The 117,634-nt window shown below is 54.2% G+C and overlaps 1 protein-coding gene and 30 non-coding genes across 36 annotated transcripts; 17 read left to right on the top strand and 14 right to left on the bottom strand.

The window, feature by feature from the left end:
• Positions 1-216: 216 nt before the first annotated feature.
• Positions 217-46,409, bottom strand: LOC142821515 (uncharacterized). Of its 6 annotated transcripts, none has more exons than XM_075912662.1 (6): positions 29,280-29,406; positions 12,156-12,215; positions 9,534-9,734; positions 5,850-6,050; positions 4,519-4,632; positions 217-4,226 (listed from the first exon to the last, which is right to left on the bottom strand). In XM_075912662.1, the coding sequence occupies exons 3-6, from the start codon at positions 9,670-9,672 to the stop codon at positions 2,869-2,871; spliced, it is 1,812 nt and encodes a 603-aa protein (XP_075768777.1). In that variant the 5' UTR covers positions 9,673-9,734; positions 12,156-12,215; positions 29,280-29,406; the 3' UTR covers positions 217-2,868. The 6 variants fall into 6 exon arrangements, 5 of the variants coding, with proteins under 5 accessions (XP_075768777.1, XP_075768778.1, XP_075768774.1 ...); XM_075912663.1 differs by having other exon boundaries at positions 217-4,229; positions 29,280-29,381; XR_012898261.1 differs by lacking the exons at positions 217-4,226; positions 4,519-4,632; positions 5,850-6,050 and adding exons at positions 36,470-37,504; positions 42,138-45,856 and having other exon boundaries at positions 9,714-9,734; positions 29,280-35,396.
• On the bottom strand, positions 38,876-38,958 carry TRNAS-GCU (transfer RNA serine (anticodon GCU)). Its single transcript has one exon. It is a non-coding gene; the product is annotated as a tRNA-Ser (tRNA).
• A 1,808-nt stretch (positions 46,410-48,217) lies between the features above and the next one.
• On the top strand, positions 48,218-48,290 carry TRNAV-AAC (transfer RNA valine (anticodon AAC)). The gene has a single exon. It is a non-coding gene; the product is annotated as a tRNA-Val (tRNA).
• A 386-nt stretch (positions 48,291-48,676) lies between these two features.
• On the bottom strand, positions 48,677-48,758 carry TRNAS-CGA (transfer RNA serine (anticodon CGA)). Its single transcript has one exon. It is a non-coding gene; the product is annotated as a tRNA-Ser (tRNA).
• Positions 48,759-55,316: 6,558 nt separating this feature from the next.
• TRNAI-AAU (transfer RNA isoleucine (anticodon AAU)) lies at positions 55,317-55,390 on the bottom strand. The gene has a single exon. It is a non-coding gene; the product is annotated as a tRNA-Ile (tRNA).
• Positions 55,391-58,054: 2,664 nt separating this feature from the next.
• On the top strand, positions 58,055-58,136 carry TRNAS-UGA (transfer RNA serine (anticodon UGA)). The gene has a single exon. It is a non-coding gene; the product is annotated as a tRNA-Ser (tRNA).
• A 3,161-nt stretch (positions 58,137-61,297) lies between these two features.
• Positions 61,298-61,513, top strand: LOC142821708 (small nucleolar RNA U3). Its single transcript, XR_012898394.1, has one exon. It is a non-coding gene; the product is annotated as a small nucleolar RNA U3 (small nucleolar RNA).
• Positions 61,514-62,847: 1,334 nt separating this feature from the next.
• Positions 62,848-62,919, bottom strand: TRNAE-CUC (transfer RNA glutamic acid (anticodon CUC)). Its single transcript has one exon. It is a non-coding gene; the product is annotated as a tRNA-Glu (tRNA).
• Positions 62,920-65,093: 2,174 nt separating this feature from the next.
• On the bottom strand, positions 65,094-65,167 carry TRNAI-AAU (transfer RNA isoleucine (anticodon AAU)). Its single transcript has one exon. It is a non-coding gene; the product is annotated as a tRNA-Ile (tRNA).
• Positions 65,168-67,206: 2,039 nt separating this feature from the next.
• Positions 67,207-67,288, top strand: TRNAS-UGA (transfer RNA serine (anticodon UGA)). The gene has a single exon. It is a non-coding gene; the product is annotated as a tRNA-Ser (tRNA).
• Positions 67,289-70,727: 3,439 nt separating this feature from the next.
• Positions 70,728-70,800, bottom strand: TRNAV-AAC (transfer RNA valine (anticodon AAC)). The gene has a single exon. It is a non-coding gene; the product is annotated as a tRNA-Val (tRNA).
• A 449-nt stretch (positions 70,801-71,249) lies between these two features.
• Positions 71,250-71,322, bottom strand: TRNAK-CUU (transfer RNA lysine (anticodon CUU)). The gene has a single exon. It is a non-coding gene; the product is annotated as a tRNA-Lys (tRNA).
• A 2,391-nt stretch (positions 71,323-73,713) lies between these two features.
• TRNAM-CAU (transfer RNA methionine (anticodon CAU)) lies at positions 73,714-73,787 on the bottom strand. Its single transcript has one exon. It is a non-coding gene; the product is annotated as a tRNA-Met (tRNA).
• A 7,726-nt stretch (positions 73,788-81,513) lies between these two features.
• On the top strand, positions 81,514-81,586 carry TRNAA-AGC (transfer RNA alanine (anticodon AGC)). The gene has a single exon. It is a non-coding gene; the product is annotated as a tRNA-Ala (tRNA).
• A 178-nt stretch (positions 81,587-81,764) lies between these two features.
• TRNAR-UCU (transfer RNA arginine (anticodon UCU)) lies at positions 81,765-81,869 on the top strand. Its single transcript has 2 exons — positions 81,765-81,801; positions 81,834-81,869. It is a non-coding gene; the product is annotated as a tRNA-Arg (tRNA).
• Positions 81,870-83,745: 1,876 nt separating this feature from the next.
• TRNAI-AAU (transfer RNA isoleucine (anticodon AAU)) lies at positions 83,746-83,819 on the top strand. Its single transcript has one exon. It is a non-coding gene; the product is annotated as a tRNA-Ile (tRNA).
• A 1,347-nt stretch (positions 83,820-85,166) lies between these two features.
• Positions 85,167-85,238, bottom strand: TRNAC-GCA (transfer RNA cysteine (anticodon GCA)). Its single transcript has one exon. It is a non-coding gene; the product is annotated as a tRNA-Cys (tRNA).
• Positions 85,239-88,031: 2,793 nt separating this feature from the next.
• Positions 88,032-88,105, top strand: TRNAT-UGU (transfer RNA threonine (anticodon UGU)). The gene has a single exon. It is a non-coding gene; the product is annotated as a tRNA-Thr (tRNA).
• A 716-nt stretch (positions 88,106-88,821) lies between these two features.
• On the bottom strand, positions 88,822-88,903 carry TRNAS-UGA (transfer RNA serine (anticodon UGA)). The gene has a single exon. It is a non-coding gene; the product is annotated as a tRNA-Ser (tRNA).
• Positions 88,904-91,962: 3,059 nt separating this feature from the next.
• Positions 91,963-92,036, top strand: TRNAI-AAU (transfer RNA isoleucine (anticodon AAU)). The gene has a single exon. It is a non-coding gene; the product is annotated as a tRNA-Ile (tRNA).
• Positions 92,037-94,313: 2,277 nt separating this feature from the next.
• On the bottom strand, positions 94,314-94,395 carry TRNAS-GCU (transfer RNA serine (anticodon GCU)). Its single transcript has one exon. It is a non-coding gene; the product is annotated as a tRNA-Ser (tRNA).
• A 2,510-nt stretch (positions 94,396-96,905) lies between these two features.
• TRNAR-UCU (transfer RNA arginine (anticodon UCU)) lies at positions 96,906-97,010 on the top strand. The gene is made up of 2 exons: positions 96,906-96,942; positions 96,975-97,010. It is a non-coding gene; the product is annotated as a tRNA-Arg (tRNA).
• Positions 97,011-98,293: 1,283 nt separating this feature from the next.
• TRNAA-UGC (transfer RNA alanine (anticodon UGC)) lies at positions 98,294-98,366 on the top strand. Its single transcript has one exon. It is a non-coding gene; the product is annotated as a tRNA-Ala (tRNA).
• Positions 98,367-99,026: 660 nt separating this feature from the next.
• On the top strand, positions 99,027-99,098 carry TRNAC-GCA (transfer RNA cysteine (anticodon GCA)). The gene has a single exon. It is a non-coding gene; the product is annotated as a tRNA-Cys (tRNA).
• A 457-nt stretch (positions 99,099-99,555) lies between these two features.
• TRNAE-UUC (transfer RNA glutamic acid (anticodon UUC)) lies at positions 99,556-99,627 on the top strand. Its single transcript has one exon. It is a non-coding gene; the product is annotated as a tRNA-Glu (tRNA).
• An 857-nt stretch (positions 99,628-100,484) lies between these two features.
• Positions 100,485-100,593, top strand: TRNAL-CAA (transfer RNA leucine (anticodon CAA)). The gene is made up of 2 exons: positions 100,485-100,522; positions 100,548-100,593. It is a non-coding gene; the product is annotated as a tRNA-Leu (tRNA).
• A 4,473-nt stretch (positions 100,594-105,066) lies between these two features.
• Positions 105,067-105,156, top strand: TRNAY-GUA (transfer RNA tyrosine (anticodon GUA)). The gene is given in 2 exon segments: positions 105,067-105,103; positions 105,121-105,156. It is a non-coding gene; the product is annotated as a tRNA-Tyr (tRNA).
• A 2,522-nt stretch (positions 105,157-107,678) lies between these two features.
• Positions 107,679-107,752, bottom strand: TRNAT-UGU (transfer RNA threonine (anticodon UGU)). Its single transcript has one exon. It is a non-coding gene; the product is annotated as a tRNA-Thr (tRNA).
• Positions 107,753-109,502: 1,750 nt separating this feature from the next.
• On the top strand, positions 109,503-109,574 carry TRNAG-UCC (transfer RNA glycine (anticodon UCC)). Its single transcript has one exon. It is a non-coding gene; the product is annotated as a tRNA-Gly (tRNA).
• A 2,867-nt stretch (positions 109,575-112,441) lies between these two features.
• On the top strand, positions 112,442-112,523 carry TRNAS-UGA (transfer RNA serine (anticodon UGA)). Its single transcript has one exon. It is a non-coding gene; the product is annotated as a tRNA-Ser (tRNA).
• A 3,793-nt stretch (positions 112,524-116,316) lies between these two features.
• Positions 116,317-116,389, bottom strand: TRNAC-GCA (transfer RNA cysteine (anticodon GCA)). The gene has a single exon. It is a non-coding gene; the product is annotated as a tRNA-Cys (tRNA).
• Between the last annotated feature and the right edge of the window lie 1,245 nt (positions 116,390-117,634).

Raw genomic sequence — 117,634 nt, forward strand, 5'->3', positions numbered from 1 at the left:
TGTCTGTAGCCAAATGTTTAAATTTGATTGTTTTAAAAGATTTCAATTTAATTTTGGGGGGGAGTCCTTTAGACTCCTTACCCAGGATTTATTTAAGTGCCTGGATGTTTTCTTATACCACTGCAGATCGGATTTCAAGGAGTCGCCAATTTTTCTTGATTTGTTTTAATTTAAGATTTTTTTTTATTTTTGTTTTTTTGTTTTTTGTGAGTCTTTTATACTCCTAATTTGAGATTCAGTTTTCCTTTTGGACACCTCCTCATACCAAGGATTCCAAGGCACCCTTCAAGTGCACTATTTTACCTATATTAAAAGTACCTTTCACCTTAAACTGTCTAGATGAATCATTTTAAGTGTACATATCCCACTTATCCAGAAACTTGCAAGTTTTAGGAGAGCAATGCACATACATATAATATGCTGGAGTCCCCTTAAGGGGGAACGGGAATCTCCTTTGACTGTCCAGTACCTATTATCTCATTTACATAGGGAAACACAGGTACACTAGTGGGGAAGTCTGCACTGTCCAGGCATCATCCCGCGATTTCTGTTGCCGAGGTGATCCTGACCCATCACTACCCAGGCATCATCTCGCAATTTCTGTCGCTGAGGTGATCCTGACCCCCCGGTAACGAGATGTAGCTCAAGATAGGGAGGTGTAAATGGGGTTAGTCACCACTGAGACCTCATACCATCCAAGACTTCAACTGCTAGAGCTGCTTGCTCCTTCGCAGCAGGCAGCCACGGTGGCTGACGGATGCCCCAGGAGTCTATCCCAGGGAGGTGACAAGACTCAATGCTAATTTCTCAGGAATCACGCACTCAGTCAGATACATTCACACACTCAACAAACGCATGATTTAACAACCGGACTTATATACCAGACTCTCCTTCCAGAACGTTCTTATTTCCAAATTCCTGACAGAACTGGGGTTTTTTTAAGCAGGCACACTGGTTTTGAACTGACCTGAGTTTAAAAGTTCAGATCCAGCAATTCCACCTGAAGCCAACTGGAAGCCCTCTACTGATTCTCAAAGTAGGAATTTAAAAGGCCCCTCACCTTGCTTGCGGTGCCTAGAGTTAGGTAGGGAGTGGCCTATGGTTTTTCCCAAGCGAAAAGCAGGATGTGTGGGGATCTGAGTCACGACATCAGAACTGTCGTGGAATAAACACACGCTAGCTTTAGGGTTCAAGACAGACAAAACCATTTTAATATCCCAGCCTAATCCGAACTAGCTACTCGGTGCCGCGTGTAGCCGCACAGCGTGGGGTTCGAACTAGCCGGCATTTAAAAATGGCGCCGGCTTCATGCAAATGAAGCCCGGGAAATTCAAATCCCGGGCTTCATTTCAACTGCGGACGACTACATTACCCCCGCTAGTTCGAACTAGTGGGGTAGTGTAGACATACCCTTAAAGAGAATACATTGTATACATCAATCAGCAAGTTCTTGATGCAGGATCTTAGTGGAGATGTTACAAACTTCTAGCATAAAAGTCTTTGGCCTACATCGTATGTCAGGATGGGTCAGCAATCCTTCCCGTGTCTCTGTCCTTAGCAAGGCTGCATCTGGGATAAGTAGCAAGACTGAAGACAAGATGGAGCCTCCCTCATAGCATTTGATATTCATTTCTGGTGTCTCCCAAGCTGCAGCTAGTTACATGGTCAAGTGACCTGTTTCATATGCCAGCAGCCATTGTGCCCTGGCTGCTTTGCAGCTTTCCACACGCATTCCTCAGGTGTGTATTGGCCACCCTGAGAACCATTGTCCTTGGAGCCATACGGATTAGCATAGTAACTCATTGCACATTCCTTCCTCATGACAGGCAGTACATACACAGCATCAGCAGAGCCCATAGTCATAACTCCCCATACAAACTCCAAACAAGTACATGAATACCACACATAGAATCAGCAAAATATCAGCTTGCATTTGACACCTCACATGGCCCACTCTGTACCAAATTTGGGGCAAACAGTTTCCCGTGAGTACAGCAATGATCTTAAGGTGAGTATGCACACCTTAAAATCCAATAAAGTGACAGGGGCCTCAAGAAAGGGTTGGGGTCTTGAAGAAGGATCTGGGATGCAGAAGCAGGCAGGTGTCTGGCCTGGGGGAAGGTGCAGTGTGTGGCCAGGAGAGAGAGTGCAAGAAAAAAAGAGGGTGTCAGTGGAAGTTGGGGGTGCTGGCTGCTGGGGGAAAGAAAATTCAGGAGATTGGGAGGGAGTGTCTGGGAAGGACTGCAAATATTACCTGGCTTTGGACCCCCTTGCAGCAACATCTCCAGCCACACTGTCCTGGTCACCCCAGAGGGAGGCTCTTCTGCTGCAGCAGCAACCACACAGACTAGGACCAGCCCTGGACACCAGCGGCACCACTACTGCACCCATTCAGTCCAGGGCTGGAGGTGTTGCTGCTGCAGCCATGCAGCCCAGAACAAGCACCAGAGGCACCCCTGACATGTCCATGAGGCCCTTGAGGACAGCAGTGCAGTGGCAGCAGTGCCTCTAGTGCCGGCCTCAGGTTGGGTGGCAAAGACTCAGCCTAGCGCTACCTCCTCTCTAGTGGCTACAAAGCATGAAGAGGGGTTGGGGCTTAGCTCCTTCCCCCTCAGTACATCTTCATTTGGAGGTGGAGCCTGGCACTGCCTTGTGGACAGGATCAATGTCTTAGGAAGGCTGGAGTCTGCCAACAGAGAAAATTTTTCTCACCCCCACTATAGGGTTTCTCACCAGTGTGGGTTCAATTATATGTAACAAGGCTTGACCTCTCACTACAGCATTTCCCAAAGTCAGAACAGTTAAAGGATTTATCTCCTGTGAGAGTTCTCATGGATAACAAGATGTGACCGCTGACTGCACCATTTCCTAGTGTGAGTGTAGGTGAATAGCTTCTTCCATATGGGTTTTCCTATGTCTAACAAGGGTTGAGGTCTGACTGAAGCTTTTCCCACAGTCTGAGCAGCTGAAGGGTTTATCTCCTGTGTGGGCTTTCCTATGCCTAACAAGGGTTGAGCTCCGACTGAAGTTTTTCCCACAATCAGAGCAGCTGAAGGGTTTCTCTCCCGTGTGAACTCTCCTATGGATAACAAGCTGTGACCGGTCACTGAATCTTTTCCCACAGTCAGAGCAACTGAAGGGTTTCTCTCCTGTGTGGGCTCTCCTATGTCTAACAAGGTCTGACCTGTCACTGAAGCTTTTCCCACAGTCAGAGCAGCTGAAGGGTTTCTCTCCTGTGTGAACTCTCCTATGGATAACAAGATGTGACTTGTTATTGAATCTTTTCCCACAGTCAAAGCAGCTGAAGGGTTTCTCTCCTGTGTGGGTTCTTCTATGGATAACAAGGTATGACCTGTCACTGAAGCTTTTCCCACAGTCAGAGCAGCTGAAGGGTTTCTCTCCTGTGTGGGTTCTCCTATGGGTAACGAGGTTTGACGGCCGATTGAAGCTTTTCCCACAGTCAGAGCAGCTGAAGGGTTTCTTTCCTGTGTGGACTCTCCTATGGCTAACAAGGCTTGACCTGTGACTGAAGCTTTTCCCACAGTCAGAGCAGCTGAAGGGTTTCTCTCCCGTGTGAACTCTCCTATGGATAACAAGGTATGACTGCCAACTGAAGCTTTTCCCACAGTCAGAGCAGCTGAAGGGTTTCTCCCCCGTGTGAACTCTTTTATGTCTAACAAGTTCTGACCAGTGATTGAATCTTTTCCCACAGTCAGAGCAGCTTAAGGGTTTCTCCCCTGTGTGGTCTCTCTTATGGATAACAAGTTGTGACTTGTGATTGAAGCTTTTCCCACAGTCAGAGCAGCTCAAGGTTTTCTCCCTTGTGTGGTCTCTCTTATGGATAACAAGTTGTGACTTGTGACTGAAGCTTTTCCCACAGTTAGAGCAGCTGAAGGGTTTCTCTCCTGTTTGGGCTCTTCCATGTTTAATAAGAGTTGCACAGTCATTGCAAGAACAAGGTGAATGTTGATGGGGGATTTTCTTTTGAACAGTTTCTGTGTTTGTTTTCAACCTTCTGCTCCTGTGACTGGATTTATCCTGTCCTGCTCCTGGATGGTTTCCCTGCTGCCTTTGTAGACTACGCTGACTCTCACAAGTCTCTCCTTGCTCAGGACTCCGAGAAACATGCCCTTCACATCTTTCCACTAACATCCTACATGGAGCCATTTGTTCAGGTCCTTCCTCCTGAAGGTTCCTCTCACTGTTCTCATTCAGCATCCCATCACCTGCTGGGATGGAGAGAGAAACCACATGGGAGTCATTCCCTGAGCTGAGCTGAAAGAAAAATTCTGAATGGTGAACAGAAATTGCAGGACAAACCCAAAGAATGGCTGGAAAGATTCAATAATCATGAGCTGAGTTCATCCCCTGCACCCCCATAACTCTTTCCCCACGCAGCACTCTCAGACTGGAGTTGAAGACAGGCTGAAGGGCCAGTCAGACTTGATGAAAACACACAACCAACATCTGCTATGCAAACACAGAAATTGGTTTGAGTCAGTTTAGCTGATTTCTCACCTGTGTGGGTGTCACTGATGATCTCCCCTTCCTCACAGCCTTGGAGATCCGGGATCTGCAGCTCTTCCCTTTGCTCCACCCAGGAGAGCACACAAGTTTTGGAGACTGGAAATCCTATTCGGGGAGCAATTTACCAAGTACTGATCTTGTTCATTAAGGTCTGTGCCATTCCTGCTTCCAAAGCCAGGATCTGAGTTTCCTACCCAGACAGGCTCCTTCCCAACCTTCCAGAGACTGGTCTCTGGCTGGTACAAGATCCCAGGATACACTAATTCCATCCTCCCCCCACCCACAACCATGACTCCCATGGGGAACTGAGCGCTCTGCTGCACTCTGCAGGATACAACTCAGTCTCCCTTAGGGCCTGTTGCATACTTGGGCAGGACAGGAACACACTGCTCATAAGGGGAGAGCTCCAAGACTTTCAGGACTGACAGATGCCTCTAGCTAGGACTCAGATTTGAGCTGCCACATGTCAGGTCTCTAGGCCTGGGAGGGAAAGGATCCAGCAGAGCTCTAGAGCCCTATGGGCTCTGCCCACAGAGCTCTTAGCTGGGGGCTGGACTTGCCGTGCTCTTGGGCTCAGACGCTCTACTTGAGCCAGAAGGAGGCAGGGGAATTCTCTGATCAGGAAAATGAATCCTTGGCTGTCCACCTCAGGCCCTGCCTATGGTCCACACTCCTGATACTGACTGACTGTGCCATGGTGGGCCCTGTTAGCTGGCCACAACAGCTGTCAGTCCTGCAGACAGCCAGGGCAGTGTTGGTCTACTCCTGTGGCCAGCCAAGGTGGAGACGGGATGGGATGCTTCTCTGCTGCTCGTAGATGCTCCTGTAGCTCAGCTCCCCTTTTGCAGCCTTGGTTCTACTCTGCCAGCAGCAGCAGCCCTCCTCTTGTGGCCAGTCGGGTCTGCCATTTGGTGCCTCTCTGGCTTACACAGAATCTACCAGAGGCAGGGAAGGACTCTGAGTTGGTACCTTCCTTCTAAGGGCTCAGCACAATAGCACAAGGAGACCCTGTGGACACTAAGAGCAGCTGCACTCAGCCCCACAACTCTGATACCTGCTGTTCCTGCCTGGACCCTTCCACTGACACCTCTGGCCAAGGCACAACATGGGCAAGATGGCTGGAACCACAATGAGACCTTGACTGTGGGAAGAGCAGCATCACTATTATGTCACTAAACCTCCTCTCACACAGGAGCCAGGATTACTGGGGCAGATACTGCTGATATTGGGGGTTCGGGCAATGAGGGACCCTGAACCAAACCCAACCCAGCTGCTCCAGAACCCACCCAGCTTCTGTTACCCAAGGGAACAGGAATCCTCACCCAGCCAGCTCACAGCCTCGTAATTCTCCTGCATCACATCCCTGTAGAGGGCTCTCTGGCCCGGGTCCAGCAGGGCCCATTCCTCCCCAGAGAAATACACAGCCACCTCCTCGAAGGTCACTGCCTCTGCCACGGCCATTTCCTGTCCCCGCCTCTGCAGGCCAGGGGCTGAGCTGGAGTCAGACATGGGTGTTCTGCAGCCTGTCGGGGAAAAGGAGAATCGGAGACATTTCAAAAAGGGCTTTAATCCTTTCCACACCAAAATTTACTCACACCAAAATAATTATACCCACCAGGAGACATTAAATTGCTGGGGGAATATTATCAATATCTCCCCTGGTCACAGACCTTTGTTTGGCATTAGTAATGCCTCTATTGTCTCCTTAAACTTTAGTTCATATCCAGAGAGCAGCGCCTGGTACAATAATTCCCTCTTTATAGTTCCCAGCACCAGACACATCTACAACCCCACAAAGGTATATAACAATAGCCTGCTACCTGGCCAGTGTGCTAGGGCAGACCTTTTTTGACCAGATCAGATCCTACAGGATCTGTTGTTCGCTCTCCAGTGCTCCATCATTAATAGCAGCTGTTGTGCTGTGTACCATGCCCCTAAAGAAAGCCCCATAGGAAGGGGGTGGTATAAGGGACCATATTCTCCTATCCTTAACAAAGAACCTGGACTATTTTTCATCTGTGTGGTAAAGGCTTAGAAATACCTGCCAGTGGGTTGGACAGGATGGTGTTCCCTAGGACATGCAGTGCCTGGAGGATTAACGGTACACCCACATGTTACAGCTCCAGGTATTACAAACCTTGGAAGCTTCCTGCATCGATCCAAGAGGAAATTTACTATTAACCCTCTTGTGAGATGCCCCATAGGTTTTCATCGATTTACCCGTGCATTTCTGCCTTGGTGTAACTGAACTTGAACAAGCCATAGTAAATGTGTCAAGGCAACTAGAAATAGCTTTCAACCATACTGCAGATGCCCTAGGCCTGCTCAACGAGCAGATCCAATCAGTGGCCTGCTTTGCCCTGCAAAATAGGATAGCATTAGATGCAATTTTGGCTCAACAAGGAGGAGTCTGCGCTGTAATTAATCAGTCTTGTTGTTTCTATGTAAATCAGTCAGGGCAGATTGAACAGGATGTGTCTGCCATAAAAGATTCAGTTAAAGTGTTACATGCTGTAACTAAAGATGGAGAATTCTCATGGCTAAGTTGGTTAGCCTAACAGCTGGGACTCTCCTTAACTCCTTTCCTACATTCTATCATAACCACTGTTTTGATTATTTTGATTATAATAATTGCCTTTTGTATAATATTTTGTGTTGTCAGATGCTTGGTTAATGCAGCCATTTCCTCTGCACACATTCGATATACAGTGCTGGGAAAAGATCCCAGCCAATTCCTCGACCCCAAGCCCTCTAATCAGGCCATTGGGTACTTTTAGATTTCTCCAAGGTGGGCAAGAGGTGCTGGCACACCACCATCTTGCATTCCTGGGACTGGTGGGTCGTATTAGGAGGTGGAATGTAGCCAGACAGGCCCCCCCTGTCACATCCATCTTGTTTGCCCCTCTGAAGTGCCTGGAGAATGCAGGGCAGAGAGAAGCAATAAAATCAGCATAGCCTTTAAAGCCTCGACGCGAGGCCAGGATATGCCGGCTCATCTGACCCTGGGTAAGCTGAAAACATAGATATGAGAAAGAACGATTAAGGCAATAAGCTGACCTCGAAGCTGTGAGAACTGCCCTGGCTGACACCTATATTGATACGATCACACACAGTCGTCCCTGGGAGAGGAATCTCCCACTGAGAAAAGAATGCCCAGTTCTCCCAATTTAGTTCTCTCTCTTACAAGTTTAAATTTAGTTCACAACTTCCTTGTAAGAACTGGTGTCACAAAGACAGACCAGCACCATTTGGCATCACAGATAAGAAAGAGAAATATGTGACCCCATGGGTATAAAGATGAGTCCAGCAGCACACTCACTTTGAGCATCAATCTACCATCTATCTGCTGGTCGGGTTAGGAGATTGACCTCCCGAGGTCCACAGGGACGCCCACCTCGTATTTCGTCTTTCCAAGGAATTGAGGGACCGATCCTGGTCTGACACACTGGGACCGAGCAATGCAGGAGGGGGTAAAAATTGTACCCGTATGTGTCCTTTTGTTTTAGTGCATGCATAGAATAGAGCTCTTTAAAGATTAAGCTGTCACTTGGTACCATTATTTCTATTTTCTATCTTCCTTCTTCCTGTGTAACCATAAGATCTGTATTTGCTAGCAGTTAAGAAATAGAGCAATAGCCATTGTAACCATATGATTTATAAGCTTCTTTAATAAACCTGAAACTGTTTAAGCTGTAACCTGACTCCTTCAGTTGCTGTAATAGAACCAAACACAATTTAAAAGAACTTCAGCCGGTCATAAGGGACAGATATAGGAAGAGCTGGGTCATTTGGATCATGTCGCTTCCAGAGGACAGATCTGTAGGGGCATCTCTCAGTCTTCCCTAGGCTGCCCGCTGCGAAGGGATCCTGTATCCTAGCAGTTAAAATCTGAGATGTAATAAGCTCTTCCTATAAACTCTGGGGCATCTGTCAGCCTGTTGGCTGCCCTCCACGAAGGGATCCCGATCCTAGCGGACTAAGACATGGACGTTAAACTCCTCGGGGTGCCCATCAGTCTCTCGTAGACTGCCCACTGCGACGGGGCCTTGTGTCCCAGCAGTTGAAGACTCGGGTGTAACACACACACACACACACACACACTGCCCTGACCATCGGCTGACACAGGGGGAGAAGGGGAATTGGAGACATTTCAAAAAGGGCTTTAATCCTCTCCACACCCCAATTCTGCCCAGGCTCTGTTGCTGGTGACACACATGCTGGACTCTGAAGTTTTGGGCAAACGCTGAGTCTAGATAATATTCCATAAACACCACACATGAGTTAGATCGGAAAGCCATATTTATTTTTCTCAATATCTGGCTTCAGTTACATTACCTTGCCTGCAACAATGGGATTCAGTTCTCAGCACCCAAAGTTTCTGCTAACAAGCCACATATTCATCTGCCTGAACATGGATATAGGTTTAATTTAATTTGGGCTGCAGTATTTATAATCCTTAGTCTTCATGCATTGATTTGCAGCCCAAACTTTGGTACTCTCATCTGACACAGACTTTATAAACTCTCTCCACAACAGAGATGAAGTGAATTTAATATGAGTATTCAGATGCATATTATTAAACACGTGCTGAGTGTTTGCAGGATAAGACCTTAAAATTCATGAATTCATGGCATCAGAAGCTATCCTTACGCATTCAGTCTGTCCCCTCTGCGGCACAAGCACAAGGGGACTCTGCAGACACTAAGAGCAGCTGCACCCAGCCCCACAACTCTGATACCTGCCGTTCCTGCCTGGGCCCTTCCACTGACACCTCTGGCCAAGGCACAACATGGGCAAGATGGCTGGAACCACAATGAGACCTTGGCTGTGGGAAGAGCAGCACCGCTATTATGTCACTGAACCTCCTCTCACACAGGAGCCAGGATTACTGGGGCAGATACTGCTGATATTGGAGGTTCGGGCAATGAGGGACCCTGAACCAAACCCAACCCAGCTGCTCCAGAACCCACCCAGCTTCTGTTACCCAAGGGGACAGGAATCCTCACCCAGCCAGCTCACAGCCTCGTAATTCTCCTGCATCACATCCCTGTAGAGGGCTCTCTGGCCCAGGTCCAGCAGAGACCATTCCGCCTCAGAGAAATACACAGCCACCTCTTCGAAGGTCACTGGCTCCGACACGGCCATTTCCTGTCCCCGCCTCTGCAGGCCAGGGGCTGAGCTGGAGTCAGATATGGGTGTTCTGCAGCCTGTCGGGGAAACGGAGAATCGGAGACATTTCAAAAAGGGCTTTAATCCTTTCCACACCAAAATTTACTCACACCAAAATAATTATACCCACCAGGAGACGTTAAATTGCTGGGGGAATATTATCAATGTCTCCCCTGGTCACAGACCTTTGATTGGCATTAGTAATGCCTCTATTGTCTCCTTAAACTTTAGTCCGTATCCAGAGAGCAGCGCCTGGTACAATAATTCCCTCTTTATAGTTCCCAGCACCAGACACATCTACAATCCCACACTGGTATATAACAATAGCCTGCTACCTGGCCTGTGTGCTAGGGCAGACCTTTTTCGACCAGATCAGATCCTACAGGATCTGTTGTTTGCTCTCCAGTGCTCCATCTTTAATAGCAGCTATTGTGCTGTGTACTATGCCCCTAAAGAAAGGCCCATGGGAAGGGGGTGGTATAAGGGACCATATTCCCCTATCCTTAACAAAGAACCTGGACTATTTTTCATCTGTGTGGTAAAGGCTTAGAAATACCTGCCAGTGGGTTGGACAGGACGGTGTTCCTAGGATATGCAGTCTGTACCCTCTGTGGCACAAGCCTGTGACGTAGTGGGGGGGAACTTGCTAACTCACTGGCCACTGTCTCTAGCAGCACCGAGCAAGACAGGCGATGAGTCACTATGCAAACGGGGTATCTCAATCTGTCTGACCAGCTACCCCCCATGGAGAGGAACAAAGGAAGGTGGATGCTGCTCTGGCTGGGGGGCAGGGCTGGAGGAGAGTTAGTTTAGTTTCTGTCTGGGAGCGTGGAGGAAGCAGCCTCAGCAACAGGCTGGGGGGTTTAGAAGCCGGACCCCCCCCATAACAAGGGGGGCTGAGGCATCCTAGGCCTGCCCTGTAACCTGGTGACATCTGGGCTGTGCTGTATTCTGGAGAGGCAATAAACTCCCTCTGTTCTACCGGCTGGTGGAGTCTGTTCGTGCCCTTTCGGGGGTGCAGGAGGCAGGGGACCCCAACACGCCATCACACTCATTACACTTAGTCCAGCTACCCAGGCACAGAGCTCTGTTCCCCCACAGCATGTTTTCTAGAAAGTCGCCCAGTGTTGATATGAACACATCAAGAGATGGAGAACCCATCACTTCTTTGCTCATTTGTTTCAGTAGCTTACCCATCAAATATTTGTGCCTCCTCTCTAGCCTGAAATTCTCCGGCTGCAGCTTTCAGTTATTGGCTCTCACTGAACTATATCCACTAGACCAGGGGTGAGCAATTCATTTTGATATCGGGAGAAGGGAGGGGAGGGGAGAACTCCAAGATTTAGAAAGTGGTTGAGAGCTGCACTCTTCCAAGACATTAAGCGGGAAATACAGCGTATGGGATGGACACTGGGAGAAGAAGGGAGTTTTGGGTGACGGTTTGGGATGCAGGAGGGAAAGAGGGGTCTGGGAAGGAGTTTGGGTGAAGGAGGCAGGTATGATTTGGAGCACTGGATTAGCAAACTACTCATGAGATATTTAAAGAAAAGTTAATTTAGAGAACCAGCTGAGTGGACAAATAAGGGGCTGAGGGTTTCTGATCATGAAGAGCTTTTTGCATACTTGAATGCAGGAAGAGAACAAAGAGTTTGGATATGTGGAGTGGGGGGCAGAGAGAGGTTGGGGTGCCAGAGGCAGGCTTTAGCCAGAAGACTTACCAGAGTGACTCCCGACCAGCAGCCAAGCACCTCTCTGAGGCAGGCAGGGAGCCTGCCCAATCCTTGCAAAGGCTGCGGGGCCATGTGGGTGTGTGAATAACTATGAGCCGGACGGGAGGGGGCACAGTGCTTCCTTTCTGGCCAGAAACCAGCCAATGAGATTGTCTTGGGGGTGGAAGCAGTCCCTGAAGCTTTCCCCCTTCACCTCCAGGCTCGCCTTCGCTTTTAGTGGCTTGCAGGTGGGAAGTGGGAAGCACGGAAGAAGCCCATAGGTCACCAAGCATCAGTGGGCCAGATCCGATGGCCTGGCGAGCTAGATACGGCCCCTGGGCTGTATTTTGCCCAGGCCTGCTCTAGACTGTAGAGCCCTTGGAGATCCAGCAGTTTCTCGCCATGAACAAACTGATACCGTGGAAGCCAGTAAGCTCTCAGCCTTTCAGCCTATTTATTGTTTGAAACCAACCCCAGATTGAAACTGAGCAGTGAAATCTGAGCCTGAAGGTGCCGTCCGTTGTGTGATTGAACTTCACCCCTTTAGCATCACACCCCGTAGATCAGTGATTCTCAAAGTATCTGCAGATCACCATGCAGTGCCCCTGGGGCTCCTCACTGATCAGTGAGTGAGATTTAGGGCTGTGCTCGCCGTGGTCACTGGGTTTGGTTGGTAACTTCAATGACAATCCCATGACGATGTTTTCACAGGAATTTTCTCATTTAAAAAATCTCCACCTGCAAACTCACCTTGTCTGAAAGCTCCCAGGGATTTTCCTCTTGCTCTCTCCAGTGCAGAGGACAGAGTGTCTGGTGGGGGAAGGGATAAGAGAGGTGAAATTCCAGGCTCTCCTCTATATAACAATGTCCCCACGTTGAACTCTGCATTTCACTTGTATCAGAGACCAGACAGAGATACACTCAAGTGTTTAGTATGAAAAGGTCTGAAACCTTCCGTGTCCTCTCTTGTTGGGCACCTCCCAGCAACGGAGCCAACATCTCTGCAGCCTCATTCCTGCTCCAGGAGACACAAACTGAAAGTGAGATTTACTTTTCCCTCCTCATCCTCTCCCACCTGGTTTTTCTGTCACTTACCACCTCTCCTCATAACCTAGAGCTGCGCTGGGGGAAGACGTTGCCATGACATTAACTTTACCTATTTTGATCCCTTGACACCAACGGGAGGTTCAGAGTTTGCAAACCCCTGGCTCTATTTGCAAGCAGTTGGGTCTGTTCGCTCAGTGTCTCTAAGGAGAGCAGCATGATGTGGCCGTCATTCTCCATGTGGGAATTGAGACAGGGGAAGGTTGGCTTCAGAGGCCAGATTCAAGTTTCTGAGGGTATGTCTACACTACAAAGTTAGTTCGAACTAACGTCCGTTAGTTCGAACTAACTTTCATAGGCGCTACACTAGCGCTCCGTTAGTTCGAATTTAATTCAAACTAACAGAGCGCTTAGTTCGAACTAGGTAATCCTCATTCCACGAGGATTAAGCCTAGTTCGAACTAGCTAGTTCAAATTAAGGGGTGTGTAGCCCCTTAATTCAAACTAGTGGGAGGCTAGCCCTCTCCAGGTTTCCCTGGTGGCCACTCTGGCCAACACCAGGGAAACTCTACTGCCCCCCTCCTTGCCCCGGACTCCTTAAAGGGGCACGGGCTGGCTACGGTGCCCGTGTCAGGTGCAAGCCTGCCAGCACCCAGCCAGCAGACCCTGCACCTGGCACGGATCGAGCCAGCCACCCGATGCCCCCCAGCCCTCCCCCTCTTCCCGGGACCAGGCTGGCGGCTCCTGGGAGCTTGCCTCGGACCGCAAGAGGCAGGCACCCGCCTGGGCTAGTGCAGACATCATAGACCTCGTCCACGATCTCCGCACTAGGCACAGAAAAGTGGCTGGCTTGGGCAGGAGAGCTGCCAGCCTGGCCACCCAGGAGCAGGTGTGCAAGAGAATCAAGGGGGTCCACTGAGACCCCCGACCCTGAGCCCTGAGCTTACAATGGCCATCCTGGGTCAGACCAAAGGTCCATCTAGCCCAGTAGCCTGTCTGCCAACAGCGGCCAACCCTAGGAACCCTGAAGAGGATGGACGGAAGACAGTGACCAAGCCATTTGTCTCGTGCCATCCCTCTCCAGCCTTCCACAAACCTTGGGCAGGGACACCACTCCTACCCCCTGGCTAATACCACTCCATGGACCCAGCCTCCATGACTTGATCTCACGTCCCTTTAAACTCTGTTCTAGTTCTAGCCTTCACAGCCTCCTGCAGCAAGGAGTTCCACAGGTTGACTCTTTGCTTTGTGAAGAACAACTTTCTGTTACTAGTTTGAAGCCTGCTACCCATTCCTTTCCTTTGGTGTCCTCTAGTCCTTCTTTATGGGAACTAATGAAGAACTTTTCTGTATGCACCATCTCCACCCAACTCCTGCTTTTAGAGACCTCTATCCTGTCCCCCCTCCATCTCCTCTTTTCTAAGCTGAAAAGTCCCAGTCTCTTTAGCCTCTCTTCATATGGGACCTGTTCCCAGCCCCTGATCATTTTAGTTGCCCTCTCCTCTCCCAGCCTCTCTCTTCCCCTCTCCCACCTCCTTTTCCCAGTCTCCCCCAGTTTTGTTCAATAAAGACAGATTCCATTTTGGAAGACACGTTATCTTTATTTTGTACATCAAGAAGAGCGGCTAGGGGAAGGGTAAGTGGAAGGAGGTGAGGGAGGAATGGGGCACGAGCCCCCGATGGGGAGTACTGGGCTGGCTCTGCGGGCTTCTGGGAGTGGAAGCTCTCCTGGAGCCCCCCAATTGCCCCTTCTCCCCAGATGGCAGCTTGCGGCAAGTGCAGCCGGGCTGATGGCCAAGTGCTGTGATGTGCCCAGTGTGGGCACTCAGGGCACTCCAAGCCAGGACTGCTTTGCAAGCGGGGCACCCCTGAGAACTGTCTGTCCGGGGTGGGGGTCAGGACCCTTTAAGCACAGCCCTCAGCTAGCCTGAGACAGCATCTCCACGCTCTAAGTCCTAATCTGATGCCCTGCCGGCACTGCTTCCGGCCATCCTTAAGCCTGGTTCAGGGTCCACTTAATGTGGACGCGCTAGTTCAAATGAGCAAAATGCTAATTCGAACTAGTTTTTAGTTCTAGATGCGTTAGTTCGAATTAGCTTAGTTCGAATTAACTAATTCGAATTAAGTTAGTTTGAATTAACGTTGTAGTGTAGACGTACCCCTACAGAGTTAGTTCGAACTAACGGACATTAGTTCGAACTAACTTTGATAGGCGCTACACTAGCGCTCCGCTAGTTCGAACTTAATTCGAACTAGCGGAGCGCTTAGTTCGAACTAGGAAAACCTCATTTTACGAGGATTAAGCCTAGTTCGAACTAGCTAGTTCGAATTAAGGGGTGTGTAGCCCCTTAATTCGAACTAGTGGGAGGCTAGCCCTCCCCAGGTTTCCCTGGTCGCCACTCTGGCCAACACCAGGGAAACTCTATTGCCCCCCTCCCGGCCCCAGACCCCTTAAAGGGGCACGGGCTGGCTACAGTGCCCGTGTCAGGTGCAAGCCTGCCAGCACCCAGCCAGCAGACCCTGCACCTGGCACGGATCGAGCCAGCCACCCGATGCCCCCCAGCCCTCCCCCTCTTCCCGGGACCAGGCTGGCAGCTCCCGGGAGCTTGCCCGAGACCGCGAGAGGTGGGCACCCGCCTGGGCTAGTGCGGACATCGTGGACCTCGTCCACGATCTCCGCACTAGGCACAGGAAAGTGGCCGTCTAGGGCAGGAGAGCTGCCAGCCTGGCCACCCAGGAGCAGGTGTGCATGAAAATCAAGGGGGTCCACTGAGACCCCCGACCCTGAGTCCTGAGCTTACAATGGCCGTCCTGGGTCAGACCAAAGGTCCATCTAGCCCAGTAGCCTGTCTGCCGACAGCGGCCAACCCTAGGGACCCTGGAGGGGATGGACGGAAGACAGTGACCAAGCCATTTGTCTCGTGCCATCCCTCTCCAGCCTTCCACAAACCTTGGGCAGGGACACCACTCCTACTCCCTGGCTAATAGCACTCCATGGACCCAACCTCCATCACTTGATCTCACGTCCCTTTAAACTCTGTTCTAATTCCAGCCTTCACAGCCTCCTGCAGCAAGGAGTTCCACAGGTTGACTCTTTGCTTTGTGAAGAACAACTTTCTGTTACTAGTTTGAAGCCTGCTACCCATTCCTTTCCTTTGGTGCCCTCTAGTCCTTCTTTATGGGAACTAATGAAGAACTTTTCTGTATGCACCCTCTCCACCCAACTCCTGCTTTTAGAGACCTCTATCCTGTCCCCCCTCCGTCTCCTCTTTTCTAAGCTGAAAAGTCCCAGGGTATGTCTACACTACCCTGCTAGTTCGAACTAGCGGGGTAATGTAGGCATACCGCACTTGCAAATGAAGCCCGGGATTTGAATTTCCCGGGCTTCATTTGCATAAGTGGGGAGCCGCCATTTTTAAAACCCTGCTGGTTTGAACCCTGTGCAGCGCGGCTACACGGGGCACGAACTAGGTAGTTCAAACTAGGCTTCCTAGTTCAAACTACCGTTACTCCTCGTGAAATGCAACCCCCCACCATGATTCTCTGCTGGCCTGTTGCTGCTGGGGACTGGGATCACACCTGCCCCCCCCCCCTTGCTGCTTCTCCTGTTCCCGGCCCCGCAGCCCCTGGGCAGTGCGATAGGAACCAGGACATTCCCACCCCAGTGTGGCCCCTCCCCCCTCCAACTAGCCCAGGGGCAGAGACTGGAATAGGGGAGGGGTCTGTCAGTTCCCCTCCTTCCTCTCTCCAGCTTTTCCTCCAGGGCTGGGTGGTCCTGGTGGCTGGGACATTCCCATTCTCAGCCCCATGTGCTGCTGCCCCACTCTACCCCACCCCACACACTGGTCACCAGCCCCTAGGGCAGGAGTGCAGTGTTCCAACGGATACGGGAAACACCTGTCACAATGAGCGACCTCTGCCTTTGCCCATCCCCCTCAGGAGCCCCAGAACTGGAGGCCAAGGGCCCCTCCCACTGCTGAATGTGGACAGGTCTGGCCTGGCCTCTTTCTCTCCAGTTCCCCCTGCCCCTCCCCATTCCCCCTGGGCTCTGCCCCTGCCCCACCCTGGCCAGAAGCTGGAGCCCTGCCCAGAGAGGAGAAGCCCTGGGGTGCCAAAGCAGCTGGGGCCATCACAGGACCATTCCCGTGGAAGCGGGGGGGGGGGGGGGCGGGATCAAAAGCTGCCCCTGGCTCTGCCCAGGACAGATGTAGGGTCCATGGATCCCCCACTGCCCAGACAGCTCTTACTGTGAAGTGAAGGGGGTAAGAACCACAGGGGCAGTTGAGGGGATCCTCAGACTTTCCACGTGCTCTGGCTGGGGGGGGGGGCATGGGATGGGCCTGCTCATGGGCCCCCCACCAGTGTTCCCTGTAAGCTGAGCACTTCAGCAGCCACTCAGGAGCAATTCAGGTGCTGCCCAGCTGATTAGCAGAGTCCCCACAGCCAGCTGCCTGGGTTTGAGTGGTGCACATCTGCACCTGCCTTGGTGCACACAACAACATTAATTCTACACATAGAGAGAAACAAATTCAAGGGAACCCTCCTTCCCCCACCCCAGCGGGACACCCTGAGTGACAGAGACCTGCTCCCTCCCCAAGCTCCACAACACTCTGGTTTCTGCCCATCCAAAAGGAGCGTTTGGCCCAAGTCACTGGCACCTCCGGGCTGAAAGCAAACCCAGCGCCTGCAGCCAGTCCTATGGCACCATCACAAACGATTAACTGGCCCAGAGAAGGGAAGGAGAGTTACTCACAGGATGAATGCACCAGCCGGACATACACACGGTGCTCTCCTGCCTGGCCCAGGGAATAGAGGCGCCTCTGGTGAACCATCTCAGTGTGTCCTATAGCACCAGCCGACCAGCTGTAGATCTCTCAGTTTGTGCCTAACCCTCCCCCCACCATCCTCCTCCCTCCCTGCCCTGCCCCCCCTGTCTAAGCCTGGGAGAGAGAAAGTTCTTCCTGCCCTGGCTTGTCCTTCCCTCCCCCAGAGCTCACACTGATAAGAGGCTTTGGGGCCGGCTCCTCTTCAAGGGCAGATGGAGGAGGGGAGCAGCCAACAGAGTCTTATGCTCCACGGTAGCTTGTCTGGTGTCTGGAGCTTCCTGTGCCAGGCAGGAGATGCCCCCTCCCCCGTTCCCTGGACACACCAGGGTCTCACACTGGGCTCTGCCCCTCTCCTGGCCTTAGGCTGCTCCCAGTGTCACAACAAACCCTGGTACAGCCCCTGAGAAATCCCTTCCCAACAGGCTCTCGGCCAGGAAATCTCCCCTTGTTCCTCACACCGACCCGCCCTGTTGCCAGGGCTACACCCACTGACACCCCCGCAGCACAAAGTGTCTGTGCAGGCCCCACACCTAAGCCCCCTGCCCGCTGCTCTTATTTCAGTCACGTCCCCACCCGCCTTCCCCTCGCTGTGTCTGCGCCAGAGTCGCGCCAGCGCTGGGCTCCCAAGAGGCTGCAGAAGGGAAATAAACCCCCGTGCGCACCCAGGAGGAAAGGCCCAGGGGCCACATTCACCGGCCCTGAGGGGCTGAGACTGATTGCCAGGCACCTCACTGACCAGCGCCTGCCCAGTCACAGGACGGCCGGGACCCACCCAGCCTGAGCTGGGCCCGTGGGCTCCCTGGGCACGGAAAGGGGAGAGAGGCCCCCTCAGAATGGGCCCCACACACACCAGCATGCGAGCAGGGAGCCGCCGGAGCCAGCCAATGGGAGCCCCCCACAGAGCGTGTGGCCTAAGTCCTGGCTCTCATGGAGCTTGGTGACTCATGCTGCAGTAGACAGGTGCTGAGCTCGGCCTAGGAACCCCTGTCCCGGGGCCAGGGGCCTGTAGCCAAACATGAACCCCATCTTGTTCCCCCCCACCCCGGAGAGCAAGAGAAAGGGAGTCAGCCTTTGATGCCCTGGGAACACAGGTGTGGTGCCTGTCCCTGGCTCTACCATAAACAGAAACCAGACAGTAAATGGGCTAACTGATGACTGGGCGGACTCCCGCCGCCCTGATGGCTAGTACCAGTAATTGACACGCCTGCAGTGTCCCAGGAGAGGAATCTTCGCCCATCACATACCAGAGGTGCCTATTGTCTGCACTTTCCCAGGTGTGAATTATGCTTTGCACCCTTCGTGGGAAACTTGGCGTTCAAGCCATTTTTCCTAATTGGCCACTTGAGACCAGGAAGAAGCCTACGTGATCCAAGGGGTATAAAGAGGGTTTAATAGCCCACCCCATTTGAGCTCCAATCACCTACACCTGCTGGCAGGTATTGATTGTTTCCCAAGGTCCGTGGGATGCCCAACCTTGCCCTACTTCCCGAGGGATTGAGAGAAAGACGCTGGCCACGCCAAGTCTGGAACACAGGGGTGAGAATTATACCTGCAATGTGTTTCTTTATGTGTATGCTTTAATTGTTACTCTGTTATAAGTTTAGTTCCTCTATTATAGTTTCTTAAGTCAAACTGCTTCATCTCTATTGTAAAACTGCCTTTGGTAAGGTCACTTAGCTATAAACTGTGGAACCCAAGTACCTTGTCAATCAAACTGCAGGGAGTCTTTGTATCTATCTGTAAACTGCAAAAACCACTTAACTTCTATTAGAACGGCTGTACCCTTTTTTGTAAACTCCAGTATCTTGTTAGGCTGTCAAAAACACTTAAGAAAACTTTCTCCTTAATGGAAGCACTCCTAGTGGCCATTTTGTTTCATTGGAAACCTGCGGTCAGCAATTAACCAATCAGACTGAAGGAAAATCATTAGCTTGTCAAACAAAGGTGCAACAGCCATTTTGCTTCATTCATAAATTGGGCAGCCATTTTTCAAGCCCTGAGAAATCATTTTCCTGTCAATCAAATCGCTGCAGTTTGCTTTCGGACAGCTGCCTAAATTAAAGTAAAAATAAGTTGGTGCCCTCATTCACTTATATATATTGAACCAAGTTTTCTTTATTTTCTTTCTTCTTTCTCCTACAAATAAGCCAGTGCGTGTCAAGTTTCTGACTTGAACCCGTGCTGCTGTACCCAAACCGAACACAAACAAAAGAACTCCAGCCGGTCATAAGGGACAGATACATGCAGAGCTGAGCATTTGGATCGTGTCGCTTCCAGAGGACAGAGCCGTTGGGGCATCTCTCAGCCTCCCCAGGCTGCCCGCTGCGAAGTGATCATGTATCCTAGCAGTAAAAATCTGAGGTGTAATAAGCTCTCCCTTTAAACTTCTTGGGGTGCCCGTCAACCTTCTCCAGGTTGCCCGCTGCAAAGGGACCCCGGTCCCAGCAGTTGAAGTCTCGGGTGTATAACACACACACACACACACACACCTCCGTGACCACTGGCTGACAGGGGCCCAGGCACCCTTGATGCACCCTGGGCCAAGGAATTAGGCCGGAGCCTCATGCACCTGGAGTGGGCAGAGGAGGGACTGGGGCCCACCTGAGAGCTTTCAGCCCCCGGGTTAGTCCCTGGGGTGCAGGATCCTCATCCCCTCCTGTCTCTTCCAGGTGAGAAAACTGAGGCAGGGTCTCCGTAGCTGGGGGCAGAAGTTATGAGGGTGGGGGAGGAATGTTGTGAGGAGATGGGGACAGGGCAAGGGGGGAGGGATGCGGGAGGCAGGTATCTGGTTTGGGACTGGAAGCCCCTGGCCCAACAGGCTTCTGGAAGCGCCAGGCTGCACCGCTGGCCGGGCTGTGGAATGTCCGGTTTGCGGCTCCTCAGGCTCCCTGCCAGCCCCTGCACAGCCCGTGGGGCAGCCCCTGAGCCGGCATGTCCGTCTCTTTGCATTGGGACAATTGTGGGGTGGGGTTTGTGCTACCCACTGCCTGCCCACAGGTACGGCCCCATCAACTGGGCCAGGGCTGGGCAGGAACTTCTCCTGGGCAGTGCAGCGAGCAGGGTGGCCACTGGCGAGGCTCCAAGGAAGGCACTCCTGGCCCCTCTCTTCTGCCCCCCCGTTTCCCCAGAGACTGGCTGGCGAGGCTGCCCCAATGCCAGCCCCACTGCTCAGTGTGGTACAGTCATGGGGCCAAGGGCAGGAGTGTCCTTGGGTGTGGGGAGCAGATGGGAGTTGAGTGGGGGGCCTGGAGTGCAGGGGGAAGGAGGGAAAGATAGGGGAATGGGCCAGGCCATGTTTGGCTTGTGGGGGGTACAGCCTCTCTCAGGCTTCTCTACCTGCCCCGCCCCTCAATTTCTGTTCCCAGCGTGGCCCTTGGACTGAAAAGTTTGCCAAGCCCTGAACTAGCACCACATGAGTGTCCAGAAGCATGACCCCTTCCCACTCCCGCTGTGTCGCTCCTTCTCCCACCTCCTGCCCCACCCCCTCACTACCCATCCCACCTCCTATCCCACCCCCTCACTGTGTCCCTCCCCATTCCACCTCCTGCCCCACCTCCCTCACTACCTCCCTCCCCATTCCACCTTCTGCTCCACCCCTCACTACTTCTTCCCTGCCTATTCTACCCCCTTCCTCACCCCCTCTCTGCCTCCCTCCCCATCCCACCTCCTGTCCCATCTCACCCACTGTGTCTCTGCCTGTCCCCGCACTCTGAGATGGGGATTTACAGACCCCAAACTCCTGGGTACTGGCAATGGGGCAACAGACGCATGTGCCATAGCTCGTGCCCCAGCACACAACAAGAATGCGAAGGGGGGCAGGTGGCAGCGGGGGAGGGGCATCCCACACAGCCCTGAGCAGCCACCTGCTGAGCTCTGAGCACGGCTAGTCCAGGGGTAGGCAAACTTCTGGCTTGTGAGCCACGTCGGGTACAGAAACTGTACAGAGAGCTGGGGAAGGGGGGGTCCTGTTCCCCTCCCCGAAGAGCCAGGCTTGTCCTGGTCCCTCCCCCTGACTCCCTGGGGCCCCACCCTCTATCCAACTCCCCTGCACCCTCTGACTGCCCCCTGAGATCCCCAAGTCCTACTGAGCCCCTGTACTCCAAGGTCCCTGCCTGCCCCTTTGGGACCCCAGCTGCTACCCATCCTGCCATGCTCTTGGCCCTGTGAGAACCACCCCTGGCCCCTGCTTCCTGTCCAGCCCTCAGCCCCTTCTCCTTGGCCCCCACCCAGGGGAATCCCACTTCCTTTCTACACCCCCCACTCTCTGCCCCTGATCATCCCAGAATCCGCTACCTCCTCCCCCTGCGCACTGTGGGCCCTGGTCCCAAACCGGACACCCGGTAACTCTGGTCCCTGGTTGGTGCAGGGCGACCTCTCTGTGTCCCAGTCACTCTGGGTTGGGCAAGGGCTGGCCGCTGATCCCATTGCAGCCCAGCGCAGGCTGCTGCTCCTGGGCAGCTCCTGGCTAGAATGTGCCAGTCTCAGTCCTGGCTGAGCCCTGGCTACCGAGAGAAGAGGCCAATGCAAACAGCCCCTTGGCAGCCAGGGAGTCAGCATGTGGGTGAGTGCGTGGGTGGGGCAGGGAGCTGGGGGCAGATCTTGGCTCTAACTCGCTGGATGACCTTGGCCTGTTCAGTGAATCTCTCCCTGGCTCTATGGCCGTGTCAGTACAGCAGGGACAGCAACACTCACAGCCCCACAGGAGGGGGCTGGTTTGATGCTTCATCCCCATGGCCCAGGAACGAGCCCCCAAACTGCCCCTGTGTGTTGGGAGCCAGGTTTGCTGTGTGAATTCTGTGGGGGCAGATGACGTCAGGCCTGGGCACTGGGATTATTTACCAGTGTCCCTGGCCCTGGGGCCCTTTGGCACTCACAGCTGTGCTGGCTGAGTGGTTAAGGTGTGTGACTAAAAATCCAGCAGGTTCAAATCCTGCTCACAGTGAGGCTTATGTTTTGGCCACCCCCTAACCAGGCAACAAGCTGCACAACCCCTGAGACACTCTCCCCCCCATCACTTCCTTTCTGCTCCTGTCAGAGAGACGCCTGGGACCGTGCCTCATGCTGAGGTCTCGGGCAAACTCTCAGCTCCCGCAGCCCCTGCCCTTCACCCAGTGCCCTATGGCCCAGCCCTACCCCAGGGGGCTGCTCCACCCTAGAATGTGACAGAAGGTCAGTGAGAGGCCAGGGAGTCTGGGCCTGCCCCAAAGGTCCATCCCTGCAGGGGGAAAATGCTGGGGATGTGACATGCATCCCCCCCTCCCCAGTGTTGGGAGTGAAGGGCTAGAGAAGTTGTGTGTGTGTGTGGGGGGGGGGGTGTCTTGTTCCCTGCTCTTGCTTTGCCTCTTCCCCCCCAAGATCTTGGCCAAAGAATTAGTAACAGAATATTAGCCCAAATTTAAGTCCAGCAGGAGAAGGCCATAAAGGGGTGTTTCTTGACACCCAAAGCTGCGACTAGACTGGCAAGTTTTTCCACAAAAGCAACTGCTTTTGTGGAAAAACTTGCCAGCTGTCTACACTGGCCGCTTGAATTTGCGCAAGAACACTGATGATCTCATGTAAGATTGTCAGTGTTCTTGCGCAAATACTATGCTGCTCCCATTTGGGAAAAAGCCCTCTTGCACAAATGTATTTACACAAGAGGGCCAGTGTAGACAGCTAAAAAGTGTTTTGCACAAAAAAGCCCCGATGGCTAAAATGGCGATTGGGGCTTTCTTGCACAAAACCACGCCTAGATTGGCACGGATACTTTTCCGTAAAAAGTGCTTTTGCACAAAAGCGTCCGTGCCGATCTAGACGCTCTTTTCCGCAAATGCTTTTAACTGAAAACCTTTCCATTAAAAGCATTTGTGGAAAATCATGCCAGTGTAGATACAGCCAAAGTGTGTTTCTGGGGTGTAGCGGTTAGCATGATTGTTTAATATGCAAAAGGTCCTTGGTTCAAAGCCAGGTATAAACACAGGGTCTTCCTTTGTAGTGGCTCCCCTTGGTGCCCAGGTAAGTGCAGCTCCTGCTGCCCCGCTTGCGCCTGGGATAAACCCAACTCCTATGTGATAGAGGGGGTGACATGAGCTGAGACTGCCCCTGGGTGCCAGCCTGGGGAAATGAGATGAGTCAGGCCAGGCACCTGTGGTAGGCTTCTGGTTTGGCCTTTCCTGTCCTGGCAGGATGGGGCTGGCTCCTCGCAAGGAATATGCCCAAAGAAGAGCAGGGGGCAGAGGAGGAAAGCCAAGCTGAGGGGGGGCCAGAGCCCCCCCCTTTGTTCTGCCAGAACCCTGGGGAGTGGGGATGGGGCTGGCTGCAGGGAGGCAGAGTTCTGTTCCTGACTCAGGGCATCCCAGCAGGCAGTGAGGGGGTGGGGCAGGATGCTGTGAAGTGAGGGGGGTGCACTGGGGGTCAGAAGGGGATGAGCATGGTGCTAGTTCAAGGCTTGACAAACTTTTTGGACCAAGGGTCATGCTGGAAGCAGAAATGGGGTGGGGAGCAGGTCAGGGAGCCTGGGGGAACCTGTGACTAAAGCCAGACATGGCCTGGCACATCCCGTATCCCTCCCTCCTGCCCTCTGCACTCCAGGTCCCCCTCCAACTCTCATCTGATCCCCACACCCAAGGACTCCCCTGCCCTTGGCCACATGACTGCACCATGCCAAGCAGTGGGGCAGCCGTGCCAGCCAGGCTCTGAGGGAACTGGGTGCAAGGGGAGGGGCCGGGGGTGCCTCCCCGGGGAGCCTGGACAGTGGCCAGCCCTGCTCACCACACTGCCCAGGAGCAGTTCCTGCCTGGCCCTGGCCCTGGCCCAGCCAATGGGGAGCACATGCCCCCCGCTCCAGCTACCCCAATGCTAAGAGCTGGCCATGCCGGCTCAGGGGCTGCCCCATGGGCTGTGCAGGGGCTGGCAGGGAGCCTGCGGAGCCACAAACCAGACGTTCAACACCCCGGCCAGCGGTGCTGCCTGGCGCCTCCAGGAGCCTGTTGAACCAGGGGTTTCCAGTCCCAAACCAAACACATGCTTCCCTCATCCCTCCCCCCTCACCCTGCCCCCATCCCCTCACAGCTCCCCTCCCCTGCCCTCATAACTTCTGCCCCTCCCCAAGCCCCATAACACTCTGGTTTCTGCCCATCCCAAAGGAGCGTTTGCCCCAAGTCACTGGCACCTCTGGGCTGAAAGCAAACCCAGCGCCTGCAGCCAGTCCTATGGCACCGTCACGAACGATTTACTGGCCCAGAGAAGGGAATGAGAGTTACTCACAGGGCGAATGCACCAGCCAGACACACACACACGCGTGCAGTGCGCTCCTGCCTGGCCCAAGGGAATAGACGCAACTCTGGTGAGCCAGCTCCCTGTGTCCTGTAGAACCATCCCACACAGGATAGCTGCAAATCCCTCAGTTTGTTCCCATCCCTCCTCCCACCACCATCCCCCTCCCTCTCTGCCCCATGCTCAGCATCTAAGGATACGACAGAGGCATGTAGATTAGGCTACCAGGCATAGGAAAATGAAGCAGCGATTTAAATAATTGCCGCTTCATTTAAATTTACATGGCTGCCGCACTGAGCCGATCACGGTAGTCTGGACGCGCGGGTGTCGACATCAAAGGCATTTGTCGACCACCCAGGTATGCCGAGGTAGCCTACCTGGGTAGCCTAATCTATGCCTGGTAGCCTAATCTGTCCCCAGAGGCATGTAGTCTAGATGTACCCTAAGCCTGGTAGAGAGAAAGTTCTTTCTGCCCTGGCCAGTCCTTCTCTCCCCCACAGCTCACACTGATAAGAGATTTTGGGGCTGGCTCCTCTTCAAAGGGCACGTGGAGGAGGGGAGCAATGAACAGAGTCTTGTCTGGAGCTTCCTGTGTGAGGCAGGCGATGCCCCCGACACACTAGACTCTGCCATTGTGCGCAAATGCTGAGTCTACCTGGTTTTCCTCCATATATTTGTAGCACAGACTCAGGCCCCCTCATAAGGACTAAAGCAACAGAAACTTTATAACCTCTCCCCACAGCAGAGATGCAGGAAAGTTAATGCCAGTCAAATGTTTATTAAACACGTGTGGTGAGTGTTTGCAGGATGAGACCCTGAAATTTGTAGATTTGCAGTATCCAAGGGGAACGTTAGCCCTGCAGTCTGACCCCCTCTGTGACACAAGCCATTGCACTTAGCCCAGCTACCCAGGCACAAAGCTGTTTCCCCACAGAATGTTTTCTGCTAAGTTGCCCAGTTCTGAGTTGACAGTATGAGGAGATGGAGAATCCACCACTTCCTGTGGCCATTGGTTTCTGTGGCTCATCTTCGACCCTAGGAAACATTTGTGCCTCCTCTCTAGCCTGAAATTGTCTGGCTTCAGCTTCCACACTGAGCCCTAGCCACTAGACCAGTGGCTCCCAACCTTGTTTTATACAGTGGACCGGTAAAGCCATTCAGAAACCCTTGGCAGTCAGGCAAGATTTTCTTTGCATATTTTTTATGCAAATAACGACTATGCAAATGAAATGTGCCAGTCCGTGATGGATCAGAGTTTGCCAATATCTACAACATAAAAAAAAATTCAGAAGAAGGAATTCCCGTCTCGCTGTTGAGTGGGCGACTGGTGCAGGGAGGGGCATCCGCCGGGGCAGGGGCATTTGGGACTCCCTATTTAGTAACAAATATTTTTGGGGCCCAGAAGCTGATGCCCCCTATTGCTACCACTAGTCAGTCACCTCTGCCCTGTCCCCCCTGCTCAATGAGGTGGGGGAGCTGCCATTGTATCTCCCCTGCCCCGTCTGCACAACCCCTGCCCTGTGTCTCCCCTTTCCCAGCCAGGCTGCTCTTGTTCCCATAGTCACGCCCCTGCCTCCTCCCACATCCCCCTTTCCCTGCCTATGACCCCCCTCAGAGTTTTGTTCCATTGCACCTCTGCTCCCATTCACCCCATAAGTCTTCCCTGAATCCCCCCATCTCCCTTCACACCTCCTGCACCCCTCTCCTGCCCCAGCCTCACATGTCCCTGTTCCCCTCTTCAGCCCCTTGCCTATCCCCACCCCAGCGCTGGCTCCCCGGCCCTGCACACGCCCCACACCTGCTCTTCCTCCATTTAAAAGGCAGAGGTGCAATTGGGACCGGGTGTGAGCTGGGAATCAGCTGTCCAGGCTCACACTCTGTACCAGATGCTGCACCTCTTCTTTTGAAATGCCCCTCCCTTTAAAAAGCAGAGGCACAGCATCTGGGACTGGCTATGAGCCAGGATATGTGATTCCTGGTTCACCCTGTTCTCCTCCATGCCTCTGTCTCCCCTGCCACTTTCCCGATAAAAATATTTGCGCAAAATCTTGCCAATCTAGACGGAGCCCCACAGTCTGCAAGGCTGCTAGCTCAGTGATTTTGTCAGGGTACAATAGGCAGGCAACAGACTTTCTAGTGCTCTGGCATTCACCTTGGCTGTGGCTACACTGTTCTTGTGACAGAAATATGCAAATGAGGCTAAGGTGGACTATCCTGAGCCTCAGTTGCATAGCTAATGAGCCACCGTTTTTGCAGAAGAGGGTCCTGTGCCAGGAGCTGTCTACACAGCCCCTTCTTGCACAAGAAAACCCCTGGCCAGTGTAGACAGAGCTCCTGTCACTCTGGATTGATGGGGGGGGGGGGGGGCGCGGGAGCTCGGTCTCCCGCTGCCCCGCACAGGAGCTGTCTGAGGCGCGTGTGTTCCCTCGCGAGGGGACAGGGGGCGCCAGCAGGGACAGGAGCAGCCCCACTGGTGCGGGCTCCCTGGTGTCCCCCCGTGAAACACACAAGAGCCGTGGGGGAGGGGGAGCCGCGCGCAAACCCGCAACATTCTCCCCCGGGCACCCACGTGGGTCCCTGCAGCCCCAGCCCCGCCCCTCTGACCAACCAGCAAAGCGAAGGGGTCTGGGCACGTGTCAGCACCGTCACGCGCCGAGTGGGCGGGGGAGACCCCGCATGTAGACAGGCGGGAGCCGAACAGCAGCGCGCGCCGGCCCCGCCCCCCGGCACGTGGCGCTGCCTCCCCAGCCCGGCTGTGAGGAAACCCCGCCCCCCATTGTTACACGCGGGGCGGGGTTGGGGCAGCCGCCAGGCCGGACCCTCGCGAGGGGGGCGAGGGGGCGTTTGCAGGGGCCGCACCCAGCGGGGGGCGGGGCCAGAACATCGGGATGCAGGGGGCGGGGCTGGGCTCTGGGAGCACTGGTGCGGGAGGGGCCGGGGTGCAGAGTGTGGGGCAGGGGCTGGGGGGCAGGCTCCGGGCTGGGGGAGATATGGGGCGAGCGGTGCGGTACTTTCCTGCCTCCCCGCCCCCAGGCGAAAGGGGCAGTTCGGGGGAGTTTCCAAAGGGGGCTGGGTCCATTTCACACCCGTTTCCCAGGCTCCCGCCCTGCTCCGGACTCGGCTGCTCAGCCTGCCCCCCCAACTCTGCACCCAGCCCCAGAATTATCCCCCGCCCCGATTCCCCGCGCCCCAAAGGCCCTTAGCCCCGCCCCCTTCGTACCCCCCGCCGGCTCCCCTTCTCCCCAGGGGCTGCGAGGAGCGAGGGCGCCTGCAAGTCCCCGCCTGTGCCCCGCTGCTCCGCCTGACGCCCCCTGGGTCCTAGCGCCCTGCGATCCCTGGGCTCTTTGCCCCACGCGTGTCCCTGGCTGCGCGGCTGCTCCCCCCCTGCTGGCCATGGAGCTGCGGGGCGATGGCTCCTGCTCCTCTGGGTTCTTGTGGAGTCAAATTAACCTGTCCCGGGCTGTTGGAACCCCCCCCCCCCAGTTCCTCTGCCCCCCAGGACTCCCTGCTGTGGGGGTTGCTACTGGGAGCTGGTATCACACCTGCCTCCTGCCCTTTGCTGATTCTGCTGGTCACTGCACCCTGCAGCCCCTGGACAGTGCTCTGGGAGCTGGGACATTCCCACCCCAGTGGGGCCCCTCTCCCCACTCACTGGCCCAGGGGTACAGGTGGGGATGGGGGGTGTGTGCATCTGTCAGTTTCCCCTCCTGCCTCTCTCCAGCCTTTGCTCCAGGGCTGGGAGGTGCTGGGGGCTGAGACATTACCAGCCCCAGGTGCTGTTGTCCATCCCTGCCCTGCCCTGCCCCACCCCACATGTCGCTAGCCCCTAGGGCAGGGGGTGCAATGTTGCCATGGATACGGGACACTCCTGTCACAATGAGCAACCACTGCCTTTGCCCATCCCACTCAGGGGCGCCAGAACAGGAGGCCAAGGGCCCCTCCCACTGTTGAATGTGGACAGGTCTGGCCTGGCCTCTTTCTCCCCAGACCCTCCCTGACTCTCCCCATTCCCCCTGGGCTCTGCCCCCCACCCTGGCCAGAAGCTGGAGCCCTGCCCAGAGAGGAGAAGCCCTGAGGTGCCAATGCAGCTGGGGCCATCACAGGACCATCCACCTGGGGATGGGGGGGCTCAAAAGCTGCCCCTGGCTGATGGACCGGTCCTAGCAGCCCCTGTCCAGGGCACATGGAGGGTCCATGGATGCCCCCCACTGCCCAGCCAGCTCTTACTGTAACGTGAATGGGGTAAGAAACACGGGGCAGTTGTAGGGAGCCTCAGACTCCACCTGCCCTGGGCGGGGGTGTGGACATGGGCTGGGGCTGCTCATGGGCCCCCCACCAGTGTTCCCTGTAAGCTGAGCACTTCAGCAGCCACTCAGGAGAGATTCAGGTGCTGCCCAGGTGATTAGCAGAGCCTCCCCTTGCCCCCCCACCCCAGGCAGCAGCCTGTGTTTCTATGGGTGGTGCACATCTGCACCTGCCTTGGTGCACACAACAACATTTATTCTACACATAGAGAGAAACAAATTCAAGGGAACCCTCCTTCCCCCACCCCAGCAGGACACCCTGAGTGACAGACAGCCTGCTCCCTCCCCAAGCTCCACAACACTCTGGTTTCTGCCCATCCAAAAGGAGCGTTTGCCCCAAGTCACTGGCACCTCCTGGCTGAAAGCAAACCCGGCACCTGCAGCCAGTCCTATGGCACCGTCACCAGCGATTTACTGGCCCAGAGAAGGGAAGGAGAGTTACTCACAGTGAACGCAGCAGCCGGACACACGCACACGGGGCTCTCCTGCCTGGCCCAAGGGAATAGAGGCGCCTCTGATGAGCCAGCTTGGTGTGGGGCCACTGCAGATCCCTCAGTTTGTACCTAACCCTCCCCCCCTCACCAACCCCCTCCCTCTCTGGCCCACCTCCAGCATCTAAGCCCAGTAGAGAGAAAGTTCTTCCTGCCCTGGCTTGTCCTTCCCTCCCACTGATAACCTCACACTGATAAGAGGAATGTTTGGGGCACGGCTCCTCTTCTAGGGCACAAGGAGGAGGGAAGCAACCAACAGAGTCTTTTGCTCACAATTCTCCTGCCTAGCTTCTCTGGCATCTGGAGCTTCTTGTGCCAGGCAGGAGATGCCCCCTCACCCCAACAGACACACCAGGTTCTCACACTTGGCTCTGCCCCTCTCCTGGCCTTGGGCTGGTCCTGGTGTCACAACAAACCCTTGTCCGGCCCCTAAGAAACACCAAACTCTCACCCTGTGCCACAGGCACAGTCAGTCCCAGGGGGTCAGCACTGGCAGCCACCCCCCAATATTTCCCACAGCCCAGCCCGTTCCCCCGTTTCTGCCAGTGCAATGCTTGTTTTAACTGCACGGACACCCCAGGGAGCCAGCTGGCTGCTGGCCCCACATGTGCCAGTGACCAGAGAGACATGAGCTGGCATCCGCATGGGTGGTGAATTATATGGGCTCGTGGTGCCCGTGCTCCAGCAATATTTGGAGCCGGGGGCCCCGCTCCTCCAATATTTGGAGCTGGGTCTCTCCCCTGGCTCTGAATATTGCTTCTCCCCCCCAGCCCCAGAGCATCCCAGGAGGAGACTTGTAACAGGGCGCCCACAGCCCCAATGTGATGGAGCACACGGGCTCCGCCACTGGTCACGCCATGGCAAGCTGTCGCGGCAGGCTGGCCCCGCCCCTGCACCCTTGCAGCACATGCTCAGGGCATGCCGGGTATTTAAAATGCCGGCGACATGGCAGTCAAGGGCAAGGGAGTCCACCCAGGCCTGGGCCCGTGGGGTGAGCTCAAGGAAGTGCCCACTCTCCTGCCAGGACCTAGCAGGCAACCCTGCCGAGCGGACACCTAGACTCCGCAGCCCTAGAAGAAACGGCCTATGTCCCCTTGAAGGCTGGGGGGCGGCAGGGCCTGATCGCAGACTCCAGCCCCGCTGCCCCGCAAACTGGAAGGCAGAAGGTAGGGGAGGGGGAAAAATAGGGGGAAGGGGTAGGAGAGGAAGGGGCTTGTGCTGAGGGGAAGGGGGCAGGTCAGGAGAAGAAAGGGGAAGGTACCAAGAGACAGGGTAGAGGAGAAACAAATGCCAGGGGGCCAAGTGCAGACAATGAGGGAAAGGGCAGGAGGGGAGGTGTCAGTGGGAGGGGGGACAGGGTGATGCTGGGAGAGGAGAGGGGAAGGGTATTGGGGGCTGGAGGGGGAGAGGGAGGTGCTGGGAGAAGGTTTGAAAGAGGGAGTGGGCATGAGGAAGGCGGGGATGGAGCAAGGCATGTGTGAGGGCACAGGGGAATGGGGGCAGAGGGTGGTGAGGGGGTGAGCATCAAGGAAAAATAGGACAAAGTGGGCACGGGCAGTGAGGGAAGGGGGAGGCACCAGGAGGGTGCAGGTGCCAGGGGATTCTGGGGTGAAGCAGAAGGGCAGACACCTGCAGGGAGGGACCAGCACCATAGGAGAGAGGCAGGGCAGGTGTGTAGAGGGAGGTGGTAGGAGAGAGGACGAGGAGGGGTAGCTCACATGATCAGAGTGGGGCTACTGGAAGAGTGGGAACAGGGGGTAGAGAAGGGCTGGTGGAGGGGGGCAGGTCTCAGGAGGGCTGAGGGCAGTGAGAAGGGAAGGAGTCAGGACAGCAGAGGAGGATGAGGGGTTGGGGGGGGGCAGCAGGCACCAGGGGAGCTGATGGAACAAGGGAGGAGACATGGTAGCAGAGAGAAAAGGTCGAGGTTTATAAGATATTTATTAATAAGTTGGGTGCCACAGTGGCACATCCAAACAAGCCACATGACCTCAGTACTGGTGCACAACACAAAATTCATTCTGCTCATGGGAGGAAACTCTTAGACTATGTCTACACTGGAGGTTTCTTGTGCAATAACATCTTGCGCAAGGGTTCTTGTGCAAGAAGTCTTGCACAAGAACATATCCGCACTGCCATGTGCGAATTGTGCTTTTGCACAAGAGCATCCATGGCAGTGTGGACGCTCTCTTACGCAAGAAAGCGATGTCCATTTTAGCCATAGGGGTTTCTTGCGCAAGAAATCCCTGCCAAGCATCCACACTGTCCTATTGCGCAAGAGAGCTTACACCTGTTAGAAAAGAGTGTAGCTCTTGTGCAAGATGTCCTCTCTTACCACGCCGTACTGTAAATTTCCTTGCTCAAGAGCAAGCGGGCAGTGTGAATACTCTGTGGTTTCTTGCACAAGAACGGCTGTACTTGCACAAGAAGCCGCGAGTGTAGACATAGCCTCAGACAGAACACTTGCCCCAGCCTCTCCGCCCCCCCCCCCCAAGTTAATGTCCCACACGTTGGGTTAATGCAACTGTAGGATAGTTGCATGAGGGGGGTTTGGTGGGGGCCAAACTAATCCTGGTTGGTAGGAGGATGGTGGGAAAAGCCCTTGGAGAGGGGTGACATGACACTGTTTACTTCTGGTCGTGTGTCCATCTTGCCCCAAGCGTGTTACCTCCAGAGGTGTGGCTAATGAGGCACTACCAAAAATTATACAAACCTGCCACCCATGGGCACCCGTGCAGGAGGCACCTGTGCAGGAGGGGGAGCAGCGTCACACAGGCCTGCATGTCTGTGGTGAGCAGCGGTGAGCAGCTGTGTGACACACCGCACACTGACCGTCAGGGGGAGCCGTGTCACAGCACTGGATGAGCTGACGAATCCCTTTCCAACAGGTTCTTGGGCAGAAAATCTCCCCTTGCTCCTCACACCGACCTGCCCCATTGCCAGGGCTACGCCCACTGACACCCTCGCAGCACAAAGTGTCTGTGCAGACCCCACAGCTCAGCCCCTCTGCAGGCAGGAACTGAGCTCCGCCTAGGAATCCCCCTTCTGGGGCCAGGCAGCCCAGGCCCCTCGCTGCCCCCTGGGCCAAGGAGCCAGGCTGGGGCCTCACGGACCCGGACGGACAGAGCCTCCCCCCCCCCCCCGGGTTAGCCCCTGGAGTGCGGGGTCCTTGTCCCCTCCTGTCTGTGGTGGGGGGGGGGGGGTGAGCCAGGGCTCCCTAGCTGGGGGGGTGTAGGGGATCCCCCCTTTGCGGAGGGGCTTACGTCCGCCCCCCTCGGTTTTCCGGTTATCAACACCTTGACGCGACCGGTTTCGATTGGTTTGGAGAGGTGGTTGGGGGAAGGGGGTCCGGGCCCGCCCTCTCTCCGGACCCCAGCCCAGGGCCCTAAGGTCGGGGAAAATGCTCCCCCACCTAGCAGGGGGGGTCGAGACCCCTAAACTCCCCTGCCCTCAGGGTCCGCGTCCCCGCCCTGGGCTGCTTCTTCCCCCCAGGTCCCACAGGCTCACCTGGGCCCTTCCTCTGGGCCTGCCCAGGGCCTCCAATAATACTGACCGCTCGCCGGCTCGCGGGGGGGGATGCGTCTCCTCTGCGTTCCCCCCTTTGGCTGGTCCCCTCCGGCCTTTTGAGCTGCCCGCCGGTCGCAGGCAGATCACGTCACCCCCCTCGTCAGCCTCCGGCCCCTCCCAGGGCCGTCCTCCCTGTGACGTCTCTATCGCGTCTGCTCGGCCCCGCCCCCTCCCTGCGCTGCCGGCCGGCCCCGGCTCGTCACCCGGCCGGTGTGCCGGCGCCCCCGTCCCTGCACTGTCTGCCGGCCCCGGCTCGCTACCCGGCCGGTGTGCCGGCCCCCCCGTTCGGGGAGGACGGGCGGGGATCCGCTCCCCTACGGGGGGTGAGTCCTTCCCCCGTGGTCGCGGCGTCCCGGCGGTTTCCGGGAGGGGCGGGGCTACCCCGCCACACACCTTCCCCCTTAAGTCTGGTGCCATACTCGCAGTTCTGGTCTCTGTGTTTTCCGCTGACCGGGATAGCCAGTCCGCGTTCCCGTTGGCGGACCCCGGGCGGTGCACGACTCTGAATTTGTATGGCTGTAAGCTGAGGTACCATCTCAAGATCCGTGGGTTAGTGTCCTTCATCTGCTGCATCCATTGCAGCGGGGCGTGGTCCGTCACCACGGTAAATTCATCGCCTAAAAGAAAGTATCTTAGTGAATCGACAGCCCACTTGAGGGCCAATGCTTCCTTTTCAATTGTCGCATATCCCTTCTCCCGAGGGAACAGTTTGCGACTCAGATAGAGGATGGGGTGCTCCTGTCCCTCCTCCTCTTGCGTCAGTACCGCCCCTAACCCCACTTCTGACGCGTCGGTCTGCAAGGTAAAAGGTTTGTTAAAGTCGGGCTGGGCCAGCACCGGGGCCCGGACCAACCGGTCTTTCAGCTCCTGAAACGCGTCGTCGCACGCCGCGGTCCACCTCACCCTCTCGGGTTGTCCTTTCCTTGTGAGGTCTGTCAGTGGCGCGGCTACGGAGGAAAAATTCGGGATGAACCGTCTATAATAGCCCGCCAATCCCAGGAACTGCCGTACTTTCCTCTTTGTCGTCGGGGTGGGGTGTTCCCGTACCGCCTGGACCTTATCTACTAGGGGCTTCAGCTTCCCTCTCCCTACCGTGTACCCCAGATACGAAACTTCGGCCCTCCCAAATTGACATTTCTTCGGGTTGGCCGTGAGTCCCGCTTCCCTCAGTGCCCTTAATACACTCGTAACGTGCTCTAAGTGCTTCTCCCAGGACTCACTGAATATCACAATATCATCAATATAAGCCGCTGCGTAGTCCTGATGGTCCCTTAAGACCTGGTTCATGAGTCTCTGAAAGGTCGCAGCGGCCCCGTGCAGTCCGAACGGCATGTTTTTGAATTGGTACAACCCAAAGGGGGTGGCGAACGCCGTTTTCGCCTGGGCTTCGGGGGAGAGGGGGATCTGCCAATACCCTTTCGTTAAATCGAGGGTCAACAAATAGGCGGCCCTCCCCAGACGTCCCAGTAACTCATCTATCCGCGGCATGGGGTATGCATCAAATCGCGAGATCGCGTTGACTTTACGGAAGTCAATGCAGAACCTCGTTGATCCATCTGTTTTGGGCACCAAAACAATGGGACTTCGCCATTCGCTACGAGATTCCTGTATGACCCCCCACTCCAACATGGCTTGGAGTTCTTCCTTCACCGTGCCCCACAACTTCCGGGGAAGGGGGCGCATATTATCTCTTACCACTCTGCCGGGTTCAGTCTCGATCTTGTGTTGTACTAACGAGGTCTGTCCGGGTCGGCTGGTTAGTACCGTCCTGAATTGGTCGAGAAGGTGGTGCAGCTGTTCTCGCTTTGGGCCCGGGAGCTCTTCTCCGACCCGTATGCCCTCGATCCTCACCTCCGGCTCCCCCCACGGGCCCAGCTCAATGTCGGTGTCCCGAGGGTCAATCAGGAGGGCCTCCCGTGGATGCCACTTCTTTAAGAGGTTGACATGGTAAATTTGGGTTGCCCGGCGGTTCCCGTCTACCCGAACCTCATAGTCGACCGGGCCGAGTTTCCTGATTACCCGGAAGGGTCCCTGCCAGTGGGCCAGGAGCTTGGACTCCCCGCTAGGCAGCAACAGCAGAACCTGCTCGCCTGGTTCGAACTCCCTCACCTGCGCCTTTCGATCATAGTAGGCCTTCTGCCCTTCTTGCGCCTTCTCTAGGTTCGCTCGGGCCCGGCCCGCTAGGTCGTGGAGGGTCCCCCTCAGTTTCTGTACGTACTGGGCGACCCCCAAGGCAGGAGATACTGACGTTTCCCATCCCTCCTTTACGAGGTCCAGGATCCCCCGCGGTCGCCGCCCGTATAATAGCTCGAAGGGGGAGTACCCGAGCGATGCCTGCGGTACCTCTCTGACGGCGAACATCAGTGCAGGCAGCAGCTTATCCCATTCCCGGGGTTCATCTTGTGCGAACTTCCGCAGCATCCCCTTCAATGTGCGGTTGAATCGCTCCACCAGTCCATCGGTTTGGGGGTGATATACCGACGTCCGGAGCTTCCTGATCTGCAAGACCTTACACAGTTCCGTCATAACCTTCGACGTTAAATTCGTCCCCTGGTCTGTCAGTAACTCCCGGGGCAGCCCGACCCACGAGAATAGCTTAACTAACGCTTCCGCTATGGCGGGGGCGGTGGCTCTTTTCAGGGGCACGGCCTCTGGGCACCGGGTGGCGTAGTCTACGATGACCAGGATGTAATTATGTCCGCGCCCAGATTTCTCGAGCGGTCCTACCAGATCTAATGCTACCCTCTCAAAGGGGGTCCCTACCACCGGCAGGGGCACCAGGGGAGCCGGCGGGACCCGGCCCCCGGCCGTTCTTTGGCACTGGGGGCAGGAGTTACAGAAATTCTTGACCTCCTGGTACACCCCCGGCCAATAGAACCTCTGGAGTATCTTCTGTTGGGTTTTTTCCCTGCCCAGGTGCCCGGCCCACGGGTGTTCGTGGGCCAATTCCAGGACCTTCCACCGGTACGGTCTTGGGACTAACAGCTGCCACCTTTCTTCCCCAGGGAGTTCCCCCGCAGACACCCGGTACAGGCGGTCCTCTTTTACCTCAAATCGCGGCCCGTCCGGCTGATTGGGCGGGTCCCCCTCCCGTGTCTCGCTTGTAGTGCGCACCTGCTCCCAGGCCGCCCGTAGGGTGGGGTCCTCGCGTTGTTGAGTGAGGAAGTCCCCTTCTTCTACGTCCCGGCGTCCGGGCCCCTTGCTGACTCGGCCCCCCCCTCCTCTTGCTCTCCTTGGGCTACCAAGGTCCCCTGCCCAGTTTCTGGCTCCCTTTTAGGATGTCCTCCGCTATCCCACTGTCCTAGGAGTCGCTTCAGGCCGGGCCAATCCCGCCCCAGCAGGAGGGGGTATGCTAACTTAGGGCCGACGGTGACTACACAGTCTCCTTCCAACTCCCCGTCCCCTATCCGTACCCGGGTCGTAGGGTAGTAGTGAATGTCCCCGTGGACGCACCGGAGGGCTATGGGGGCACCCCGGGCCCGCCCAGGAAGTATCACGTCCCTTCGGACAATGGTTTGCCCGCATCCCGAGTCGAGGATAGCCTCCACCGGGTTCCCATTAACCCACAGTCGTTTAATTACCTGAGCTGCGCCGGCCGCCTTCCTGTCCGAGCTCCCAGCCCGCCTCTGTCCGAAGGTGCAGTCCATCAGGGTGCAGTCCCGCTTGTAGTGGCCCTCCTGGCCGCACTGATAGCAGACCACCTTCGGGGCTCCCTCGGGTGGCGGGGTGCCCGGCCTCGTTTCGGTCGCCCGGTCTCCCCTGGCCTCACCGATCGGCCGGTTCCACCGAGGGGCCAACCTCCTCGTCGGGAGGGGGCCCAAGGAACTCCCGGCGCTTTCCCCAGCCCGCTGGGCTCCCGTGGGCTTACCCGTCCCAGCCTCGCTCCTTCGGGGTTCTCTCGGTGCCCCAGCGGCTCCTTTCCCCTCAGGCCCTTCTGCGGCTAGGTAGTGTTCCATGAGGGTCACCGCTTCATCCAAGGTCTCCGGAAGGTGCTGCCGGACCCACCGCTGCCCTTCCGCGGGGAGGATGCTGACGTATTGTTCAAGTATCACGAGATCCGCCACCTGAGCCCCCGTCTTAGTCTCTGGTTCAAGCCATCTCATCCCCGCTTCCTTAACTCGTTGCGCCACCGCCCGTGGTCGCTCGCGGGAGTCGTACCTGGCCTCTCTAAACCGCCGGCGGTGAGTCTCGGGGGTCACCCCTAATTGGTCCAAAATAGCCTCTTTAACTTTATAATAACATAAGGCATCGCTGGCGGACATCCCTCGGTATGCTAGCTGGGCCGGCCCAGACAGGTAAGGTGCGAGGAGGGTGGCCCAATGCTCGGGTGGCCACTTTGCGGCGGCAGCCACCCTCTCGAACGTAACCAGAAATGCCTCGGGGTCATCTTCCGGCCCTAATTTCGTTAGCCGTATGGGCAGTTGGGTGCCGACCCCCTCTCCTCCTCCAGACCCCGCTACCGCCCCCGGTACCGTCACTGGTGCGCCTCGCGCCATCTGCTCCTGGCGCTCCTGGAGCTGGTTGAGGAGCTGTTGCAGCGCCTGCATCTGTTGCTGCTGTTGTACCTTCTGGGTCTCTGTCCACCATTCCAGAATTTTATTGGCTTCCATTGTCTCCTGGTGATCAATACTTTGTTAATCCTTTCCCTTATCCGAACCCCCTTTTCGGGGTCCACTATGCCCACATTCTCCACCACGTGTAGGGGATCCCCCCTTTGCGGAGGGGCTTACGTCCGCCCCCCTCGGTTTTCCGGTTATCAACACCTTGACGCGACCGGTTTCGATTGGTTTGGAGAGGCGGTTGGGGGAAGGGGGTCCGGGCCCGCCCTCTCTCCGGACCCCAGCCCAGGGCCCTAAGGTCGGGGAAAATGCTCCCCCACCTAGCATGGGGGGTCGAGACCCCTAAACTCCCCTGCCCTCAGGGTCCGCGTCCCCGCCCTGGGCTGCTTCTTCCCCCCAGGTCCCACAGGCTCACCTGGGCCCTTCCTCTGGGCCTGCCCAGGGCCTCCAATAATACTGACCGCTCGCCGGCTCGCGGGGGGGATGCGTCTCCTCTGCGTTCCCCCCTTTGGCTGGTCCCCTCTGGCCTTTTGAGCTGCCCGCCGGTCGCAGGCAGATCACGTCACCCCCCTCGTCAGCCTCCGGCCCCTCCCAGGGCCGTCCTCCCTGTGACGTCTCTATCGCGTCTGCTCGGCCCCACCCCCTCCCTGCGCTGCCGGCCGGCCCCGGCTCGTCACCCGGCCGGTGTGCCGGCGCCCCCGTCCCTGCACTGTCTGCCGGCCCCGGCTCGCTACCCGGCCGGTGTGCCGGCCCCCCAGTTCGGGGAGGACGGGCGGGGATCCGCTCCCCTACGGGGGGTGAGTCCTTCCCCCGTGGTCGCGGCGTCCCGGCGGTTTCCGGGAGGGGCGGGGCTACCCCCGCCACAGGGGGCAGATGTTATGATGGCAGGGGAGGGGGGCAGGTGTCCAGTTTGGGAATGGAGGCCCCTGGACCCTCCCCTCCTACCCCTGTCACACCCACTTCCCCCGAGAGCCTGGCTGGTGCAGTCCTGGTGCAGTCATGGGGCCAAGGGCAGGGGAGCTGTCAAGTGTGGGGAGCAGACCCGGGGCTGGATGGGGGGACCTGGAGTGCAGGGGACAGAAGGGAGGGAAATGGACAAGGCCATGTCTAGGTTTTAGGTTGTCACACTTTCCCCCAGGCTCCCCACCCCCCTCAGCTCATTGGCTGGGAAGCAGTGACCTCACAGAGAGACCAATGCAACAGCCAGGTGGGACAGGCTGCAGGATCTCAGAGACCCCCATGGCCTGGCTGCCAGGAATCTCCTTTGTGAGGTTTCCCCTTGAGGGCCCCATCTGGGAGTGTCTCTGTGGAGATTTCCCCTTTCCCCAGGCTGCAGTGGGAGGGGCTGGGGCAGGCAGGATTACAGGAGGAGCTGGCACTGAACTGAAGAGAGATCTGGGAGAAGCAAGTTAGAGGGCTGCAAACACCCAACGAGAATGGGATTTGAACCCCATGCGTGCGGAGCACAATGGAGTAGCAGTCCATCACCTTAACCACTCAGCCACCTCATCTGAGCTATTGTGCAAAGCTCAATGCTGTAAAAAACCCAGACACTCCCTGGCTACATCTACCCTGCAGGCTTCTTGTGCAAGAACAGTTTTGTGCAAGAGTTCTTGTGCAAAAGGTCTTGCGCAACAGTGTGTCCACACTGCCATGTGCTTTTGCAAAAGAGAAGTGCTTTTCTGCAAGAGCACGCATAGCATTGTGGATGCTCTCCTGCGCAGGAAAGCTCTGATGGCCATTTTAGCTGTATGGCTTTCTTGAGCAAGAAACCGCTGTTGCCCATCCACACTGCCTCCTTGTGGATGAGGTCTTGAGCAAGAAGGCTTATTCCTCGTGGGGAGAGGAATAACTCTTGCACAAGAAGCCCTGTTATCTGATGCTGTACTATAAATTTACTTGTGCAAGAACGTGCGTGCAGTGTAGACACTCTGTAAGTTTTTGCACAAGAACAGCTGCTCTTACGCAAAAAGCCTGCAGTGTAGACACAGGCTGAGAGAGACAAGGAAAGGAAATGGCCAGAGCCTCCCCCCGGCAGGCTAGTCCTCAACAGGGTGGATGCATCTACCCAGCACCCTCACCTCGAAGTAAGCTGTGCAGTGTGAGCGGGCTGCCCAGAACCCCCAGGGGAAGGTCTGTGTGAAGTTTCCAAGGCAACAGCAACAACAAAGTTTCATAATCTACACCCATGTGACTGTGATTTATTTCTCCACTAACAAGTTTCTCTGAAGGGATGAGAAATGCAGGGCCCAGGTGCAGGGAGCCGGGTCACATTCTCCTGCCTGAGTCTCAGTCCTGGCTGAAGCCTGGCTACAGAGAGAAGAGGCCAATGCAAACAGCCCCATGGCAGCGAGGGAGTCAGTACGTGGGTGCGTGGAGCAGAGAGCGGGGGGCAGAGCTGGGCTCTAACTCACTAAGGGTGTGTCCCACGGCTCCAAATAAGCAATGAAATTGTGTAGCTTATTTTGCGTCTATTTTGAAATAGCTTATTTTGTAATTTGGCGCTGGCTACACAGTGCTGCCTACACAGCACTTACTGCGAAATAAATCGCAATTCCAAAACATCCCTCACTTCTCATGCCCTGAGGTTTACAGGAACATCAGAATAGCAAGCCAGTTATGGCTTGAAACAAAGAGCTTGCTCTTAATATGCGTCAAAGGTTGTGGGCTCAAGTCCCACCAGAGTCACTTCAGCTGCTTTCTCATTTTGAGGGCACATTTTACAGAACAGGCAATCCTTAGGCTGATACCCAGGTGGGCTTGAGTCCAGACAGTTCCCAGCAGACCCCAGTGAGGGTGGAGGGAAGGGCTGGTACTTGGGTTGGGGTTGGAGTTGGGGGTTGTTCTGAAAGGCTGCAGGTGCCGTTAGACCCTTTTGTCCCTCCCTGTCTCCTACTAGTGCTGAGCAACACTCAGGCTGTGTCTACACTGCACTGTTCTTCTGCAAAAAGCTACGCAAATTTCAAAACCCAATTTGTGCAGCTTTTTCTTGGAAGAGGCTTTTCCAACATTTGGCCTGTGTACACTGGGAAAGTCACACACAGGAGGCAGGAGGCAGAGCCAGCCCAATATACCAGCCTTTCAGGGAAGGGGAAGACAAGCCCCAAGCAGCTGCCTGGCCTGATTCATCTCCCTTTCCCAGGCTGGCACCCAGGGGCATTTTCAGCTGATGTCACCCCCCTCTGTCACATGGAGTTGGGCTCATCCCAGGCTGGTCAGCAGCAGCTGCAGTTACTTGGGCACCCAGGGGAAGCAACAATAAGGGAAGATACCATGTTTATGCCTCGCTTTGAATTAGGGCCGTTTTGCATGTGAAGTAACTGTGATAACCACTACACCACAGAAACACACTTTGTTGTAGGTGGGACTTGTCTGACTGTACTGTTCCTGGCTCTTTCTAACACCCTGCTCTGCGGGGGAGGGGAATGCACCTTGTGAACACTCCACCTCTTGTTCTCAGGGAAGCAACTCACCCGAGCTGCCAGCTCCTCATTTCCTCACCAGCCCCTTGAGATTTGTAGCTCAAAGCTGGAGCTGCTGTGGCAGGAGGTGAAGCTACAGAAGCTGACGGGGGACAATCAGCGGGCGGAGGGTTATTTTTTCTCCCCACTGGGCTGATGTGGCTAGAACTGAGGAGAAGAAAATCCTCTTCCCTTCTCCTCAGAAGATGGAAATTGCAGTTGGTTCTATCTCCGGTTCTACTAAAGCTGGACCCCAGGACTGGACTTTTTCTTTCTAAAACCCTGGTGAACGTTGAGCTCAAATTGTTTGCAAACTGAGAATGTGAGTTAAAGGGTATCACCCAGCATAGGGCTTGAACCCATGATTCTGAGATTAAAAGTTTCATGCTCTACCAACTGAGCTAGCTAGGCTGTACACTATAGCCTACCCCATGACAGGGCCATCTCTCCAGTGACAGGAGAAGCGTTCCAGGTTCAGGATTTTTTTTAGCGCTGCAGGAAGGGGAGATGGAGGAAAATCAAACCCCTTTAGAAGCTTTGTTCTCAGGGCACCAAGTGAGACAGGAGGGATGTAACCTGAGAAACCTGTCCCCCCCCAGAAGGGGCATCAAGAATTCAGGTCCTCAGGCCAGTGCATTGGGGACAACGCGTGAGCCCTTCCATGAGCATTTTCTGCTCCCACTGGGGAAGGCAGCTGGGCAGGACCAGACTGCAGCCCACGTCCCTTTCAGCCCCAGGTGCAGGGGGTAACAGAGAGGGGAGGAAAGTCCATGGCCAGAGCCTCCTCCCAGCAGTCTGACCCTGCACTGAGTCTGTGCATGATGGAGCCTCTCCCAGCAGGGCTATGGCCTGTTCTCTGCAAAGTGCTCAGCTGGTTCAGTTTTTTGCAGGAAGGAGTGGGATCCATGCGCCCTGCTCCTCACTGACAGGAGTGTCCTCTTCCCTCCTTTTCACACAGGGTATGTCCACACTGCTCTCCGCTACCACTGAGCTACACCCCCATTTCCCATCTATCTTTACCTCAAGTCTTGGGGAATTACTCTCTGGCAGTACTGTCTGCAGGAGTAGGTGGTGCCATGCACACATGGCGGGGGGAGGACGGCCCTCTATGGGGTTGGTCATCTGTGGTGTCCCCCAACCTACGATCAGCATGACGCTTCACGATAGCACATCATCCCCTGAGCTCCCGCCTCCCTGCCCTGTGTGTGTTGCCACCTCACAGCACTCACCTGATGTTCCCTCCCACGTGCCCGAAGATGTCTGGGAGGCCTCCTGCACCTGGGGGACCAGTTCCAGGGTGAGGGTCACAACGTTCCTGGAATCCTCATCCTGGAAATGTTGGTCAGCAGGGTTGTTGTCCTGAAGCTGCATCTGCTGCTGCCCAGGTGTCTCCATCCCAGACTCCAGAACCATGGCAGGAAACAGGCACAGGCATTGGTGGTATAGTGGTGAGCATAGCTATTGTCTAAGCAGTTGATGTGGGTTTAATTCCCAACCAATGCAAAGGGCAGAAGGAGCAATGGAGCCCCTTACAAAGGTTTTACTTTAACCCCCAAAAATGGGCACAAGTGGGTCCCACAGCTGGGAGCTGCTTTTCCAATAGGCAGGAAGTGCTTGATCACAGCCAAATGGTGGAGAAGCTACACTTGACCACCTGAAACATGAGAACAGCTCTTGGCCATGGGCCATGCAGAATGTCTGGCAGCCCCTTTGCTGCTCTTGAACTTGAGCCAAGAAGCTGTACCCGCCCCCTCCCAGAAACTTCTGTAACTCCTCTGCCATCCAATTCCTCCCCAGTTTCTTCCTGACACCTGCCCCCCCCCCCCCCAGCTGAGTACTTTCTAGGTGGGAGCTTCTAGGAACAGGCATTCCTGGCCACAGGGTGGGTCTGGGTCCTCTCAGCCTTTGGATCCATGTGCGATGTGATCCCAGGGGGACCATCTCCTGGAGTTTCTCCTTGTCCCATGGATCTCAGGGCAGGGGGACCCAGGGCCGGGGTCTGTATGCTGCCAACGGGTGTAACACATGCCAACATTTCTCCTTCCTCTGAAGGAGAGGGAGCCAGATAGTTCCCATGAGACCACATACAGATGGGCGGGGTCTGGAGAGGTGAAGCCACTGAATGGAAAAAGCCAGGAGAGCAGAGTGTCAGCTATCAGCTGAGAAACTCAAACATGGGGCAGTGTGATGGTCCCATGGTGGAAGGAGCAGGACTTTGATTTCTGCAATCTGAGTTCAAATCTCAGTGGGGCGTGTTGGTTTGTGCAAATCTGTGAGAGTGAATCTCCTTGCCCCTCTCCTTCAAGTCCACATTGTGTGTCTTTACTTTTTCAATCTAAGGACTTTGAAAAAACTATTTCCAAAAGCAGCTCCAGTGGCACAATGGGTCGGCCTGCAGTATTTATAAGACAGCGCACCCAGGAGACCTACTGAGGTTGTGAATTCAAACCTCATATGCAGCGGTGGTTTTCAGTCCCAGCTGGGCTGTCTTCTTGCATTGAACCCTGGGGGTGCTGGGATTTCACCCCAGAGGACAGGAGCAGTGAAAATTCCCCCTTCACATGCTATGGCCTCCAGGAGCGGCCGGAGGCTGGCTGCAGTAGCTGGTGCCCTGGGCAGGGCAGTGCAATTGGTGCCCCTGCCTGCACAGCTGTCAATGCCCATGATGTCATCATTGGGTGCCCTGGTTAGTGGTGCCCTAGGCAGCTGCCTAGCGCCCACAGGCCACTGGTGATGGCCTCATCAGAGCGATTGGTGGGTGGCCACGATGTGAGGCCAACTGGCACAGAGAGGTTTGGACCCTTGACCCTCTTTCTGCTGGGTCCTTCTTGTCCATCTTCTCCCCCCCCGCCCCACCCATCAGCAGCCACTGTCCCTTTCAACCTCTGGGTCAGCTCAGGAAAAGAGGCAGGAAATGGGACAAAGTCAGGAGACAAGCAAGAAACCCCCAAACTTCCCCTGTGCTCTGAGAGCCCAGTTTGCTGAGAGCCCCCCTGCCTGAGACCCCAGAGCCCTCCCTTGGGCTGCCTCAAGAACAAAACCTTTTGTTAATGTCTGGGCTTGAACCAGGGACCTTTACAGCTTCAGTCTAATGCTCTCCCAACTGACCTACTTTGGCACCTGAAGGACCTGCCTTCCACCCCTTGCCCTTGCCCTTCTCTCCCAGTATGTCTCCACGGCATGTTTCACTTGCACAGAAACCTCCCCCCTGTGCATGTGGCTGGCAGTGGTTGCTAGATGGATCCATTCACATGTAGCTTCACTGAAACCACCTTGTTTTTGCCTTGAGCCTCCCCCAGCCCAAAGGCTGGTGCCCAATAGAACAGTCCCTGTAAGAAATGTGTCACTTTCACCCCTAGGAGCAGCTCAGCCATGCAAAGGGGCTGCCTGGGGCAGGACATTAGCCCTGGAGGGCAGGGGTGGGTGTGGCAGTGACATCACAAGGGCCTTTCGCAGCCCCTCAGCTTATTGGCTAATGGAGGTTGGGAGGTGGTGACCTCACAGAGAGTCCATGACAACGGCCAGGTGGGACAGGCTGCAGGGCAGGGGCCATCTCAGAGACCCCCGATTGCTTTGCTGCAGGGAGTCTCTTTGAGATCTGTTTCTGAGGCCAGAGAGAGAATGGGAGTCCAAAGAATGAGTGTGAGGAGGAGCCTTCTCCTCTCCCACCAGCTAAATGACCTAGAAGGCAGAGAAGTGGGAGAAGGACCGGGAGTTAATCTCTTGGGTCACAGCTGCTGTAACAATGAGGTAAGATGAATGAGTGGGCAGTTGTCATGTGAAGAGTGAGGCTGGTTTCACTGACTGGGAATTGAACCCAGACTTCAGTAGCAAAAGAACCAAATCTTACCCACTAGACCATCAGGGACACATGAATGCAGTTCTTCCTTTACCTACATTAACCTTTCACAGGTCACTTTCTGTCCCCTTCAGGACATGGGTCCATTTTCCATTGTCCAGAGGGGACAAGAACAGAAACCAAACAGAACATCAGAACAGCCAGACTGGGCCATGCCAGTTGCCCAACTAGCCCAGGATCCTGTCTCATGACAGCAGCCAATTTCATTGCCTAGTGGGAATCCTCAGGACAGACAGTTATTAAGTGATCCCTCCCCTCGCCCATTCTTAGCTTCTAGAACACACCAGCTAGGGACACCTGCCCTGTCCATCCTGGTTAAATGCCATTGATTGACCTTTCCTGCATTAAATGATCCAGTTCTTTTTTGGACCTTCTTGTAGATTTCACCTTCACAGCATCCACTGGCAAGGAATTCCACTGGGTGCAAAAATGCTTCCTTTTGGTTTATTTTTAATTTGGTTACTTATCAGTTTCATTTTGTCACCCGGGATCTTTAGTAGGAGAAAAAAAATTCTTATTGTTTAGGCAACATGCACTGCACTGCAGAAAGCAGCCCCCTGCCTTTTGGGAAGAGACCCCTGAAAGCGCTTAGCCCTCTGGCTCACTAAACAGCTTAGCCCTGTGGCAGCTAAACAGGTTAGGCTGAGAGTGGAGGAGGCAGGTCTGGGGCTGAGACTTCTCAGTGATGCCTTGCCTGAGACCAGATTGCGGTGGCCAAACAGTCCAGGGCCCACCCAGAAGTGTCACGGCTGTGGCTGTGCACCTTCGGGGCAGTGTGGCTGTGGCCTTTGCTGCAAGGGGACACAAAGACACAGCATGTTCTGCCTAATGCCCAGACCCCAGCCACCCCATTCCCCTCACTTTCTTCCCAACCAGCCCCTACAGCTTGCTTGCACACCCCCCTTTTTCCTGCTCCCTCAATCCTGGCCAGACACCCCACCCTGCTCCTGCATCCACGTTCCTTCTGCTCCCTTTCTCCTGGCCACACACGGCTCCTTGGCGCTTCTCAAGCCAGGGCCTGCAAGGAGCCACCAGGCAGGAACCAGCCCTTGGAGCTCAGCTTGCACCCGATCTGGTAGTTTCCCACCACATCTCACCTGAGAAGAGGTGACTTGTTTTCCTTCCTTCTGACCTTACGTCTCCGTTCCCTTCAAAGGTCTCCGCTGCCTCGGGACCCACCTCCTCAGGGCGCTGCCCCTCTGCCCCTGGGCTGGGAGTGGGAGACTCCACAGTCTTTACACTTGGGCTGAGAAGTCTCACGGGGACTCGTCTGTTGATGGGTTAGTCAGCCCAATGGCCAGCCGGATCCATTCCGTAGCGCTGCCCGAGAGGAGCTTTACAAGTGCCCAGTGTATTTTCTGGGGCTCTGTGTAGGGGTTTCGGCTGGGCCATCTTTTCCACGGGAAATGCCTCTTCTTTGGAACAGCAGCTCCCAGGAGTTCATAGAACCTCTTCTTCTCAGCTTGGGAAAGGGATGACTCAGGGGCGACGGGGCAGAGTTTAGTGTAATGATGCAGTTTCTTTTTAGCTCCCTGCAAACTGCCTCCCAGCTGTGGGTGAGGCTGAGTGTATGTGAAACCAGCTGCACTTGGGATGATTTTGTTAATTGTTTAAAAAGCCTCACCCACTTCTTCTGCCTGGGGAGGTATCTGTAATAGATGCCTAGTGTGATATCACTGTTGGGTTTTACCCCTTGTAACCTCATCCAGAGACTCCTGACAAGTCTGTCTCCTGTGTCCATCTCTGCCTCAGTTCAAGTGTTCGTACGTTTCATATCTAAGGAAACTCCTCCTCCCTTTTTCCCTGCCAGCCCTTCCCGAGCAAGCTGTACCCTTCTGTGCCAATATTCCAGTCGTGTATTATCCCACCACGTCCCTGTGATACCAACTTCTTCCTGCTTATTACCCATAGTCCTGTGTGTCTATACCAGCATCTAAGGCACAGATTAGATTTTGCTTCCCAGTGGTCCCGCTTCCTCCTTTATCTCTGCGGTTACAGCCCCTGCTCCCTCCCATTTCTGGCCCATCTCCCAGGTGTCCATGTTGTTCACTTACCTGTGGGCTTTGGGCACCTGCCCCCATCAAACCTAGTTTAAAGCCTCCTCACTAGGTTAGCCAGTCTGCATCCAAATACTCTTCCCTTCCTCCACAGGTGAGCCCCACCCCTGCTGAGCAGCCCTTCCTGCCACAGCATCCCATAGGCAAGGAAGCCAAAGCCCCCTGCCCACTGAGCTGTAGCTTTCTGTGCCCAGGGAGCCAGACACCGCCAGGGCTGGAGGGAAATGGGGAACGGCTGCACTTTGGGAGTCAAAGGTGTTGTCTGGAAACATAAAGAGCCATTTTAAAGAGACTTTGGAGGCAGGCACCATGGCTTAGTTAGCTAAAGCATCTGCCTCATAAACAGAAGAGCCTGGGTTTGACTCCCAGTGGTACCTTGTTGCAGCCTCTGTTCACCTTTTCCTATGTCCTTGTGGACACAGAAGAGGCCTCCTCAGGCCACCCATGGAACTGCTGGTTCAGGAAAAGGCTGATTGGGGAGGAGTGTTGGGAAGAAGGAAACCACAAGCCTGGAGCAGGTGCAGAGGCTGCTGTGACTGGCACTGGCAAGGCAGGGCTCTGACTGCAATTGCTGGGACAGGAGAGCCAGCACCACACAGCCTTGTGATTCCCTGGGGCTGTCATCACCTAGAGAGCCTGAGGGTGCAACCTCTGCAGCTCCTGCAGCCATGGAGAGTCAGGGTCTGTGGGCATCAGGTGCTTCTCACCTTTGGGGGAGAAACCTCTTGGGACTTGTGGTTTCCTTCTTCCGCATACACCTCCCCACTCAGCCTTTTCCTGAACCAGCAGTTCCATGAGAGGCCAGGAGAGGCCTCTTCTGTGTCCAGGAAGGGCATCAGTAAATGTTATCAAAGGCTCCAACGAAGCACCACCAGTAATTGAACCCAGGATCCCCTGTTTACTAGGCAAATGCTTTAGCCAGCTAAGCCACGGTGCCCTATTTTGATCCATCTGTCAACTGTTCTACTGTATGGTCCCAGATAACACCATTGCATGGCAAAGTTCGGCCAGTCCCCATTTCATTCCTGCCTTCTCACCCTGGTGATGTGTGGCTCCCTGGGCACAGAAGGCTACAGCTCAGTGGGCAGAGGCTCTAACATGCACATCTCCCCCAGCCGCTGGGACTGTGGAGTTGCCTTTGAGGTTTTGCAGGGTTATGGGAGGAAGAAATGGGACAAAATTTGATTCTCTGGCTTGTAAACCCCTTGGCCTCAGGGTTTAGGTTGGAGTCCCCAGGCTGGGGCCCGGCCTCCTTCAGTTTGGTCCCTTCCTGAGGGCACAAAACTGACAACAGAGAATTCATTTGCCCTGCAGCAATCTCTGTTGGCCAAAGGGTTAGCAACCGAATATTTGCCCAAGTTTAAGTGCAGCAGCAGAAGATGGTGTTAAGTGTGTTTCTGTGGTGTAGTGGTTATCACATTTGCTTAACATGGAAAAGGACCCTGGTTTAAAGCCAGGCAGAAACAGGTGAAAACACAGGGTCTTCTCCTATTGTGGGTCCACTTGATGCCCACAAGGAAGTTTCAGGGCCTGCCCTTTGGTGCAGGGATGGGCTGCATGTGTGCTGGCTTTCAGGAGCATGTGGGAGACAGCTAAACAGGTTAGGCTGAGACTGGAGGAGGCAGGGCTGGGGCTGAGACTTCTCAGCAGTGCTTTGCCTGGGACCAAGTGGTTGCAGCAGCATGGTCCAGGGCCCTCTGTGGAAGTGCCACTAGTGCAGCTGTTGCCTTTGCTGTAAGGGGACACAAAGCCATATAGTCTGTGTCTGCACTGGCACCATCAGCCCCACTGCTAGTAACTCTCAGAGGGGCCCTTGTTGCCTTAGAAAGGGGTGTGGCCAAAACACAGACCTCGCTGTGAGCAGGAATTGAACCTGCGCAGGGAAACCCTATTGGATTTCGAGTCCAACAACTTAACCACTCAGCCATCACAGCTCTGGGTAAGAAAACTGGTGAATAATCCCAATGTGCAGGCTTAACGTCACCTGCCACAGAATTCACACAGCAAACCATTGCAACAGCTGTGCAGAGGAGTGCAGAGGAGTCCTGGCTGTTCCCGTCTTACGCTGCCTTGGAGGTGAGTTCTGCTTCAAGGTCTTCTCTCCTCCTTCTTGGTCTTCCTTTCCCTTTTCCTTCCTCTTCTCTTCTCCCCTTTTCCTTCTTCTTGCTGGTCTCCTTCTTGGACCCCAGTTTATATAGAGAAACTCAATACTGCTTAGTTCTTCCTTAACCAATTATTTTAGTAAAATTTCACTCACCAATCAGAACATACTGTAACAGAATTACCTAACCAATCATACCACACTGCCTTAGTTGATTTACACCACACAAAGTCAATCACACAGCAGACAGAAACAGATCCAAACCAGACTATCACACAGACAAACAACAGGAAAGTGAGGCCAAGAAGCATAAAATGCCAATTGCACAACCACAACTATTGGTAAGCAGTCTTTTGCCAGACAAAATGCTGTTAATTGAGTTTTCTCTACCCACCTTGAGATCTGCTTCTTCCCTGGTGACAGTGGGTGTCACTAGGATAAGACCCCTTCTCACAGCCTAGTGTGACACTATTTCAATGTCATTTAGATGGAATGTGAGCATGTGACTCCAGGCTTTACAGCTAATTGCTGCTGCTCTTCAGTGTGGCTGCAGAAAAAAGCTTCAGTTTAGACCCGTGGTCACCAACCCGTCAATTGCGATCGACTGGTCAATCACAAGGCCTCGACCAGTTGATCGCGAGGTGTTTGGGCACCCCCCCCATTTTCCCCCCACCCCTGAGAAGCCTCACTACTTACCTCTAGTGTAGTGCTGGCTTCCCATGGAGTGGATGGAAGTCCTGTCTGAAGCCCATGTCACTTCCGGGGGTTCCAGAAGTGCACGGGCTGCTCCCCTCCCACAGCTCTGTTGTGTGCTGGGGGAGGGGGCGTCGGCCCTGGAGGAGGAGTGCGGCAGTTTCCCTGTGCCGCTAGCGCTGGAGGGGTGAGTAGAGCGCAGGGGTTGCCCCGGGGCAGGCACCCATGGGGGTTGGGTTGGCCAGACTTGGCCTCACCATGCTGTGGGAGGAGGGTTTGGCCCCGGGGCAAGCACCCGCGGGGGTTGGTCGTGCTGTGGGAGGGGGTTGGCCATGCCGCACCATGCCATGGGAGAGGGGATTTGGCTCCAGGTCAGGCACACGTGGGGTTTCCCTGCACCACAGGGGAGGGGGGGAGTTGGGCCCGGAGGAGGCACATGCTGACTTCCCTTGGGGCCGGGGGGGAGAATCCTAGGAGGAGGCAGATGCAGGGGACTGTGCTGCCACTGGCCCCCCACCCCGTCCACACTACCCGCTCCCCAGACCCCATTCCCCTGTCCCGAGCCACAGAACTCTGTCCCCTCTCCCCTGTCCCCAGCTACAGAACTCTGTCCTCATTCCCGTCCCCACTGCTCAAACTCTGTCCCGACTGGCACCCTGTCCCCTGCTGCAGAACCCTGTCCTCTGCCCTCCCAGGACCCTGTTCCTTCTCCCCTGCCCCCCGCTGCAGAACTCTGTCCCCACAAAATGTATAATTATAAATGCTTCATTTTAGATTTAAATAGCATGAATAAAAAACAGACCATTTATTTCATAACTATAAACACCTGATTTTAATTTTATATATCGCATAATTTAAAAATAAACTTTATCAGAGTGTGTCAGTGAGGGCTGGGGATAGCAAGTGATGGACAGGAGGAGAATAGAGAGGGCGGGGCTTCAAGGAAGGGGTGGGGCGGTAGATCTTCACCTGTTCTGTGATTTAAAAAGTGACCTTGGGTGTAAGAAGGTTGGAGACCACTGCTTTAGGCCTACTGAATAGTTACAGGGCTTCCAATTGTGTTACAGAAAAGCCTTATTGTTACATAAGACCTTTCCAGGCCAAGGACAGCAGGATCCAGAAGCACAGATGAAGGTAGGTAAGTACAACTGCAAAGGGACTCAACCCCTCAATCTTCTGACATGAAGCCAGACACCTTGCCCTTTAGGCCATGCAGTCTTGGGCTGCTCAGGATTGAATTTCTTGAAATGTGTAGGTAGGGAAAAGTCTCCCTAGTCCATCAGGTTTTATTATTTTCCTTGTTTGGGGGTTTAGGAATCACGTCTGAGCTGGTGAATTATTCTTATTGTGTGTAACTAAGCATTGCAGCCCAGGGATTTTCCTGAGTCTATGTTACTTCATGGCTCTCTACCACCTAGGCTATCTCCATACTGCATCTCTCTTCCCCAAAAGCTTATGCAAATGAAGCACAGATTAGCATATTGCCATGCTAATTTGCCTAATTAATTTAGGTTTGTTTTTGCACAAGAGGCTTTTGCACAAAAAGGAGCTGGGTAGACTGGGGCTCTTCCTGCCTCCTGCTTCCCCTGGCTCTAGCCTGGCCTTGGCCTCTTTCCTGACAGCCCCATGGGGCCAGGGGAAATGCAGGGGCCATTTCAGAGTCTGGTTGGGGGCGGTGACCTGTCCATGGGGGAGGGGAGCGTGTCACACGGCTTCTTCTAGAGCTGGTATTTAAATAAAAACAAAAAATAAACAAGCAGCTGGGATGGGGCAGCTGGAGGGAGCCGGGAGAGCAGAGGCAGAGGCAGCCTGAGCGCTGAGAGTCCCAGGGGCTCACCAAAAACATCAGCTGTTTGTCCCATGGTGCAAGGGGCAGCACTCAGGGATCTGAACTTTGCAACCTGAATTCAACTGTTAGTGGGCCCTTCCTAGGCTGGTTGTTGTGAAACCTTCCTGCTTTACATTTCTTGTTCTCAGGCTGGTGAAAAGAGATTTTTGTGCCTTCTGCTGGGTGTCTAATGTCCACTGGCGCTCGGCCTCTCATCCAGCAGGCTCAGATGAGCTGGGGCCATGAAACCTACCAGCCTGGCTAGAGATGCAGGGGGCTGACGTTGTGTTTTTGCTGCTTCCCCTGATGCCCTCAGGTCCAGTCCCAGCAGCTGCCAGGCTCTGCCTATTGCCTCCTGGCCTCTGCTAACCCACATGTTGGGTGTGGAGCTATTGCCTTGGGCGTAGGAACAGTCTGGGAGAGCGAGCAGCACAAGTGAGAGGCAGGACCAAGATTCACTCAAATGGTTTGGTTCTTTTGGGTCTGCCCCTTCTGCACCCCTAGAGACACTGAAACAAAAAAAGACCCAGGAGAAGAACCCAGCTATTTTATTTTTGCTGTGGCATAAATGGATCTAGCTCTGGGGTCCTTCTGCATGTGAAGCACCCCTCTGCTCCTGGGTTCTTCTGCCCCCCGCCTGCGATGCCATCCACTTGGGGGAGCACTTGCCCTGACACTTGTACACGGGCCAACATGGACAAACCAGTGGCTTCACTCAGGCGTCCTTCACTAGCTCAGCTGGTAGAGTTGCAGACTGTAGTGTGTGCGAGGCAAGTAATCCTTTGGCTGCACTGCAATTGACAAAAAGATTATGGGTCTGAGCTGCTAATTGCATTTCTTGGGATGCACAGGCCTTGAGACCCCTTGAAGGCTGGACTAAAATAAAGAAGGGCTGCACTTTGGAATTCAAAGGTGTTGTCTGGAACCATACATTAGCACAATTTTAGAGACACTTTTTTCAGAAGAGGCTTTTCTGACATTTGGCCCATCTACACAGGCCCAAATGTGGGGAAAACCTCCTCTTTCGGAAGAGCCCTTATTCCTACTAAAATGAGGAATACAGGCCTTCCAAAAAACACGCCCACTTTTTTGGAAACTGATCTCCATGGATGTGGCAGAGTTTTTTCAGAGATACAAAAGGTATCCTGGAAAAACTCAATATTTGGCATATAGCCAAGAAGGGTATCTGTAGTGGGGATGTTGCTGAAACGGGCACTGTGGCCTAGCTGGCTAAAGCAGCTGCCTTATAAACAGGTGATCCTGGGTTCACATCCCATTGGTGACTTGTTGTACCATTTGATCACATTTTCTTACGTCTTCCTGTGACAGAAAAGGCTTCCCCTGGCCACTGATCAAACTGCTGGTTCAGGAAAAGGCTGATTGGGGAGGAGTGTTGGGAAGAAGGAAACCACAAGCCTGGAGCAGGTGCAGAGGCTGCTGTGACTGGCACTGGCAAGGCAGGGCTCTGACTGCAATTGCTGGGACAGGAGAGCCAGCGCCACACGCCCTTGTGATTCCCTGGGGGTGTCCGTGCTCAGAGAGCCTGAGGGTGCAACCTCTGCAGCTCCTGCAGCCATGGAGAGTCAGGGTCTGTGGGCATCAGGTGCTTCTCACTTGTGGTTTCCTTCTTTCCAACTCTCTTCTCCAATCAGCCTGTTCCTGAACCAGCAGTTCTATGGGTGGCCAGGGGAGGCCTCTTCTGTGTCCCAGAAGCACATAGGAAAATGTAAGCAAAGGCTTCCAATAGGCATCACTGGGAGTTGAACCCAGGATCTTGTGCTTGCTAGACAGTAGCTTGAGCCAGCTAAGCCATGGTGCTCGCTATATGCAGTTTGGTGACACTTTTCTACCCTATGGTCCCAGACAACACCTTTGACTCCCAGCATGTAGCCATTCCCCATTTCCCTCCAGCCCTGGCAGTGTCTGGCTCCCTAGGACAGGGCAAGGGGAGCGGGGGGGACGCTGGCTACATGTGGCTTGAGGATTTCACAAAAATCCCAGCCAGTCGGCTCTGTACCTCCTCAGTGGCAGCCCGTGAGCCTGGGGAAATAGGCAGTTGCCTAGAGCGCCACCAGCCCGTGTGCACGATGATGATGTCATGAGTGCCAGGGCGCCCTGTGATTACATCACAGCCGTACAGGCGCGGGTCAGCTGCCGCAGCCGGCCTCAGACCACTCCTGCACCCCTTAATGTCTGCTACAGCTGCTCCCAGACCAGATTGTGCTCTGCCGCCAGCATCACATGGTACTGGGCAGTCAGGGCCAATCCCCCAGTGCAGCCTCTGTCCATGGCCACACAAGGGCTCCTTTGGGAAGTGGGGCAGGTCAGTCAGGCTGGGGGTGAGAGGGGTGGGATAAAACAGCATCTGTAAGAAAGTTAAGAGTGGAGGACGGAGGGCAGGAGGCAGGGCCTGGGGGCAGGAGCAGCTCCCGGCAAGCGGGCTCGGTTCAGTTTCTACCCAGCACAGATTCTGGCTCAGTGCTTCCCTTTCCTCTACCCCAGTCATCAGCAGGCTGTGAAGCAGCACAAGGGGGTTGTGGGCTGCATAGCACATGGGGCAAGTCTAAGCTGGACTATTCAGTGTGAGCCAGGCCAGTCATTCATTCAAAGGTTGTGGGTTCAATTCTTGCCAGTGTCACTTTAGCTGTTTCTTCATTACCAGGGCAGCTTTTACAGAATCAGCAACCCCCTTGAACCATGGCCAAATGGGCCCAAGGCAAAGGAGGGGAGACAGCCCCACTTCCAGGAACTACAAGTCTCTGCACAGCAGAAGGAGGGAAGCAGCTGCCTCAGAAATGTTCTTGGCTGCTGGCCAGGAGTCACCCAGAAATGTTCTTGGCTGCTGGCCAGGAGTCACCCAGCCAGAGCCTGTCTTTGGCACCCCAGCCCCCCCCCCCCCCCCCCAGCACTGATGGGAAGAGCAAATACTTGGCCAATTTTATGACTACAGATGAGGCTGTTTTCCCTGACTGGGAATCAAAGCCCGGCCACAGCACGCACAGTGCTGACCCCTAGCCACTAACCCGCCAGGGAAACAAGAAGCACACTTACTTGATCAGCTACACTCGCCCTTCGCAGGCCACTTTCTGTTCCCTTCAGAACGTGGGGCCATTCTCAGAGAAGGTGCGTGATGCCGGCGTATTTCTCTGTGCCTCCCCCACCCCCCCTTCCCCTGACCGCTCTTCTCACTTTCCTCTCCCCCTTCCCCTGCTGGTAACACAAACAGGACTTCTCCCTGTGCAAAGAACAAACTCTCTGGTTTTTATGTGGGGAATGTAGAACTGGGGAGGAGGATGGCAGAAAGGGGAAGAAGGGGGACGTGGGGCTCAGGGATGGTGCTGGGACTGGCGTCAGCCTTGGGTGGTCCCACTGCCTCATGTGCAGGGGCCTCGGCAGCCATGGGGAGTCTCCAGGAGGAGAAGCCGCAGGAGCAGGGGCAAGGGCAGGTTCAGGTGGGACCTGAGCAGGAGCAGTTTGGGTTCGGGGAGGCTGCTGGGTCACTGAAGCAGGTGACCAGGCAGTTGGCAGCAGCTTTGTGTGCCAGGCACGTGCTCCAGGCCTTCTGGAAATATTGAGCCTCCCTCTGTGACTTGTGCTGAAGAGCCTTGGGGCAGCCACTGCAGCAGCAGGAATTTGGGCATCAGGCCACCCCATTAGGGACAATGGAGGGAGGAGAAAGATTTTCCTTCCTATTGGGGAAAGCAGGCCAGGGCAAGGCCCTTTGAGCCACTGGGTCTGTGCAGGCTGGAGCCTCCTCCTACCAGTTCTCTGGCCTGTTTCCTGAAAAGGTCTCAGCCTCTTGCCTGTCTCTACTTCCCTGTCCATAGCAGGCAGCCAAAGGAAGGGAAGTCATCAAAACAAACACCCCTGTGGCCAGCATAGGGCTTGAACCCACTACCTTGGCGTTATTAGCACCATGCTCTAACCAACTGAACTAGCTGGCCAACAGACCTATAGCTCACCAGTGGCCCTTTGAGGAAAGGCGCCTTAGGCGGCTGCAGGGCCGTCTCTGCAGCTGCCAATGGCTCTTCTCTGACAGGGCCACTAGCGACTCACTGTGACGTGGGCTGGCTAGTCCAGCTGGTTTGATTGTTGGTCAAGGTGGCTGGCGGCCGGCAGACCCAGGGCAAAGAGGCAGCCGGAATCTCTTGCTGCCAGCACCTTGCCTCCCAGCTTCTTCCCTGTCAGCAGAAGCAGAGTCCTGAGCGCTGCCCTTGACACCATGGGACCAACCACCCCTCACTCAACTGGGCCAAACTAGTGCCTTCCACCCAGAGCCCCCTTCTTCTCCTGGGCTGCGAGGAGCATCACTGGGATACTCTCTCATATCCCAGCACAGGGCCATCTCTCCAGTGACAAGAGACGGGGCTGGTTTCAGGATTTCTTTTAGCGCAGCAGCAAGCAAGGGAAGATGGAGGAAAATCAACCCCGTTTGCAAGCTTTGTGTGACAGGAGGGGTGTGAGCTGGGAAGCCTGCCCCCCCAGAAGGGGAATTTGGGTGCACCCAGGTGCATCAAGAATTCAGGCCCTCAGGCCAGTGCATTGGGGACAACGTGTGAGCCCTTCCATGAGCATTTTCTGCTCCCACTGGGGAAGTCAGCTGGGCAGGACCGGCCTGCAGCCCACGTCCCTTTCAGCCCCAGGTGCAGGAGGTAACAGAGAGGGGAGGAAAGTCCATGGCCAGAGCCTCCTCCCAGCAGTCTGGCCCTGCGCAGAGTCTGTGCATGATGAAGCCTCTCCCAGCAGGGCTCTGGCCTGTTCTCTGCAAAGTGCTCAGCTGTTTCTGTTTCATTTTTTTGCAGGCCCATTGTATATGTCCCTGGTGGCTTCATTTACAGTTTCCAATCTTTACATTTGCATCCCTTTTTGGAAAGAGGGTACACGTGTAAACATACCCCTATAAACATACCTAGCTAGAGTTGGCCTCTGTCATATGAGCCTGGTTGTGTCCCTACTGCAGGAACCCAAAGGGAGCAAAGAGCAGAAGTCCTGGAAACTGGTGGGGTACCCTCTGGATTTGATTTAGTGAGTCTTAGTTGGACTTGCTAAATCAAGCTCCAGAAGATTGATTGTGGCCATTCCTCCCCCACTGGGTGTGATTCTTGTTCTTCTACCCAGCATAGCCCAGGTAGACCAAGGACCTTCAGATCACACCCCTGCTCAATTGATGGGAATAGAAATGAGACACACAGCAGATTTGAACTTGTTTCAGTTGAGATGGGTTTGCCTGGTTTATGTGCATTGACACAGGAATGGTTTGTAGTAATTTTAGGAATCTCTGCACAGCAGAAATGCAGAGTGAGATGCAACAATTTCAATGAAGTTGATCAACCTTTCAGAGGGCACTTAGAGTTGAACCAGGGACCACTTTGCCTGTAGTCAAACACTACACCACTGATCTACACCCCCATTACACTTGCTTGCTTGCATCCAGTGTTAGGAAATTAGCTGTTGGCAGCACTGTCTGCAGGAGCAGGTGGTGCCTTGCACACATGGTGGGTGGGGTGGGGTGAGGTGGGGTGGGGTGGGAGGGGGTGGGGGGGGGAACGGCCCTCTATGGGGTCAGGCATGTGTGGTGTCCTCCAACCTATGATCAGCATTATGCTTCATGATAGCGCATCATCCCCTGTGCTCCCGCCTGCCCTGTGTGTGTTGCAACCTCACAGCACTCACCTGATGTTCCCTCCCCGGTGCCAAAAGATATTTGGGAGGCCTCCTGCATCTGGGGGACCGGTTCCAGGGTGAGGGTCACAACGTTCCTGGAATCCTCCTTCTCCTTATCCTGGAGCTGCTGGTCAGCAGGGTTGTCGTCCTGAAGCTGCAACTGCTGCTGCCCAGGTGTCTCCATCCCAAACTCCACAACTGTCCCTGGAGACAGGGGTTCCCCAACCCCCAGGACTTGGTCCAGTTCCTTACAGTATGCACAGTGCTAAGGTGCTTCCCCAGAGCGGGAGCTGCACTCATGGGTCCGAACATACCCCTGCCACAATTCCTTTACCTTGGCTCTGACTTGGTCTGGGGTGGGGGGAGGTGGCCTTTCTTTGCAAGGCCATCAGCCATTCAGCCATAAATATCCACATTCCTCCGCATGGACTGCAGGGCCTGCAGAGACTCCTCCTTGGACCACAGCTTTATCTCTGGCCCAGACCATGACAGTGCCCGGTACTTGCTGCCACTTGCTTGGTCCTGCGATGTGTCTATGGAAGGGTCAGAGGGGTCTCCGGGGGCTTGTGCCTGTGACATGGCTCTCTGAGAGGCTGGAAGTGCTCCATCTTAGCCGACTGGATAGTGAAATTATACTAAAATAATTGGTTAAGGTAGAACTAAGCGGTACTTGAATTTCTCTTTATAAACTGGGGTCCAAGAAGGACACCAGCAAGAAGAAGAAAAGGGGAAAAGAGAAGAGGAAGGAAAAGGGAAAGGAAGACCAAGAAGGAGGAGGGAAGACCTTGAAGCAGAACTCACCTCAAAGGCAGCCTAAGACCAGAACTGCCAGGACTCCTCTGCACAGCTGTTGCAATGGTTTGCTGTATGAACTCTGTGGCAGGTGACATTAGGGCTGTGCACTGGCATTATTTACCAGTTTCCCTGGCTTTATTATTCCCAGAGCTGTGATGGCCGAGTGGTTAAGGCGTTGGACTTGAAATCCAATAGGGTTCCCCTGCGCAGGTTCAAATCCTGCTCACAGCGAGGTCTGTGTTTTGCCCACACCTCTTCCTCAGGCAGCAAAGGCCTCTGTGAGTTACCAGCAGTGGGGCTGTTACTGTTGGCATCAGGACTGGATTAAGGGGTGAGCTGGTGAGCTAGTGGGGCAGCTGCCAGCAGGCACTGCGTGCCTTGCTCCTGGCAGACTACAGCAGCTGCCCTGGGACTGGAGCTGCATTAACCTCCACAGCACCTGTCAGCAGTGCCCGTCCCCATGCAGCTGTGGGGCTCTGCATGGCCTGCCCCAGGGGACCCTGGGTTGCACGCCAGTGGTGGTGGCAGGGCCAGGCTGGGCAGCACAAGAGCATCCTGCTACCACAAGCTCCACGCATGGAGTGGGAAGGGCTGTATATGCACTGTGCACCCAGGGTGGAGCCGCACATGCACCGTGAGCCGGGGGCAGTGCCACATACCCGGAGCACTAGAATGGCTCAGGCTGGCTGTGGTCAGCATCTAACTAATTGCACCATCAGGCCATGTCTTCACTCAGGTGGAGATTTCTGCTGCAATCCATCTCCCAGAGTTTGATTTAGCAAGTCTAGATAAGACTCTCTAAATCAAACCCAGAGGGCACCTGCACCAATACACACTGCGCCTGCTCTTTGCTGCCATCCTCCTTCCACTGTTAGGACACCAGCAAACAGTAAAACCTACTCCATATATGTGTTGGGATATGGTGGAAAGAAGAGACACATTGGCCTCACCACAAGGCACCCCCGGGAGTTGAAACCAGGATCTTCTATTTACAAGGCAGGTGCTTTAGCCAACTAAGCCATGGTGCCCTCCTTGAAAGCAGCCCTCAAACTGTTCTACTTTATGGTTCCAGAGAACATGTTCCCATTCCAAAGTGCAGCCGCTCACCGTTCCCCTCCAGCTCTTGCCATGACTCAAGGCCTGTGCAGCCCAAGACACTTGATTGGCAGTCGGAACCCAAAACCGTTTAGTCAATTGTAGCATCGGTAGCATCGGGCTTTGAGGGGACAGACCCAAGGCAGCCGCCTGGTCCTTTGAGCTGGAGTTGAATCAGCAACCTAAGGACACTTGCCAAGCACCGGCTACAGGCCTCTGCTCCGCCAGCTGAGCTATGGAAGGTGCCTGGGGCAGGCTGCTTTGCCTATGTTGGAAGAGCAGGGAGAACAGCCCCTTCCTAGCCCCGCCTCCTCCCCCCAATGCGAGCCAGCCCCTTGCTCAAGGGCTTTGGAAAGGGGCCACGCCAAAGTAGCTCCCCCCTTGCTCCCACTCAGCCTCTGCCAGAACTGCCCCTCCTCAGGCTCTGCCTTGTCACCCAACAGACCCTGCTTTGTTCCAGCCCCCTCTCTCCATCTGAGTCACTTCTGGAGCCGGTGGGACTAGACAGCTGCTGTCCTATGGGATGTGACACTTCTTGGGGAACCATCACCCAGTTCCCATGGGCTTCCCAATCAACCCTCCGAAGGTCACAGTTTCATACCCTAGGTGGGACTTGAACCTACAACCCCTGGCTCCAGAGGCCAGTGCCTTGTCCATTAGGCCGCTGAGGCCAAACAAGAAATGAAGAGAAGGGACAAAAATTCTCTGTCCCAAAGGCGCACCCCTCACATTGGCTGGGCAGACACGTCCCTCCTCTCTACCCCAGCAGACACGTCTGCAGCCCCTGGCAGGGAGGCGGCTGGGCAGGTCGCTGGCAGAGCTGAGCCCGGGCTGGCAGCAGTGCAGGCTGGTCGGCCACAGCCCTGGGAGAGCAGCTGGGGGCTCGGCTGTGGGCGACGGGCCCGTGTGCTCTGCTGCTCACTGACGAGCTGGCTGCCCAAGTGCCCACACAGACGCTTCTTCAATCCCCACCCCCCTCAGCCGCCCACCCCCAGCCTCTTCCAGCACAGCCTGCCCCACCTCCCCCCACAGGGCTTCTACAGGGGCCTCTGTCCCAGGGGGAATGGGGAGCCCCTGCCCCCGGCACCCACCCACCCTGCTGCTGCTCCCCCCAGAACAGAGGATTCACCCGGCACAAGTAAGTGCCTCTGTCCCCCCTGACCCCGGCTGCTGGGTTCCCTCCTGTTTAGCTGCCTGGCCCCAGGTAAGGTCACATGAGACTGCTCATATCACCCCCTCAGCACGGAGCCCTGGGCAGCCGCCCCGCTCGCTCAGGTCTCAGGCTGGCAGGGCCTGCAGGGATACTGGGTTTGAATGACAAGGTGTTGGAGCAGCTATTAAAAGGCTTCTTCCTTGGCAGGGGCATTGTGCTTGTGGATTGGCTGTTTTTTGGATGCCTGGTGCTTGCACATGCAGCTGGGCTTTAGCAAATCAGAATGATGTGAGTCATGAGTAACCCAGCGCCTCTGGAAATGGGAGTGGAGTAAAAAGTACAATATTGTCTAAAAAAAATAAAATAATTTGAATAAAAATCAGTGTGTGACAAAAATAAATTACTTGAGTAAAGTAGAAATACCCAAAAAAAGTCTTGAGTAGTGTAATCAAGTATTTCTACTTTATTACTTTCCACCTCTGCCCAGCAGGCAGGGGTTCTTGGCCCCTTGCTGGTCTGCGGACTGGCAGTTTATTACTACTGACTTAGAGGAGCCCCAGGAACTGCAGTTTCAGGAAGAAACAGCAGGGCTGTGTCTACTCTGGCACCCTTTTCCGGAAAAGGGATGCAGATGAGCCAAGTCAGAATTGCAAATGCAGCGGGAATTTAAATTTTCCAGATTTTAAGAGGAATAAGGGATCTTCTGGAAAAGGCTTTATTTTCCGAAAGATCCCGTCTAGACTGGCGCTTTTTTCCGGCAAAGCCCCGAGCCGGAAAAAAGCAGCAGCCATGGTCATGCAAATGCAGCGGGGAAAATTTAAATCCCCGCTGCATTTGCAATTCTGACTTGGCTCATCTGCATCCCTTTTCCGGAAAAGGGTGCCAGTGTAGACGTAGCCCAGGAGATTTTGATTGGCTGCCAGGTGCTCCACATGCTAATCAGGAGGCGTGTTTCTGTAATCAGGGACATGGAACATATTCTAATATGCAGATTTCTAAACCTGGTGGAGTGTGTTTGAATGGGACATGCACTTTGCTGAGATTATTTCTGTTCTTTAGTTTTCTAAGTGTTGTGTGAAAACATTCCTCATGAGGAGAAAGTGAATGCACATGAGTGTGGGTGTGTAGGGAAGCAGGTGCTAATAAGACTGTACTTTCAGGGATCATTTCTATAGTTGGTAACTAGAGAAATACAGCTGAAAGTGGTTGGTCTCGCTATCCATGAGGATGAGTGATAGTGTTTTCTTCTGAGCATGAAGCAAGCAGACAGTATTGCTTTAATGTAATTGCTGTCTGCTGTTGATGATTGTTCTTTCTTTCCTGTTGGGAAGCTGGAGGAAGAGAACACAGGCTGAGTGGTTAGCTACTGTCAAAAAGTTTAAAATTAATTTTGCAGTAGAGAGGAAGGGGGATTTCACTTTATTGTTTTGTCTTGGTTTTTGTTTAATTCCTGCATTTACTTGTAGGCTACATCTACACTGGTATGACTTTGTGCAGATACTTTTAATGCAAAAATTTTTGCGTTAAAGCATTTGTTCAGGAATGCACCTACACTGGCATATGCTTTTGCGCAAAATCATTTGTGCCAATGTAGATGGTCTCTTGTTTAAGAAAGCTCTGATGGTCCGATGGCCATTTTAGCCATTGGGCTTTGTTGCGCAAGAAATTAATGTTGCTGTCTACACTGGCCCTCTTGCGCAAGAATACTTGACAAGAGGGCTTATCCGTGAGTGGGCGCGTCAGAGTATTTGCGCAAGAACCACTGATTTTGTACGTTACAAACTCAGTGTTCTTGCGCAAATACTCGTGGCCAGTGTAGACAGGCAGCAAGATTTTGCACAAAATCTTGCCAATGTAGACATAGCCGAACTGCTCTGGTCCTGATCCTGATGTTTTCATGCTTTTCTCTCACCTGCTGCTGGGTCTTTTTCCATTTGCTTCTCACACTGGATTTAGCCAGCCCCTTGGATCTGCCTCATGCCTTGTCTCCCATCTGTTCCCTAGTGGCCCTGTGGGAGGCAGAGATTAGTCGCAGCCCAGTGTTAATTATCCCTTGGGTTAGTGTCTTTCTCCCATAACGTGTAGCTAAGATATTTGTTAGTAAAGTGGCAGGCGCCATGGGGGCTCACCCCCCGAACAGAGACACACGACCTCAATATTGGTGCACAAGACAAAACTCACCTGCTCCTGCAACAGGAACACTGACTAGCAGTGAGGCCCCTCCCTGGCAGCACCGAGCAGTGAGAGCTGAGTGAATGGGGAGGCAGGACCAGGGGGAGAAGGCTCCATGACTGTGTCAGAGGGAGGCTCTGCCCTGGCCAGTGGAGAATCATTGCCTGCCAGAGGGGCCCAGGCCTGGTGGGGCGTTTCCCCAGGTTACTGAGTGGGGGCTGGAGCCAGTTCTGGGTTGTCTCCTTTAACAACCAAACTGAACCAATGGATCTTGTGCCAACTTGACACTGCGCTGGGCTAGTGCTGTGCGTGCCACAGAGCTTCCTGCAGGGCTGCTCACATGGGAGAGGGGAGGGGCAGTTTGAGTCACCCAGCTCTGCCCCTTCTGAAAATGGCAAGTGTTGTCTTAGCAGTGCCAGGGAGGTGGTGGGAAGGAGCCTGAAGTAACCTCTTGGGTCACAGCTGCTGTCACATAGGTGAGCAAAGAGACTAGGCAGCTGTCATATGAAACTACAGGCTGGTTTCCCTGACTGGGAATCGAACCCAGGCCACAGCAGTGAGAGTGCTGGATCCTAACCACTAGACCATCAGGGACACATGAAACTTGCCTTTTTGCTCACCTACACTAGCCTTTCACATGCCATTTTCTGTCCACTTCAGGATGGGGTGGCAGGTCCATTCTCCCTTGCCCAGAGGCGACAAGAACAGAAACCAAACAGAACATCAAAGTAGACAGACTGAGTCATGTGAGTTGTCCAACTAGCCCAGGATCCTGTCTCACGACAGCAGCCAATTTCATTGTCCTGAGGGAATCCTCAGGACAGACAGTTATTAAGTGATCCCTCCTGTTGCCCATTCCCAGCTTCTAGAATACACCAGCTAGGGACACCTGCCCTGTCCATCCTGGTTAAATGCCATTGATTGACCTTTCCTGCATTAAATATTCCAGTTCTGTTTTGGACCTTCTTGTAGATTTCACCTTCACAACATCCTCTGGCAAGGAGTTCCACTGGGCGCAAAAATGTTTCCTTTTAGTTTATTTTTAACTTGGTTTCTGGGCTCCCTGAGGCCCTTTCACATACAAGGGCTTTCTCTGCAGCGTGCTGGGGGGAGAAACCCCTGACTCAGTGACACGGACTGACCTGGGCGCAGGCCAACAAGGGGGGTTTCAGTGAAGCTACATGCAAATGGATCCATCTAGTAACCACTGCCAGCCACACACACAAGGGAGGGGGCTTTATCCAAGGAAGCAAGGACTCTGAGGGAGGGTTGGAAGTGAAGGGGATTAATCAGATGGACGGGAGTTTCCAGTGCTGGGCTGTGACTAAGATGGACGCAGGGACGTCACAGGGCACTAGCACAGCAAGGGGACCAGAGAGGGCCCTGCTGCACCGAGAGACATGGCAAAGCCTGGGATTGAACCAGGGACCTTTAAATATTTCATCTTAGGCGCCCCACACTGAGCTACCCATAAACCCCTCTAGCTGGTTATTAACTGTCCGGGATGTCTGGCAGCCGTGTCACTAACATGATGCCGTCGTGCCCGGCCCAGGAAGGCGAGACTGGTGTTTCCTGCCACCTGCAGTTTGACTGGCTCCTTCCCCCCATTCCTGCCTTAGCTCCCGGGCTGACCTGGCAGCTGAAGTGGTCGGGGGCCCAGCAGCCTGGGCAGGGAGTCGGGTGGCCAGACCCTGGTGGCAAGAGTCTTGGTGCTACTTGTTTCCCTGCCCCCTCTGGTGCCCTCACTCCTCACCCGCAGCCCCTGCTGCCTGCCTGGGTCCCTGTGCTGTGTCAGACGCTCAATGAACCCTCCTGTTTCACACGGGCTGGGCGTGGCTCTGGGCTAGGGCACAGGGCTGTGTCATTCCCTGTGGGAGCGGGAGGCCCCCGGAGCCCAGAGCGAGTGGACTCCCCAAGGGGCGCACGGTGAGAGACAGGGGGCTGGCGGCTCAGGGAGGGGCGGTCCCAGGAGGCAGAGGGCACCTGTGACTCTGGGCTGGCAGCTGACACTCTGCTCCTTGCTTCCCTCCCGCTGCTTCACCTCTCAGGGCTTCTTTCTCCTTCCCTGTCCATAGCAGGCAGCTACACAAAGGCCAGTCACCAAACCAGACACCCCTGTGGCCAGCATGGGGCTTGCACCCACCACCTGGGCGTTAGCAGCATCAAGCTCTAAACAGCTGAGCCAGCAGCTCACGAGGGGCCCTTTGGGAAAGACCCCACAGGCAGCTGCAGGGACGTCTCTGCCGCTGCCCAGAGCTCGTCTCTGATGGGGCCACGGGCGACTCACTGAGATGTGGGCTGGATAGTGCAGAAGTCAGAGGAGCAGGAGCCTGGGTGGGCTCAGGGGGGCCTTGAGCAGGAGCAGGTTTGGGGGAGGGGCTGCTGGGCCACTGAAGCAGGTGACCAGGTGGTTGGCAGCAGCTCTGTGGGCTGGGCACATGGTCCCATCACCTGGACATATGGAGCCTCCCTCTGTGGCTTGGGCTGGAGGAGCCATGGGCCAGCCACTGCAGCAGCAGGAATTTGGGATCAGGTCACCCCACTGGGGACAATGGAGGGAAGAGAAGAGTTTTCCCTGCCATTAGGGGAAAGCTGGCCAGACCCTTTTAGCCACTGGGTCTGTGCAGACTGGATCCTCCTCCTACCAGCTCTCTGGCCTCAGTCCTGCAAAGCTCTCAGCCTTTTGCCTGTTTCTGCTTCCCTGTCCATAGCAGGCAGCTAAAGTGTGCGTCTGGGGGGGAGAGTAGTCACTACAGGGAACAACCACGTGGCCAACATGGGGCTTGAACCCATGACCTTGGTGTTATTAGCACCACGCTCTAACCAACTGAGCTAGCTGGCCTTCAGAAGCTGAGTTCACAAATGGCCCTTTCAGAAAGGCGCCTCTTCTCTGACAGGGCCACTAGCAACTCACTGTGATGTGGGCTCACTAGTCCAGATGCTTTGAGGGTTGGTCAAGGTGGCTGGTGGCCGACATGGCGCACTGAGACCCAGGGCAAAGAAGCAGCCGGAATCTCTTGCTGCCAGCACCTTGCCTCCCAGCTTCTTCCCTGTCGGCAGCAGCCGCAGCCCCTTTCGGCCACTGGGAAGAGAGGCAGGAATGGGGCCAAGTAACGAGTCAGGCTGAGGGGGGCAGGCAAAGCTCATCTTGTCTTGCAGGGCCACTGGCAACAGCTTCTCTCTTGTGCGCTGCTGCTGAGGAGAAAAACACCCTGAGAGGGACCAGAAAGACCCATTTAAAAGATTGTTTGGGGGGGGACACCTGCTAGCGCCAGGGGGGCAAGAGTCAGAGCCTGGCAGCTCCTGGGGACCACACAAGAGACCACAAGGGTAAGCAGCAAGCTCCAGGCAGGTTACGTTTTAGGGCCCAGCCCATCTCAGCCAGGCAGATCACAGCATCAGACTGAGCTCCAGGGGGCATCAGACACCCAGCAGGAGGCACAGAACTCTTTCTCTGGGGAACCTGCAGATAAGGAGCCCAAAGCTCATAAAGTTGGAGGGATTTTTTGCAAAAAAGAAATCTCTGCTGTCTACACTGGCCCTTTTGCACAAAAGTCTTTTGGAAAAAGACCTTTCCCCGAATGGGAGCAGCACAGTATTTCCGCAAAAAGCACTGATTTCTTACAGTAGGGAGTCAGTGCTTTTGCAGAAATTCAAGCGGCCAGTGTAGACAGCTGGCAAGTTTTTCCGGAAAAGCAGCTGATTTTCCGGAAAAACTGGCCCGTCGAGACACAGCCCATGGGACCTACATGAGCCAGTAGTGATTCAATTAGGCTGAACTGGAGTTCTGGCTTATGGCCACTCGGACCAGCTTTGCTTGTTTCCTTCCACCCAGAGCCCCCTTCTTCTCCTGGGCTGCAAGGAGCCTCCCTGGGATGCCCTGAGACAGGCACAGGACTCTGCCTCCCCATAACCAGCCCCTCCCCACCCAACCGGCTTTGGCAGAACAACCGGCTTTGGCTAGCTAGACTGCTCCCTTCTTACACACTTTGAAATGTCCATTCCTAAACAGGACTGTGTGGCCTAAAAGAAAAGGCATCGGACTTTGGGTCAGAAGACTGAAGGGTTGCGTCCCTTTGCAATTGTGTTGACTGTGCTTGTGGGTTCTGGTGTCTTATGCTTGGAATTGTTCTCTGTAACAACATGTGTCCATTGGAAGGCCTCTAGCTATTTGGCAGATCTAAACTAAAACCTTCTGCAGGCAGAGTGGCAGCAATTAATTATAAAGCCTGAGCTCATGTTCCACCTAAATGGCATTTCAATAGGGTCACACTAGACTGTGACCAGGGGGTCTGATCCTATTGACCCCCACCGTCACCAAGTAAGAAACAGATCTAAGGGTGGGTAGAGAGAACTTAGTTAACAGCATTTGTTCAGAAAAAAAACTGCTTAGCAATAGTTGAGTTTGTGCAATTGGCATTCTATGATTATCATCCTCACTTTCCTAGTGTTTGTCTGTGTGATCGCTGTCTGGTTTGTAGCTGTTTCTGTCGGCTGTATCATTAATGTTGCTGGGGGAAAATCAACAAAGGCGGTGAAGTATGATTGGTTAGGTAAATCATAATAGTATGTTATCTTTGGTTAGTAACATTATACTAAAATAATTGGTTAAGCAGGACTAAATTATCACTATATAGATAAGAAGAAGGAAAAGGGGAAACGAAAAGAGGAAGAAGGAGGGAAAGGGAAAGGAAGGGAGAAGACCAAGGAGGAGGAGGGAGACCTGGAAGCAGAACTCACCTCCAAGGCAGCCTCAGACCAGAGCGCCCAGGACCCCTCTGCATGACTATTGAAATGGTTTGCTGCGTGAATTCTGACAGGTGACGTCAGGCCTGGGCACTGGGATTATTTACCAGTTTCCCTGAGCTACTAGGACTCAGAGCTGTGATGGCCGAGTGGTTGAGGTGTTGGACTTGAAATTCTATAGGGTTTCCCTGTGCAGGTTCAAATCCTGCTCACAGTGAGGCCTGTGTTTTGGTCACACCCCTTCCTAGGGCAACAAGGTACCCAAACTCTGAGACTCCTGAGAAGAATGTGCCTGTCCCAGCAGAAGGGACACATGGGCTATGTTTACACTTGTAGCTTGTAGCTTCTAGCATGAGTAATATGCAAATGAGGCTAAGTGTGGAATATTGCTGAGCCTCATTTGCATAGCTAATAAGCCACCACTTTTTTCAGAAGAGACTCTTACACAAGAAGGAGTGTCTACACTGCCCCTTCTTGTGCAAGAAAAACCCTCCTGTGCAATGCGATTACACCTATACCTATTACTTTTCACTAAACCCCATTATCAGACTACCCAGTGCACATTCCTACCTTCCTTTGTGCACACAACATACCTGGGACTCTAATTACTGGCCACCTGCCTTTCACACAGATCACTGATGCTTGCCACTTTCAAGTACATTCACATGGCAGCTGTTTAAACACACTGTGCTTCTATTCCATCATCAGCACAAGAGTCTGTGAGTTAAGGAAGGGCACCACCCAGCATCAGGCTTGAACCCATGACCCTAAGATTAAGAGTCTCATGCTCTACCAACTGAGCTAGCCAGACTGTGGGGGAAAAGTTTCCTAATATCCCATCTCAGGGTAACAGGAGGCAAGTGTTCTCCACTGCCTGACTCAAGGCTCTTTCTTGCCCCTAATGTGGGGTTCTGGTCTGTGGAGAGGTTTGAACTCGAACCCCACTCCCAACACACCCACTTCTTTCCCCACAAGGAACGGCCCCATTTCCATCTCTCCAGGGACAGGAGAAGGGCTCTGGCCTGTTCTCTGCAAAATGCTCAGCCTGTTTCATTTTCTGCAGGAACGAGTGGGATCCATGCGCCCTGTTCCCCAGTGACAAGTGTGTGTCCTCTTCCCCCCTTTCCACAGACACAGCAGACCAGGGGTCTATGAGGCCCCTTCCTACTTGGCCTCCCACAAACCTGGGGGGAAAAGCTGCTAGACCCCAGCCCTCCTGGGCTAAGCCATGGTAGCAGGATTCACTCCCATCTTCTCCTGCCTGTGCCCTGGTGCTAAGGTGCCGGCCCCTTTCCTGCTGCCCCAACTCTTATTCCCACAATGCACTTTGTGCAGGGGCCATTGGTCTTTGTAAAAAGGTGCGTGGCTGGGAGCCAGGACTCAGGACGCTTCCCCAAATCGCCGCTCTGACCCGCTCACACTGTCTGGCTGCCTCCAGCACAGGCTGAGCTCAGGGGCCAGGTGGGTGACCTGCCCTGCAGCTGTGATGGCATCAGGCCCTTCCCGCTGGCCTGCTACATCTGGAGATGGAGCTCCAGTGGCCTCAGACACCCAGCAAAAGGAACAAAAGCTTTCTTATTGAGCCTCAGGGGATGGAAGTCAAAGCACATGAACCTTGTAACAACCAGCTAAACCTCAGTAGGTCCCACTGAGATTTGAACTCAGATTGCAGGACTCAGAGTCCTGCATACTGCCCCTTACACCATAGGATGGGTGGTAGGAAAGTGCAGTGGGCACCTCTGACTCTCAAAGCTCTCAGGCTGGCCTCTGCTCTCCTGGCTCCCTCCAGCTGCTTCATCTCCCCGGACTCCCTGTAAGAAATGTGTCACTTTCACCCCTGGGAGCAGCTCAGCCATGCAAAGGGGCTGCCTGGGGCAGGACATTAGCCCTGGAGGGTAGGGGTGGGTGTGGCAGTGACATCACAAGGGCCTTTTGCAGCCCCTCAGCTTATTGGCTAAAGGAGGTTGGGAGGTGATGACCTCACAGAGAGTCCATGACAATGGCCAGCTGGGACAGGCTGCAGGGCAGGGGCCATCTCAGAGCCTCCCCCCCCCCCCCCCCCCATGGCTTTGCTGCAGGGAGTCTCCTTGAGAGTTGCCCTTGAGGCCTTTTTGGAGCCTTCTCCTTTCCCACGACTAACTGACCTAGATGACAGACGTCGCTGTGGAGAAGGGAAGAGCCTCCAAGAAGGCCTCTGTAAATGCAGCAGGGGAATTAGCTCAAGTGGTAGAGCGCTTGCTTAGCATGCGAGAGGCAGTGGGATCGATGCCCACGTTCTCCAACTGCGGCTCAGCTCTTATCCCTTACTTTCACTGTCAGGGGCTCAGTGGCCCTCTTCCTACCTGCTCTCCCAAAAGAGACAGACCTGGCTCCCCTTTCTTTGCCACCAGCAATTGCCGTGCTGCAAAGCAGAGAGTGGAGATATCAGGCTCTGTGGTGCACTGGAAAGCATGTTGGACTTTTAAGCTGCAACAAAATACAGAACTATGCAGCACTTTAAAGACTAACAAGATGGTTTATTAGATGATGAGCTTTCGTGGGCCAGACCCACTTCCCACTTCCTCAGATCAAATAGTGGAAGAAAATTGTCACAACCACGTATAGCAAAGGATACACTTAAAAAAACCAAACACATATGAAAAGGACAAATCAAATTTCAGAACAGAACGGGGGTGTGGGGGGGGGGGGGAAGGTAAATGTCTGTGAGCTAATGATATTAGAGGTGATAATTGGGGAAGCTATCTTTGTAATGGGTAAGATAACTAGAGTCTTTGTTAGGACCCTGCCGTAAAGTGTCGAATTTTAGCATGAATAACAGTTCAGAGGATTCCCTTTAAAGTGCAGTTTTAAAAGGCTTTTGAAGCAGGATGCAGGTAATTAAGTCATTGAGATAATGTCCTTTCTGAGTTAAAATGGCAAGAAACTGGTTTTTTTCTGTATTTTGTTTCAGCTACCCTAGACTAACATGGCTACTTTTCTATCACTATTTTAAGCTGCAGTGATTCATGTGAACCCAGCTAGACATTCAAAGGTTGTGGGTTCAAGTCCCATGAGTGTCACTTGAGCTGCTTTCTCATTTCCAGGGCGCAGCTTTTACAGACCAGGCAATCCTTAGGGTGAAACTGGGGTGGGCTTGAGTCCAGACAGTTCCCAGCAGACCCCAGTGAGGATGGAGGGAAGGGCTGGTTCTCGCGGTTGGGGCTGGGAGTTGTTCTGAAAGGCTTCAGGTGCCATTAGATCGTTTCATCCTTCCCTGTCTCCTACCAGTGCTGAGCAACACTCAGGCTGTGTCTGCCCTACACTGCTCTTCTGGGAAAAGCTACGCACATTTCAAAACCCAATTTGTGCAGCTTTTGCTTCTGCTTTTTTTGGGGGGGGGGGAGGGAGAGGCTTTTCCGACATTTGGCCTGTTACACTGGACAAGTCACACAAGGGAGGCAGCAGGCAGAGCCAGCCCAATGCACCAGCCTACCAGGGCAGGGGAGGCCAAGGCACAAGCAGCTGCCTGGCCTAATTTATCTGGCTTCCCCAGGTTGGCACCCAGGGGCATTATCAACTGACGTTACCCCCCCTCTGTCACATGAGCGTTGGGCTCATCAACAGGCTGGTCAGCAGCAGCTGCAGTTACCTGGGCACCGCAATAAGAGAAGACCCTGTGTTTCTGCCTGGCTTTGAACCAGGGACCTTTTGCGTGTTAGGCAAACGTGATAACCACTACACCACAGAAACACATGTCAAGGAGTGGAACTTGTCTGACTGTTCTGTTCCTGGCTCTTTCTAACACCCTGCTCTGCAGGGAAGGGGGATGCCAGGGGAGGGGGATGCTCCTTGTGAACACTCCACCACTTGTTCTCAGGGAAGCGCCTAATTTCCTCACCAGCCCCTTGAGATTTGTAGCTCAAAGCTGGAGCTGCTGTGGAAGGAAGTGAAGCTACAGAAGCTGACAGGGAACAATCAGCCGGTGAAGGGTTATTTTTTCTCCCCCCCATGCTGATGTGGCTAGAACTGTGGAGAAGAAAATCCTCTTCCCTTCTCCTCAGAAGATGGAAATTGCAGTTGGTTCTCTCTTTGGTTCTACTAAAGCTGGACCCCAGGACTAGACTTTTTCTTTCTAAAACCCTGGTGAAAACTGAGAGCCAATTGCTCACAGGCTGAGAATGTGAGTTAAGGAAGGGCACCGCCCAGCATGGGGCTTGAACACATGACCCTGAGATTAAGAGTCTCATGCTCTACCAACTGAGCTAGCCAGGCTGTGGGGGAAAAGTTTCCTAATATCCCATCTCAGGGTAACAGGAGCCAAGTGTTCTCCACTGCCTGACTCAAGGCTCTTTCTTGCCCCTAATTGGGGCTCTGGTCTGTGGAGAGGTTTGAACTTGAACCCCACTCCCGACACACCCACTTCTTTCCCCACAAGGAACGGCCCCATTTCCATCTCTCCAGGGACAGGAGAAGGGCTCTGGCCTGTTCTCTGCAAAATGCTCAGCCTGTTTCATTTTCTGCAGGAACGAGTGGGATCCATGCGCCCTGTTCCCCAGTGAGAGGTGTGTGTCCTCTTCCCCCCTTTCCACAGACACAGCAGGCCAGGGGGCTATGAGCCTCCAGAGGCCCCTTCCTACCTGGCCTCCCACAAACCTGGGGGGAAAAGCTGCTAGACCCCAGCCCTCCTGGGCCAAGCCATGGCAGAGGTAGCAGGATTCACTCCCATCTTCTCCTGCCTGTTGCCTGGTACTGAGGGGCCGGCCCCTTTCCTGCTGCCCCAACTCTTATTCCCACAATGCACTTTGTGCAGGGGCCATTGGTCTTTCTGCCAAGGTGCGTGGCTGGGAGCCAGGACTCAGGACCCTTCCTAAAATATACAAATCCCCCGTCCCCCCCAGGGGCCAGGTGAGTGACTTGCCTTGCATATGTGACAGCATCAGACCCCTCCAACCCATCTGCTCAGTGTGCAGACCAAGCCCAAGGGTAGCACCTGGGTTGTGTGTTACACAAAAGCCTCTTGTTCCCTGCCCAGTTCCCAACACTGGCTGCTGATGCTAACTTCCATGGGGGTGTAGCTCCGTGGTAGAGTCTTTGACTGCAGATCAACTGGTCCTTGTCTCAACTCCAAGTGCCCCCTTGGAAAAAATTCCTTCTAGTGTAAACATTTTCCTTTCCAGTTCCATCACACTCTGGCTTTACATTGCTTGAGGTTCTTGACATTAATAAGAACCCTTAATGCAGAGCTACTCAACTTTGGGATCCCTGGCAGCCATAATCAAAGGCATTTAACCAGGATGGACAGGGCAGGTGTCCCTAGCTGGTGTATTCCAGAAGCTGGGAATGGGTGACGGGAGGGATCATTTAATAACTGTCTGTCCTGAGGATTCCCTCCGGACAATGAAATTGGCTGCTGTTGTGAGACAGGATCCTGGGCTAGTTGGGCAACTGGCATGTCCCAGTCTGGCTGCTTTGATGTTCTGTTTGGTTTCTGTTCTTGTCCCCTCTGGGCAAGGGAGAAGGGACCCCTCATCCTGCGAAAGGCTAGTGCAGGTGAGCAAAGAAGCATGTGTCCTGTGTCCTATATTGTATTATTGTAGTGATAAACCTTTAGATGTTAGATGCTAAAGGATTGGCTCAGCGTGATTTGTGGGTAAGATCCAGAGGGTAAATTGACCAGGGATCTGGCTTAAAGGTGAGCTCAAGGGGAAACCTCACAAAGGAGATTCCAGGCAGCCAGGCCATGGGGGTCTCTGAGGTTGCTCTGTGAGGTCACTGCTTCCCAGCCAATGAGCTGAGGTGCTACACAAGGCCCTTGTGATGTCACTGCTGCCTTGCAGGCTCATGTCCTGCCCCTGGCCAGCCCCTTGGCACGTGTGAGCTGCTCTCCCTGCCCCCCTCACTCAGAGCTGGTTCTGGGGCTCACGCAGGGAACATCAGAGGCTGCTCAGGGGGCCACATTGCTAGGCCAAGGGCCCTCCTGTGGGGCTGTGAGTGTTGCTGTCCCTGCTGTACAGACAGGGCCATAGAGTCTCAGCAGGCTGCAGCAGCGGGAGACACTTCCCTGGTTTCGGGAGGGAGACGAGATATCAAGGCTCATGACTTGGAGCCAGCTACAGATACCCATGGAAAGCTGATTTTCAGAGGAGTGTGATCAGCCCTTCCTGTGTATCTGGCTTCTTCAAAGTCTGCTCCCAAATACTCTTCCCTTCCTTGACAGGTGAACCCCACCCCTGCTGAGCAGCCCTCCCTGAAACAGCATCCCATGGGCAAGGAAGCCAAAGTCCCCTGCCCACTGAGCTGTAGCTTTCTGTGCCCAAGGGGCCAAACACCACCTGGGCTCGATGGCTGGAGGGAAGTGGGGAACAGCTGCACTTTGGGAGTTAAAAGTGTTGTCTGGAAATATAAAGAGCCATTTTAAAGACACTTTGGATGAGGTCACCATGGCTTAGCTGGCTCTCCTGTCCCAGTAATTGCAGTCAGAGCCCTGCCTTGCCAGTGCCAGCAGCTTCTGCAGGGGCTCCAGGCTTGTGATTTCCTTGTTCCCAATACCCCTCTCCAATCAGCCTTTTCCTGAACCAGGAGTTCCATGGGTGGCCACTGGCCAGGGGAGGCCTTTTCTGGGTCCCAAAAGGGCATAAGTAAATGTGAGCAAAGGTTACAACAAGGCACCACTGGGAGTTGAACCCAGGATCTCCTGTTTATGAGGCAGGTGCTTTAGCCAGCTAAGCCATGGTGCCCTCCTCCAAAGTGTCTTTAAAACGGCTCTTTATGTTTCCAGACAACACTTTTAACTCCCAAAGAGCAGCCGTTCCCCACTTCCCTCCAGCTCTTGCCATGACTCAAGGCCTGCGCAGCCCAAGACATTTGATCCAAAACAGAACTTGATAATTTAATGCAGGGAAGGTTAATCAATGGCATTTAACCAGGATGCACAGGGCAGGTGTCCCTAGCTGGTGTATTCTAGAAGCTGGGAATGGGCGACAGGAGGGGTCACTTAACAATTGTCTGTCCTGAGGATTCCCACTGGGCAATGAAATTGGCTGCTGTCATGAGACAGGATCCTGGGCTAGTTGGACAACTGGCATGGCCCAGTCTTGCTGTTCTGATGTTCTGTTTGGTTTGTGTTCTTGTCCCCTCTGGGCAATGGAAAATGGACCCGCATCCTGAAGGGGACAGAAAGTGGTCTGTGAAAGGCAAGGGTAGCTAAGGAGAGGCGCATGTTCATGTTCATGTTCATGTTCATGTGTCCCTGATGGTCTAGTGGCTAAGATTCAGCACTTTCACTGTTGAGGTCTGGGTTTAATTCCCATTCAGGGAAGCCAGCCTCATCTGTACTCATGAAATATGCTGAGTCTTTGCCCTTTTCCATCATTGGGAGGGCCTGTGGGTTGAGGGAAGGGAGGGGCTGGGGTGCCAGTGGGAGACACTGGGGGAGACACTCCCAGCAGCCAAGCACATTTCTCAGGCAGCCCCTTCCCTGCGCAGGGGGGACAGGTCCCACGCCTGGGTGAATAAGAGCTTGTGGGGACTGGCCAGGGCTTCAAGCAGGCAGCTCCCATTGGCCACAAACAAGCCTGGAGCAGGGACCAGGCCTGAAGCCTTTTCCTCTACAGCTGAGAGACACAAAGGGCCCAGCAGCCCCTTCTCTCAGCTGTGCGTGGGGGCAGGGCGAGCAGGGAATCTGCCTGAGGCTTCTTGCTGCCATGTTGGGTGGCTTCATGGGCTGGATCCAGCCCTCTGGCCTGTATTGCCCAGGCCTGGCTTAGAGGGAACCTTGGCTCTGGGCTGTGGGGAAGGGGCGCTGTGGAAAGGCCAGTCTCGCCTTCCTGGGCAGGGCATGACGACATGTGGCCCGGCTGCCAAAAATCCCAGACAGGTTTTTTAAAGGCAAAGTAGCTCAGTTAGACGAGCATTAGACTGATGCTCTAAAAGTTCCTGGTTCAATCCCAGGCTTTGGCATGTGCTAACAGGGGCTAATAACTTCAATTGTTAATGGGTTAGCTTAGAGCTGTCATCACAAACTACTGTGTAAGAGGAAAGTTGAGCTACAGGCTGGGTATCTATCCTTCCAGGGGGAAGGTACAAGGGCTACACTTGCAGGAAATCAGGTGGTACCCTAAGAAACGCTCCCTGTTGGCCTGGCTGGACGATGGCACTGCATGTTATTAGCACCAATGTGTCCCCCTGCGCCTGAGGAACACTAGAGATGTCAGGCAGCTTTGTCCTCCCAGCCTGGGTCTGTCTGTCTGGGCCAGACACTGGCCCCTCTCTTTCTAGGACAGGGCTCCTGCTGTTCCTTGCTTTACTCAGCCTGGGAGTTGGGCTTATCCTAAGCAGTAGGAGCTGTGTTTACCTGGGGAGCCGCAATAGGAGCACAACCCCTGTTCCACTTTCTGCCTGGCTTTGAACCAGGAGCCTTTTCCACATTAAGCAAACATGATAACCACCACCCCACAGAAACATGCTTGTCAGTTTTTTTCTGTACATAAACTTGGACAAATATTCTGTTACTAATTCTTTGCCCAAGGCAGAGCAAGAGCAGGGAACAAGACCTCCCCCCTCCAATACTTCTCTAGACCCTTTGCATCCAACACGGCGGGGGGGGGAGGGGGCTGTGTGCCTCAGGAGGAGTGACCCACATCATATCCCCAGCATTTCTGCCCTTCATGGCAGGCCCAGACGCTCCATCCTCTCACTCAACTCCTATCACACACTGGAGCAGGGAAGCCCCCAAGGGTAGGGCTGAGCCATGTGATGCTGAGCAAGGGGCAGAGGCTGCAGGAGCTGAGAGTTTCCCTAGAGCTCAGGGACCCATAATGAGGCACCATGCCCCGTGTCTCTCTCAGAAGGTGCAGAAAGGGGTTGACTGGGGACGTGGAGAGAGTATCAGGGTTTGTGCAGCTTGTTGCCCTGGTTAGGGGTGTGGCCAAAACACAGGCCTCGCTGTGAGCAGGATTTGAACCCAATTGTATTTCTAGTCCAATGCCTTAACCACTCGGCCATCACAGCTGTGAACACAGCAATGTCCCAAGACCAAGGAAACTGGTAACTAATCCCAGTGCCTAGGCCTCACCTCACCTGCCCCACAGAATTCACACAGCAAACCTGGCTCCCAGAACACAGGGGGAGCCTGGGGGCTCCTTGCTGGGCCATGGGGTGAAGCATCAAACCAGCCCCCTCCTGTGGGCCTGTGAGTGTTGCTGTCCCTGCTGTACAGACAGGGCCATAGAGCCAGGGAGAGGTTCACTGAATGGGCCAAGGGCACCCAGTGAGTTAGAGTCCAGCCCTGCCCCCAGCTCCCTGCCCCACCCACCTATATGCTGACTCCCTGGCTGCCCTGGGGCTATTTGCTTTGGCCTCTTTTGCTGTCTTTTCTGCTGTGAGACATTGGAACAGTTGGCCAGGGCGTCCCGCAGTTGCCATCTCCCTCTGTGCAGGTGCTGTCCAGAGCCCTGACTAGCAAACGCTGACACTGCTGTTAGGTCCAGACCAGAGGGGAGTGTTTAAGGGTTATTTCGGAAGAAGGGTTTTCTCCCCAAATAACTGCATCTAAACACTGTTTTTTATTTCATAATAAAGTATTTTGAAACAGCACCTGGACGCGATTATGCAAATGTAGCGCAGGATATTTAAATCCCAATTTCATTTACAATTTCGAATGTCTCCATTTGCATCCCTCTCCTGAAGGAGACTGCAAGTGTCGCCATGTCCTGTGCGTTGCAACCTCCCAGCACTCACCTGATGTTCCCTCCCCGCTGCCTGAAGACAGCTCCTGGAGCTGCAGGTCACCAGCGTTGTCATCCTGAAGCTGCAGCTGCTGCTGCCCAGGTGTCTCCATCCCAGACTCCACAACTCTCCCTGGAGACAGGGGCTCCCCACACCCCGGGATTCGGTCCAGTTCCTCACAGTATGCACAGTGCTGCGGTGCTTCCCCAGAGCGGGACCTGCCCTCACGGGCCCACACACACCCCTCCCGCAATTCGTTGACCTTGGGTCTGACTTGGTTTAGGATGCAGGAGGGGGGAGGTGGCCTTTCTCTGCAAGGCCATCAGCCATTGGGCCATATGTTAGATAATTTCATGGAGGTTAGGTCCATAAAAGCTATTAGCCAGGGGGTAGGAATGGTGTCCCAGGCCTCTGTTTGTCAGAGGCTGGAGAGGGATGGCAGGAGACAAATCTCTTGATCATTGTCTTCGGTCCACCCTCTTCGGGGCACCTGGTGCTGGCCACTGTCGGCAGACATGACACTGGGCTAGACGGACCTTTGATCTGACTCAGTACGGCCGTTCTGATGTTCTTATGTTCACAAATGTCCACATTACTCCACCTGGACTGCCGGGCCTGCAGAGACTCCCCCTCGGATCACAGCTCCAAGAGGGTCTTTATCTCTGGCCCAGACACTGACAGTGCCCAGTGTTTCTGCCCCTTGCTTGGTCCTGTGATGTGTCCCTGGAGGGGTCTCTGGGGGCTTGTGCCTGTGACATGGCTCTCCGGAAGGCAGACGTGCTCGATCTTAGGCAAAGGACCCAGAAACAACACTTTACGGGAAAAAACACAAGGACGGCTCTTGGTCCGCATCCCTGGGCCAAAAGAGTATCCAGAAGTCACTTCCCCACCTCTCCCTTGGCTGCTCTAGAGCTTAGCCCAAAGTCTGATAAACTCTACTCTCCCACCCAACAACCTCTGGGACTCCTCTCCCACCCGGCTCCTCACACCACAGAGAGTGCAGGGCAGCCACTACCCCAGCGTCACCACTCCTGATCTTAGCCAAATGGCCAAGAAGTTCTGCTTTACCCAAACCACACGGGCACCCTCTCGCCTCTGGCTAGCCTGATGGCAGATGTGGACTTCCCTCACTAATTTTCCCAGAAGCTTTGCAGGCAGGCATTGGTAGTATAGTGGTGAGCATAGTGGCTTTCCAAGTAATTGACCTTGGTTTGATTCCTAGGCAATGCAATGGGGGGAGAGAGCATCAAAGCTCCTTGCTGAGCTTTTACGCGAACCCTGAAAAACAGACACAAACGGGTCCTGCAGCTGTGTGCTGCCTTTCACGGCTTTTCATCCTCTCCGAGGGCATGCACACCAGTGCGGTTCCTCCCGCACATACCCCTGCCGCAATTCCTTGACCTTGGCTCTGACTTGTTCTAGGATGCGGGGGTAGGAGGGAGGTGGCATTTCTTTGCTAGACAATTGGCCATAAATATCCGCATTCCTCCGCATGAGACTCCTACTGGGATCACAGCTCCAAAAGGATCTTTATCTGTGGCCCAGACAATGACAGTGCCTGGCATTTGCTGCCCCTTGCTTGATTTGTTTCCCTGAACAACAGGCACAAGTGGGTCCCACAGCCAAGGGCTCCCTCTCACCGCTTTTCGTGGGGAGCAGCTCAAACAAAACTAATTTGGCTGCTGTGGGGTCTGCTTGGGGCTTGTACCTGTGACCTGGGCATTATTAGCATCAAGCTCTAAACAGCTGAGCCAGCAGGCCTATCAGTGGCCCTATAATAGAGGGAAGAGAAGAGTTTTCCCTGCTATTGGGGAAAGCAGGCCAAGCCAAGGTCCTTTTAGCCACTGGTTCTGTTCAGGCTGGAGCCTCCTCTTACCAGTTTTCTGGCCTGTTTCCTGAAAAGCTCACAGTCTTTTCCCTGTTTCTTCTTCCCTGTCCATAGCAGGCAGCTAAAAGGGGGGCAGTAGAACAGTCACCACAGCAAACATATCTGTAGCCAGCACAGAGCTTGAACCCACAACTTTAGCATTACTAGCTCCATGCACTAGCCAACCAAGCTAGCCAGCCAACCGCAACGTGACTCACAAATAGCCCTTTCAGAAAGGCACGTCCGGCAGCTGAAGGGCTGTCTCTACAGCTGCCAATGGCTCTTCTCTGACAGGGCCTCTAGCGACTCACTGTGACGTGGGCTGGCTCATCCAGCTGGTTTGAGGTTTGGTCAAGGTGGCTGGTGGCCGGCATGGTGCACTGAGACCCAGGGCAAAGAGGCAGCTGGAATCTCTTGCTGCCAGCACCTTGCCTCCCAGCTTCTTCCCTGTCGGCAGCAGCCGCAGCCCCTGTCAGCCACTGGGTCAGCCCGGGAAGGGAGGCAGGAAAGGGGCCAACTAGGGAGTCAGGCTGAGAGGGGCAGGCAAAGCTCATCTTGCCTTGCAGGGCCACTGGCAACAGCTTCCCTCGTGTGCGCTGCTGAGGAGAAAAACGCCCTGAGCAGGACCATAAAGACCAATTTAAAAGAGAATTTACACGGGGGCACCAAGGGGGCAAGAGTCAGAGCCTGGCAGCTTCTGGTACACAGGAGAGGCCTCCCCTGGCCACCCATGGAACTGCTGGTTCAGGAAAAGGCTGATTGAGGAGGAGTGTTGGGAAGAAGGAAACCACAAGCCTGGAGTGGGTGCAGAGGCTGCTGTGACTGGCACTGGCAAGGCAGGGCTCTGACTGCAATTGCTGGGACAGGAGAGCCAGCACCACACGCCCTTGTGATTCCCTGGGGGTGTCCGTGCTCAGAGAGCCTGAGGGTACAACCTCTACAGCTCCTGCAGCCATGGAGAGTGAGGGTCTGTGGGCATCAGGTGCTTCTCACTTGTGGTTTCCTTCTTCCCAACACTCCTCCCCAATCAGCCTTTTCCTGAACCAGCAGTTCCATGGGTGGCCAGGGGAGGCCTCTTCTGTGCCCCAGAAAGACATAGGAAAATGCAAGCACAGGCTGCAATAAGGCACCACCAGGTATTGAACCCAGAATTGTCTGTTTAAGAAGCAAGCACTTTAGCCAGCTGAGCCATGGTGCCTTTCTCAGGTTTCTGGGTGAAACTGCTTTATGGTCCCAGACAACACCTTTGACTCCCAAAGTGCAGCAATTTCCTTCCAGCCCTGGCAGTGTCTGCGGCTGAGTTGCACAAAGGAAGATACAAGATCGCTGGGGGGGTCTTTGCCGGATGAACGTGCCTGAGGAAAGACGCCGGAAGCGCAACAGACACACAAAAGGGGACGAGGGACAGTTTGAGTCACACACACGGCAGGTGGCGCAGCTCAGCCAGGGACCTTATCCACTCACAGAGCTTCACAGCTTCTCCACCACCAAACCCAACTGGGCAAACTGCCCCATGGGCCTCGCCCGCACCATGCTCAGGGCCTGGGGATTGTCTGTCAGTTTCCCAGACCAAATAACTAGCCCCCCACTGCTCTGGAGTCTCTGCCTCTCATGGGCCTTCTCATCCTCAGGCTCCGCTTTGTCTCCAGACAGACCCTACTACAGCCACCTCCATCTGGCTGTCACTCCTGGGCCTTCTAGAGCAAAATGTGCCCCTTCATTTGGGTACCTGGGCTTTTAGCACCCAGATCTGCACCTAACACCAGCACTTGCTAGTGAGGGGTTTGAACAGTTTCTGTAGAGAAGGAGACAGCAACTGCCGATCATTCTTGCCAACTACTTCAGAGAGCAGAGGAACTCTTTGTCAGTGAAAAGAAACTGTCACCCCAGCTAGGACTTGAACCCACAGTCCCTGACTCAGGAGGCCAGGGCCTTGCCCATTAGACCCATGCAGCACACAGAAAAAACTGCCAGGGAAAGAAATTCACCCTTCTAAATGGCCCTTCTTCAACTTTTAGCTCCTGATTAAGCACCTGTGAAGAAGCCAGATACACAGGAAGGACTGATCACACCCCTCTGAAAATCAGCTTTCCATGGGTATCGGTAGCTGGCTCCAAGTCATGGGCCTTGACATCTCGTCTCCCTCCCGAAACCAGGGAAGTGTCTCCCATGGCTACAGCCTCCTGAGGCTCTATGGCCGTGTCTGTACAGCAGGACAGCAACACTCACAGGCCCCAATATGTCCCCCTGAGCAGCCTCTGATGTTCCCTGCTTGAGCCCCAGAACCAGCCCTGAGTGACGGGGGCAGAGGGGAAGCAGCTCACACATGCCAAGGGGCTGGCCAGGGGCAGGACATGAGCCCTGGGAGGCAGCAGTGACATCACAAGGGCCTTGTGCAGCACCTCAGCTCATTGGCCGGGAGGCAGTGACCTCACAGAGCAACCTTGGCAACAGCCAGGTGGGACAGGCTGCAGGGCTGGGGCATCTCAGAGACCCCCATGGCCTGGCTGCCTGGAATCTCCTTTGTGAGGTTTCCCCTGAGCCTCAGTCCTGGCTGAAGCCTGGCTACAGAGAGAAGAGGCCAATGCGAACAGCCCCATTGCAAAGTGGAGTCAGCACGTGGTTGGGTGGAGCAGGGAGCTGGGGGCAGAGCTCAGCTCTAACTCACTAGGGGTGCGTCCCATAGTTCAAAATAATCAATGCGCCTATTTTGAAATAGCTTATTTTGTAATTTGGGGTGGCTACACAGCACTTACTTCGAAATAAATCACAAGTGGCCCTTTCCGAAAGAAGCCTTGGGCATCTGCAGGAACCTTTTGGGCTCTGGAACAATGTGCGTGGGACAGGAGAGCTTTCTTTTTGTCCCAGCAGGGGAATTAGCTCAAGTGGTAGAGCGCTCGCTTAGCATGTGAGAGGCAGTGGGATCGATGCCCACATTCTCCAACTGCAGCTCAGTTCTTATCCCTTACTTTAAGGGCCAGGGGCTCAGTGGCCCCCTCTCTCTTCCTACCTGCTCTCCCAAAAGAGACAGACTTGGCTCCCCCTTTCTTTCCCCCCTGCAATTGCCATGCTGCAAAGCAGAGAGTGGAGATTTCAGACTCAGCCAACCCACCAGCAAGCAGGCTCTGTGGTGCAATGGAAAGCATGTTGGACTTCTACGCTGTAGTGGTTAACATGAACCCAACAAGACATTCAAAGGTTGTGGATTCAAGTCCCACCAGAGTCAGTTTAGCTGCTTTCTCATTTCCAGGGCACCTTTTACAGACCAGGCAGACCCCAGTTCCCAGCAGACCCCAGTGAGGGTGGAGGGAAGGGCTGGTTCTCGGGGCTGGGCTGAGGGTGGTTCTGAAAGGCTGCAGGTGCCGTTAGACCATTTTGTCCCTCCCTGTCTCCTACTAGTGCTGAGCAACACTCAGGCTGTGTCTACACTTCACAGCTCTTCTGGAAAAACCTACACAAATTTCAAAACCAAATTTGTGCAGCTTTTTCTTCTGCTTTTTTTGGAAGAAGCTTTTCTGACATTTGGCCTGTTACACTGGGCAAGTCACACAAGGGAGGCAGCAGGCAGAACCTGCCCAATGCACCAGCCTTCCAGGGCAGGGGAGGCCAAGCCACAAGCCTCCAGTTGCTGCCTGGCCTGATTCATCTCCCTTCCCCAGGCTGGCAGCAAGGGGCAGTCTCAGCTGATGTCACTCCCCTGTCACGTGGGTGTTGGGCTCATGAACAGGCTAGTAAGCAGCAGCTGCACTTACCTGGGCACCCAGGGGAGCAGCAATAAGAGCCGAGCCTGTCTTTCAACCAGGGACCTTTTGCATGTTGGGCAACAGCGAAAATCACTACACCACAGAAACACACTTTGGCTTTGGGGGAACTTGTCTGACTGTTACTCAGTCCTTCGAACACCCTGCTCTGCGGGGGAGGGGATGCACCTTGTGAACACTCCACCACTTTTTCTCAGGGAAGCCACTAACTGGAACTGCCAGCTCCTCATTTCCTCACCAGCCCCTTGAGATTTGTAGCTCAAAGCTGGAGCTGCTGTGGAAGGAGGTGAAGCTACAGAAGCTGACGGGGGACAATCAGCGGGCGGAGGGTTATTTTTTCTCCTCCCTGGGCTGATGTGGAGAAGAAAATCCTCTTCCCTTCTCCTCAGAAAATGGAACTTGCAGCTTGTTTTTTCTCTGCTTCTACTAAAGCTGGACCCCAGGACTAGACTTTTTCTTTCTAAAACCCTGGTGAAAGCTGAGAGTGAATTGCTTGTAGGCTGAGAATGTGAGTTAAAGAAGGGCATCACCCAGCATGGGGATTGAACCCATAACCCTGAAATTAAGAGTCTTATGTTTTACCAATTGAGGTAGCCACGCTGTGTGCAACAGTTTTTCTAATATGCCATCATAGGGTAGCAGGAACCGAGAGTTCTCAAGTGCCTGACTCAAGGCTCTTTCTTGCCCCTCATGGAGGGTTCTGGTCTGTGGGGAGGTTTGAGCACAAATCCCCCTCCTGACACACCCACTTCTTTCCCCACAAGGAACGGCTCCATTTCCATCTCTCCAGGGACAGGAGAAGGGGACGGTTTCAGGATTTCTTTTACTGCTGCAGCATGGGGACACTCTTTGACAAAACTTCTGTCGACAAAACCCGGTAGTCTAGATGTACCCTGAGAGATAGTGAACCTACTAAAACCAGCCTGATCTAGCTTTTCTGCTGCAAGGATGAGACTAACACCCATGTAACTAAGTTTATCTCTGCATATTGAGATAAAAGTAGCTTTAAGCATTAAGCCAATTGTAACGCTGTCACTAGCTTATGTGATGTCTATTCTATTTTGTGTGCAACCATGAATGTATATAAGGTTACCACGGACATTTGATTTTGGAAGTCTTCCTTTTGAAACTTCCCACAACTGTGTCTAAATAAAAGTGTTTCTCTCCATCCAATCCTGAGTCTGGATTTCCGTGACACCTCAAACCAGCTGGACTAGCCAGCCCACGTCACAGTGAGTCACTAGTGGCATTGTCAGAGAAGAGCCATTGGCAGCTCCAGTCATCCCGGCAACTGCTGGAGGTGCCTTTCTGAAAGGGACATTTGTGAGTTTAGTCTTGGTAGGCCAGCTAGCTCAGTTGGTTAGAGCGTGGTACTAATAATGCCAAGGTCATGGGTTCAAGCCCCATGCTGGCCACTGAGATGTTTGCTGTGGTGATTGTCCTCACCCACCCTTTAGCTGCCTGCTATGGACAGGGAAGCAGAGACACACAAGAGGCTGAGACCTTTGCAGGAAGCAGAGCAGAGAGCTCATAGGAGGAGGCTCCAGCCTGCACAGCCCCACTGGCTAAAAGGGCCTTGGCCTGGCCTGCTTTCCCTAATGGCAGGGAAAACCCTTCTCTTCCCTCCATTGCCCCAATGGGGTGACGTGATTCCCAAATTCCTGCTGCTGCAGTGGCTGGCCCCAGGCTCCCTGCAGGGGGCAGGTTCCTCCAGCCCAAGCCACAGAGGGAGGCTCCATATGTCCAGGAGGCCTGGGGCATGTGCCCAGCCCACAACACTGCTGCCAACCACCTGGTCACCTGCATCAGCAGCCCTGTGTGGCCGTGTTCTTGTGCAAGAAGCCACCAGTGCAGACAGAGCCTTCGTGTGCAGAGCCGTTCCGCTGCTTATTGTCACGGGGGTTTCTTGTGCATGAAGGAGCAGTGTGATAGTCCATGCTTAGCCTCATTGGCATATTGCTTGCTCAAGAACCCGTCAGTGTAAACATGGCCCCTGTGCTTTCTGTCTAAGCTTCAAAAATTTTGTGCAAAGCAGGAAGATTCTAGAGCCGTCCTCGGCAAGTGAGTCTGAATTCTGCACCACGACCTCAGTGGGACCCGCTGGTGAAATACTAGTTTGCTGCAAATCCTCGTGCCAGTTGGCAGAAAAATCCAGTTCTGACCAGTCTCTGAGTGGCCGGTGCCTGAGGGGATCCAACATGGATCCCTAGGTCACAGGTCACAAGCACCATTTAGTGGCCCCAGTTACTGACCTAAACACCATCATAACACGACGGCTACGTCTACACTGCAGCCTTCTTGTGTAAGATCTGTTTTGCGTAAGCGTTCTTGTGCAAAAGGTCTTCCACAAGAACACGTCCACACTGCCAAGTGCTTTGCACAAGAGATGTGCTTTTGTGCAAGAACGTCCATGGCAGTGTGGTTGCTCTCGTGTGCAAGAAAACTCTGATGGGCATTTTAGCCATATGGGTTTATTGCACAAGAAATTCATGTTGCCTGTCTACACTGCCCTCTTGTGGAAGAGCTCTTGTGCAAGAGGGCTTATTCCTCGTGGGGAGAGGAATAACTCTTCTGGAAGAAGCACTGTTTTCCAACGATGTAGTGCAAATTTACTTATGCAAGAACACTCGTGCTGTGCTCTGCACGTTTTTGTGCAAGAACATTGAGCAAAACCCCTGCCAAATAGATGTAGTCTACAGGTTTGTATTCATTCAAAGAGTTCACATACAAAGGAAGCGTCTCTATTAAACAGACACTCTTGCAGGTGGTACTTGGATTTGAACCAAGGACCATGTGATCTGCAGTCAAACACTCTGCCACTGAGCTACACCCCCATATGAAAAAAAGTGTCTGCAGCCAGTATTGAGAAGTGGGTGGGGAACAGGAGGCTTTTGTAGAACACACATCTCAGGTGGGACGGACCCTCACTGACCCCAGATTGTGACTGGTCCTAACATGGAGTTTGTCCTGAAAGCATCAGAACTGGGGCAGGACAGAGGTTCTGTCCACACGGAAAAGTTATTTTGAAACAATGGCCGTTATTCCAAAATAACAAGGCAAGAGTCTAGACAACAATTCCGTTATTTTGAAGTAACTCTGAAATAACGGACGGCTAATTCCAACTTCTGTAGACCTCACTGTATGCAGAAAAATGCCTATTCTGAAATAGCTATTTCAAAATGAGGTGTGTGTACATGCTCCACTTCTGCTATTTCAAAATATCCCCTCCCCAGGGCCATTCTAAGTTATTCCCCCTGGGGCTCTAAATCAAGGTAGCACGTCTACATTAGGGAAGCCTCCTCAGACTCATTTTGAGGTTTCCCTGCAGTGTAGACGTGCTATTTTGAAATAACTGTTCCAGAAGAGCTTATTCCAAAATAAACGTGCCATGTAGACGTAGCCAGAGAGTCCTGAGAGATGAAGCAGCCGGAGGGAAGCCAGGAGAGCAGAGGCCAGTCTGAGAGCTGAGTGTCCCAGGTGTCTACCCCAGGCCTTCTGTCTAGGTCCCAGGTGTAAGGGGCAGCACTAATGACTCTGAATCCTCCAATCTGAGTTTAAATCTCAGTGGGACGGGCTGGGCTGGTTGCTGGGAGGTCCTTGTGCTCCAGGCTTTTTGGCTTCCTTGTCCTGAGGTTCACTAAGGTGGTTTTGCTTGTCTGAGGCCCATTAGAGCTTTGTGAGCAGACTTGTGGTCAGGTGCCTGATGCCATCACAGCGTCAGGGCAGGTCGCCCATCTGACCCCTGAGCTCAGCCCATGCTGGAGGCAGCCAGAGAGTGTGAGCAGAACGGGGGTGGGGGGAGTTGTGTACTTTGGGAAGGGTCCTGGCTCCCAGCCACATGCCTTGCAACAAAGACCTACGGTCCCTGCACAAAGTGCATTGTGGGAATAAGAGTTGGGGCAGCAGGAAAGGGGCTGGCCCCTCAGCACCAGCGAGCAGGTGGGAGAAGATGGGAGTGAATCCTGCTACCTCTCACGTGCAAAGGGAGCACTAACCCACGTGCAACTCATCTCTCGTGCTCTGGCCTCCAGCAGCTTTGTGCCCCACTAGGGTGGGTTATTTCAGAGAGCAGAGAGGAAGAGGGAGGGGTCTCTGGATGTGTGGAGTCCCCCGGCTCTGCCTGTGAAAAGAAAGAACAAGGGCACAGGCAGAAACTTCAATTCCACTTTGTGCTTCTTGACTTTTTCAATCTAAGGACTTTGAAGAAGAATTTCAAATGTCTGCTCCAGTGGTGCAATGGGTCAGTGCACAGTACTTATAAGGCAGTACTTGTAGGAGACATGCTGAGGTTGTGAGTTCAAACCTCATCTGGAGCACTCCTTTTGAGTCCCTGATGGGTTGTCCCCTTGCAGTGGGTTCCCAAACTCTTCTGCATCACTCCCCCCCTGCTTTTTGATTTGTGAAAACCCTTATGCCCCCCCCCCTGGAATTTCTTCACACCCTCTCCCCCCCCCCCCACCCCCCAGGCTGTCCCCAGAGCCCAGGAGTCTGGTCAGCAAGTGAGACTGGCTCATCAGTCCAAGCTGCTCTGTCCTGGCTCCCATTCCTGCCTGTCCCGTGCCAGTGCCGCACGCGGACCAGTGGGGCAGGACAGGGGGTGTCAGTGGGGACCTGCTCTCAGTCCATCCCTCACAGGCCCTGTGGGCTGAGCCCGTCGCCCAGGCCCAGGCCTGGTGCAGGCATGGAACATGGGGCACCTTTCCCCCTGTGAGCTTGTGCAGGGGCAGGAGGGAGACATACAGGCCCTGCTGAGGTTTTGTGCTGGGGCTGGGGGCTTGAGCCAGAGCTGTCAGCATCTCAGCCTCTGCTGGACTTGTTCCTCCCCCCTCCTGCCTTGCTGCCTCCTTTGGCCAGCAGCGCTCAGGGGGCATCAGGACCAAGGGCAGAGGAGGCCAAGGCACAAGCTCCTCAGAGGGGCCAGAGGCCTCTGCCAAGGGGCTTTCCATGGTGCTGAGCAGGGGAGGGAGGCCAGGCCCAGGCAGGAGAAGAGGCAGCAAGACACTGCCTTTCTGCCTGGTTTCACTCAAGGGTCCTTCTGCAGGTGAAGTGCCCATTAGAGCCCCCTGTGTTCTCCTGCCCCAACAGTCACCCAAGGGCAAAGGCCCTTAGGTTGCTTTTTTTTTTTAAAGTAACTGTGATTGCCTATCTCCTAGAACTGGAGACCAAGTATAATCCCTGATGAATTTCTTGCCCCTGCAAGGATTGAATTCACCACCCTGGGTTTAGCAGGCCAATGCTCAAACCACTGAGCTATCCCCCCCAAACATCTGTGCAGTCAGCATGGGGTTTGAACCCATGACCTTGGTATTATTAGCACCAGGTTCTAACCAACTGAGCTAGCTAGACGGCTTAGTCAACTGCAGCTAAAAGGAGAGATTCTTCTTCCTCCCGCTGGCTGCAGGCCCAGCCTTAGGACCAGGCGGCTGCCTTGGGTCTGTCCCTTTGGGGCCTGGGGCTACAATTGCTAAAAAGGTTTTGGGTTCCAGCTGCCAATCTAACGTCTTAGGCTGCGCAGACCTCAAAACACGGCAAGAGCTGGAGGGGAACGGTGAACGGCTGCACTTTGGAATGGGAACATGTTCTCTGGAAGCATAAAGTAGAACAGTTTGAGGGCTGTTTTGAAGGCGGGCACCATGGCTTAGTTGGCTAAAGCAGCTGCCTTGTAAGCAGAAGATCCTGGGTTCAACTCCCTGTGGTGCCTTGTGGTGAGGCCAATGTGTCTCTTCTTTCCACCATATCCCAACACATATCTGGAGTTGGTTTTACCGTTTGCTGGTGTCCTAACAGTGGAAGTAGGATGGCAGCAAAGAGCAGGAACAGTGTGTACTGGTGCAGGTGCCCTCTGGGTTTGATTTAAAGAGTCTTATCTAGACTTGCTAAATCAAACTCTGGGAGATGGATTGCAGCAGAAATCTCCACCTGAGTGAAGACATGGCCTAAAGGTGCAATTAGTTAGATGCTGACCACAGCCAATCTGAGCCATTCTAGTGCTCCGGGAATGTGGCACTGCCCCCCAGCTCATGGTGCATGTGCAGCTCCACCCTGGGTGCACAGTGCATATACAGCCCCTCCCGCTCCATGCGTGGAGCTAGTGGTAGCAGGATGCTCTTGTGCTGCCCAGCCTGGCCCTGCCACCACCACTGGCGTGCAACCCAGGGTCCCCTGGGGCAGGCCATGCAGAGCCCCACAGCTGCATTGGGAAGGGCACTGCTGACAGGTGCTGTGGAGGTTAAGGCAGCTTCAGTCCCAGGGCAGCTGCTGTAGTCTGCCAGGAGCAAGGCACACAGTGCCTGCTGGCAGCTGCCCCACTAGCTCACCCCTTAATCCAGTCCTGATGACAACAGTAACAGCCCCACTGCTGGTAACTCACAGAGGCCCTTGCTGCCTGAGGAAGAGGTGTGGGCAAAACACAGACCTCGCTGTGAGCAGGATTTGAACCTGCGCAGGGAAACCCTATTGGATTTCAAGTCCAACGCCTTAACCACTCGGCCATCACAGCTCTGGGCACAGTAAAGCCAGGGAAACAGGTAAATAATCCCAGTGCACAGACCTAATGTCACCTGCCACAGAGTTCACACAGCAAACCATTGCAACAGCTGTTCAGAGGAGTCCCGGCCGTTCTGCTCTTAGGCTGCCTTGGAGGTGAGTTCTGCTTCAAGGTCTTCTCTCCTCCTTCTTGGTCTTCCTTTGCCTTTTCCTTCCTCTTCTCTTCTCCCCTTTTCTTCTTCTTGCTGGTCTCCTTCTTGGACCCCAGTTTATAAAGAGAAATTCAAGTACTGCTTAGTTCTACCATAACCAATTATTTTAGTATAATTTCACTATCCAGTTGGCTAAGATGGAGTGCTCCCAGCCTCTCAGAGAGCCATGTCACAGGCACAAGCCTCCGGAGACCCCCTGGCCCTTCCATAGACACATCGCAGGACCAAGCCAGTGGCAGCAAGTGCCAGGCACTGTCATGGTCTGGGCCAGAGATAAAGCTGTGGTCCAAGGAGGAGTCTCTGCAGGCCCTGCAGTACAGTTGGAGGAATGCAGATATTTATGGCCAAAGAAAGGCCACCTCCACCCACCCCAGACCATGTCAGAGCCAAGGTCAAGGAACTGCAGCAGGGGTATGTGAGGGCCCGTGAGCGCAGCTCCTGCACTGGGGAAGCACCTTAGCACTGTGCATGCTGTGAGGAACTGGAACAAGTCCTGGGGGTTGGGGAGCCCCTGTCTCCAGGGATAGTTGTGGAGTCTGGGATGGAGACACCTGGGCAGCAGTGGCCGCAGCTTCAGGACAACAAACCTACTGACCAGCAGCTCCAGGATAAAGAGAAGGAGGATTCCAGGAACGTTGTGACCCTCCCCCTGGAACTGGTCCCCCAGATGCAGGAGGCCTCCCAAATGTCTTCGGGCACCGGGGAGGGAACATCAGGTGAGTGTTGTGAGGTTGCAACACACACAGGGCAGGCGGGAGCACAGGGGGTGATGCGCTATTGTGATGTGTCACGCTGATCATAGGTTGGGGGACACCACACATGTGTGACCCCATAGAGGGCCGTCCTCCCCCCACGATGTGTGCAAGACACCACCTGCTCCTGCAGAATGTGCTGCCAATGGCTAATTTCCTAACACTGGATGCAAACAAGTAAGTGTAGTAGGGGTGTTGCTCAGTGGTAGAGTGTTTAACTGTAGGCAAAGTGGTTCCTGGGTTCAACTCCAAGTGCCTGCTGAAAGGTTGGTCAACTTCATTGAAACCTTTGCATTTCCAGTTGCATCAGAGATTCCTAAATTACTGCAAACCCCTAGGCTGTGTCTACACTGGGCTATTTATTCCAGAAAAGCAGCTACTTTTCTGGAATAACTTGCCAGCTGCCTACACTGGCCCCTTGAATTTCTGGAAAAGCACTGATGATCTACTGTAAAATTGTCAGTGTTTTTCCAGAAAAACTATGCTGCTCCCGATCAGGCAAAAGTCCTTTTCCAGAAAAACTGTTCTGGAAAAGGGCCAGTGTAGACAGCACAGTAGTCTTTTCCACAAAGCCCCGATCGCAAAAATGACGATCGGGGCTTCTTTGCGGAAAAGCGCGTCTACATTGGCCACGGACGCTTTTCCCGAAAAAGTGCTTTTCCGGAAAAGCATCCTGCCAATGTAGATGCGCTTTTTCCGGAAATACTTATAATGGAAAACTGTTCCGTTATAAGCATTTCCAGAAAAGGCTGCCAGTGTAGACGTAGCCTTAATGTATTCCTGTGTCAATGCACATAAACCAGGTAAACCCATCTCAACTGAAACAAGTTCAAATCTGCTGTGTGTTTGGTTTCTATTCCCATCAATTCAGCAAGGGTGTGATCTGAAGGTCCTTGGTCTACCTGGGCTGTGCTGTGCAGAAGAACAAGAATCACACCCAGAGGGGGAGGAATGGCCACAATCAATCTTCTGGAGTTTGATTTAGCAAGTCCAACTAAGACTCACAAAATCAAATTCAGAGGATACCCCACCAGCTTCCAGTACTTCTGCTCTTTGTTCCCTTTGGGTTTCTGCAGTAGGGACACAGCCAGGCTCAAGCTGAAGGAAGCCAACTCTCACTACTTAGGGTATGTTTACACTTGCACCCTCTTTCCAAGAAGGGATGCAAATGTAAAGACTGAAAACTGTAAATGAAGCCACCAGGGGGACACAATGGGCCTGCAGAAAAATGAAACAGCTGAGCACTTTGCAGAGAACAGGCCAGAGCCCTGCTGGGAGAGGCTCCATCATCCATATTTTGTGCCAGGCCAGACTGCTGGAAGGAGGCTCTGGCCATGGACTTTCGTCCCCTCTCTGTTACCTCCTGCACCTGGGGCTGAAAGGGACGTGGGCTGCAGGCTGGTCCTGCCCAGCTGCCTTCCCCAGTGGGAGCAGAAAATGCTCATGGAAGGGCTCACATATTGTCCCAATGCATTCACCTGGGGTCCTGAATTCTTGCTGCCCCTGAGTTCACCCAAATGCCCCTTCTGGGGGGGGGGGCGGGCTCCCCAGCTCACACCCCTCCTGTCACACAAAGCTTGCCAACGGGGTTGATTTTCCTCCATCTCCTCTTGCTTGCTGCTGGGCTAAAAGAAATCCTGAAACCAGCCCTGTCTCCTGTCACTGGAGAGATGGCCCTGTGCTGGGATATGAGAAAGGATCCCAGTGATGCTCGTTGCAGCCCAGGAGAAGAAGGGGGCTCTGGGTGGAAGGAAACCAACTAAAGCAGGTCCCAGAGGGCATGAGCTGGGCACCAGGTTGGTCCAGCTGATTGAGGGGAGGTTGGTCCCATGGTGTCAAGGGCAGCGCTCAGGACTCTGCTGCAGCTGGCAGGGAAGAAGCTGGGAGGCAAGGTGCTGGCAGCAAGAGATTCCGGCTTCTCTTTGCCTTGGATCTGCCGGCCGCCAGCCACCTTGACCAACCCTCAAACCAGCTGGACTAGCCAGCGCACATCAGAGTTTGTCGCAAGTGGCCCTGTCAGAGAAGAGCCATTGGCAGCTGCAGAGACGTCCCTGCTGCTGCCTGAGGCGCCTTTCTTGAAAGGGCCACTGGTGAGCTGCATTTCTGGAGGCTGGCTAGCTCAGTTGGTTAGATTGTGGTGCTAATAACACCAAGGTCATGGGTTCAAGCCCCATGCTGGCCACAGTGGTGTTTAGTTTGGTGACTTCCTTTCCTTTAGCTGCCTGCTAGGGACAGGGAAGCAGAAAAAAGCAAAAATGTGAGCATTGCAGGAAGCAGGGCAGAGATCTGGTAGGGGGAGGCTCCACCCTGCACAGCCCCAGTGGCTAAAAGGGCCTTGGCCTGGCTTCCTGTCCCCAAAAGCAGGGGACCTGATGCCCAAATTCCTGCTGCTGCAGTGGCTACCTCAAGGCACCAGCTGGGGGGCAGGCTCTGGAGCCCAAGCCACATGGGGAGACTCAATATGACCGGGAGGCCTGGAGCGTGTGAGCCCTGCACAGAGGCTGCTGCTGGGGGCCTGCTTCAGTGGCCCAGCAGCTCAAGTTCCCCTGAACCAGCTTCTCCCCCTGGAGCCACCCGCCAGCGCTGCTGAGGCCCCTGACATGAGGCAGTGGGACCATCAGAGGAAGGTGCCAGCCTTAGCCCTTCCTCCCAGCCTTCTCCCCCTCCCAGGGTCTTTCCCCAGCCCCTCCCCAGTTCTACATTCCCCACATAAAAACCAGAGAGTTTGTTCGTTCAAGGGAAAAGTCCTGATTGTGTTACCGGGGGTGGTGGTGGTGGGGGTGGGGGTGGTGGTGGGGGGGGGAGGAAGGGGGTGTGTTGGAGGGGAGACACAGAGGGCAAAAAATGAGGAGTAAAGTTAGTTGGAACCAAGGGGCTGGGTTTAAACTACTGCAGAAAAAAGGACTCTGCCCCTGGAGCTGCCCTGTCCTCTCCAGAGCCCTTAGGCTGGCACTGGGGAGGCCTGAGCCCAGGCAGTGCCCAGCCAAGCGGGAGGGAAGGGCTGGGGGATGTTCTGAAAGGCTGCTGGCATCATTAGACCCTTTTTTTAGCAGTGAGGGAGAGGTGGGAAAGGAGCCTGAGTTAACCTCTTGGGTCACAGCTGCTGTAACATGTGGCAATAAAGTTGACTAAGGCAATGAAAGTTGACTATGAAGTTGTTTGGTAAAAGTTGCCAGGGGCTTCCCTGACTGGGAATTGAACCCCGGCCACAGCGATGAAAGTGTTGGAGCCTAACCACTAGCCCTTCAGAGACACATAAAGCCTGTCTCCTTGCTCACCTACACTAGCCTTTCACAGGCCATTTAATGTCCACTTCAGGATGCGGGGAGGGTCCATTCTCCCTTGCCCAGAGGGGACAAGAACAGCCAAATAGAACATCAAAGCAGCCAGACTGGGCCATGCCAGTTTGCCAGACCAAATAACTAGCCCCCCCGCTCTGGAGTCTCTGCCTCTCATGGGCCTTCTCATCCTCAGGCTCCGCTTTCTCTCCAGACAGACCCTGCTCTGCTCCAGCCACCTTCCTCCGGCTGTCACTCCTAGAGCAAAATGCATCCCCTTCATTCTGACTTTGCACACCTGGGATTTTAGCACTCAGAGCTGCACCTGACACCAGCATTGGCTAGTGAGGGGTCTGAACAGCTTCTGCAGAGAGGGAGGGAGAGAGACAGCCACTGTGGAGCATCCTTGCCAACTGTCTCAGAAAGCAGAGGAATGTAAATTCTTTGTCAGGTGGGACAGTGCCAGAGACAGAAATTCACCTTCTAACTGTCCCTTCTTCAACTTTAGCTCCTGATTAAGCCCCTTTGAAGAAGCCAGATACACAGGAAGGGCTGATCACACCCCTCTGAAAATCAGCTTTCCATGGGTATCGGTAGCTGGCTCCAAGTCATGGGACTTGAAATCTCATCTAGCTCCCGAAACCAGGGAAGTGTCTCCCACCGCTGTAGCCTCCTGAGGCTCTATGGCCGTGTCTATACAGCAGGGACAGCAACACTCACAGCCCCACAGGAGGGCCCCTGGCCTAGCAATGTGGCCCCCTGAGCAGCCTCTGATGTTCCCTGCTTGAGTCCCAGAACCAGCCCTGAGTGACAGGGGAAGTGGGGGAGCAGCTCACACATGCCAAGGGGCTGGCCAGGGGCAGGACATGAGCCTGCAAGGCAGCAGTGACATCACAAGAAACTTTTGCAGCACCTCAGCTCATTGGCTGGGAGGCAGTGACCTCACAGAGGGGCCATGGCAACAGCCAGGTGGGACAGGCTGCAGGGCTGGGGCATCTCAGAGACCCCCATGGCCTGGCTGCCTGGAATCTCCTTTGTGAGGTTTCCCCTTGAGGGCAGAAGGGATTGAGGGTCCCAGCTGGAAGTGTTTCTGTGGAGATTTCCCCTGTGGGGCAGGCAGGGTTGCAGGAGAAGCTGGCACTGAACCTCCGGGAGAGGCAAGAGAAAGGGCTGCAAACACCCGATGAGGATGGGATTTGAACCCATGCGTGCAGAGCACAATGGATTAGCAGTCCATCGCCTTAACCACTCGGCCACCTCATCTGAGCTGTGACAATTTGCTTCAAATCACCTGAAGTCAGCACTTCAGGGAACCTTTCTGCCACTTGCTGACTGGCCAATGACACCCAGGGCGGGAAGGTTTTGGCTTTTCACAATGTTCCCTGGGCTGTTGTACAAAGCTCAGTGCTGGTAACAAACCCAAACACCCCCTGGCTACACCTACCCTGCAGACTTCTTGCTCAAGAACTGTTTTGTGCAAAAGGTCTTGCCCAACAGTGTGTCCACACTGCCATGTGCTGTTGCACAAGAGAAGTGCTTTTCTGTAAAAGCAGCCATGGCAGTGTGGACGGTCTCCTGCGCAGGAAAGCTCTGACGGGCATTTTAGATATATGGCTTTCTTGAGCAAGAAACCCCTGTTGCCCGTCCACACTGCCTCCTTGTGGGCGAGTTCTTGCACAAGAGGGCTTATTACTCGTGGGGAGAGCAATAACTTCTGTGCAAGAAGCCCTGTTGTCTGATGCTGCACTATAAATTTACTTGCGCAAAAATGTGCCTTCAGTGTAGACGCTCTGCAAGATTTTACACAAGAGCAGTTGCTCTTGCACAAAAAGCCGCCAGTGTAGACGTAGCCCTGCTGTGTAAATACAGTCTGAGAGACACGAGGAAAGGAAGTGGCCAGAGCCTCCCCCCAGCAGGCTGGCCCTCAACAGGACGGGTACGTCTACACAGCACCCTCACCTCGAAGTGAGCTGTGCAGTGTGAGTGGGCTGCCCGGCACCCCAGGGGAAGGTCTGTGGGGAGTTTCCAAGGCAACAACAGCTACAAAGTTTCATAATCTACACTCATGTGACTGTGATTTATTCCTCCGCTGGCAAGTGTCTCTGAAGGGATGAGAAATGCAGGGCCCAGGTGCAGGGAGCCGGGTCACATTCTCCTGCCTGAGTCTCAGTCCTGGCTGAAGCCTGGCTACAGAGAGAAGAGGCCAATGCAAACAGCCCCATGGCAGCGAGGGAGTCAGTAGGTAGGTGGGTGGGTGGAGCAGGGAGCTGGGGGCAGAGTTCAGCTCTAACTCACTAGGGGTGCGATCCATAGTTCAAAATAATCAATGTGCCTACAGGCAGTCCCTGGGTTACGTACAAGATAGGGACTGTAGGTTTGTTCTTAAGTTGAATCTGTATGTAAGTCAGAACTGGCATCCAGATTCAGCTGCTGCTGAAACTGATCAGTTTCAACAGGGGCTGAATCTGGACGCCAGTTCTGACTTACATACAGATTCAACGTAAGAACCCCAGGCATCCCCAAGTCAGCTGCTGCTGAAACTGATCAGCGGCTGATTCCAGGAAGCCCGGGGCAGGGGCTTCCTGTAGTCAGCCACTGGTCATTTTCAGCAGCTGCTGACTTGGGGACACCTGGGGCAGAGCAGCTGGGGTGCTGCTGGGTTGGTCCAGTGGCGCCCAGAGCGGCGCTACGGGACCAACCGGCAGCGCCCCAGCTGCTGTACCACAGGCGTCCGGAGCAAAGCCGCGGAGCACGGGGGCAGCGAGACAGCCCAGACGCGCCGTGGCTATCCTGCTGCCCTTGGGCTCTGTGGCTTTGCTCTGCTTTGCTCCCCGTCCCCCTGGTCTGCAGACCAGGGGGATGGGGAGCAAAGCGGCGGAGCACGCGGGCAGCGGGACAGCCCAGATGCGCCGTGGCTATCCTGCTGCCCTCGGGCTCCGCGGCTTTGCTCTGCTCTGCTCCCCGTCCCCCTGGTCTGCAGACCAGGGGGAGGGAGAGCAGAGCAGAGCAAAGCCATGGAGCCCGAGGGCAGCAGGATAGCCACGGCACGTCTGGGCTGTCAGCTGGCCACGTGCTCCGCCGCTTTGCTCTGCTCTGCTCTGCTCCCCCCCCCCCGGTCTGCAGACCAGGGGGAGGGGGAGCAGAGCAGAGCACGCGGCCAGCTGACAGCCCAGATGCGTCTGGGCTGTCAGCTGGCCGCGTGTTCCGCCGCTTTGCTTCCTCTCCCTGGTCTGCTGGAGACCAGGGAGAGGAAGGGCCCCGTTCGTAACTGCGGATCCGACATAAGTCGGATCCGCGTAACTCGGGGACTGCCTGTATTTTGAAATAGCTTATTTTGTAATTTGGGGCTGGCTACACAGCACTTCGAAATAAATCCGCATGCAGGGACGTCAGAATAGCGAGCCTGTTATAGCTTGAAATAAGGGGCTTGCTCTTAAGACGCGTCAGTGTGATATGAGCACCGCGTCCTAAACCTCCGAGCTAGCCGACCCACAGGTGTGAGTCTCACAAGTAGCACTCGCAGGGATGTTGTGGGCTCTGGAACAAGGTGGGTGAGGCAGCAAAGCTTTTTGCAGGCTGGGGAATTAGCTCAAGTGGTAGAGCACTGGCTTAGCATGTGAAAGGCAGTGGGATCGATGCCCACATTCTCCAATTACAGCTCTATCCTTTAATTTCAGTGTCCCCCTCCCTCTTCTTACCTTCTCTCCCAAAAGAGACAGACCCCCCCCAGTGGCAAAGCAGAGAGTGGAGATATCCAACTCACCAGCCCATCAGGCTCTGGGGTGCAATGGAAAGCATGTTGGACTTCTAAGCTGTAGTAGTTAATGTGAGTCCAGCAAGACATTCAAAGGCTGTGGGTTCAAGTCCCACCAGAGTCACTTTAGCTGCTTCCTAATTTCCAGGATGCAGCTTTTACAGACCAGTCAATCCTTAGGCTGACACTGGGGTGGGCTGGCATCCAGGCAATTCCCAGCAGACCCCAGTAAGGGTGGAGGGAAGGGCTGGTCCTTGGGGTTAGGGCTGGGGGTTGTTCTGAAAGGACCATTTTGTCCCTCCCTGTCTCCTACTAGTGCTGAGCAACACTCAGGCTGTGAGACGGCTGCCAAACATCCTGGACAGTTAATAATGAGCCAGACGGGTTTGTTGGCAGCTCAGTGTGCGGAGCCTTAGATGAAACATTTAAAGGTCCCTGGCTCAATCCCAGGCTTTGGCATGTCTCTCGGTGCAGCAGGGCCCTCTCTGCTCCCCTTATCATGCTCGTGCCCTGTGACATCCCCTCATCCATCCTGGCAGCAGCCCATCTTTGCTTCTAAACCTCCCTCAGATTGGCTGCTTCTGCTTCTTTGGCTAAAGTCCCTCCCCCTGTTCGTGTGGCTGGCAGGGATTGCTCGAGGGATCCATTTACATGTAGCTTCACTGAAACTCCCCTCATTGGCCTGCGCCCAGGTCAGTCCATGTGTGTTAAAGGGCCTCAGGGAGCACAGAGCAGAGGGATCCCCTCGACACACACACACAGTCCCAGCCCCAAGACTCCCCCATATCCCAGATCCTGTGCCCTGACTTCTCTACCCTCCCACATCCTCACCCCTGCCCTGAGCCCCTCCCCACTCTCACACACTCCCCAAATCCCTGCCTTGAGCCTCCCACACTCCACATTTTAATTTCTTACAGGTACTGTCCTATCACAACCCCTCCCCCCACTTCCTGCCTTGAGCCTCGCTCTCCCTCCTGCCCAGCCCAAGGGGTGGTGCCCAATAGAACAGTCCCTGTGAGAAATGTGTCACTTTCACCCCTGCGAGCAGCTCAGCCATGCAAAGGGGCTGCCTGGGGCAGGACATTAGCCCTGGAGGGCAGGGGTGGGTGTGGCAGTGACATCACAAGGGCCTTTTGCAGCCCCTCAGCTTATTGGCTAAAGGAGGTTGGGAGGTGATGACCTCACAGAGAGTCCATGACAATGGCCAGGTGGGACAGGCTGCAGGGCAGGGGCCATCTCAGAGCCCCCCCCTCCCCCCCCCCATGGCTTTGCTGCAGGGAGTCTCCTTGAGATCTGCCCTTGAGGCCTTTTTGGAGCCTTCTCCTTTCCCACGACTAAGTGACCTAGAAGGCAGACGTCTCTGTGGAGAAGGGAAGAGCCTCCAAGAAGAGCATTGTACATGTAGCAGGGGAATTAGCTCAAGTGGTAGAGCGCTCGCTTTGCATGTGAGAGGTAGTGGGATCGATACCCACATTCTCCAATGAGGGGAAAAAGTTCCAATTTTTCTTTTTACCAGCAGAGCCAGCCAGGGGGGGCTAAGTGGCTCCAGTAGCCCCCCCGGCCCGGCCCCCACTTCCTACATGCTTTCCCTAAAACCAGCCACGTTGGGGCAGAGAGCTGCTGGACACCAGCCCTCCTGGCCAGACAGTGGAAGGAGCACTGGAGGCAGGTTGCAAGCGGGGCAGAATTAGCTGCATTGGAAAAGTGCTGCCTTTGCGCATGAGAGGTAGCAGGATTCACTCCCATCTTCTCATACCTACTCGCTGGTGCTGAGGGGCCAGCCCCTTTCCTGCCACCCCAACTCTTATTCCCACAAGGCGCTTTGTGCAGGGGCTGCTGGTCTTTCTGCCAAGGTGCGTGGCTGGGAGCCAGGACTCAGGACCCTCCCTAAAATATACAAATCCCCGCCCCCCCATGACCCTCTGATCCATTCACACGGTCTGGCTGCTGCCCACATGGAGCTCAGGGGCCAGGTGGGTGACTTGCCTTGCAGCTGTGACAGCATCAGACCCCTGCCACCCGCCAGCTCAGTGTGGAGACCAAGCCCAAGGGTGGCACCTGGGATGTGAGTTACACAAAAGCCTCTTGTCTCTTGTTCCTTGTCCAGTTCCCAACATTGGCTGCATATGACAATTTCCGTGGGGGTGTAGCTCAGTGGTAGAGTGTTTGACTGCAGATTAAGTGGTCCTTGGTTCAAATCCAAGTGCCCCCTTGGAAAGTTTCCTTCTAGTGTAAACATTTTCCTTTCCAGTTCCATCACAATCTGGCTTTACATTGCTTGAGGTTCTTGACATTAATAAGAACCCTTAATGCAGAGCTACTCAACTTTGGAAGCCCTGGTGGCCACAATGAATGGCACTTAACCAGGATGGACAGGGCAGGTGTCCTGAGCTGGTGTATTCTAGAAGCTGGGAATTGGTGACGGGAGGGATCACTTAACAAATGTCTGTCCTGAGGATTCCCACTGGGCAATGAGATTGGCTGCTGTTGTGAGACAGGATCCTGAGCTAGTTGGGCAACTGGCATGGCCCAGTCTGGCTGCTTTGATGTTCTGTTTGGTTTCTGTTCTTGTCCCCTCTGGCCAATGGAAAATGGACCCATGTCCTGAAGGGGACAGAAAGTGGCCTGTGAAAGGCTAGTGTAGGTAAGGAAAGAGCCTTGTTCATGTGTCCCTGATGGTCTAGTGGTTAGGATTCAGCACTTTCACTGCTGAGGCCTGGGTTCAATTCCCAGTCAGGGAAACCAGCCTCACTTGACATCTGCCTACTCATTCATCTTACCTCATTGTTACAGCAGCTGTGACCCAAGAGGTTCACTCAGGGCCCCTCTCCCTCACTGCCAAGACAGCACCTGCCATTTTCACAAGCCCTTCAGAAGGGGCAGAGCTGGGTGACTCAAATTGCCCCTCCCCTCTCCCATGTGGGCAGCCCTGCAGGAAGCTCTGTGGCACACACAGCACTAGCCCAGCGCAGTGTCAGGTAGGCACAAGATCCATTGGTTCAGTTTGGTTGTTGAAGGAGACAACCCAGAACTGGCTCCAGCCCCCACTCAGTAACCTGGGGAAATGACCCACCAGGCCTGGGCCCCTCGGAGAGGCAACGATTCCCCACTGGCCAGGGCAGAGCCTCCCTCTCACAAAGTCATGGAGCCTTCTCCCCCTGCTCCTGCCTCCCCCTTCACTCAGCTCTCACTGCTCGGTGCTGCCAGGGAGGGGCCTCACTGCGAGAGCCGCCTGGGCAGGTTCCTGCCACAAAGACACGTCCCAGAGCAGGACGGATGCTCAGACCGACACTGAGTGTTGCTCAGCGCTGGGGTGAGACAGGGAAGGAGAAAAGGGTCTAACGGCGCCTGCAGCCTTTCAGAGCAGCCCCCGGCCCCACCCCAAGTACCAACCCTGCTCAGGATCCCCAAGGGCACTGACACAGACTCCCTGGCACAGGGCAATCCCAGGCCTCGGTTCTGCCGGTCAGAGTTTTCCCCTCTTCTGTTTCCTGTCAGCTCCCTAAAACACCTCACAACGGTAGATGAGGGTGAGTGGGGATAAACCCAGCTGTGCTGTAGAGCAGCTGTTAGGTGGGGAAAGAGAGGTGCTCCCTTTGCCAGGATGGCCGAGTGGTCTAAGGTGCCAGACTCAAGGTTCTGTGTTTCCCTCAGTTGGGTGTTCTGGTCTCTGAATGGAGGCGTGGGTTCAAATCCCACTCCTGACATGGCTTCCTTTTTATATCTAGAGAAGTGACCTCATTTCAATGACTCCCCTGGCATTGCAGGATCCCTTGCTCAGCATTTCTCTTAGGCTGCATCTACACAGCAGCGTTCCTTGGGAATAACGGCCATTACACTGCAATAACAATGGGAGCATCAACACAGCGATTTCATTATTCCGACTTCTGTAACGCTCCATCCAGACCAGTGGTCTGAGGAGCCAGGAGGTTTCCAGGCTGCAGACAGACAAGCCCAAAGGCAAAGACAAAGTGGAGTCGTTGGGACTTCAGCCCAGCAGGGTCTCTGTGTGGCTCCCAGACCTTTTGTTTCCCGTTTCCAGGGGCACACATTCAGCAACACTCACAGGCCCCACAGCAGGGGGCTGGTTTGATGCTTCACCCCACGACCCAGCAATGAGCCCCCAAACTTCCCCTGTTCTAAGAGCCCATTTTGCTGTGTGAATTTTGTGTGGCTGGTGACATCAGGCCTGGGCATTGGGATTATCTGCCAGTTCCCCTGGCCCTGGGGCTTTGCTGTCTTCACATCTGTGATGGCCGAGTGGTCAAGGTGTTGGACTAGAAATCCAATAGGGTTTCCCTGAAAATGTTCTAAGCCTGCTCATAGCGAGGCCTGTGCTTTGGTCAGTCCCCCTGCTAGTGTAACTCTTCTGCCAGCTAGTGCTGGCAGCAGCCAGGGCTGGGTTCGATGTCTAGGGGTTTCTCTTCATTCATCTCACACAAAACTGGCTTGAGCCCCCACCCAGCAGCCTGGGAAATCCATCCCCCCACCCGGGCACCTCGGGGAGACGATGCTTCCCCACTCGCCAGCACAGAGTCTGAATGTAGAAAAGAAACTTTTAATGAAAGAAGGCGAGAAGTAACGTGGCATTCGCCTGGGAAAATACCACAAGCAGGGTTCAGAACCAACCCACAAATAAGTCTCGGCTCAAGTGGCTTGAGCAGTGTCCTTTGCCAGCAATGTAGGTGCAGCAATGTACATCCACATGCCCAAACTTTCTCTTACCCCACTCACAGTTGCTGCCCTTGCTCAGGGCAGATAAGAGCTCAGGCGTGATTTTCAGAGTTCACCCCCCACTCTTGGAGGGAGTGGGCATAGGAGGCATCTCATCCACTCGGTTGGCCACCCGCCACTGCTCCTACTGGCTTGCCGCCAGCTACTCCCACTAGCTACCCTGCTGGCCACCTGCCACTGTTCCTACTGGCCACCCACCAACTACCTGCTCTTGCCCCTACCGTTCACCCTGCTGGCTGCTTCCTCCTGCCAGCTGCTGCTTCTATGATCGGGATTGGTCTGGCTCTGGGCTAAACCCAGTGATTTCTGCTCTTTGTCAGTTTCCTTGGTGATTTCAGCTCTTGGCACCCCCACCTAGGCTGGACAAAAGATTCCAGCCCCCACTGGAATAACATTTCAAAATAACAAAGAGATTCCTTAAGGAGTCTGTTCTAGGTCTATCCTTAGAATGGGTAGTGGGGGAGGGAGAGACAGAATGAACCCATCTCATAGCTCATGGCTGGAGGACATGTGGCCTGCTGGTTCACGCTCCTTCCCCCCACACCCAGAGTCCACTCCACTTGAGTCTGGAAGGGGAAGGCTCGTCCATCCCAGACTTTTTTCAATGACAGTGTCTCTCCTGCAAGCACTGGTGTCATATTTTACAATTCCTACAGTTAGAGATAAAATGGTTTGTGACCCCACAACAGCCAAATTAGTTACAATACTCCACATTCCATTCTCACAACCGATCCTCCATCAGGCCTATAGCACTGGCTGAACTGGATTTACATAGCCACAGCCTGGATTCCTTTCCCAGCCCAGCATGAGCTGTATTTCCATATCAACAGTTGAGTATCTTGCAGGGCTACACAACTGAAGGAGTGTGCCCACACCTAGGACTGCTCTCCCCTTTCAGCTGGCTGTATTGGAAACAGTGGTTGAGACCCTGTTTACTTCTACAGTGCAGACATACCCTGAGTGAGTGGGGGTGATACAGGGGGAGCAGCTCAAACAGGCCAAAGGGTTGGCCAGGAGCAGGACATGAGCCCTGCAAGGCAGCAGTGACATCATAAGCGCTGTGTGCAGCACCTCAGCTCATTGGTTAGGAGGCAGTGACCTCACAGAGGGTCCAAGACAACAGCCCGGTGGGACAGGGGCAATCTGAGAATACACAGTACAGAGGTTTGAGCTGCTCCCCACGAAAAGCGGTGAGAGGGGGCCCTTGGATGTGGGACCCACTTGTGCCTGTTGTTCAGGGTTAAATAAGATCTCCCCCAGGAGGCTGCCTGTTCCCTTCCCACCTTGCATTGGCTGGGAATCAAATCAAGCAAGGGGCAGCAAACGCCAGGCACTGTTATGGTCTGGGCCACAGATAAAGACCCTCTTGGAGCTGTGGTCCCAGGAGGAGTCTCTGCAGGCCCTGCAGTCCATGCGGAGGAATGTGGACATTTATGCCGAATGGCCAATGGTCTTACAAAGAAAGGCCACCTCCCTCCTACCCCCGCATCCTAGAGCAAGTCAGAGCCAAGGTCAAGGAATTGCGGCAGGGGGATGTGAGGGAAGCTCAGTGAGAAATCAGACGACAGACGGACACTGTCAGTAAACACTCATATCAGAAATGCTCCTCTGGATGCTGGGCCCACCAGAGCCGTGTGCCGCTGCCATCTGCCTGCTCCGTGGACATCTTCCCATTGCAGAGCGCGCGCCGAGCCAGACTGTGACTAGACACCCCTCTCTGGGCACCCAGGGGCTACGTCTACACTGCAGGCTTCTTGCTCAAGAATGGTCGTTCTTGCACAAAAACTTGAGAAGCATCTACACTGCACGCACGTTCTTGAGCAACTAAATTTACGGCAAAACGTAGGAAAAGAGGGCTTCTTGGGCAAGAGTTATTCCTCTCCCCATGAGGAATAAACCCTCTTGTGCAAGAGTTCTTGCACAAGAAGGTAGTATGAACGGGCAACAGTTTTTTTGTGTGCAAGAAACCCCTATGGCTAAAATGGCCATCAGAGCTTTCTTGCACAAGAGAGCGTGAACACTGCCATGGACATTCTTGCCCAAAAGCACATGGGAGTTTGGATGTGCTCTTGCACAAGACGTTTTGCACAAGAACTCTTGCACAACACAGTTCTTGAGCAAGAAGTCTGCAGGGTAGATGTAGCCAGGGGTTGTTTGGGTTTCTTACCAGCACTGAGCTTTGTACAACAGCCCAGGGGACATTGTGAAAAGCCAAAACCTTCCAGCCCTGGGTGTCCCCGGCCAGCCAGCAAGTGGCACAAAGGTTTCTGGTAGTGCTGGCTTGGGGTAGGTTGAAACAAACCCCCAAAATTCAGACGAGGTGGCCGAGTGGTTAAGGTGCTGGATTGTTAATCCACTGTGCTCTGCAGGCATGGGTTCAAATCCCATCCTCATTGGGTGTTTGTTGCCTTTTCTCTTGCTTCTCTCAGATCTCTCTTCAGTTCAGTGCCAGCCCCTCCTGTAACCCTGCCTGCCCCAACCCCTCCCACTGCAGCCCGGGGAAAGGGGAAATCTCCACAGAGACACTCCCAGCTGGGACCCTCAATCCCTTCTGCCCTCAAGGGGAAACCTCACAAAGGAGATTCCAGGCAGCCAGGCCAGGGGGTCTCTGAGATTCCTGCAGCCTGTTCCACCTGGCCGTTGCCATGGCCCCTCTGTGAGGTCACTGCTTCCCAGCCAATGAGCTGAGGTGCTGTAAAAGTTCCTTGTGATGTCACTGCCTCCCAACCAATGAGCTGAGGTGCTGCACAAGGCCCTTGTGATGTCACTGCTGCCTTGCAGGCTCATGTCCTGCCCCTGGCCAGCCCCTTGGCATGTGTGAGCTGCTCCCCCTCTTCCCCTGTCACTCAGGGCTGGTTCTGGGGCTCACACAGGGAACATCAGAGGCTGCTCAGGGGGCCACATGCCCCCAAGGGCACCTTTTAAATGTCAGGGCAAGCCAGGATCTATCCCGTCCCTTCCCCAACACCCCACCCCTTTGCTGAGCCCCTGCCCTCCCCAAACCTTTCCATGGACTCTTGGTTACTAATGGACACTCGCCACTAATGACATAATCACACCCCAGCCATTTTGCTAGGGCTGCAGCTGGGGAGAAAAGTTTAATTTAAATCATTAAATGATTAAGCGTTTGAACTGTCTCATGTTAGTTGATCAAACTTCATTTTAAATAAAGGAAAACATTATGGCCGGAACAAAAGGTTTCAGTGAGCCACACCCCTAGAGACTCTGGAACAAAGAAGACACATGAGAAGAACCCAACTTTCTTCCTTTTGCTGAGACATGGGTGGATCTAGCTCAGGTTTCACTCAGGGGGTCTGTCTGCATGTGAAGTACCTGTGACAGCCCCTCTGCTCCTCTGCCCCTCACCAACGTCATCTACTTGGGGGAGAAGTTGCCCTGAGACTTGCAAAAGGAACAACCTGGATAAATTAGCGTTGTTCGTGCACCCTTCAATAGCTCAGCTGGCAGAGTGGAGGACTGTAGTGTGTGTTTGGCCACTGATCCTTAGGTTGCTGGTTCAACTCCAGTTTGAAGGAGCCATTCTTTTCCCTCCAACATGGCCTTAGCAGAGAGCAACCAAGGTGGTTACCTTGGGTCCATGTCTTCAGAGTGCTGCACTTCAATTGACAAAAGGATTGTGGGGATGAGCTGCCAATCACATTTCTTGGGCTGTGCAGGTTCTGTCCACACACAAAAGTTCTTTTGGAACAATGGCCGTTATTCCACAATAACAATGCAGGAGTCTACACAGCAATTCCGTTACTTTGAAATAATTCTGAAGTAACAGACGGCTTATTCCGACTTCTGCAAACCTCATTCTATGAAGAATAACACCTGTTCCAAATTAGCTATTTCAAAATAAGGCCTGTGTAGCTGCGCCACTGCTGCTAGTTTGAACTAGCCCCTCCCCGGGGCCATTCTGAGTTATTCTTCCCAGGGCTCTAAATCAAGACAGCTCGTCCACACTGGGGAGCCTGCCTCAGACTATTGTGAGGTTTTCCTGCAGTGTAGACGTGCTAGTTCGAAATAAGCTATTTTGGAATCACTATTCAGGACTTTGAAACCTGCAATGTGAGTTCAAATCTCAATGGGACCTCCTGGGGTGGGCTTGTTGGTGTGAGGTTTTTCACACTGCAAGCTTTTTGCACAAAAATGGCCATTCTTGTGCAAAAACTAGCGGAGTGTTTACCCTGCATGTGGATTCTTGCACAAGAAAATATACAGTAAACCATTAGAAAAGATGGCTTCTTGCACAAGTTATTCCTCTCCCCATAACGAATAAGCCCTCTTGCACAAGAAGGCAGTGTGCACAGGCAAGAGGGATTTCTTGTGCCAGAAACCCCTATGGCTAGAGCTTTCTTGCACAAGAGAGTGTCCACAATTCTCTTTATAAGGAGATACACCATCTCATAGAGCTGGAAGGAGCCTTGAGAGGTCAGGTAGTTCTGTCCTTGCACTTATGGAAGCTCCAAGAACCATCCTTGACAGATATGTCCCAGATACCTAAATGGTTATTTCAAGGATTGACTTCATAACCCTGGGCTTAGCAAACTAACATTCAAACAACTGAGCTAGCCTGCCTTGCTTTTAGGGCTAAAGCACACAGCCGTGTGGATGTGCTCTTGCACAAGAACTCTTGCCCCAAACCGTTCTTGGTCAAGAAGCCTGCAGTGTAGATGGAGCCTAAAGTTTTTCATATTTTTTTGTTTTCAAAATATTTCAAACAATTGTTCAATGGGCCCCAGGCCTGGAATTGTGCTGCAGCTGCCTCCCTTGCTATGGTCGCTGGCTCCATGTGCACTGGCCTTCTGTCTGGGTGCTGGCAGGGGGGTGAGAGGTGGTGGGTACCAATGGGTAACAGGTGCCAAGGCGCATACAGAGACGCCAGCGTCTGTATCTCTGCAGGTGACCTCACTGTGCACACCTCAGCTTTTAGGAAACACTCTCCTCCTGTCTGCGCCTAACACCAGTGTCACTGTCTGCTCCTGAGGGGTCCTGTCTGGGGGAAATGGCAATTCCAGGGGACACTTGCCCAGTGTTGAAACATCTCACAGGTAACATGGCAAAGAGGAAGCCAAAGAGACTCTACACCTACCAGGAAACATCACAACTGTCAACCCAGGTGGGACTTGAATCCACAATTCCTGGTTTAAGAAACCATTGCTTTGTCCATTAAGCTACTGGGGCACACTAAAGAGAACAGAGACAGAAATTCCCTCTTCCAAATGCACATTCCTCAGTTTTTAGGTGCCAGATTCAAGCCGTTGGAAGGAGCCAGAAACACAGGAAGGGCTGATCACAGCCCTGTGAAAACCAGCTCTCAGGAGGCACCTCCAGCTGCCCCCAGAGTGTGAAACTCAGCACCTTGACATCTCATCTCCCTCCCAAAGCCAGGGGCTTGTTCCCACAGCCACAGCCACAGCAGGGAGCCGCACTGGCACTCACTGCTCCTGGGGAAGGGAGCGGGTCCCACAGGGACTGGGGCTGGTGGGGAATGGGCAGTTGTCACTGAAGGGGAAGGATAAAACGCAGCCACATTCTGAGGGCAGGGAGAGTGGCTGGGGCGGGGCTGGTGGTGCCGTGGGACATCCCTGGAGGAGCTCTGCAATGTGACCCTGGCTCCCAAGGCAGCAAGTGCAGAATCCCCCTTGGCGAGTGCAGGAGGCTCCGACCAGCCTGGTTTAAATCCGTCTGACGGGCTGGACGACCCCGATGCTGGAGTGTCAGAGCCCCTATCAACCAGCCTGTGTTTGTCCCCTCCCTCACCAGGCAGGGCAGGGCCCACGCTCCCAGCAGGGAGTTACAGGCACGTCTCTCGCACCCAGAGCACTGGGACGACCATGGAGAAGGACTCACTGGCCCATGTGTGGTACCCAGGGACTTACAGTGGGAGTCAGAGCCCTGCCTGGCCAGTGCCAGTCACCTCTGCACCTGCTCCAGGTTTCTGGTTTCCTTCTCCCTAACCAGCCACCCTGAACCAGCAGTTCCATGGGTGGCCAGGGGAGGCCTCTTCTGTGTCCCAGAAGGACATAGGAAAAGGTGAACAAAGGCCACAGCAAGGCACCACTGGGAGTTGAACCCAGGACCGCCTGTTTACAAGACAGGTGCTTTAGCCAGCTAAGCCATGGTGCCCTCTGCAGTCCAGTACCTAAAACTGTTCTATTCTATGGTCCCAGACAACACCTTTGACTCCCAAAGTGCAGCCAATCCCCATTTCCCTCCAGCCCTGGCAGTGTCTGGCTCCCTGGGAACAGAAAGCTACAGCTCAGTGGGCAGAGGCTCTAACATGCACATCTCCCCCAGCCACTGGGACTGTAGAGTTGGCCTTGAGATTTAGAATTGCTGGGGGAAGGGAAAAGTGCAGCAAACACTAATCGTCTGGACTGTAAGCCCTTGGGTCTCACAGTTTGGGTTGGAGACCCCAGGTGGGGGCCTGGCCTCCTTGGGTCTGTCCCTTCCTGAGGGCACAGAATTAAGGGAGAATTCCTTTGTCCTATAGCAATCCGAATTGGCCAGCGAGCAAGTCACAATTTTTTTGTTCTCATATAAGTACAGGAGAATGGTCTCTTACAGTAATGATGGCCAAGTGGTTAACGAGTTGGCTTAAAAATCCAAAAGCTTTTCCCTGTGCAGGGTTGAATCTTGCTCACACTGAGGCCTGTGTTTTGGTCACACCCCTAACAAGGACAACAAGCTTGACTGCCAGCTGTTTGCACATCTGGACCCAGAAATATCCTGAGCCTTGGTTCTGTCGGCCAGTTTCTTTTCAGCTCACTGCAAACTGCCTCCCAGCTGTAGGTGAGGCTGAGTGTGCATGAAACCAGCGGTGCCTGACCAATGTGTCTGCTTTTCCTACCATCCATTCATCTGTACCTGGAGTCGGCTTCCTTTAGTTGAACTTTGCCTTGTCCCCACAGCAGGAAGCCAAAGGGAGCAAAGAGCAGAAGTGCAGGATGCTGGTGGGTGCCCTCTGGGTTTGATTTAGTGAGTCTTAGTTTGACTGGCTGAATCAAGTTCCAGAAGATTGATCACGGCAATTCCTCTCCAGCTGGACGTGGTTCTTGTTCTTCTGTACAGAACAGCCAATGGGCATTCAGATCTCAGCCTTGCTCAGTTGATGGGAATAGAAACCAGACACCCAGCAGGTTTGAACTGGTTTCAGTTGAGGGACCCGTCTGCCTGGTTTACATGCATTGGCACAAGAACACACGAGGGGTTTGCTGACATTTTAAGAATCCCTGTACAATAGAAATCCATGACTGACACACCTGGAGGTGCAAATGTTTCACTTAGGATAATCAACTTTTTAAGGGGGCACTTGAGATTGAACAATCGGCCTCTACAATCGGCACTCAAACACTACCACTGAGTTACACCCGACAGTCAGTGGTTGTACTTTTCAGCCCAGTGTTGGGAACTTAGCACCTGGCAGCACTGGTGCCTGCAGGAGCAGATTGTCATCCTGAAGCAGGAAGACCAGGAACTCCCCCCAATACTTCTCTAGACCCTTTGCTCCCAACACAGGGTGGGGGGCCTGTGCGCCTCTGAAGGAGTGACCCACATCATATCCCCAGCATTTCTGCCCTTCATGGATGGACCTTTGGGGGAGGCCCAGACGCTCCATCCTCTCACTCAACTCCTATCACACACTGGAGCAGGGCAGCCCCCAACGGTAGGGCTGAGCCATGGGGTGCTGGGCAAGGGGCAGAGGCTGCAGGAGCTGAGAGTTTCCCTAGAGCCCAGGGACCCATAACGAGGCATCCACTTCTGGTCTTTGCCTAATAACCAAGAAGTTCTGCTTTACCCAAACAACACAGGCACCCTCTCGCCTCTGGCTAGCCTCATGGCAGATGTAGGATTTTCCCAGAAACTTTGCAGGCAGGCATTGGTGGTATAGTGGTGAGCATAGCTGCCTTCCAAGCAGTTGACCTGGGTTCAATTCCCAGCTAATGCAATGTAAAGAGGGAGCATCAAAGCTTCTTGCTGAGCTTTTATTTGAACCCTGAAAAAACAGGCACAAATGGGTTCTGCAGCTGCGGGCTGCCTCTCACCGCTCTTCATCCTCTCCGAGAGCGTGCACAGTAATGCAGTTCCTCCCTCACATACCCCTGCGGCAATTCCTTGACCTTGGCTCTGACTTGGTAGGATGCGGGGGTAGGAGGGAGGTGGCCTTTCTTTGCTAGACCATTGGCCATTTGGCCAAAAATGTCGGCATTCCTCCGCATGGACTGCAGGGCCTGCAGAGACTCCTCCTGGGACCACAGCTCCAAGAGGGTCTTTATCTGTGGCCCAGACCATGACAGTGCCTGGCGTTTGCTGCCCCTTGCTTGATTTGATTCCCAGCCAATGCAAGGTGGGAAGGGAACAGGTGACCTCCTGGGGGAGAACTTATTTAACCCTGAGCAACAGGCACAAGTGGGTCCCACAGCCAAAGGCTCCCTCTCACTGCTTTTCGTGGGGAGCAGCTCAAACAAAACTAATTTGGCTGTTGTGGGGTCTGCATGGGGCTTGTACCCGTAACCTGGGCATTATTAGCATCAAGCTCTAAACAGCTGAGCCAGCAGGCCCAAAGGTGGCCCCACAACAGAGGGAAGAGAAGAGTTTCCCTGCTATTGGGGAAAGCAGGCCAGGCCAAGGCCCTTTTAGCCCCTGGGTCTGTGCAGGCTGGAGCTTCCTCTTACCAGTTTTCTGGCCTATTTCCTGAAAAGCTCACAGTCTTGTGCCTATTTCTGTTTCCCTGTCCATAGCAGGCAGCTAAAGGAGGCAGAGAACAGTCACCAAAACAAACATATCTGTGGCCAGCACAGGGCTTGAACCCAAGACCTTGGTATTACTAGCTTCATGCACTAACCAACTTTACTAGCCAGCCAACCAAACACAGCTCACAAATAGCCCTTTTAGAAAGGCATGTCCGGCAGCTGAAGGGCTGTCTCTGCAGCTGCCAATGGCTCTTCTCTGACAGGGCCACTAGCGACTCACTGTGATGTGGGCTGGCTAGTCCAGCTGGTTTGACATATGGTCAAGATGGCTGCTGGCTGGCATGGTGCACTGAGACCCAGGGCAAAGAGGCAGCTGGAATCTCTTGCTATCAGCATCTTACCTCCCAGCTTCTTCCCTGTCAGCAGCAGCCACAGCCCCTTTCAGGCCCTGGGACAGCCCAGCAGTTCCATGGGTGGCCAGGGGAGGCCTCTTCTGTGTCCCAGAAGGACCTGGGAAATGTGAGCAAAGGAAGCAACAAGGCACCACTGGGAGTTGAACCCAAGCTCTTGTGTTTAGAAGAAGCAAGCTAACCCATGGTGCCCCGCTCAAGTTGTTGGGGGAAACTGCTCTGTGGTCCCAGACAACACCTTTGACTCCCAAAGTGCAGCAATTTCCTTCCAGCCCTGGCTGTGTCTGCAGCTGAGCTGCACAAAGGAAGATACAAGATCTCTGGGGGGGTCTTTGCCGGATGAACGTGCCTGAGGAAAGAAGCTGGAAGCGCAACAGACACACAAAAGGGGACGTGGGACAGTTTGAGTCACACACAAGGTTAGGGGTGCAGCTCAGCCAGGGACCTTATCCACTCACAGAGTTTCACAGCTTCTCTACGCCCCGAACCCCACCAGGCAAACTGCCCCATGGACCTTGCCCGCACCATGCTCAGGGCCTGTGGATTTTCTGTCCTTTTTCCAGACCAAATAACTAGCCCCCTACCCACCCCACTGCTCTGGAGTCTCTACCTCTCATGGTCCTTCTCATCCTCAGACTCCTCTTTGTCTCCAGACAGACCCTGCTCTGCTATAGCCACCTCCCTCTAGCTGTCACTCCTGGGCCTTCTAGAGTAAAATGTGCCCCTTCATTCTGACTTTGAATACCTGGGGTTTCAGCAACCAGATCCGCACCTAACTCCAGCATTAGCTAGTGAGGGGTCTGGACAGCTTCTGCAGAGAAGGAGACAGTAACTGCAGAGCATCCTTGCCAACCATTTCAGAGAAATGCAAAATCCTTGTTAATGAAAGGAAACTATCACCCCAGGTGGGACTAGAACCCACAATCCCTGATTTAGGAGGCCAGTGCCTTGTACATTAGGTCACTGTGGCACACAGCAAAGACTTCCAGGGAAAGAAATTCACCCTTCTAAATGGCCCTTCTTCAACTTTTAGCTCCTAATGAAGCCCCTTTGAAGAAGCCAGATACACAGGAAGAGCTGATCACACCCCTCTGAAAATCAGCTTTTGACTTGGCAGCTGGCTCCAAGTCATGGGCCTTGACAGCTCGTCTCCCTCCCGAAACCAGGGAAGTGTCTCCCACCGCTGCAGCCTCCTGAGGCTCTATGGCCCTGTCTGTACTGCAGGGACAGCAACACTCACAGCCCCACAGGAGGGCCCCTGGCCTAGCAATGTGGCCCCCTGAGCAGCCTCTGATGTTCCCTGCTTGAGCCCCAGAACCAGCCCTGAGTGACGGGGCAGAGGGAGAGCAGCTCACACATGCCAAGGGGCTGGCCAGGGGCAGGTCATAAGCCTGCCAGGCAGCAGTGACATCACAAGGAACTTTTACAGCACCTCAGCTCATTGGCTGGGAGGCAGTGACCTCACAGAGCAACCTTGGCAACAGCTAGGTGGGACAGGGGCAATTTCAGAGACCCCCATGGCCTGGCTGCCTGGAATCTCCTTTGTGAGGTTTCGCCTTCAACTCACCTCTAAGGCAGCCTCAGACCAGAGTACCCAGGACTCCTCTGCATGACCATTGAAATGGTTTGCTGTGTGAATTCTGTGGGTCAGGTGACGTCAGGCCTGGGCACTGAGATTATTTACCAGTTTTCCTGGCCTAGAGTTACTTAGAGCTGTGATGGCCGAGTGGTTAAGGTGCTGGATTTGAAATCCAATAGGGTTTCCCTGTGCAGGTTCAAATCCTGCTCACAGTGAGGCGTGTGTTTTGGCCACAAGCCTTTCTAGGGCAATATGGTACCCAAACCCTGAGAAGAATATGCCTGTTCCATGCTTGTCTTGCCTTCCTGGGCAGTGTATGATGACATGCAGCCTGGCTGCCAAACATCCCAGACAGAGAATCACAGGCCACTGAGGTCTGCTGGCTGCCGTCAAAGTAGCTCGGTTAGGCGAGCATTAGACTGAAGGTCTGAAAATCCCTGTCTTTGGAACATGTAGCAGGGATCTCTTTGCTAACCTCCAGTTATTCTTGTGGTTGATCGTCATGTCAGGGTTTTCAGCCACAGCTTGGCACTGACAAATCATCTTAATCTGATTAGCGCCCTCCCCCTCCATCTCTTCCAGAGAGGCCTGCTTGTTGCAGGCAAAGCAGCTCATTTGGGAGAGCATTAGACTGAAGATCAGACCACTAAGACTTAGAAACACCAACTCACCAAGGGGATTGAGCCCAACAACTTAATGCTATTAGCACCAAACGCTAAGTGGCTGAAGGAACCAGCCCACAGCAAAGGGAGTCGCTAGTGGCCCTTTCAGAGGAGAGCCAGAGGCAGCTGCAGGGATGCTGTGGACTCTGGAGGGAGATGGGTGGCCTATAATGAACGTCTAATTGCAGGGCAGTGCTCACTTTGCATGTGGGATCGGTATCCTCATTCTTCAGGGCATCTTCCTTTTTTCACAGGCAGAGCCAGCCAGGAGGCTAAGGGACTTGTAACCCCTTCCCCGTCAGACACAGAGAGGAGATGTGGGCTCATCTAGCAGGTGGGGTTCTTTGGCAGAAGGAAAAGCTTATTGGATTTCTACGCTGCAGTGCTCAGTAGGTACCAGGCTAGTCTAGTAAAGGTTGTAGGTTCAAATTGCACGAGAGTCACTTTAGCATCTGCTCCCACAGAACAGGCCACCCCATGAGTCTGGGAACAAGGAAAGACACAGAGGGCTGGTCACCAGGGCCCACAAGTCTCTGTGTGAGGGGGCTGTGTGCTCACAGATAAGCAAGCCAGTGAAAATGGGGGTGGAGCAAACATACGGCCTCTGGAGGAGATCTTCTGGAAATGCTTATTTTGAAAGAGAACGTCTACACAGCAAATGTGCATTGAAAAACTGAGCTGCTTTTTGGAATGATAATGTCCACATTGATGGGCGCTGTCTTGAATTTCAGTTGTGATTACTGTGGCTGGAGTGGCCACCAGGGCACCTGTGCTATTTCCCAAAGGCCTCTTCTTTGCAAAGAACTCCCCCTTCCGTGTCCACATTTGCCTTTCCCCGAAAACGCTTCTTTAGAAAAATGGCTTCTTCCTCAGAGAAAGAGGTTTGCCGCCATCAGAAAACCCGTCAGTTCTCTTGATTGTCAGTGGCCCCTCTGCCAGCGATCTAATGGGGACGTGCTCAGTGTAGATTTGGAGCCCCAGGAAATGATTTTTAGTGGCTCTGGGGAGGAGTGTGTTTGAAATAGCAGCAGTGGAGCGTCCACACTACGGATATTTCATGTCACTGGCTCAGGGGTTCCGCGCCTCAGTGCGCTGCAGAGAAAGCCCTTGTGTGTTAAAGGGCCTCAGGGAGCTCAGAGCAGGATTCTAGTCCCATTGATCCCCTCAACACTCAATCCCAGCCCCAAGCACCTCCCCCCATATCACTAATCCTGTGTCCTAACTTCTGTACCCTTGCACATCCTCACCTCTGCCCTGATACCCTCACCACTCTCACACGCTCCCCAAATCCCTGCCTTGAGCCTCCCACACTCCAATCCACACTTTAATTTCTTACAGGTACTGTCCTATCACAACCCCTCCCCCAACTTCCTGCCTTGAACCTCCCCCCTGGCCCAAGGGGTGGTGCCCAATAAAACAGTCCCTGTAAGAAATGTGTCACTTTCACCCCTGGGAGCAGCTCAGCCATGCAAAGGGGCTGCCTGGGGCAGGACATTAGCCCTGGAGGGCAGGGGTGGGTGTGGCAGTGACATCACAAGGGCCTTTTGCAGCCCCTCAGCTTATTGGCTAAAGGAGGTTGGGAAGTGATGACCTCACAGAGAGTCCATGACAATGGCCAGGTGGGACAGGCTGCAGGGCAGCGGAAAACTCAGAGACTTTGCTGCAAGGAGTCTCAGAGCCCCCCATGGCTTTGCTGCAGGGAGTCTCCTTTTGGAGAGCTGCCCTTGAGACCAGAGAGAGAATGAGTGTGAGGAGAAGCCTCGTTGGAGCCTTCTCCTTTCCCTCCACTAGCTGACCTAGAAGACAGACGTCCCCGTGGAGAAGGTAAGAGCTTCCAAGAGGGGCCCTGTAGCTAGAGTAGGGGAATTAGCTCAAGTGGTAGAGTGCTTCTTTAGCATGCAAGAATCAGTGTGATCAATGCCCACATTCTCCATTAATGGGAACAGTCCCTGTTTTTCTTCTCACAGGTAGAGCCAGCCAGGGGGCTAAATGTGTCCAATAGCCCCTCCCTCTTCCTACTTTGTCTCCCCAAAGGCCAGCCACGCTGGGGTAGGAAGCTGCTGGGACTCAGCCTCCCATTGCCTGGCAGTGACAGAAGCAGTGGAGACAGGCCCCAGGGGGCAGAGTTGCCTCCTGGAAAAGTGCCTGCTACACAGGGGAGAGGCAGCGGCTCCCTCCACATGGTCTCTAGCTGGCTCCCTGGGGGTGGGGCCTTGGCTGCTTCCTTGCTGGCCTAACAAGAGAGCTCTTTGCTCCGCCTCCATGATCCTCCTCACAAAGCTGATTGGCTGGCTGAGAATGCCACTCAAGGGCACAATCGCTCAGCTCCCTGGGATGCACTGAGTGATGGAGGTGTTGGTGGAGCAGGTCACCAGCCCGGCCCCTGAGCTCCGCCTGTGCGGGAGGCAGCCAGGCAGAAGTCAGAGCAGGGCAGGACGGGAAAGGGGCGAGTCAGAGAACAGAGACAGGGCAGCAGTAAAGAACATCCACAAACCCAGCCTAACTGCTTGTCTGGCTGCCATGCGAACCACGACTCCATCCACTGCCAGCCCCCAGTGCTTTCCCCACCAGGCTAGTGCTGTGTGTGCCACAGGGCTTCCTGTAGCACTGCCCATGCAGGAGAGGAGAGGGGCAGTTAGAGTCACCTAGCTCTGCCCCTTCTGAGAATGGCAAGTGCTGTCTGAGCAGTGAGGGAGAGGTGGGAAGGAGCCTGAAGTAACCTCTTGGGTCACAGCTACTGTAACATGTGGTAATGAGGTGAGGAAAATGACTAGGAAGTGGTCCTGTGAAACTTCAGGCTGGTTTCCCTGACTGGGAATTGAACATAGACCACAGCAGTGAAAGTGCTGGATCCTAAACACTAGACCACCAGGGACACCTGAAGCAACCTACTTTGTTCACATACACTAGCCTTTCACAGGTCATTTTCTGTCCACTTCAGGATGCAGGGGGCGGAGGGGAGGGTCTATTCTCCCTTGCCCAGAGGGGACAAGAACAGCCAAACAGAACATCAAAGCAACCAGACTGGGCCATGTCAGTTGTCCAACTAGCCCAGGATCCTGTTTCAGGACAGCACCCAATTTCATTCTCCCAAGGGAATCCTCAGTAAAGATAATTATTACATGATCCCTCCCATCGCCCATTCCCAGCTTCTGGAATACACCAGCTAGGGACACCTGTCCTGTCCATCCTGGTTAAATGCCATTCATTGTGGCCCCCGGGCCTTCCAAGGTTGAGTAGCTCTCCATTAAGGATTCTTATTAATGTCAAGAATGTCAAGCAATGTAAAGCCAGAGTGTGATGGAAGTGGAAAGGAAAATATTGCCAATAGAAAGAAATTTCACTAAGGGGGCACTTGGATTTGAACCAAGGAACCACTTGATCTGCAGTCAAACACTCTACCACTGAGCTACACCCCCATGAAAACAAGCATCTGCAACCAGTCTTGGGAACTGGGCAGGGAACAAGAGGCTTTCATGTAACACACATCTCAGATGGGATGGACCCTCACTGACCCCAGATTGTGACTGGTCCTAACAAGGGATTTGCCCTGAAAGCAGCGGAGATGCGGCAGGACAGAGAGTCCTGAGCAATGAAGGGGATGGAGAGAAGCCAGGAGAACAGAGGCCAGCCTGAGAGCTGAGACACCCAGGCGCCACTTTGGGTCTCAGCTGTAGGTACCATGGTGTAAGGAGCATTGCGGGAATAAAAGTTGGGGCAGCAGGAAAGGGGCTGGCCCCTCAGAACCAAGGAGCCGGTGGAAGAAGATGGGAGTGAATCCTGATACTTCTCATGCACAAAGGTAGCACTTTTCCAGTGGAGCTAATTCTGCCCCACCTGCAACCTGTCTCCAGTGCTCCTGCCACTTCCTGGCCCAGGAGAGCTGGTGTCCAGCAGCTCTCTGCCCCAACGTGGCTGGCTTTTGGGGAGAGCAAGTACAAAGCAGAGGGAGAGGGGGGCTACTGGAGCCACTTAGCCCCCTGGCTGGCTCTGCCGATAAAAAGAAGAATTGGGATTTCTTCCTTAATTGGAGAATGCAGACACCAATCCCATTACCACTCACATGCATAGAAAGCGCTCTACCACTTGAGCTGATTCCTCTGCTATACCAGAAGGGGCCTTCTTGGAGGCTCTTCCCTTCTCCACAGAGACGTCGGCCTTCTAGGTCAGTTAGTCGTGGGAAAGGAGAAGGCTCCAAAAAGGCCTCAAGGGCAACTCTCAAGGAGACTCCCTGCAGCAAAGCCATGGGGGGGTCTCTGAGATGGCCCCTGCCCTGCAGCCTGTCCCACCTGGCCATTGTCATGGACTCTCTGTGAGGTCATCGCCTCCCAACCTCCTTTAGCCAATAAGCTGAGGGGCTGCAAAAGGCCCTTGTGATGTCACAGCCACACCCACCCCTGCCCTCCAGGGCTAATGTCCTGCCCCAGGCAGCCCCTTTGCATGGCTGAGCTGCTCCCAGGGGTGAAAGTGACACATTTCTTACAGGGACTGTTCTATTGGGCACCACCCCTTGGGTGGGGGGAGGCAGGGAGTTATAGGCACATCGCTTGCTCCCAGAGCACTGGGACGACCATAGAGCAGGACTCAGTGGCCAGTTTGCGGTACCCAGGGGTTCAGAGTGGGAGTCAGAGCCCTGTCTTGCTAGTGCCTGTCACAGCAACCTC

This window comes from Pelodiscus sinensis, chromosome 31 (assembly GCF_049634645.1).
Source record: "Pelodiscus sinensis isolate JC-2024 chromosome 31, ASM4963464v1, whole genome shotgun sequence".
Taxonomy (NCBI): domain Eukaryota; kingdom Metazoa; phylum Chordata; order Testudines; family Trionychidae; genus Pelodiscus; species Pelodiscus sinensis.

Coding starts and splice junctions, on each gene's coding strand:
- LOC142821515 (XM_075912659.1), bottom strand. CDS start 37,498: ATGGAAGCCAATAAAATTCTGGAATGGTGGACAGAGACCCAGAAGGTA. Junction 35,397..36,469: donor AGGCGGCCGGCGCAGCTCAG/GTAATTAAACGA, acceptor GAACTGTGTAAG/GTCTTGCAGATCAGGAAGCT.